The sequence below is a fragment of the Diceros bicornis genome, chromosome 23, assembly GCF_020826845.1.
Source record: "Diceros bicornis minor isolate mBicDic1 chromosome 23, mDicBic1.mat.cur, whole genome shotgun sequence".
NCBI lineage: Eukaryota > Metazoa > Chordata > Mammalia > Perissodactyla > Rhinocerotidae > Diceros > Diceros bicornis.
In genome coordinates this window covers 19159358-19303536 of record NC_080762.1, presented here as the reverse complement: position 1 = coordinate 19303536, position 144179 = coordinate 19159358, and the positions used below count along the sequence as shown (strand labels likewise).

Here is a 144179-nt window from a genome sequence, read left to right as displayed (position 1 = left end):
AAGGATTGCTTGTGTGCAAATGACATGATGGTCTATATAGAAAATTCCGAGGTATTAGCAAAAACCTGCTAGAACTAATAAGTGAGTTTGGCAAAGTTGGAAAATACAAGTTCTCTACACACAAAAATCAATCACATTTTTCTATGCTAGCAATGAACAACTGAAAAATTAAAAGCATAATACCATACACAATTGCTACAAAAAAGAGATATGGTTGGTGAAAATCTAAGAAAATATGTACAGGTTCTGTATGCTGATGAACAAAATATTGTAATAACAGAAATCAAGGAAAACTAAATTAAAATGGCACAATATACCATGCTCATTGATTGTAAGATTCATCAGAGTAAAGATGTCTGTTCTGGCCAAATTAATCTATAGGTTTAATGAAATTCCTACTGAAATTCAAATAAGATTCTTTGTAGCTATAGAAAAGCTAATTCTCAATTTTAAGACTTCCTGTACAGCAACAGTAATCAAGACAGCATCATTTTGGCAGAAGAATGATACATAGACCAATAGAACAGAACAGAGAAGATTCCATATATAGAACTACATAAGTACACCGTCCGAATTTTCACAAAGGTGCAAAGCAATTCCATGGAGAAAGATAGATTTTTTTCAACAAATGGTGTTGTAATAATTGGACATTCATAGACAAAACCAGTGACAGGACTTAAATCTCATACCTTATAAAAATTAACTCAAAATGCATGTGGATCTAAATATAAAACTTACGTCTATAATACTTTTAGAAGAAAATTGTTATGATCTAGGTGTAGGTAGAGTTCTTTGATATGACACCAAGACCGTGATCCATAAAAGAAAGATATGATACATTAAACTTGATCAAAGTAAAGAAAACTTTTGCATTGCAAAAGACCTTGTTAGGAGATGAAAAGGAAAGCGTAGATGGTGAGGAATATTTGCAAATCACATATCTGATAAAGGACTTATGTCCAGAGTATAAAAAATTCTCTAAACTCATCAGTAAAAAAACAAACAGTCCAATTACAAAATGGGCAAAAGACTTGAAAGATACTTTATCAAAGAGGATAAAGGAATGGCAAACAAGTACTTGAAAAGATGTGTACCACTATCAGCCATTAGAGAAATAGAAATTAAAGCTACTCTGAGATACCACTACACACTTATTAGGGTAGATTAAAAACTATTGACAATACTATGTGCTGGTAAAGATGTGGAGCAATTGATCTCTCCTACACTGTTGGTGAATATAAAAAATGGTACACCCACTTTGGAAGACAGTTTGGCAACTTCTTATAAAGTTAAACATGTACTTAACATACAACTCAGCAATCTCACTGTTGGATATTATCCTAGAGAATGAAAATTCATATTCACACACAAACTTGTATATAAATATTCATAGCATCTGTTTGTAATAATCCAAAACTGGATGTATCCCAAACATCTTTCAATAGGTGAATGGAGAAAAAAAAAAAAAAAAAAAAACTATAGTATGTCCATACAATGGAATTCCACTTAGCAATAAAAAGGCATGAACAGGGCCGGCCCGTGGCTTAGCAGTTAACTGCACGTGCTCCGCTGCTGGCGGCCTGGGTTCGGATCCCGGGTGCGCACCGACGCGCTGCTTCTCCGGCCATGCTGAGGCTGTGTCCCACATACAGCAACTAGAAAGGTGTGCAGCTATGACATACAACTATCTACTCGGGCTTTGGGGGGAAAAAAAAGGAGGAGGATTGGCAATAGATGTTAGCTCAGAGCCAGTCTTCCTCAGCAAAAAGAGGAGGATTAGCACGGATGTTAGCTCAGGGCTGATCTTCCTCACAAAAAAAAAAAAAAGAAAAGTAAAAAGGCATGAACAAAGCACAATAAGTTGAATCATTACAAGGGCATTTTACTAAGTGAAGAAAGACAAACTCAAAAGGTTACGTTCTTTATGATTCTATTTTTATGACTTTCTCAAAGTGCCAAAATTTTAGTGATGGAGAACAGATCAGTGATATCCAGGTGTTCCAGTTGGGAGGTCTCTGTGACTACTAAGGGGCAACAGAAAGAAGTTTCTTTGTGGTGATGGGACAGTTTTGTATCCTGATTGTGCTGACAGTTATATGAATCTACACCTGATAAAGTTTCACAGAACTCTAATCACCTCACACCCCCATAACAAGTGCATGTGAAAACTGGCAAAATCCAAATGTCTGTATTTGAGTTACTAGTATTGTACCAATGTTACCTTCCTGCTTTTGATAATGTACTGTGGTTATGGAAGGAATTATTATTGAGGAAGCTTGGCAAAGGGAATACCAGGATTCTTGGCAGTATTTTTGCATCTTCTTGTGAGTCAAACTATTTCCTAATAAAAATTATGAAATAGAATACCCAACATAATCTTGAAGAAGAACAAAGCTAGAGAATGTCAAGACTTTTTTAAAACTTTTTATTTATAAATAAGAGATTTATAGAAGATTTTAAAAGGTAGTACAAAGAGTTCATTCAATGTTCCTTCTTTCTCTCACAGAGAGAAACCTATACCTACAATATACTTGCTTATTTGTTCAACCCTAGTACACACATAAAGTAGTTTAAGAATTGTTAATTCATACTTCTATGAGAAAGAAATTTACCAACTGTAGTGTAGTATTGGTATTCAGTTCTTTTTGTCTTCAGTCCTACAGTATCTAGACCAAATATTAGTTTCTAAAGTTATTTATATCAGATTCTTTTTTCCCATCCCATTCAGTGAGGTTATGTCATATATCTGGAATACGGTTAGTCACAAGTTCAATCCATCCTGGGTTCCTCTAACATCATGGTAGCTTTTAAAATTTAAATACATTAAAAGCCACTCTTTATGGTGGAATACACATAGAGTCATGTATCCTCTGCCTTAGTACCTGTTAGGGCCTAAAGAGTCTCACGTCCCAGGTCTGGCTACAGTCCCATCCCACACTGCTGTCCTTTTCATTCTCTGTTCTACATCCACCTTGTCACTTGTCAATTCCTATAGTGCCATAATCCTTCTGACCAATAGGCCTTTCACCTGACTTACAGGTCTGTATTCTCTACAAGAAGCTTTCCCTGACTTCTTAGCCTGGGGTAGGTCACCCGGTTACAGTGTTATTGGTTCATTTACCTTTTTATATTACATTTATTATAGTCTATTGTTCTAAATTTATTTGTGTTTTTTGTTTAACATCTCTCCTCTCTCCACCCTCATGCTGAGACTAAATATTCTTGTGAGTAAAGGAACTTTGACTCTTTACTATTATACCACAGGGCCTGATACACAGTAGTCATGAAATAAATGTTTGTTCAACGAGTTAAGTCTTGAAGGAGAAATAAAGGTAACTAGGCAGACAAAGAAAATTATTCCTGGGAAAACAAGTAGGAGTGTGAAATCTTACAAGATGAGGAAGGAGAGCATGTTGCTTTTGTGAATCACCAAATAGTTCTCTGTGGCCAGAGGTCAGTGTGCACACAGTAAGAGACAGATATCAACAGAAAAGGTAGATTTGAGGACAGAATCCAGGAAAATCACCTAAGGACTCTAGGATGAAAGGAAAGTGGTTAGAGAAGTGAATAAACCCATAAGCCTGTCAGGTAATGCAACTAATTCTTTTAAAAAGAGGAAAATACTAATATTTCCATTATCATTTTAAAAATTATGAATCGATTTCCAAGTAAACAGCAGGTTATGAAGAGTGTATATACATATGAATGAAGATGTGTTAAAATTTTTTAAATTCGAGTTATTCCAGCAAAATTACTAATGTACAAAATCATTTATGGTCTTCATAGCAATTATTCCTAAATGGGGAGCATCTCACTAAACAGACAATTTCTGGAAAATCCTGGACAGTGGTAAATCTATTGTCTCTATTTGATCTTGTTCTCCACAGAACAATTTGTGTTCTAGCCTGTAGAAGTTCTAGCTTGAATTTCTCCTAGCCTGTAGTAGGTTCAGTAATGTGTGTGTGTGGTAGGGTAGGGGAAGATCTACTGTTGGAAACAACTTAATTCTGTTGATGCAAATATGTGGATGAATAACCAGACCAAGTCCAATTCAGACGATTCAGCAACACTGTCATTTAATTCAAGGAATAAATAACGCTTTAGTAAGATTTATAGAGCTTCTGTAATAAAAGAGAAGCAAAAAAAAAAAAATGCTAAAGACAACAAAGATAGACCCTGTTATTCAAGGCCTTTAGAATGATGGTACACATAAGTGGCTGATGGATCCTGGTGTTACTTTATTGGGACAACAATTCTTCCTTCCTCATCAAAGCAAAAAAAGAGAACCAGTGTAAAGCATTCTACCAGGGACAGACTGAGCTATAACCTGAGTGACTATATTCATTAAAGGGTGCTATGGAAACAATCTTTCCAGAGTCCCATATTTTTTTTTCTTTTTTGCTGAGGAAGATTCGCCCTGAGCTAACATCTGTGCCAATCTTCCTCTATTTTGTATGTGCGTTGCCGCCACAGCATGGCTGACAACGAGAGGTGTAGGTCCGCACCTGGGAACCAAACCTGGGCTGCCAAAGCTAAGTGCGCCATATTTAAGCACCAGGCCACAGGGCTGGCCCCGCTACCAGTCCCATATTTATATGGTTTTTCTCTCTTGGTAAATACAGGCATGGGAGTTAAAAAAATAGTGTGTAAGTTAAGAAGCATGAAATTTGTCTTCTCTAAATAGCCAAGCCCAAAATTTACATAAGTCAAGGAAAAAAATTGTGTCTAAGATTGAATTCAAAGTTTAAAAGAAGCAAATGTAGGGCAAAAAAAAAAAAAAATCAAAGAATCAAAAATGCGTCTGCATTGGTTTTACATATTTGTGTAATTCTAATGCACGAATGTTGTAGGTAATTTTCCTCTGCCTTGAATTTAAAGTTCTTCATTAATATTCCAGATAAATTTAATAGGAAGGTCTTTCATCTTTTCCTGAGAAATCTGTCAAATCTCTCATTCTGTGACATATTCGTATGATTTTTCCAGTCTCCAATTGTGCCTGGAAAGAGAACAGAACACGCATTTACCCATGTATTATCACGTGGAATAGAGTGAACACACACACACACGTTGTTGACAGCAGGATAGACACAGTTCTCTAAATATATTTTAGTTACTCATAATATATCTGCTATACATGCTAAACAGAGGGGGACACATAGTAAAACCTGATTTTGTTGCTTTCAGTTGCCAATAATTGTAAGTAAAAGTGATGAGTACAGATGAGGGAAAACAGAGAAAAGGTCAGCTGCAGGTGAATTTTGCTCAAATAAGGTATATTTTGTTGAGAGCCTTCAGGTCTCTGGATAATTTTACTGTATCTCTGCCACTTTGAATTTAGGGAAGTATGGGGCAGTTCCTTGGTCAGGTCTACAAAGCTCAACACTTCCCTTAATGATCCCAAGTAACAACTGGCCAAAAGGTCACATAACCTCAGTTTAAGCCTGGACCCTAAGCTATTTTATATGAGTACCGAGATCACTTCTATTTATATTTTTAAGCTTATAGATTGATTATTTACTTATATATAAATAAAATAAACTAACTGCATTATTTAAGCAAACAACAACATGATATGCACCAATCCAGTTGATGTAATTAATATAACAAAATAGAATATTAATGTTAAACTATTTGAAATACATTTCTGTAATGAATTATCAAACTCCTCTGCACTCTACCATGTCAGTATTGTTCTACAGTCTAGGCCTCTTCTTCATACCTTTTCCTCTTGTTTCCCAGCAGCTCAACTACAGCCTCAGGCACAGGTCTCCTTTGTGCCAGTAGGATCTCACTGAAAGTGGGTAGTATCTCTCAGATCAGCCCATTCGGAATAAGAAAGCACTCCCCCCACTTAGCTCGACTCTCTTTTCTCAAACAGATCTCTCCTGACAGCTCTTCTCTTTCATAATGCAAAGGTCTGGACTCAACAACCCAAAACTGACAGGTCTAATATACTATTTCTATCATCCAGTTCATACCAAATATGATTATATGCACATAATACAATAAGTTGGAATGAAATCAAAGTTCAGCTCTACAAATAACTTGCCTCTAGCTCTTAACAGTTGGGAGATCCTCTACATATAACTCATTCCTAGCTTCCATATTAACTAGCTGTTTGACCTTGGGGTCAAATATGCAAATCCAACTTCATATTTCAGAGATATGTTAGGGAGAAAAGGTGGTAGATTAAAAAATGCTATTTAAATAAAGTAAGGTCATAATTTCAATTTAAATAGTTATAGGGAGAATTATCTTAAGTATATATATGCATATTGCACAGAAGAGGGAGAAATCATACATTCAGTTGGTCAAGAACCTTGAAGCAAAAGCTGCAGCTCAGGTCTAAACTCTAGGAGTTGACAGAGAACTTAGAGGTCTCCAATATAACCTCTCATGTAGTGGGAACCCCCTCTGCAATAGCCTAACAGAAGACTACACTACTTCGATTAAACCCTAGCATTCCAAAGGGCACACCACTCCCACAAGGCAGCCAATTCAATGTTCAGGTGATACAATTTGCAGGAAAGCTGTTGCCTATAACATGAACCAAAATTTAGGAGTGAAATGCCTTCAAGTCTTTGGACATGCTTTGCCCTTGATCACGTCAGGATCAAAGCTCCATGGAGAGCACCTGCTATAAGCAATGCAGTTTGCATAATTCGTTCAGTAAGTCTTCACAATAATCTTATGCAGTGCATGTTACAGTGCCCATTTACAGAAGGAACTAGACTGCTGGATATGCACTATGACCAAGCTTACCCATCTAATAACAGGCAGAGCCAAGATTTCACCCAGGTTAGGTTTCAACACTCATGTCTCTCCTCTCCTCTTGATTGGCCATTTGAGGCTGATCAGATTAGCTATGTGTGCTGCATGATAGACCAAGGGAATAGAAGAGAGGCAAAAATGGGATGTAATTATGAAAATTGAGAAAAAATGGAAATTCAATGAAATTGACTGAATGAAATCTATTAAATATAATCTAATCTACTCAATCAAGATAGTTTCAGAGATAAAAGAATCTGGGAGTTTACTAGAATTGGCCTAGGAAAATAACAAACAGACCAATATACCATCAGGCTAAGTAATTGCAACTTTAAGTGATAAAAGAAGGATTCCACCAAAAAACGTGGCAGTCTCCCGGAAACAGTTAATTAGGGGGAATCTAAAAAGAATGAGAGATGCTGAGGCAACCCTCTGCGCAGATCAGGGCAGCCTTTGAGTGGGTGCACGGACCTTGCTAACCCCACCTACCATGCGGTGTTGGGTGGGCCCCCCACCCACTTTGCGGGTTATGGTGCTCACTCGCACCACCGTGGCTGCTGGGATCCCCAGTAGCAAAGTGAAATACTCAAAGCTCCCCAGCGCTGTTGGCAGAAACATTAACCTTCAGAATGGAACTTGACTAGGCTGAAGCTAGCTTTAAATCTAAATATGTCCAGGTGTCATGAGAGTTCCCTTGTTAAAGTTTAAGAAAAACTACTGCGATTCCTTATAAGGCCATTGCTGACGCCATTGTGCAGTTTTTGATTGGTGCCTGTCTCGTTTTCGCGGGCATCCTCCTGCTGGCGGGCTCCCTCAGCAAAGTGGGTGTTAACGGGGCTATTCCCTTTCTGATTGCAGGCATCCTGGGGTTCCTGCCTGGGTTTTAGCACCTGCTCATCACTCACAGAGCATACCCAGGCTGCCAGGGCTACTCCTACCATGACCTTCCGGACTGTGATGACTACTCCTCTGCAGCCAGGAGAAGAGTCACAGAGGGGGCTGAGCAGAGCTTTAAGGCATTTGGAAGAAGCTGTGGAAATCTATGCCTAAGGATTAAGGACTTCTGCAGCTTTGCAAATGCTTAGCAAAACGATGGTCAGCTTTTGTAAATCTATCTCCAAATGAGTTTACAATTAGTCAAATAGGAAGCCAGGACGTGCTCTATTTTTATTTTCCCAGTCTTGGAAAAAAAATCTCTGACAAATTATTCCACGTGGATATGTATAGTGGAAGAATAGCAATGTTAATTTAAGAGGAAGCAAAAAGTTACTTTGTAGAGCAATTGCTGCCACCACCCTATTTAGAGCTGAAAATTTCTTTTAAAAAAAATAGTCTTCATTGATAATTTTATCTTGTGGCAAATGGAAAAATGTATGTCTAATTTCATATTACTAAATAATTTATTTTGACAATTTGAGTATCTTATCTCCAACACTTATCTCTAATTTTGTATTCTACGGATGATCTTGGTAAAATCAAATATCAATTTAAGAAAAATAAAAAGACTACTAAATTGTGTTGTGTGGAGGCACCATGAGTTTTAGAGTCAGACACAAGTGGTTGTTAACCCAAGATGCAGACTGTCTAGCTGTATGAGCTTGGACAAATTGCCTTAGTACTCTGAGACAGAGTTTAGGAACATAACTCCTACTGTTTTGGGTTTCAGTAAGGGTCAAATAAAGTATTTTGTATCAACAACACCTGGAACATAGGTGTTCCCAAAAGCTTGAATTCCTCACTGTAAAATAGGGTTCCATGAAGATTGGGCATAAAATTAACTAAAGTGAAAAGTGAATTGCTTCCATTCACTTCAAGCTGACCTCGGAAAGTTGGCCACTGAAGAGATTTAGACTGCTAATCTGTAAAGTTATATTCTCAGTTTAAATCATGACACTGGGTGGTTTTTTATTTGTATGAGCCTTCTCCTCTTTAGTCCTATACAGGCAGACCTCAGAAATATTGCAGGTTCGCTTCCAGACCACAGTAATAAAGTGACTATCACGATAAAGCAAGTCACACAAATTTTTTGGTTTCCCAGTGCATATAAAAGTTATGTTTACACTATACTATAGCTTATTAAGTGTGCAATAGCATTATGTCTAAAAAACAATGTACATACATTAATTTAAAAATATTTTATTGCTAAAAACTGCTGACCATCAGTTGAGTCTTCAGCAAATCGTAATCTTTTTGCTGGGGAGGGTCTTGTAAAAAACACAGCATCTGCAAAGCACAATAAAGTGAAGTGCAATAAAATGAGGTATGCCTCTATAGGAATAGGACAGATCCAGGATTTGTGGGGCTGAAGCTTATACAATTTGGAGGGGTCTCTTAAGAAGAAGGATAGGGCCAGCCTCGTGGCTTAGCCGTTAAGTGCACGCGCTCTGCTACTGACAGCCCGGGTTCGGATCCCGGGTGCGCACCGACGCACCGCTTGTCCGTCCATGCTGAGGCAGCGTCCCACATACAGCAACTAGAAGGATGTGCAACTATGACATACAACTATCTACTGGGGCTGTAAGGAGAAAAAGGGTAAAAAAAAAAAGTAGAGGATTGGCAATAGATGTTAGCTCAGGGCTGGTCTTCCTCAGCAAAAAAAGGAGGATTGGCATGGATGTTAGCTCAGGGCTGATCTTCCTCACACACACAAAAAAAGAATCAATGATCTAGGGAAACAAAACTGGCTTGGGAGGAAGGGACTCTAGATTCTAGGCCTAAATATGCCACTAACTAGGCATAAAAATTTTTTTTAGAAAAAGAAGAAAGATAAAAAGTTATAAGTTCAAAATTAAATGCAGGGCATGGCAAGGGGCCTATGCAAGGGTGGGGCCCTGAAGCTTAAGCCTCGTTAGCTTCATAGTCAATGTGGCTCTGATGCAGAAGGTGAAGTGAGGATCTAGAGAAAAGGACTGAATGTGGGGGATATGTCTGCAGTTAAGGCTGTGGCTCTAGATTAAAGGTCACAATTGAGAAAGCAGTCATGGTTTCTCAAGCAGGGTAAAGGATATCATCCTATAAAAGGAAATACTTTCTGAAGTGCTATAGTTAAAGGATATGCACTTAGAGTTGTAAGAGATAAAGAATAGAGTGTATTTTCTGAACGAGAATATTGGCAATTGATAAAGGGGAAGAAAGATACTCTCAAGTGTGTTAACCTTAGGATAAACAAAACGTACCCAAGTTAAAAAAAGAGCTTAGTGATCTTCCATGGGTACTATATTATGTGCCCAGACACATAATGAATGGGGAAAAATGATAAATTTATAAATATTAGTTTACGATATATCAAATTTTGCTAAAAGAACAAAGATAATATGAGCTGTAAGTTGTTTGGGCTCTGATAGCATCATCATAATCCTCCCTCTTATTAGAAACCACAGAATATACCGAAAAGTCTATTGGAAAAGCAACCAGTAAAAAGTCCACCACAATTTCAACATGAATAACTAATATTATAAGGGACTCAGTGATATAAAGGAAGAGCTTTTTGAATATATACAATCTGTTATATATTGCACAGTTAATTGGTGCAATGTTAGTTAGAGAATGTCAATTTAGGAATCAAAGATCCAACTAAGGTCAATAGTGTAAACTTTATTCCAGAGGTGAACCTGATCACAGAGAAAAAAGGAAGGGAAGCTTCCTAACTCATTTTACGAAGCCAGAATCACCCTGATACCAAAACCAGACAAGAATAACACAAAAAAAAGAAAATTATAGGCCAATATCACTGATGAACATTGACGCAAAAATCCTCAAGAGAATACTAGGAAATCAAATACAATACATCAAAAAGATCATACACCATGACCAAGTGGGATTTATTCCAGGGATGCAGGGATGGTTCAACATCTGCAAATCAATCAATTTCATACACCACATTAACAAAATGAAGAATAAAAATCACATTATAATCTCAATTGATGCAGAGAAAGAATTTGACAAGATACAGCATCCATTTATTATAAAAACTCTGAATAAAATGGGTATAGAAAGAAAGTACCTCAACATAATAAAGGCCATATATGACAAACCCAGAGCTAATATCATTCTCAATGGTGAAAAACTGAAAACTATCCCTCTAAGAATAGGAACCAGAAAAGGATGCCCACTTCCACCACTCCTATTCAACATAGTATTGGAAGTCCTAGCCAGAGCAATCAGCTAAGAAAAATAAATAAAAGGGGTCCAAATTGGAAAGGAAGAAGTGAAACTGTCACTATTTGTAGATGACATGATTTCATATATAGAAAACCCTGAAGAATCCACCAAAAAACTTTTAGAAATAATAAATGAATACAGTCAAGTTGAAGGATACTAAATCAACATAAAAAATCAGTTGCACTTCTATACACTAACAATGAAGTAGCAGAAAGAGAAATTAAGAATACAATCCCATTTACAATTGCAACAGAAAGAATAAAATACCTAGGAATAAACTTAACCAAAGAGGTAAAAAAACTGTACAATGAAAAATATAAAACATTGTTGAAAGAAATTGAAGAAGACACAAAGAAATAGAAACATATTCCATGCTCTTGGATTAGAAGAATTAACATAGTTAAAATATCAATACTTCCTAAAGCAATCTACAGATTCAATGCAATCCCTATCAAAGTCCCAGCAACATTTTTCACAGAAATAGAGCAAAGAATCCTAAAATTTGTACGGAACAACAAAAGACCCCAAATAGCCAAAGGAATCCTGAGAAAAACGAACAAAGCTGGAGGTATCACACTCTCTGATTTCAAAATATACTACCAAGCTATAATAACCAAAACAGCATGGCACTGGCACTAAAACAGACACAGAGATCAATGGAACAGAATTGAGATCCCAGAAATAAGCCCACACATCTATGGAGAGCTAATTTTCGACAGAGGAGCCAAGAACATACAATGGAGAAAGGAATGTCTCTTCAATAACTGGTGTTGGGAAAACTGATCAGCCACATGAAAAACAAAGAAAGTAGACCATAATGTTACACCATACACAAAAATTAACTCAAAAAATGGATTAAAGACTTGAATGTAAGACCTGAAACCATGAAACTTCTAGAAGAAAACACAGGCAGTACGCTCTTAGACAGCAGTCTTGGCAACGTATTTTCAAGCATCGTGTCTGACCAGGCAAGGGAAACAATAAAAAAAATTAACAAATGGGACTACATCTAACTAAAAAGCTTCTGCATAGCAAAGGAAACCATCAACAAAACGAAAAGAAAACCTAACAATTGGGAGGAGATATTTGCAAACCATATATCTGATAAGGAGTTAATATCAAAAATATATAAAGAACTCATACATCTCAACAACAAAAAAACTAACCACCCAATTAAAAAATGGGCAAAAGACTTGAACAGACACTTCTCCAAAGAAGATATACAGATGACCAACAGGCACATGAAAAGATGTTCAACATCATTAACTATCAGGGAAATGCAAATCAAAACTACAATGAGTTATCACCTCACTCTGGTCAGAATGGCTATAAATAACAAGACAGGAATCAAGTGTTGGAGAGCATGTGGAGAGAAGGGAACTCTCATACACTGCTAGTGGGAATGCAAACTGGTGCAGCCACTATGGAAAACAGTATGAAGACTCCTCAAAAAATTAAGAATAGAGCTACCATATGAGCCAGCTATTCCACTGCTGAGTATTTATCCAAACAACATGAAAACATGAATGCATAGAACTACACGCACCCCTATGTTCATTGGAGCATTATTCACAATAGCCAAGATTTGGAAGCAACCTAAGTGTCCATCAAGGGACCAATGGATAAAGAAGATGTGGTATATACACACAATGGAATACTACTCAGCCATAAGAAACGATGAAATCCAGCCAATTGTGACAACATGGATGGACTTTGAGGGTATTATGCTAAGCGAAATAAGTCAGAGGGAGAAGGTCAAATATTGTATGATCTCACTCATAAGTAGAAGATAAAAACAAGAACAAACAATCACATAGAGACAGAGACTTGATTGGTGCTTACCAGAGGGGAGTGGGGGAGGGATGAAGGCAAAACGGTTGATTAGACACATACGTGTGGTGATGGATTGTAATTAGTCTTTGGGTGGTGAACATAATATAATCCATATAGAAATCAAAATATAATGATGTACACCTGATATTTATATAATGTTATAAACTAATGTTATGGCAATAAAAATAAATAAAATAAAAGGTAGAAATATCCAATACCTCTAAAGAAAAGCAGATTTTTTTGGTATACCTATCATCTGCAAAATGTCCTTAAATGAAGAACCTGTTTGACCTCCTTTTGTGATTTCTTTATTATAAACACACCCTTAAGAATGCTTTTCTTATGCATGGTACCTGGCTCATGAAATGCCCACATTAATTTGCTTAGTAAGTTTATTTTATTTTTTTTTTGCATAGAAAGTGCACAGAGGTTTATAAATTCAATCCACATCTAAGTATAATAAACTTTAAAGTAAATCTAAATTAATAAGGTGGTGCTTTGTTACAAGATTATCATCTAAATCAACATTAGCTTATATGACTAAAATTTTATAACAGATACATCTAGTTAAGGAAGATTTTTTTAAATAAACATAAGAAAAACAATTGGTAAATAGAAAAATTGTAAGTTTTTGTCTTCCCATTACCATGACATGTAAGAGAGAAGGAAATTGATGGATTATCTCAGAGGAAATTGATGGATTATCTCAGAAGACTCTCTCCACAACGACAAACATCCAGTAAGTCTTACATTATTAGATGGTGTTTCACTTTTCTTTCAGATGGTTGGTGGTGGATAGGCATTGGTTGGCACTGAACCGGTGAAGTGAATTGGAAAATGAAATTTTGTGCATAGGGCCAATAACCTTTTCAGGTAAAAGAATTGTTATATACCCAAACTCCCACAAAACAGCAAATTTCCATATAATTTTCTCATTTGATAATAGAATAAATGTCATAATTACATAATAACCTAAAGTTTTGACGTATTAGTTAAACTGAAAAAAAATATAACAAAATTGAATATACAAGCACTCAGTAATAAATATGCTCTGCATATACTTATCACTAAATCATGTAGTCATTGTCTTTAATGATTACTGTAAGTATAATTTAGCCTCTTCGTGGCATTATATTGGTTGTTTCTTTGCAAATACTTCCACTTACCTTATAATTAAGGTGACAGACACAGCCCAATAAACAGGAACTCATCTTAGGCTTCCAGGCAGTGGAATTTCTTGCCGCTTTTTTTGTTCACCATTCTTTTTATCACCTGAGCAGAGATCCCAAAGTTGAACAGTTATTTCCCAAACGAATATAGTACAAATATGAAATCAAACATGAGCTCTGTTATAGTGAATGCTAGTATCTAGATTAGTAATAATTGAACTTCAGTCTTTTCTATTTTTAAAAAAATCTCCCCTACAATTCTCATTTCTAATCCTTAATAATCAAGAGAAGTATTTTGAAGCAAGTGATTTTTAATTTAAATTAGTTAGACTGATGGCCAAGTTCTCACTAAAGTCGTGGTGTAAACCATCTCTGCCTTCTGTCCTCAGCAATCCCAAGAGAGCAAGGGAATTGCTGTGGTCCTCCATGTAAACCCTGGTTTCACAACACATGGTGTTTCTCATTGAAAGCTAGATATTTTTCTAGGTAAGGCCCTAAATTCATCTTAGCTGTCCTAAAAGTGAATAATAGTGTTTCAAAAAGATTCTATTCCTCAAAGAATTCCAACTGATAGAAGGTCCTGCATTTGTCATTCTTTGACCTTAGAAATTGACCTTAGAAATCTCTTCTGATTCACCTATAACTATATATTTTCTAAATGTTTATGGTTATTTGATGCAAAAAGTCATTCATTATATGATCTTCCCTACCTTATGAATTAATTAAAATATATTCAGGCTGTATTATAAACTGGCTACTTCTGAAATTTTATTATATTCTAGACACATTTGAAAATGTTATCTCATTTTAACTTTCTCATTTTGCAATCCTCATATCCACTACATCTGTCAGGTATTCCTCCAAAATTTATCCCAAATCTGTGCATGTATATTCCCCTTCCATTATGACCTTTGACCATACCTCTAACTGTGCTTACCTGGAATGTTGTGATAGCCTGCTAACTTATATGTCCTCTTCCATTCTCGCCCTCTATAGTGTATTCACAAGAAAACAGAATTATCTTTTAAAAATATAAACCAAACCACATCATTTCTTTACATAAAATCCTCTAATGACTTTTTATGGCATGCAGAATAAAACTCAAATTCCTATACAGAGCATTTATTTCTACTGTAAGCCATGGCACAAAAAGCTCTACCTAAGAGTTCCCTTTCTGCCTCCTTGACCTTATACTCCAGCTACTCTCCCTCTGACTCCCTGTAGTCCAGGTATACTAGTACTAGCTTCTCTTCAAATACTCTAAGTTATCTCTATATAACGCCTTCCCAGTAGCTATTCCGTCTGCTTGAATGGTGTTCTCCTAGATATTTTCATGGTTCTTTACCTCTAACATAATTCAGAACTCAATTCATACGTACTTCCCAGAAGTTACTTCCCTGAGAGCAGTATGCAAAATATAATCCTCAATTATTCTTTTGTGAGAAAGTTTTTAATAGTTAATTAATTTTCTCCTTATAGATATAAAACCATTTGGGTATTCTACTTTTTCTTGAATCAGTTTTGTAACTTACTTTTTCTAAAAATGTAATAATTTTACCTAAAACTTCATAATAATAAAAATAATAATAAATTATTAAATAATAATAAAATAAAAATTTATTAATGATAAGTTGCTAATAATATCTTTTATGGTCTTTTCTCCTATATTTATAGTTAGGTCTCCATTTTCCTTCTTAGTATTATTTGTTTGTGCCTTTTATTCTTTTTCTTGCTCAGTTTTGTCAGAGTGATTTTTATGAATTTCTTTAGATCTTTCAGAAAACAGACTTGATTTTTTTATCCCTTCTTTTGACTGTTTGCCACCTATGTTATTAATGACTGTTCTTTATTTGCTCATTTCTTCTAATTTCTCTGGGTTTATTATGTTGTTCTTTTAATTTTTAAAAGCTAAATGCTTAGATCATTTATTATAAGCCCTTTTTCCTTTTTTAAATTAACATTTTAAAGCTATAGATGGTCCTCTAAGTTCAGCATTAGCTGTATTCATAAGTTTGACATGTATTGTTTTGAAGCACATTTAGTACTCTATAATTCTTAACTTCTTTTATGACATTTTTATTGTGGTACCATTGGTTTATAGGAATATATATTTTTCAGGTGTACATCATTATACTTCTATTTCTGCATAGCTTACATCATATTCACCACCAAAAGACTAATTACAGTTCAGCCTTTATTATTTCTTCTTTAATCTACGGGTTATTTAAAACTTTTTATTTACCTAACAAACATATGTTTGAAAATAATATTTAACACTAGATTTCCAAGCAAATGCCAGAATATTATGCTATAAAATTCATATATAGTATGCTTTGCAACTTATTTGCCTATGGATAGTTGTTGTTGTCCACTTTGTTAAAACTTGCTTTGTTTCCTAGTATATGACTCGTTTTTGTAAATGTCCCATGTGTGCTTGAAAACAATGTGTATTCTCCTCCAATTGTTAAGTGAAATATTGCATATATGTCCATTAGCTTAAACCTGTTAGTTTTGTGATTCACATCTTCTAAATCTTAATGATTGTTTGGTCTTCTTGTTCTATTGATCACTAGGACAAGTGTGTTATCTCCCACCATGAGAACAGATTTATCTTGATATTCTGTCAATATTTGCTTTACATATTTTGAAGTCCTTTGGTGCCTGCAAGTTTACAGTTATGTCTTCCTAGTGAATTGAATCCTTTATTAGTAGGTAGTGATCCTTTTTATCTTTACTGACATATAGTGCCTTAAATTCTAGTTTATATCCAGAATATATAAAGAGGTTTAATACTCAATAATAAGATAAAAAACATAATTTAAAATATGGGCAAAAGATTTAAACAGACTTTTCACAAAAGAAGATATACAAAAGGCCAATGAGCATATGAAAAATGTTCAAACTTATTAGTTTTATATTACTCTAAAGAGATTCCTTGTGACCATTTGCTGCCACTCTCTTGTCCTACTCCTATTCCCAAGCTACCTCTAATATATCTTCTGTCTCTATAGGTTTGCCTTTACTGGACATTTCATATAAATGAGATCATATGATATGTGGTATTTTGCATCTGGCTTCTTTTACTTAAAATTTTTTTGAGATCCTTCTATGTTGTAGCATATATCAGTACTTCATTCTTTTTTACAATAAAGTTTATTTTATGGATATACCATATTTTGTTTATCCATTCACAGCTGATGGATGTATATTTTTTCCCACCTTTTTGCTATTATAAATTATGCTGCTATGAACATATATGTACAAATAGAGTAATTGCTGGATTGTATGGTAAATTTATGTTTAAGTTCTAAAGAAACTGTCAAACCTCTTCAAAGTGGTGTATCATTTTACATTCCCACCAGCAATGTATAAGGCATCTATTTCCTATGTATACTTATCAACAATAAAAGAGGACAATTACAACAAAACTCTTAGAAGAAAATTTAGGAGAAAATCTTCATGCCCTTGGGCCAGGCATAGATTTTTCAAATCCAACACCAAAAGCTCATTCAATAAAGAGAAAAATGATAAGTTGGACTTATACCAAAATTTAAGACTTTTGTTCATCAAAAGACATTAACAAAATGGAAAGACAAGCCACAAAATGGGAAAAGATATTTGCAAATCATAAATCTGATGAAGGACTTATATCCAGAATATATAAAACACACTTACAATTCAAAAATTAAACAAATGACCCAATTTAAAAGTGGACAAAATACTTGAATACACATATCAGAAAAGTATATGTATGAATGACTAGTAAGCACATGAAAAGATATTCAACATCATTAGTCACTAGGAAAATGCAAATTAGGACCACAAGATGTCACTTTACACCTACTAGAATGATTGTCCTCCTTTATTTTACCTCAATTTGGGGGGATGGGATTTTTTTCTTTACTCCAATAGTTCATATATTTCACAAATACCTGTTTTTTTTTTTTAATTTACTTTCGCATGAACTATAGGATCCTGTCAATTTTCCCATAGAGGTCTTTCTTCTATGTTGGCTATTGGTTTTCACTCATTTGGAGGTTCTCTATTTTTGTCTTTCATAGCTATGATTTTCTTACTCATTATTTGGATTTTTGTTCCTTTTCTATATATTCTTTCTAACTTTTCTGTCAATTTGCATAAATAATATATGGTCACTGTAGAGAGTTTAAATATTCAGATAAATAAAATAAAGTAAAATAAAATTTATATAATAACAGTGTAGTCCTTTCCTTAGATTTCATAGAAAAACTCTATCGTAAGAAGAGTTAAAAAGAAAACTGTTTTTAAGAAATTAATTCATTCCATTTTAATGTCACAGCAAAAGCAGTCAATAAAAACAATTCAACCAAAAAAAAAAATCCAACCAAAGAAGTTATCAACAGATTTCCCAAGGTATTTTCAAAGAAAACAGGAGATTACATGAATAAAATTATGTTATTTCCTCTACCATGATTCAATTGAAAACTAGCATACCTTTTGTTCAGGGAAAAAAGATTGAGGATTTTCTTGAGCATCTGACAAAATAAGGTATTTCTCTACCAGTCTATACACTCAGGGAACTACACCAATTGCTCTGTTGTTAAAAGCTCATGCAGAAATGTTGAAGACTAAAAACAATAGCAGTCAATCTTCTCCTTCCTGTTCCTTTACAAATGTTGAATTTTTCTAAGCTTAGCCACAATATTATTTGTGATATTGATATTGATATGTGATCATCATTCATTCAAGGACATATTAAACACCTTCATTCAGATTAAGAGACAGGGCCTGTGTCAGTCATTCTCAAAGTATGGTCTGGAGATGCCTAGTAGGTCCCCAAGAACTTTTCAGTGTCCCCTAAGTTCAAAACTATTTTTATAATAATACTAAGATACCATTTGCCTTTTTTACTCTTATTCTCTCACGAATGTACAGTGGAGTTTTTCAGAGACTACAGTTTGGATACAGAAGCAGATACGAAGATCCAGATAGGTTATACTAATCTAGACAATAAAGATATTTGCTAAAAATAAATAAATAAATAAATGTAATTCTTCTTTATAGTTTTGTTGTTTTGGAAAACATAACTATTTTTCATAAGAAATATTTTCTTTATGTTCACATAAAATGGGTTTCTTATTATTATTTTAAATTAATTTTCTCAGCTTTAATTTCATACATATTTCCCACATTAACAAAAGCTCTTTCAGATTCTTATTAATTTTAATAGTGTAAAGTGGCTATGAAACTAAAAAATTTAGAACCTGGGGCCCATGTTATATAAGGAACGCTCAACAAATAACTTGGTATTAAGTTGTATATTGATAGTCTGCAAAGGTGTTTTTTTGCAAGGTAACTTGATAACTAAAAAAGAATTAGAAGCCCCTCTTCAAGAGTTAAGAGTTATCTGGCACTAATTTGGGATGGGAGTTTGTAACTCATAAACTCTTCTTTAACCACGTGGTGAGACATACCACCACCAGAGAACAACTGGTTTGTTTCTAAAGTCCTAGATAATGTGTAGTCTGAGTTAGCTAGTAGGATAGGCTGTTATAATGTCAGAGGTCACTGAGATGCAATATTAGTCCTTTTTGTCTTTTTGTATTCCTCCAGTACTTTTATTCTGCAGTGAAACTGGTTGCATGACAGGTACTAGAAATAAGAAAGTGAGGGGATGCTGAGATTTGTTTTATACCAAGAATAGATCAATTGATTGAAAGCCTGGTTTTTTGTTTTGTTTTGTTTTGTTTTGTTTTTGACTACTTGATACTAATACTTGATAACATGGACAAAGAATGATGGTGTTGAACTAAAGCTCAAATAGTTAGAGGTGTTAGCCTCCTATATATGCCAATGTTTTTATTTATATATTGACCATATCAGTTACAATTATAAAAAGTAAACAAACTCAACTTTATGATATCTACAAGATATTCACTTTAAATATAAAGACAGATATGGATTAAAAGTAAATGAATGGACAAACATATACCACACTAACACTAATTAAAACAAAGTAGGAATAACTATATTAATTTCAGACAAAGCAGACTTCAGGGAAAGAAAACTTATCAGAGATAAAGAAATACATTACATAATGATAAGGGGTCAATTCTCCAAGAAGACATAACAATGCTTAATGAGTATGTGCCTAACAACAGAGTGTCCAAATACATGAGGTAAAAACTGTCAGAGCTGTAGGGATAAATAAATGAATCCACTATTATGGTTGGAGATTTCAACACTTCTCTATCACAATGGACAAATCCAGCAAGCAGAAAATCAATAAGTATATGGTTGAACTCAACAACACCATCAATCAACTGACTGTAATTGACATCTACAGACTACTTCATCCAACAATAGCAGAATACACATTCCGCTTAAGCTCAGAGAACATTCACGAAGATAGACTGCATTATGGGCCATAAAACACACTTTAACAAATTTAAAAGAATAGAAATCATACAACGTCTGCTTTCAGACTGATACCAGCTCAACACGAGGTTGACATGAGGGAAGCCATATTGTATAAAAGAAACCCTATTGTAACTTTGAATGACCTCTGACAAACTAACCCAGCTAGATATGCACCCTCTAGGATATCTAACTGCTCTGTAGATTTTATGACCCCTGCTTATGCATGTACCTCCCAGCAGTAATGAAATGATAACTTTGTCCTTTTGAGATCCTTAGGGATGTGTTGACCCCAGAACAGAGAGTCTATGCTGATAGCCATCATCAACGAAAACTGAAAGATCTGGTGTGCACTCCCAGTCTGTAACACCAGAAGGTCAATATTCCTAACCCCCCGCCTATAACCCAATGGCCTATGTAACTGCTGTAAGATTTTGTGCCCCCTTAAGATGGTTCTTTCAGAAATTAGTCAGCCATCTTCCCCCTTGCTAGCAAGCTGTAATAAATTGCCCTTTCTTTTCCACCATCTTGCCTCTTGATGATTGGCTTTTGTCTCACGGTGAGCAGATCATGCCTTTTGTGTGGTAACAAGACCACAAAGGAATTGAACTAGAAATTAATAACAGAAAGAGAGTTGGCAATTCTCAAAATATTTTGAAATAAATGAAAAAAAAAAACCACAGCTTATCAAAATTTGTGAGATGCAACAAAAGCAGTGTTTAGAGGGAAATTTGTAGCCTTGAATGCATATATCAGAAAAGAAGAAAGATCTAAAATTAATCATCTAACCTTCCTCCTTAGAAAACTAGAAAAATAAGAGCAAATTAAACCCAAAGTAAGCAAAAGAAAAGAAATAATAAAAATTAGAGCAGAAATCAATAAAATTGAAAACAGAAAAACAACAGAGAAAATCAACAAAACCAAAAGCTGGTCCTAGGAAAAGATTAATTAAATCAATAAGCCTCTAGCTAGGCTAAGAAAAAAAAATGACATACAGTTACTAAATCGGAAATGAAAGAGGTAACATCACTAGAGATCCCATAAGAATTAAAAGGGTAATAAAAGAATACTATGAACAACTCTATACCCCATATATTTGATAACCTAGATAAAATGGACCAATTCCTTGAAATTCACAATCTGCCAAAACTCACACAAGAATTAGACTATCTGAATAGGCCTATATATATATATGAAGAAATTGAATCAATAATTAACAATCTTCCAATAGAGAAAGTACCAGGCCAAGATGGGTTCACTGGTGAATTCTACCAAATATTAAAGGAAGAATTATACCAATTCTCTACAATCTCTTCTAGAAGACAAAAGCAGGGAGAATACTTCCTAACTCATTCTATGAAGCCAGAATTACTCTAATAACAAAGCCAAAGACTTTACAGGAAAAGAAAACTATAGACAAATATCTCTCATGAATATAGATGCAAAAATTCTCAACAAAATATTAGTAAATCAAATCCAACAATGTATAAAAAGAATTATACATTATGGCCAAGTGGGATTTACCCCTAGTATGCAAGGCTAATCTAACATTCAAAAATCAAATAATGTAATTCATCATATCAACAAGCTAAAGAAGAAACATCACAAGATTACATCAATAGATGTGGAAAAGCATTTGACTAAGTCCAACATTCATTAATAATAAAATCTCTCAGTAAACTAGGAATAGATGAGGACTTCCTCAACTTGATAAAGAATATCTACAAAAACCTAAAGCTAACATGATACTTAATGGTGAGAAACTCAAAGCTTTCCAGCTAAGATCAGGAACTAGGAAAGGATGTCCTTTCTAACCACTACTTTTCAACATTGTACTGGAAATTCTAGTTAATGCAGTAAGACAAGAAAAGAAAATAAGGGTATAGAGATTGGAAAGGAAGAAATAAAGTGGTCTTTGTTTGCAGATGACATGATTGTCCATGTAGAAAATCTTAAAGAATTGACAAAAAAAAAAAAAACCTCCTAGAACTAATAAGTGATTATAGCAAGGTTGCAAGATATTGGTTAATATACAAAAGTCAATCACTTTCCTATTACCAGCAATGAACAAGTGGAATTCAAGATTGAAAACACGTTACCATTCACTTTAATACCAGAAAAATAAAATACTTATGTAAATATCCAACAAAATATGTACACAATATATATGAGAAAAAATACAAGATTCTGATGAAAGAAATCAAGGAAGAGCTAAATAAATGAAGAGATATTTCTTGTTCACAATAAGAAGACTCAATATTGCCAAGATGTCAGTTCTTCCCAACCTGATCTTTAGATTCAATGCAATTTCAATCAAAATCCCAGAAAGTTATTTTGTAAATACTGAAAAAATGATTCTAAAGTTTATATGGAGAAGCAAAAGACCCAGAATAGCCAACACAATACTGGAGTAGAATAAAGTTGGAGGACTGACACTACTCAACTTCAAAGTTTACTATAAAGCTACAGTATCAAGATAGTGTGGTTTTGGTGAAAGAATAGAACAATTAACCAATAGAACAGAATAGAGAGAGCAGAAATAGACCCACATAAACATCGTGAATTGATATTTGACAAAGTAGCAAAGGCAATACAATGGAGCAAAGCCAACTCTTTCAACAAATGGTGCCAGAACAACTGGACATCCACACGCAAAAATATGAATCTAGACATACACCTTACACCCTTCACAAAAATCAACTCAAAAATGGATCATAGAAATAAATGTAAAACATAAAACAATAAAATTCCAAAAAGATAACATAGGAGAAAATCTAGGTAACCTTGGGTTTGTCCATGACTTTTAAGATACAACACCAGTCATAATCTATGAAAGAAATAACAGATAAGTCGGACTTCACTAAAATTAAAAATTTCTGACCTAACAGGGTCAAGAATCACTTATAATACTCTGGAAAGTTTAAATAGGAGAGATTATCCGACCTTCAAAAGTTTGAAAGACGCTCTAGATCCAGGGTATTTTGTGGCTAGTTCTTTGATGTACTGAGTGGAATTATATTCCCTGAAAGTTTATATCCTTCCTGGAACCTCAGAGCATGATCTTATTTGGAAACAGAGTTGTTGCAGATGTAATTAGTTAATATGAGTAGGGTGGGCCCTTAATCCAATAAGAAGTAGTGTCCTTATAAGAAGAAAAGAGACAAACCTAGACACATACACAGAGGAGAAGGGCTTGTGAAGACACAGACACACAGGGAGGATGCAGAGATTGGAGTGATGAGGCTGCAAGCCAAGGAATGCCTGGGGCTACCAGAAACTGGAGAGGCAAGGAATATTTTCCACTTTAGGTTTCAGAGAGAGTATGGCCCCTCCCTGCCAACACCTTGATTTCAGACTTCTAGACGCCAAAAAAGTAGAGAATAAGTTTCTGTTGTTGTAAGTTGTTTACCCATTTTGTGGTACTTTGCTATGGCAGCCCTAGGAAATGAATACACTTAATAACGTATTTTTAACATCCTCTACAGTTTTTTAATTACTTACTGATTCCATCTATCCTTAATTCAATTTTGGTCATTCATATTTTCTCAGAAATAGTGTTAATGCCACCAATATTTTACAGTTTATTAACCTGGAGTTGTAAAGAGTAGACATTTAATCAACTCTTCAACTGTGGTCATATAACTTACTCTTCCTTGTGTGTATTTTCCCTTTTAATTACTCTGCCAGGTTTTGCCAATAATCTCTGCAGGAAAACAGAAGGAAGATGAACATTTTTATTTATTTATCAATCCCACTGTTAGTCTATTTTCAAAAGATTAGTTTCAGTTTTTATCTTTGTTAATGCTTTACTTCTTTTCCATTTGTTAGCTTCTTGAGTAAAATGCTTAGTTTATTGCTTTCATTCCTAGGTGTTATAATAAAAGCACTTACGGTTATGAATTTTCATTGATAAAATTTTAATTTATGAAAATTTCATTTTCATCAGCAGGCCCCCTTCAAGTTAGGGCCAGCACAATCAGATAAAACCAATCTTCTGCCAGCTGAGTTCAAGAGGGCGTTTCTCCACACTCAGAATAACCAACTTCTTCAGGCAGACATGCACCCACCAAGCTCTGGACATTATTATTATTGTTGAGCACATACTCCACCCTTCCCCACATCATGAAACTCTATCTCTGTTCCCTTTGAAATTCATGGTCAATTATTAATCAAACCCTCTGAAATCTCACTCTCTTCTAGGAACCTGTCCTTCATCTTCCTGCTCTGAGTACATATTCTACACTTTCCCATCTCATGAAACACTATCTCTTGAGCCTTTGAAATTCGTGGTCAATTATCAACCAAATACTCTGTAATCTCAACTTCTTTGGGGAAACTGTCCTCCGGGGAAGATGGCCTTCACCTTTTTGCTGTAACTGAAACTTGTCTCTCCCCTGTGCAGATAATGCTTTCCCTGCAACTCTCTCAATAAGTGGCTGTTTTCTCTCCCATACGTGGGATTTCATCTTCCTTCCTTCTCATTGCTGCTTTCAGACTATTAGCACACCTTCTTCCATAAAAATATACAGCTTTGAGTTTCATGTCATCCACCCGTATCACCCATTATCCATCTTCAGTATAGTCAGCTTGAAACCAAGAACAAAGAAGTTAAAATCTTCCCTAGAGCAAAAACTTTGAGATAAGCTTTGTTAACTGCAGCTGAGCATACTCAGCATAATCAATTGCTCTTCAAAACTAACCAGGTCTTTCTGTCCCTCCTTAGTATATGAGTGAGCTGTCTTTCACAGGAACTCAAGGTCCAGATGTCACAAGACCAAATGCAGGCTAAAAATGAAAACTAACCAGAAAAGTCCAGACAGTCAAGGGAAAAGAAATTCAGCCTTCAAAGCCAAATGCCAGCTGACAGGAAAGTGCCAACCAGCAAGGCCACATGCTCCCCCTCCCCTACCGAAAACACCAGCTAAAAACCCCTACCTTTTTCCCATCAAGGAGGTGGATCTGAGTTTTAACTCCCATCTCCTCATTTGGCTGCCTTTCAATCATAAACCTCTTTCCTTGCCACAAGACCTGGCATTCCAGTTATTGGCTCTCCTGTGAGACATGCAAACAAACCTGTTTTTGTGTTCCATAACAAGCTGCCAACTCCTAGGTCAATCTTCTCATTCTTTTAAGATTTTAGCTCCTTGATCACTGAAAGATAGAGTAGGCACATTCCACCCTATTACTCCCACTAATTACAACTAGAAACCCTGAATAAAATATATAAAGCAACTATCAGGTGATTCTGAAAGGTGGAGAAAAGAAGGTAGACTGGCCAGAGATCACTGAACTCAAGGGATGACCCAGTGGTGAGTTCTTTGTTTTTTTTTCCCTCCTATATATACAAACCTGGGTGCTAGAGCAGTCCACATGCAGAAATTCCAATGGGCACAGACTTTTAAAAGCCTTAAGAAAGGTCTATTCTCCCTAGACAAAGTACTTAGAGTAGAGACACCATGGAGAACAGTCTTTTTGACTATACTCACTCTCCTCCAGGCAAACATCCAGGAATAAGCCCCACACTGCCTCCTCCACACTCGGTATTGCACAGTCAGTGGGTTGCAGCCTGTTGACCATTCCCTCCCTGCATGAACACAAGCAGAGGTGGCACCCCATTTTATTCCCTTCCCACGGGGTGTGGCATTTGCATCTCAGCAGACAAGAGATAGAAGAGAACTTCCTCAAACTTATAAAATGCATCTCTCATGCATTGTTGGTGGGAATGTAAAACGATACAGGTACTCTGAAAAATAATTTGGCAGTTTCTTATAAAGCTAATATACACTTACCATATGACCCAGGAATCCTACTCCTGGTGTTTACCCTAGAGAAAGAAAAACTGTCTTTCACGCAGAAGCTGTGCATGAATATTCATAGCAGATTTATTTGATATAGTTGGATTAATATCCACCATATTTGTAACTGTTTCTATTCATTGCCTTTGCTTTTTTTTCTTTCTTCCACCCTTTTTCTGCTTTCTCCTATTTTTAATTGAGCATTTTATATGATTCATTTTTATTTCCTCTCTTGATATATCAATAAAACTTAAAAAAAATTTTTTAGGAGTTGCCCTAGAGTCTGCAATAAACATTTACAACTAATCTAAGTCCACTTTCAAATAAGACTATAGCACTTCACAGTCAGTGCAAGTACCTTTAAAAGAGTATTTTCAATTCCTCTTTCTTGTTCCTTATTACATTACTGTCATACATCTCATTTATCCAAAAGCTATATTCATCCAATACATTATTGCTATTATTATTTTGAACAAACTGTTATCTGTTAGATCAATTAAAAGTACTAAAATTAAAAGTACTAAAATTGAAAGTAATAAAATATCTTCATGTATTCCATCTCTAATGCTTTTCCTTTCTTTGTGTAAATCTAACTTTCTGACCTATATCATTTTCCTCCTCTCTGAAGAACTTCTTTTAACATTTCTTGCAAGGTAGGTCAACTGGCAGCAAATCTTTGTCTGAGAGAGTCCTTATGTCTCCTTCACTTGTGAAGGATAATTTCATTGGATACTGAAGTCTAAGTTAGTTAGGTTTTTTTCTTTCAACACTTTAAATATTTCACTCCACTCTCTTCTTGCTTGTATGATTTCCAAAGAGAATTCTGATGTAATTCTTATCCTTGTTCCTATAGAAACATGTAAAGTGTTTCTTTTCCTCTGGCTTCTTTCAAGATAGTCTCTTTTTCTTGGTTTTGTGAAATTTAATATGCTATGCCTAGATAAAGATCTTTTGGTATTTATCCCGCATGTTCTCTTAGCTTCCTGGATCTGTGGTTTGGTGTTCACAATTAATTTTGGAAAATTCTCAGTGATTATTACTTAAAATATTTCTTCTGTTCCTTTCTCTGTTTCTTCTCTCTTTGGTATTTCCATTAAGTGTATTTTACACCTTTGGCTATTATCTCACAGGTTTTGCATATTCTGTTCCTTTTTTTCTTTTCACTCTTTTTTTTCTTTGCCTTTCAGTTTGATAAGTTTCTTCAAGCTCATTGATTCTTTCCTCAGCCATGTCCATTGTACTGATGTGCCCACCAAATACATTCTTCATTTCTTTTACCGTATTTTTGATTTCCAGCATTTTCTTTTGATTATTAGAGTTTCCACCTCTCTGCTTAGAGTATCCAACTGTTCTTCCATGTTGTCCACTTTTTCCATTACAGCCTTTAACTTATTAATTATAGTTATTTTAATTTCTGGGTCTGATAATTCCAAAATCTCTGCCATATATGAATCTGGTTCTGATGCTCATTTATCTCTTCAGACTGAGTTCATTGTCTTCTGGAATGCATTGTAATTTTTTGTTGAAAGCTGGAATGATGTATCAAGAAGAAGGAACTGAGGTAGATAGAGCTTTAGTGTGAGGTATTATATTTATCTTGCTAGGAGTTGGGCTGTGTTTACTGTTTGCTGCCGCTGTGGTTTTAAAGGCTAAAATTTCCTCTAGTGTACTTATTTTTGTGTCCTCTGCTGTCTTTGGGTTTCCCTAGAGACTCTTTATTAAATAGGGTCTCAGGTTTGCAGTTCTTCCAGCTCTAATCTCCTGTTATTATACAGGAGCCCTGTTGATGTTGTGGTAAGGTGTGGGAGGAGGGAGAGCATTTCATAATCCTGTGATTAGATCTCAGTCTTTTCTAAGTTTGTGTTCCTGGGGTGTAACCTTCACAAGTGCTTCTCAGCTTCCTTCCCCCTCTCCAACGTTAGGTGGTACAGGAAAGCTAAAGAGGACTAGATTTTGGTGTCTCCCTTCAGGTCAGTTAGGCTTTAGTAAAACCCTAAACCAACTCTAGAAAAAATTGATTATGCTCTGGTAAATTTCCCTTGAGGGCCGGATTTGTTAAGGAGAACAGAGAGCTCTGGGAGTTTTTTTTAATGGTTACTTTTCCTCCTCCCCTGCCAAAAGCAGGAAGGCCTTTTTCTCTGATCTTCACAGTGAGAGCCTAGTGGGGCTTCTGGAGGTAAAACTCACTTACAGTTCATTATAATGACAAATTGTGATCGATGCTAAGAATGAAAATACAGGGTATTATGACTGCACATAATAAGGGAAATTGCGATTGTCTGTGGGATCAGGGAAGGTTTTCCTAAGGAAAAGAACAAAGTGAAAGAACAGAGGAAAACATTTCAGGCAGAGGAAATGAGCAATTGCTCTAAGGTAGGAAGAAACATGGAACATTTGAGTAAATGAAAGAAAAATCAGGATGACTAGATTGCAGAAAGACAGGGGAGAATGGCTCAAGATGAAGATGGCAAAATAAGTAGGGTAAGAGCTCTGGCCATTATTCTAAAAACAATGAGAAGCAACATTAGGATTACTAGAGTCAAGTCTAGATAGAGCTTTGGGCTGAAAATGGAGCAGGAATAATAATAGATATTTTCTTAGGCTGTTGTTTTCAGCTGCTCTTCTCTTCTAAAGTGGAGAGAGAAGCAAGCACTAAGTCTGTTCATTCATCCTTCCTTTCTCCTGGCGCTACCACCCTACTCTGGTTTGTCTGTCCAAGAAAAAAGCCTCCATCTTATCATGCCAGCTGCAAGGGAGGAGAGAAAAGAACCATGAAGGGAAAAAATGCTAACCCCTTCAACCCTTGCACCAATTACAAAAAATCCCCAATTTATAATTCTAGTTTATCTTTCATCTCGTTTTTGGGTCTATTCCAAGTGTTCTAATCTGGGGAATCTGACTTCAAGGAGCCCTTGAACCAGCAGAAATTATATGAAACATTTTGTGTGCGCGCACACATGTGCATTTTGAGAAGAGTAAAGGTCCACAGCTTTTATCAAATTACTTAAGGGTTCTGTGATTCTCCTACCAAATTAGGGGTGAGGGGAGGTAAGTGTTGTGTTCTTCCATGAAGTTAGAATTTATAACCAACATCTTGCTAATTGGAAGTCGTATCAATGTAAAGTGCCAAATACCAAGTATTAGTTGGTTTATTTAAAAAAAGAAAGAGATACAGAACAAATTAACATTAAAGCCCTCAATTAATTTACAGTTTATAGTCAAGACCAGATATAGTCCCATCCTCTATACCTTCTTCATGGTGGAGACTGAATAATATGAATTAATAGTCATAGCCATGACCTTAAATATTGCAAAATTATGAATTCACATTTATATTATCAAATAAAGATTATATTATGCCAATGTAGTTTTAGAGTTAATTTGAATTTCAATTATTAGAAAACAGTTAACACATGAACTGTCTATATAGGGTAACCTTTTGCATTGCCTTCTCCTTGAAGGTACTATTCTGCTTACTTATCTGTTCTATATGAGGAGGAAAAGCAAAAATCAGGACTTCCTTATTTATTCTCCAAAAGTTTCCCGAGTTTGGTTGGCACAGATGAGACATCTTTGCCTCTAAGCGTGAATCTTGGACTTTTCTGGTCTGCACACTGGAGTCTCATTGTCATCTGCGTCTCAAGATTCCCAAGGTCTTTCCCTCTCTCCCTCCCTCCCTCTCCCTTTCCCCCTCCCTTTCACACGCGCGCACGCGCGCACACACACGCACACACACACACTCACACACACACGCTCTGTAAATGCATTATCTCTCCGCTAATGCACAACTCGCTCTTCACCGCAACCTGACTCAAACTATCAGCTCCTCCGGTGCAGGGTCACAGCTCCTGCTCCTTTGTGCTCGCGCACCGACCAGTTAGTTCTCAGGTTTCAACCAAGACTGGTCAACTGCAGGTCGGATTGGCTGAGCTAGGAAGAGGAGCAGAGGCTCCACCAAATCACAGATCCAGGATATTCATCTTTCTTGGTCTCCTCCCTAGAATCCTGGTAACCGTTGTGCCTAGTTTCTCTGAGAGGAAACTTGCCTGGGGTTGCTATGGAGAGAGGACGCTGCAACTTGCAGAGCAGCTAGGACACAAATCCCTTAGCAGATCTCAGCAAAGCGCCTGCCTTGTGTTGCCTCCTTCCATATCTGCACGCCTCCTTCATCCAGAACTTTGTTTCTTTTTTTGACTACTTCCATGGAAGACTTGACCTCCCTGAAGCAAGAAAAAGAAAATGAAGAACCTGAGGAAACAGGGCAGCCATGGCAGGAAATGGCAGCTTCTTCCCAAGATCCTGAGCCTGGGTTATCTGAGCCCCGGGAATCAGAGCAGAGGCCAGAAACTGGATCACAGCCCAGAAGCAGCCCTCCTCAAAGCCCCCACTCTAGAGCTAGCACAGCTCTGGGTGACCTCACAGGACCGGGTACACCATCCCCACCTTCCTTTCCTCAGGAATCCTTTTCCACTCCTTCTCTCCCGGCTCTGGCCAGACAGGACATTGGCTCACCATGGCAGTCAGACACGACCACTAATGTGATTCCTGAAGCTGGGACAGTTCACTCTGGCCATTTGGAACAATCATCTGATAAAGGAGAATTAACTCCTCATCAAACATGTCAATCAGAGGGAAACACCTTCCAACAGTCTCAGCAAACCAAACACCACGTGCATGGACCAAAGGATGTGAGCTATAACAACTCTAAACAAAAAGAGCTGAGATTTGACATTTTTCGGGAGGAAGACTCAAACAGCAACGCTGATCTGGATCAGCCTGAACCTGGGGCTTCTGAAGTGCCCCCCAGCATGCTTGAGATTGCCATTCAGAATGCTAAGGCTTACCTACTGAAGACCAGTAGCAAGTCGGGCTTAAATACGTAAGTCTTGGAGGAAAAGAAAAGAGAGAGAGAAAAAGTTTGGCAAAGAAAAGGGGGTGTGAGTATCTCTGTGTGAGACTGTGTTTCTGTGGGTGAATGGAAATATATTTGAAAAGTCTGTATTAGTAAGAAAGACTGACTTAATAACTCTTTGTATTGCAGGACTCAAAATAGGTGATTGGTGGGGATTCTAGCTTCTTTAAAAACCCTTAGCACATAGATATAAAACCTAGGAATTATGAAATCTTGGTTTTGAAAGAGACCTTAAAGATAGTGAAATCTAAGCATTTCTCTAAGATGTTCGTAAAAAGTAATTGTCTACCAGTGATAGGGAGCACGTGGCTCTCATCTAAGCATTCTAGACCTTGTATGGCTTGGTTTTGCGTTCCCACCCAGGCCAGTGCTGGGATGACAAACTATTACAGTTATTCCCCTGTCCTGATTTGAACACTGAAAGTTCTGCATCCTGAGAAACCCCTCAGTCCTGGACAAACCAGGAGAATTGGTCACTATAATTTTAAGATTTGAAAAATGAAAAAAACAATATTTAATGTGAGAAATATTGCACAAAACCTGAGATTGACAATTTAAAATATTACCTACAAATTATTGTTTTAAACTACAATTTACTTAAGCTTAAGGATGTGATCTGCTACTCAGTAGTGGATTCTACTTGAATTTCTGATATAAATTTCTTGTCATAATGCCCTGCATTAAATGACAAGCATAAATTTAACAAACTTTGTTAAAATTCCAAAAGAGCTCCTTATAAATGAGAGTTCATTAACAATTTAAAACTGAATACAAAAACATAAAAATGGGAAAATGTCCTTTATTGAATTATTTTATAACTGATATTAAATATCTAAATTTTATTTTTTTTCCAAATGCTAAGTCTCTGAGGTAATAAATGAATATCTACTATAATATTCACTATTATCGTCTAAGTACTTTAGAGCCTGCAGTTAAAAACTGCTTAGTAAAAGGGCCGGCCCGGTGGCATAGCGGTTAAGTGGGCGCACTCTGCTTTGGTGGCCCAGGGTTCGCAGGTTCGGATCCCGGGCGCACACAGACGCACCAATAGTCAAGCCATGCTGTGGCGGCGTCCTGTATAAAATAGAGGAAGATGGGCACCGATGTTAGCCCAGGGCCAATCTTCCTCAGCGAAAAAGAGGAGGATTGGCATCGGATGTTAGCTCAAGGCTAATCTCCCTCACAAAAAAAAAAAAAACTGCTTAGTAAAGAATGACTTTAACTCCATCTCTTATGTGCAGATCTTATTTGACAGACATGAAAGCTACTTTTTTTGTTGTTGCAATTAAAACAATCTTTGATTAAAATACAGGATCTGACATTGGTTTTTACGTTGTTGAATAAATAGCCTACAGGAAAGAAATGCTTCCTCCTTTTCTGTCATTCTATTAAAACAAATTATTAATACTCCAAATTGAAAAAGCTATAATTATGAATTAAAATCTAATGAACATATTTCATAATTGGACACAAAGGAATTTTCAGGTGTGGACATATTAAAAAACATTGATGCAATATCTTGCCTGAAGAAATATGAATAAAGCATATATAGACATTATAGTAAAACCTGAAAAATAAAATAAAAATTTGGACTTAGAGTTCTTGATTTGATGGCATACATGGCCCCTATTTGAGCAAATCAAAGACTCCAGTTACAACCCCAGCTAGTGCCTAGTAAGCTACAATATTTTTAGCCTGAAGGCTTCTCCTTGAGTTTCTACGCTGAACGGATATTAAGGAAGCTCGAAGAAGTTTTAAACAAACTGCTAGTCATAACATTTCTGCTCATTTACAAGAATAGCAATATTTTGGGAAAGAATGAAATATTTTCCATATATAATATTTTTAAACTGCCCTTCACATTAGTTGCCTATATAATCTAGATATTTTTCTTTGACATTCCTAAGATCCATTAGATAAATCCAGATATTAAAGAAAAAACAAAACATAATACCTGGGGTCAATTAACAGAAAGTAGGCAATTATTGAGCATCTATTTTGTTTCACTATGATAATGGGAAGAGAAAGATTAAAATAACAACAAACAAACAAACAAAAACAAAAACCTAATTTGGGCCATATGAGAACCTAATGCAGTTGCTGAATGGGAAATATATAATGTACACAATTACATGGCAACAAAGCATTGATCTCAAAAAGGCTTTCTCTAAACTGAGGAAGAATGGTTTTCAGGAATGACTTGAGTGGAAGGCTTTGAGGATGAAGTGCGTTTTAAATTATTTCTTGAGAGAAATGATGTATATGGGACACAGCAAGCAAAGGCTCTTGGGTAGGACTTAGCAACCGTATGAAAGTGATTTTTAGTAGATTCTAATTGAACTAATTATTAGAAATGAAATTGGAGAGATACAATGCTTATCCACTGGAGAGGAAATTGATCCAAGTCTCCATACCGGACAAAGGAGCTTCTATTTAACCTAACAGCACTTTGACAGACATTTTTGGCTCTTAAATAGTAAATTCATATTCTAAATCTGGTATTTGAAAAAGCAACCCTAGCAATTATGTATAAAATGTAATGAATTAACGAGAGGTTAGAGGCAGTTTCACTAATTCAGTTATGAAATAAAAAGCAAGGGGCAGTGTTTTTAATAGAATAGAACAAAAATATTAGAGTGTATCACAGTTTAATGAAAGTGGATAATATTTGATGACACTTTTCTTTCAGTTGTGTGTGGGTGTGGGTTGCAACATGAAATGTATTTCTTATAGGTCTAAAAACACTGAAGTACATAATTAGCCTAGGAAATGAAAAGGAAAAGAACGTATCTTAAAAGAGTCAACAGGATTTAGAAATAAAATTGGATTTGGTGAGGGTAGGGGAAGGGGGATGGAATAGAAGTTAAGGTCAAAGAATAAAAAGGTTAATCACTTTTAAATATCTAACCAAGAGAATTCAATCTCAAATAAAATGTGAAAATGTACCTGATGCAGAAGACTTATCTTGCTGTAATATGTTTTTCTTTAATAAGTTAAATATTCATATTGGAGGCATTTCCTAAAGAAAATTCTAGGATAGATTCTTTCTGGCAGTAGTGAAAGTTACTGTGTGTATCCAATTAAAATTTCTGAAGGCTTTGAGCTGTTAAAGTTTCCTAAAAGCCAACTAACTGAGTTTGCATGAAATGTTTTTTCAAATGCTTTTGACATGGATATTATCTGGAATTTTCTCTTTTCGGGTAGATATGATCATCTTTCTAATATGCTGAGCAAGATCTTAGATGAGCATCCTGAAAATGTTGTGGATATCATTGAAAATATTAGCCAAGATGTGAAGATGGCACATTTTAGCAAAAAATTAGATACACTCCAAGATGAATGTGAAATGCTTCCAATATATGAAATAGCAGAGAAGCAAAAGGCTCTTTTTCTCCAAGGAAATTTGGAAGGAGCTGACCAAGAACTAGAAGATGAAATAGTAAGTCACTGTTATAAATTTGAATAGTTCAATCTTAGAGTTTTATTTGAGGTGAGTGGGGTGTGGCTTTAAATTCATACCAATTGTCTTTTATAGCTTCCTAAACAGGATTTGTAACCTCATTTCACACCACTCATTTCCTTGTTTAGAGTTTCTTATTTTTTCACATTGTGCTTTAATATTTCACAGAATTAGCTGTTTGTTATATGTTTGTGAGGTTGAGCTCCTTGATATCAGAGAAAATGACTTCTCCATCTTTTATATTCTCCAAAGTGCCAGGTACAGATCTGGGCCTATAGCTGCTGCTTATTAAATATTTGTTGAATGAATGAGTTAATGTCAGATAATTAAAAATTAGGCTTTAAAACAAGTTGTATATTTTTTCCTTTAATTTACTAGAAAAATTAGAAGTACCTCTAATGTCATTTGCATTCTCTTCCAAGGCAACTTCCTCTATTATATATTATGCATATTATGTCAAAGGGACATAATATAAGAGGAGAGGGATAAAATATTTCTTTGAATCTCTATAGATAAATTGTTAAAAATATTTACAGAGAAAGTTGGTGACAGAGATCAGAAGATATCATTAGAATAATAAAATTAGTTGTATGACAGAAATTTTTAGCTCCAAATATTTCAAAAATAGTATCCAGTATTGTTTCCTAAATGCCTGTATGCTTGCAATTTATATACCACTGAGTAATTTATACTATACATCTGCTGAGCTGCCATGTTCTGTTAACACTAGACTATTTAAAATCTGTCTACATACTTGCAAATTTGATGTTTTGAATAAGATATTTTCAGAAAAGGGTGGAGAGTTCAGTCAGGGAAAAGATAGGAGGGGTAGGGATCTAGAAAGTCGGTCCTCTCTCTAGGGCTCAGCAAGCTTTGTGGGGAGATTCAGCCTGACACAGTGGGATCCAGGGTACTCAGAAGCAACAGGTGATAAGTGTCAAGGAGTTGACATCGACTGCCCTTTTCTGAAAATATCTTACTCCAAACATTTGGTTATATGGCCACATACAGTGATGACGAGTCAGGGGCAATTAGCATGTGGGGATCAAGCAGATAGGCAGACACTCTCATGGAGGAGTTTTCATAGAAAAGTCGAACTCCAGTATGAGAATGGGGCATTGGGCTCTCTATAGGTAGAGCGTTACAAGGCTGAGATCTGTGTGCTAAAACTAGGGTGTGGGGTGAGAACACAAATAAGGTGTTTTGATCCTGGAACCTGAGCCCCTTACCCAGATTCCATTAATTCTTTCTAACAAAGAATAGGAATGGTTTTAGAGCCAGGAAGGGTGGAGTTATCAGATGAAGATCAAAAGCTATACTTCAGAGAGTAGAAAGATGCAGGAAAAGGAAGACAGGCAGGTCTTGGAAGCATTGAAACATGACCTGTGTAACTGACTCTGTCCCAGACTCATATGTATAGAATGTTCAGGTTTCTATTCCTATCTTTGGCCACACCAGAATTCCTGTTCTTAGTCTTCAGCATTCATTTATTCACTCCCTCATTAATTCACAAATGTTGTGACTGCTTACTGCATACCAGGTACTGAGATATACAAATGAAAAAGACTTTTCTGACTTTAAGTCGCTCACAATCTAGTGAAAGAGGTAAAAGAGACTGTAAAGCTATTTGATTAGCACAATAACAGAGATAGCCTCCCTTGGTGAAAAAACAGAATCCTAGCTCAATCACTTACTCACTGTGTGACTTGAAGTGAGTAAACCTTTCCAAGCCTCAGGGATAATCACATGGCAACAACTTAAGGAGTAGAAGTACTATATATAAAGGGTCTGACACATACTAGGAACTTAATAAATAGTAGCAATTATTATTATATTGTTTTGACAACCTAGGAGACAGAATGGTGCAACTACCTCTGCTACTGGGAACTGGGCAAGGCTTTGTAGTGGACGTGCTATCTCTTTTGGGTCATGAAAAATACATAGAAGTTCACCAGGTAAAGACTATAAGGAATAAAAGTCTGGGCAAAAAGAACAATAAAAAGTCAGGAAACATTATTTAATATTTGGGAAAGTGAAGCATGAGTTTGAAGGAATGAGTAAAGGAAATGAAGCAAACAAGGTACCTAAGGCCAGATGCTCTTTGTGCATTGACAAAAAATTTCTTCCTTGTGTACAATGGAAAGTCAGCAGAAGCTTTTAATAGAGAATAGCATGGTCTGACTTTTGGTTTAGAAAGATAACTGATAGTGACGTGGAGGAGAATGAAAGAAGAAAGTTTAGAACAGAGGCAAAGAGGAGGGCATCAGAAGCCTCCTGTGACAGGACAAACTGGGGGAGAATAGTATGATAGAAATGAGTAAAGGAGAGAGGATAATGCCAATAGCTTTTTAGATGGTAGAATCAATACGACTCTAATTAAATATGAAAGTCAAGAGAGTCAGAGGAAGCAAGGATGACTAAATTTTCTAGTTTGAGAAACTGAGTGAATGGTAATGTCACTGACGATGACATGGTACGTAGAAAAAAAGGGAAGACTTGGAAAGAAATATGAATTCAATCTTAACTTGATGTATATGTAGACTTCAGATAGAAATTTCTCACAGATGGCTAGAAACATGGGTGCAGAACACAGGAGAAAATCAGAGTAAGAGGTGGATTTTAAACAACCACATATCACTTGAGGTGGTGCAGGAGAAATCTTCCAAACATAAAGTACTGAGTGATGAGATGATGAAAATTTTGAGGACACCAATATTTAGGGCTCAGTTAAGAAAAAGGAACTAATTAGACACTAAGAAGAAATTGTTACAGAGTAGGATCAAGAGTGGGTGGCACAATAGATGCCATGGAAAGAGTCTTACAATCCTACATCATAGAGATGAAGCTTGATAAAAGTCATTATCCTTATTTTAACACTAAAATTACAATACAAGCAAAAGCAGATTATTTGTAAGAATAGCTAAGTGCTCTCAATTTGTCCATCTTGAAGGTCTAAAATTTGTCTATAAGCTGCAAGTGATCCCTACCTCAGATAAGGTTATTTTCTACTTTCTTACAAATGTTTTTCTAGAGTCCACTTAAGACTCCACTTTTTCATTTTTCTGTATTTCTTTCATGGAATGATTTCTGATTTTCTTCCTTATTTTAAATCCAAAATTATTATAAATCAAGGCAAACATCTGACTAAATTATGTCTTCAAATGTAGACATGCCTGAGCAATTATTTTATTATACATTCCTTTTAGTTATCCTAGTATTACCCTATATATAGGGTACCATATTGATTTTTATTTACCCTATATACTACCATATGTATATAAAAATATTTATTATTTAGAAAAAATATAGTAATATATATAAACATACATAAACATATTTTTTCTAAATATATGTGTTAGTTATACTACATTTTATGATTTTAGGATAGTAAAGGGGCCATTTAAATATTTTGTATGAAAAGGGGATGTTGAATTTTTGTTATTCATAGTGGCTATTAAATTATTTCTGCCTAAGACACACACATACAACAAGATAACTATTATAATATATTGATGAGTATAAGTAAGACACAATAGTAGAAGCTACATTTGTAAGTAAGAAAGAAGAACTGAAATTCAGGAATTATCAGAGTTTGATCTAAATCTTGAAAGAAATGTCAAAGAAGTGGTGGAGAAAGTAGAGCTAATATGAAGATGTTTAAAAAGGAAAAGGGAAGTAAGCAGTTCTCTTACAGATAAAATGTTAACCACAGCATTTGTATTCCCAGGCAGAAACCTCTCTTCCAAATGTAATGGAGTCAGCTTTTTATTTTGAACAAGCTGGAGTTGGTTTGGGCACTGATGAGACTTATCGCATATTTCTTGCCCTCAAGCAGCTTACTGACACTCACCCAATCCAAAGATGCCGTTTCTGGGGCAAGATCTTAGGTCTGGAAATGAATTATATTGTAGCTGAAGTGGAATTTCGTGAGGGAGAAGATGAAGAGGAGCTAGAAGAGGAAGATGTAACTGAGGAGAGGGACAATGGGAATAGTGACGCTGATGAAGATGAATTACCAAAGTCCTTTTACAAGGCCCCACAGGCTATTCCAAAAGAAGAAAGTAGAACAGGTGCCAACAAATATGTCTATTTTGTTTGCAATGAACCAGGAAGGCCGTGGGTGAAGTTACCATCGGTTACGCCTGCACAAATTGTTATTGCAAGAAAAATCAAGAAATTTTTCACTGGGCGATTGGATACTCCCATTGTAAGCTACCCACCTTTCCCAGGAAATGAGAGCAATTACTTACGAGCACAAATAGCCAGAATTTCAGCAGGGACCCATGTCAGCCCTCTAGGATTCTATCAGTTTGGTGAAGAGGAGGGAGAGGAAGAGGAAGAGGTGGAAGGTGGGAGAGAGAGCTTTGAAGAAAACCCTGATTTTGAAGGCGTTCGAGTGATTGATCTAGTGGAATCCCTATCCAATTGGGTTCATCATGTGCAACATATTCTCCCTCAGGTAGGGGCTTTGCTGTTCTCAATCTATCAGTTAATCAGCAAATATTTCTTAAATTCTGTCTACAATGCACACATATATACAAAATGAAGGCCTTCAGACTCTAGACAAAGAGACCATTAAAAAATCAAGTAAAAACACAGAGTACTATATAATTGCAAGTAGTATAAACCTGAGATCTTCAAACAGATTTTTATTTCCAAATGGAAGTAAAATAAATATTTCTATGGAGTATTTAACAAGTTATGTAAGGATTTAGACTTATGTGCGTTGTGAAATTATTTTTTATATGTTGAATATAGATGGGTGCGTTAATTTTGGGAACGGTTCTTTTATTCTATTTAGAGTACATGGAGCTTTTATGCCAGGAACAATACAAAATTACAAGAAAAACAAGCAAATAGTGCTATATAGCAGTTATAAAGCACCTATTCTGCCAGGTTCTTTTTTTTTTTTTTTTTCCTGAGGAGATCAGCTCTGTGCTAACAACTGCCAATCCTTCTCTTTTATTTATTGATTTTTTTTGCTGAGGAAGACTGGCCCTGGGCTGACATCCATGCCCATCTTCCTCCACTTTATATGGGACGCCGCCACAGCATGGCTTGCCAAACAGTCCATTGGTGCCCGCCCGGGATCCGAACCGGCGAACCCTGGGCCCCCGCAGTGGAGCACACACTCTTAACCACTTGGGCCACTGGGCTGGCCCCTGCCAGTTTCTTAATAGCACTTTATATGTATTATCTCATTTAATCCTCACAACTGTATGAAAGACTAATATTATCCTTATTTTACAGATGAGGAAACTGAGGCAGAGAGTTTAGGAAATGTGGCAAAGGGAATATAGCTAATAAGCAACAGGGTCAGATGTCAATGGGCAGAATGGATGCAGAGTCCATCCTCTTAGTCATTCTGCTATACAGCTCATCTGCAGGTAGAAAATCTGCATTATACTTTGATCTACGTAAGAGATATTATTATATATCTCTAGATCAGAGTTAAATGAGAAGTTATGACCCCAAACTACATACCTAATCTTATCCCATTTTAACTTTTGTTAGTAATAATAGCACCTTACCTCTTTCATATAAGTTATTTATTACAAATTAGTAAAATGCATTATTACCTTTTTCACTAAGGTTCTGCTAATTTTAAAATATAAATGTTCTGTAACTTCAAGAAGTTGGCAAATTCTTGAAATAAATAGTACAATCTTTTGCTTGAAATAACCTAGATCAAAATAGCACTTGGCAAATGTATGTTGAATGAATGATTGAATTCCCACACAGTGGGACTTAGTGCAATTGCTTCAATCCAAATGAATATTCTGATATTTTAAGGTCCTCATTAAACTACTAAATCTTGCAATACTCACACCCAGGGTCGCTGTAATTGGTTCAACCCCATACAAAAAAGTGAAGAGGAAGAAGAAGAAGAAGATGAAGAAAAAGAAGAAGAAGAAAAAGGAGAAGAGCCTGACTACATAGAACAGGAAGTAGGGCCTCCTCTCTTGACACCAATCTCTGAAGATTTAGGTAATTTTATACAAACTATATAATATACTATACATATATATACATAGTATATATATAATGTACACTATATTGTATATAGTATATTATATACATATATATGTATGTATACTATGCATATATATATACACACACACAAATACACACACTGTAGTATATGGCGGAGAGTAAAGAATATAGCCGGCCACACCACCAACTTTCTCTGACAGGTTGAAGGAGTGTGATGCAGGGAGGAAACATAAGTTGGCTGTAGCTATTACCTGAAATGCTGACAGTTATCTTGTGTATCATTCTTGTCTTGTCATTCTTCAGACCATAAACACACAACATAGTTATAGTATATATATCAATATTCAAATTTCATTGTTCCACATGTTCATAAAATACCCTCCTGATTTTATGTTAAGCTGTTGTTGCTTTAACTTTTCTTTCTATGTCAAGCGTGTGTTTTAAGACATAAAAATAGCTTCCCGGTTACACAGTATATCCTTGTCTATTTAGGAGTTAAGTTTTTGAATTTCTGTTTGGTTGACAGAGATCCAGAATATACCACCTTGGACAACACGGCTGTCCTCACATCTCATTCCTCAATATGCTGTTGCTGTTCTTAGATCCAACCTTTGGCCTGGAGCATGTGCCTTTTCCAATGGCAAGTGAGTCTCTGACAACTTACAAAGCTATTATTGTAATTATTAAGTTCTGGGAATTTTAAGTTATCACTGGAATGTTACGTTACTATTGTTTTAACTCATCTGTGGCATGTCAAGTGTGTATGGCATAAGATTTATTCAAACAGCATCTGTATTACACAGTAAAGCATCACATTTAGAACATTAGAGTAGTTCAGACTTCTGCCTTTTCATTGGAATTATCCAATTACTGGAGCTAAAATATGGTTTTTCCTCTAAGATTACTTGAGTAATTGACTTATTCATTTAATGGAGGTAATTCTAAGCAGTGTTTAAATTAGCTTAAATCTTCTATCATTTTTGTTGGACATCTTGATAAAAGATAATTAAAAATATGTATTATTTAGGCTATAACTTTCAAGAGAATTAGGATGAAGAGGATACTAAATGTCCTTTTATCCCTCACCCAGAGCATACACTTCCATTTATCTTATGCTTCCATTCTTAGCTAATAGCCCAGTGTCAGAAGCTCAGCTGAGCTGAAGAGGAGCTGAGCTGCCAAATGTCAGAGTAGCCATTAAAGCAATAAGCCAAAAATGAAAGCATGAGGCTTTTAATCACTTACTTGATGGTATAAGCAGGAGACAGCACTGATTCCCACATTCCATTTTCCCCATGGTATGGCACACCAGTGGAAGGTCAGGTGGATTGGTGCAGATGTGGGGGTCATCTCTGACCAGGGAGTCCCAGACATAAGGCTCTTGTAGTTTTATGGACCTGGGGGTCAGGGGAAGTGGGGCAGGGCTAGGGAAAAGTACTGGGTACTGAGTCAGAGTGGGGAAAAGTATCTTTACGGTTTCCCCCTTCTGTTCCCCAACCCCCATAAGGAGGCCTTGGTAGACGCACCTGAAGACCCCTGCTGAAGGCCTCAGATAAGGAGATCTAGGAACGAAGGCACCAGGGTTAGGAAGGCAAATATGTGAAGAGCATGACAGGTCAAAGGGGCCAGAGTCCTTGACCGCAACTCCCCTTGGAAACTGCAGTGCATTGGCTGTGCACCAAGTCTGGTGTGGAGAGGGCAGTTTTCCCCTGTGAGGCCTGCCAGGCAAAGCCTTTGTAATGGGCCATGGTTGGACCTGAAAAATCACACATAGCTTTGTGTGTGTGTGTGTGCGTGTGTAAGATCAGCCTTGAGCTAACATCCGATGCCAATCCTCCTCTTTTTTTGCTAAGGAAGATTGGCCCTGGGCTAACATCTGTGCCCATCCTCCTCTACTTTATATGGGACGCCTGCCACAGCATGGCTTGACAAGTGGTGCGTAGGTCCATGCCTGGCATCTGAACCTGGGAACCCCAGGCTGCCCAAGTGGAGCGCGTGCACTTAACCACCGTGCCACCGGGCCGGCCCCAACACATAGCTTTTTAACCATAAGCCAGACTCCTCACCCGACCAAGCATTTGTTAGGCTGGCAACTTTTTAATTCTTTCTAAGGAAGGTAGTAACTTTTTAATTTAGTTGTTTTGTTTTGCTGAAAATAATTAAATGGATCAAAGACTGTGGTCTAGGCGTAGGGTACATTTTGTCAGGGTCTGGCTCCGTGGTTTTCTTCACCAGTTTAAGCAGTTGGGATCATAGTAAATCCCCGTGGTAGAAGAAACATTTAGGGATGTTTCATCTCTCAAGTATTTTAAACGTACTGTTTTAAAATTATGGGACTCTGATCCTCTTAAGTACTTTATCATTGCAGAATAGGAGGATCAACTTTTCTTACTGAAAAATTATATAATGATCATCTACATTTTTTTTTAACTTACAGAAAGTTTGAAAATTTCTACATAGGCTGGGGTCATAAATACAGTCCAGACAGCTATACACCTCCAGCTCCACCATCAATTTATCAAGAATATCCCAGCGGACCAGAAATTACAGAAATGGATGACCCTAGTGTGGAAGAGGAACAGGCTTTCAGGGCTGCCCAAGAAGCGGCTGTACTTCCAGCTGAGGAAAATGAAGAAACCGAGGAAGAGGAAGATGAGGAAGATGATTATGACTAATAAAAGTACAATCAGCCCAGTCTTATGTGAGACTGATATATACATACTCCTTCTGTGGGACTGATTTTATATACACACACACAAATTGGCAACTATTGATGTGCAAAATGTTACTCCTTGAAAATTTCAAATTTGGACTTTCATATGTGGAACTATTAATATGTACTTATAAAAAGATTCTCCACAGATTTTCCAGAGGCTAAATGACATTTTCTTACATCATTCTTCTCTTGACTACTGCTAATGGAATATGTGCTTCTGTATTTTTTAAGACTCAGGTCTAATTTCTAATGAAACAGAAATTTCCAAACATGGAAATATATAACCTACAAAAGCTTCTTTGGGACTTCAATATTTTTCAAGTGTCAAGGGGTACTGACACCAAAAAATATCGATAATCACTAAATTAGAGCATGGATTCTTAACCAGTCTGTGATACTGTATGCAAATATTGTGTATATATATATATTTTTTTTGCTAAGGAGGTTTATAATTCCATCGCCTGTTCAAAGACTGGGAACACTCAAATTTTTAACCCTCTTCTTGTTACTTCTTAAAGGACTTTCTCAATCTGATTCTTCTTTGATCCTATAAAAATGTTTTGATCTGACTGGGAAAAAATGATTTGCATAGAGATGGCTAGCTGGGATATCCAGAGACCTCAGACTTATATTTTCTACCACTGCTTCTCTAAAACTAGTTATTTTCATTCACTAAAAAAGTATTTTTAAGTCCTTTATGTGCCAGGCACCCTGAGGCTCCCATTAAAAACTAGACATAGCTCCTGAAATTTCAGAGCTTACAATCAAGGGGGAGAATATAAAAAGGTAAATAGAAAATTACAATAGATTGCAACTTAGCAAGTATTGTGATACAAATATTACAGGGTACCATAGAATAGTGTTTTTCAAACACTGTGGTGAAGGACCAATTAAAAAAAGATTTCTAATCCATTGCTATTATTTTTGTAAAATAAAATAAAAATGTCTCAGCAATTCTAAATTCTGTAATTGTCTTGTCACAAACTGGCAGTTTGCAGATCACCGATCTACACTTTGAGAAACATTGCTTGTCAAACACTTAGAAGGTGCGTTTAATCCAGAGTTGAGCAGTTCAGGAAGCACTTCTGCAAGGAAGCCCTTCTAAGTGGAGAACTAAGGGGAGGAGGGTCCTAGGCAACACCAGCTATATTTTGGCAAAGGACTTTAGGCTGAAAGGAGTGAAGCTTCGAGAGTGGTGAGAGATGAGCCTGGAGAGGTAAGCAGGGCCCAGATTCTGTAGGATGTCTGGATTTTATCCATGAGCAACAAGGAGGACTCAACTAGGAAGTCACAAAATCACATTTATATTGAATATCTTGGCTTCAGTGTAGAAAGTGGATGACAGAGAATCAACACACGGAGACAAGTTAGGAGGTTATCACATTATCCAGGTAAGAGAATGATGGCATGAAATAGGATAACTACATGGGGATATAAAGTAGAAACCTGATTACCAGTCTGAAGGACAGAATGTTAGAAATGATGGTTTCTAGAATTTTCCAGTTGGCAATATTATTCATTCTTGGAGTGCAACTGTCAATACTTGATGGAGTAGCTAATATTTATAAAACTTCACTCAAGTACATTCATGTTCATTTTTTCATGGTGCAGTAAACATTTGTGGCTTTTCTTTTTTGAGGTTTAATATACAGTTCCTCATCTACCCTGATTTTTTTTTGAGAAACTTCCTCTGTCCCATGGCATACAGTCTCATGCCAGTCCAATGTGCCTTCTCTGGAATCTGAATTTTGAGCAGAGACAATATACCTCGGCTCCTAACCTGATTGTTCCTGCTATAAATTAGACCATATTCTAGCCTCTAGAGCTGCCTTGGTTCTGGCACAGTTCCCTGTTACCTGTGTATACTGTGAGCTTCTGATAATCTTTCAATGAATTCCTTTCTGCTTAAATTGGCCAGAGTAGGATTCTTGTTTGCAACTTTACATGGCACAGCCAACATGAATCTGAAAGTTTCCTTCCTACAGGACACACTAAACACAAGATTCCAAATCACAGTTGCATAGGTAAGAGTGTAAATATTTAACAAAAGCAAATCCCTCTTTTTAGAGCTATGCCTGTTAAATATTATGGTTATTTCTAAGTGATGAAGAGGAAATATTATTGTATATGTTTTACAACAGAAGAAAGCAGAATACTATAACAGTAAGAGCTTGGAAGTGAGACAGCCTGGGTTCATATCCTGGCTATGATCATTTTCTTGGGCAAATTACTAATCTCACAGAGCTTCAACTTCCTCACAGGGCTAATTTAGTACTTATCTCACAGAACTATTTTGAAGATTAAACTAATATATGGAAAACAGTAAGACTATCTAACACAAGTAAGGACCCAATAAATATTACATATGACATATGACAATACAAAACCAGTTTCTGAAACATGGATAAGAAAAGAAATAGAAAACCCACAATGTAAAGAAAATATTTTATTGAAATTATTACTGAACAATGGAGTGCTAAAGGCATAATTTAGACATTTTAGAAATTCAATTACAAGAGTATTTAGAGAATTTTAGAGAATTTACAAGTTCATAATTGTATTAAGGAGTTTAACATCTGAATTTGAAATACAAAGTAAAATTCCACAATCACTGAAATGCTTAATTCTTCAAGGAATCTTCTCGGCTGTAAAGAGTTGAGAAGCTTGTCTCCTGGCCTTGAAAAGGAATTTAAAAAAACTGTTAATTGTAAGCAAGAAGTCAATTAATTAGAATAAGTATTAATTATCATTCTAATATTAAAAACTAAAATCTGGAAATTTTTTCAAGATAATGAAAATTCCTTAAGGAAAAGTACAACTTCTAATTTAGGAAATTAGGAATAAACACTTTTAAAGCCAAGTCATAAAAAAAATAGAGAAAATTCCAAATAAAGACAAAACACAAAGAAGTAAAAAGAAAATGTCACTTTTTTATGAAATAATGAGTCAAAAGTAAAAACGCTGGCTCAAAGTCAGAGACAGACACGTAAAAACAGAGGGAAGGAAAGACAGAGATAGGGCTATGAGCAGAGAACCTTTAGGAAAATTATCTCCTTCATTATGTCCTTAAAAATGTCACTTTAAAAAACTTTTAAATGTTTGTGCTATTTTCACAACTTGAGTTACAAATCAAGGCATATTATACCAAGCTCAGTTAAAACAGCGTTAAGAGTACAAGGATTACACAATGAAAAACAAAGAATGCAGTGATGTAATTTAACTACCACATACCAAATGTAAAAAGAATCGAGGAACAGGGCTATTTAACTGAATTTCATTAGGAGGTATTTTGTAAAATAAATCCTTTCACCTAAACAAGTGTTCCAGTATCTAGAACAGAGTTTGGAATTAGCAGATACTCAAAATATATTTATGGCAGAAATGTCTTACAGTGATGATAAGACAGTGCCAGGATAAAAAAATTTTTTTTGAAAACTGATTGTTCTCCTTGAGTAACAGCTGCATGATTATTAAAATAATTAAGTTCAAATATGAAGAACAAAGTGTAAAATGCAGTTATAAATATCTGTATTTCGGGATACTTTAAAATACCAAATGTGTTCTGAAGTTCCTACAATTAAAGCTGTAGTTATCACTTAGAAAGAAAAAGACATTTTAAGTATGAGCTATACAAATAAATACACATGAAATAAAAGTAGAAACATTATTTTGCCCTTGTTTAAAACTTCAGATTTCTATCTGATGATATGCAGGTCAATCAGCACAACAATATTTGCTGAATTCCTACAATGTATAAAGCACTATTAAAAAGGACAGAATAACTATAACACACAGACAGTAAAAAAGAAAAAGCAAAACAAAGGCTTTAAAGCAATATGCAAAAACAATGTTCTGTTGAATTGGTAAGATTAATTTTTTTTCATTTTTCAAAATATAATATCCTATATTTTCAACAATAGATGTGATATTGTTCACACAAAAGCTTAGCAAACATGAAACTATGAGACTTGGTATCCTCACAAAAGAAGCAATGCAGGGCAGGGCTCTGGAAGTAAATTGCCTGATTCAGAAACCTGACTCTGTTACTTAGTAGCTGTGTGACTTTAAGAATACAACTTCTCTGAGCCTAGGTATCCTCATCTGTAAAATGGGAATAACAGGGCCTACCTTACAGGGCAGTTGTGTAGATTAAATTAGTTAACATATGTAAAGTGCTTAGGATAGCACCTAGCATAAAGTAAGCATTATACAAGTGTTACTTTTATTAATATTACAATTATAATCATATTTATTATTATTATTCCTTCTTTATCCAATGTATTCAGTATTATACATTGTCAGCCAAGTTCTGATTCTTATGGTTAAAGACATAGCTACTCTCCATGACTCAAGAAAAAACAGAACAGTAGCAAATGCACATTTTTAGTATTCTAACACCACCAAGGTCTCAGTTTCCAAAACCAGAAAGAGCACAGCTAACTAAAATGTTCAGCTAGACTCCATGAAAATATTTAACCCCAATTGTGCTCTGAAAAGTTATCTGTATATTGGTAAACAAGCATCTTGGTATTTTATAATAATTAAAATTAACCTCTAACTTTAGCCAGTTAAATTAACGATAGGATGAAAAAATGAATCTAATTTTGGTATTTAAGTCATTGCAAAGAAACCTTTAAATATATCCTAATAAACTGAACAATCTTGTAAATAATCTTTGCCTTTATACCTCAAGTTGTGAGGCTGAAAAGATTACTCTAGCTCTACCTCTCATTTCAAACAATTTTAGTCCTTTCCCCCATGATCCTGTTATTCTTCACAAATGTTCCTCTCTAGTCTTCTGTCTCTTCTCTCTTTAGAGGGAAACAAATCAATGTGAAGTACTCTAATAGACACATTTTTTTTTTTCTTTAAGATTCTGGGAACTGTGTATTTTCTAGACTTGATATGCCACCACAAAGCTTCAGTTTATACCAAGTGGAGGGTTTTCAATTCCTAGAAACTTTTTTATAATGTACCACTCATCACTTAAGTGCAAGGGATAAAGAGGCAATTGTACTGAAGTTAAATTCTAGAACTGTATTTATCCAATAAGCCCAAGTACATTAACATAGAGCTTCAGGAATCACAAGAATTATATTTAGTAAACAATAATTACAAGACCAATATGAATTGGGTTTCCTTGGATTAAGTTAGATTTTCTTACCTTATATGTTGCCATTTTTCATCACTCACCTGACATTAAAAATTAAATTATATTATAAAATTAAATATTTTTATGAAGGTCTGAATAAAGTACTTGCAAGTCATTAGGTACCATTTGAAATTGAAAGATGTCCATTTCAGAAATTAAATGACATTAAAAACAAAGTATCTTTGCCTACTTAGTGATAAAGAATGAGGTGTTAGGAGATACAAAGCGACAACCTTAATATTAACTAAAAATTTTAAACTCTGAGGTTCAATCTGTTCAAGCTTCACAGGATAAATATTTAGAAACTTACAACTTTCTCCTCTGAAGAAAGAACACCCTCTACTGCCACTATCTGGTATTGCTTATGTTTTAAATTTCCCACAAATTTCCGAAGTTGCTTGAGACTGCTAGCCTCCATGTCTTGCTTTAATAGTTTCTGCATTTCTCGAGAAGGACATCCAGGATCAAATATTAGTAAACATAATGTTCGGTTTTTTTTCTCTTCAATTCCAACAACTGTTCGACTATGACCTATCAAAAAAATAAAATAACAGCTATATATATGTGTGTGTCATATATATCTACCTATAGATATATACACAGATGTAAGTTAATATATATATATACACACATATACACAATATATTCTCTCTCTCTGTATATAGTATATGCGCACGTGTGTTTAGAATACTAATAGAGTCAGTCCCTCTGATATGTAGGTGTCTGAGCTCTCTCACTCCTAAGACACAAGAGTTTAGTTCTACTTCCTAATCTTCAGTTTTATTTTATTCAATTTTAGTTTTCTAAAGTCTTCATTACAAAAAATCTTACTTCTACTGTGCCATATATTTTAGTTTTTCTTTCCTAATCCCTTGATCCTTCTTATACAAATTATCTGAAATGACAGGATTTGAAATTTACCTACTATAGAACAAAAACTCTTATGGTCTCAAAAGGTAAACAAAATTAAATTTATATATACTAGAATTTCGAAGAAGAGGGCTTAACCTTTACAGCTTACATTCCTAAGCAATGAAATTCCTAACATTTACTTGCTCTGATTCCTGTCAATCCAAATCAGCCATTCAACAAAATTTATCACACATCCACATGCCCAGGCACTATTATAGGTAGTTAGTGATACAGAAGCAAAAGAAACAAACATTCCTGCCTTCATGGAGCTTGTATTCTAATCTGAAGAAATACTCTATAACCAAGGTAAGTAAGTGAAGTATACATTATGTTAGATATGGAAAAATCAAGCAGGGAAGAGGAACAGAAAATGCCAGTTGTGGAGGTGTGGGATAATGAGATGAAACTTTAAATAAAGTGGTCAGGGAAGGCCGCATTGAAGTGATATATGGGTAAAGACCTGAAAATAGTAAGGGATGAACAATAAAGGAAGAGTGAACCAGGTGGCCCTGAAGATGCCAGGGATATCATCCTTCATGACCCAAGAATGTACTAGAATGACAACATAGCTCTGGAAATCGGAGAGACTAATGTCACAATACTCCCCTCCTCCTCATTATCAGAATCTTAACCTGTCCTACAGCTAAAGCCAATTAGCTGTCTCATAAGTTACACTTATTATCTATCAGTTATACTAACCTTGATGCTGAAGATAGATAGGAGGCTTAGATGTACACACTACTTTTGGACTCCCTTCCCTCTCTGAAGAATAATAGTTCAATATCCATTCAAATAAGCGAGGGTGTGTACCCAAAGGACCAGTTGCCTTGTGAAAATCAACAATATGGCACCTATAAAAAATTGACAAAATGGATTATTTAGAGAATATTTTTAAAAATAGTGTCATCAATCAAGTTATCAAACAAAAAATTCTAAGTTTAGAAGTAATTTTACCTCATCATTATTTTCCTAAGAAAAAAGAAAACAAAAATTTTACTATTTATATGGAAAACTATTAAATAACTTCATAATATGGTTGATGACTGATCTAAAAGTTACATTTTCTGATATACAAAATCTCCATGAACAGTAAATGAGGACCATACTTGATTTTTAAGTCATCTACATATAAACTGAGTCACAGCTTTTATTCTAAGGTTTATTCTAAACTTGATGACCAATTAGAAGCCAACTTCTAATTTTAATTCCTCAATAGCCATTCCAGTCTATCAAAAATATCCTGCATGTTTTTCCTGTCAGCTCTCTCAAATTCCAATAATAGACAAGTAAAGAATACCTGTAAAGATCATAGAAAAACTTGTATGTACCTCTATCTATACATATATCTATCTCCTATTTGGCACCAGACCACGGTGGTATTCTTTCCTTAAGAGGAAGTCAACCTTGAACAAACAAAATTCTTCTAACCAGAAGCACTCTCTACACTTCTCAACAACTATTTTTAAAAAGTCAGGCATAAGCAAAAGCAATTAAAAGCTTTATTTTCACTTTAAAACATAGCACAGATATCCTGTCCTTGTCTCTCTTGGCAATAAAATCTCCAAATACACCCAAATTGTAAAGGTTGCTATCTTTAGCCTCAGCAAGTTTAATGTTGATAAGTTTCAACTGATTATTAATGAGTTTTAAGTGTTGAAATGAACTTCTGGATAAACTGTTAAAAAGCAGGAACAGTGCTTTTGGGTTAGCAGTTGACAGCATGTTTAGATTTAGAATCTGAATAGTACCCTACAGAGCATAATTCATAGAGAACAAAAGGAAGACATTTAAATAACTAGTACACAAATTCAGGGTACAGTAATAAAGGGGCTTTATAAAAGACTAAATTTCAGCTACCAAGAAAAAAGCTGGATATATCAGGTATTTTAGATGAAAATTTTCCTTAATTAAAAATTATTTAGGGGCCGGCCTGGTGGCGCAAGCGGTTAAGTGTGCACGCTCCACTGTGGCGACCCGGGGTTTGCCAGTTAGGATCCCGGGCGTGCTCCGACACACAGCTTGTTAAGCCGTGCTATGGCGGCGTCCCATATAAAGCAGAGGAAGATGGGCACAGATGTTAGCCCAGGGCCAGTCTTCCTGAGCAAAAAAGAGGAGGATTGGCTCAGCGCTGGTCCTCCTCACAAAAAAAAAAAAAAAAATTATTTAAAAGCTCAGAACATGCAATAGTATACATAATCTGAAGGTGTGAACAGATGGAAAAAATAAAAAGAGAAAAAATAAATTTAGGGGGTATTAAAATAGTCCTTTCAATTTAAATAATCAAGAAATTTATTATATACACCTCAGTTTTTCGATTTAAAATTTAAGAAATATTTTTACCTCTGAATCTAATCAGTTAACATGGTAGAAAGATGTAAAATACTGAAGGAGAAAAGGATTTAAATACCCAAGGACAAGGGAATGAGGACAGGCAAGAAACTGCCACATATTTTTGAAAAATGGAAAGTAAGAGAGGAAACGTAAAAGTGAATGCAAAGAAATAGAAACAATTGTCTTGCAACCCCAGAGAGGTTGAAATCTTAGAAGCACCATGTATTGAGAGGAGGAGTAGTGGAGCTAAAAATATGAGATTAATTGAAAGTTTGCATAAAAGAAGGCAAATCACTCCTCAATGCCCCCTCCACTAATGCAGGAGCTGTAGGCAGGAGTGGAGAACTCCTTTGAATAGCCTCTGAGAAAAGATGTCTCTATAATGATATCTGAGAGTTCTCCAGCCAAACAGCAAGCTTCCACCTAAGCCTCTTAAATGAAGTCTGCTAATCTGCAAGCTCTATACAATCCTACAGCACCGCCAATCAGCTTTTTGGCAGCTCATTCCTCACTTTACGAATAGACAACTAAAGATTTAAAGAATTTAGAAGAAAGCATTCAAAATGGAAAAGACTAAAATAAATAGACATGAAAACAAATTAACATAGAGGAAACAGAAAAATGCAAGGAATAGAAAGAAACAAAATGGTGGAAAAAAATTTTGCAACCATGAAAGACTACAATGCTATGAAATTACCCCTTAAAATTAAAAACATTATTGCTAAAATAAAAATGTCGATTGAATAGCTGGGAGATAAAGTTGAGTAAATCTAGATAGTCAAACAAAAAGCAAACATAAAAAATGAGACAGGACCAATAAACTTATAAAGTCAAAGAAGTTCAATGGCCAACTAATAGGAGTTCCAGAAAGAAAAAAATGAAAATGGGAGGGGTCATATTTATCAAACAACAACAGTTTACCTCTGGGCTCTTATTACATGCCAGTCACAGTTCTAAGCACTTTATTATCTCCTTTAATTATCACTACAACTCTATGAAGCAGTTACTATCTACATGTTCTTTCATCAATGGTGGAACTATAGTACAGACAAGTTAAGTTATAGAGCTGGTACAAAAGCTAGAATCAATTGCAGGTAATCTGACTCCAAAGTCCAAGCTCTTAACTAATATACTGAGATCTGACAACTCACAACTTCATATTCAAAAGGAAAAACAAATGTCAAACGCAGTGAATCAAAGCCCAACATCCCATGGTGAAATCTCATAATATCAGGGCTAAGAAAAGGTACAGAAAACTTCCAGAGAAAATAAACAAGTTATATGCAAAGGAATGAAAATCAGATGGCATCTTACCTTCTCAATAGTAATACTAACTGCTACAAGTCAACAGAGTAAAAACTTAATTTGATCTGAAACAATTTGAATTTAGAATAATATAGCCACCCAAACTATCATTTAAGTAATAAGGACTAGGCACTCTTTCTTAGGAAGCTAATGAAAGAAGTTTTCAAGCAAAATAGAGTAATCTAAAAAAGAGAAAAACATGGAATCCAGGAAAAATCCAGGCTCCAATTCAAGAAAGCAGTGAAGAAACGCTACATGATTATAGCTGTGGAGAAGATCTACAAGGCAAATAATCCAGACTGGAGCAAAAAGGGCAGATGGCTTCAAGAAGGAGGTGTTTAGGAATAAGGAGTACCTCAGATACGTGACAAAAGCGGAGTGTCTGAAAAAAATGTGAGACCACGAAGCAGTCAAATAGTAAAAGGGAAACGGAAAGGTAATTCTTAACTCGAGGAAAATTTTAAAAAGCTTTTCAGGAGAGGAAATAAAATCAGCAATGAATAATACTTACGCAGTCATGATGTAAACTCTGACTTTAACTTAATAAAAACTGAGATTTAACCCTATTAGAAGGATTGAGGGTAAACAGGTGGGAGATACAAGGGGAATGCAATAGACAATGTCTAAAACTGATAAACCAAGAAGAAAAAGCCATGAAAGCATATTATTTAAAAGCAACAGAAGTATCAGCTGCCTCCGAGAAACAAGACTTGAAAACAGAGAGGGGCATAAGATAGGGAATGAATTGCTGGTTTTCATTATAATCCTCTCAGTGCTACTTAAATTTTACTTTTTAACTGTCTCTTTGACAAAAACAAAAACAAAACCAACAACAACAAAAAAATCTCCCAGATCTGACAATAACATGAACTTGGGTTTTTAGGTACATACTTTACCCTTAGGGAGGTCAGAAGTGTATACACTTCACATGCTCCAATCCAGGCCTTTGTTCCCTGTAACCTGTTATTAAGTTGAGAGGCACCCTGAGGATCAAAACCTTCCTTCCATGCATCTTCAATCATAGACTGAATTTTTGGAATGCAAGGAACTGACATACCTAAAATTATACAGCAAATATATTACATGACAGTTACTAAAATACTAAATAACATCATTTAGCAGTACACCATATACTCTAGAGGAACCTACAACACAGTTTTTAAGACAGTTATTCCTCACATCTTCTATTGTATCCTTTTCTCTTCCTCCAACCGGAATTCAGGTTTTTAATGTAAATATCCCCTAAACTACTTCTTCATTAAAGCTATTAATTGTGCCTACCATATATTAATGCATTCCATATCATATGCACTTTATCAGATGATAAGTTCAGAGTATTATATTTCTGAATACATACCTTTCAAGCAATCATCATAAGCATCATTTTGTAATAATGATGAAAGTAGCATTTGGAAATTTCTGTAACCACAACCCCAACCTTTGTCACCAAAAGATGAATGAAAGTGATCCACCACTGCAGAAAGCCACACACGCCTCACATCTGTGGCAGCATTCTGATAATACCTACAAAGTGCTTCAATAATTCCTAAAGCAGAAAAGAGATTTAGAAGATTTAGGATTAGTTATCATCTTTCTATGGCTATTTCATGTATTTCTTTCTTTTTTTTTTTTTTGTGAGGAAGATCAGCCCTGAGCTAACATCCATGCTAATTCTCCTTGTTTGTGCTGAGGAAGACCAGCTCTGAACTAACATATATTGCCAATCCTCCTCATTTTTTTTTCCCCAAAGCCCCAGTAGATAGTTGTATGTCATAGCTGCACATCCTTCTACTTGCTGCATGTGGGATGCAGCCTCAGCATGGCCGGAGAAGCGGTGCGTCGGTGCGCGCCCGGGATCTGAACCCGGGCCGCGAGCAGCAGAGCGCGCGCACTTAACCGCTAAGCCACGGGGCCGGCCCTCATCTTCATCTTTTTACTGATATAACCTTAGTTCACGGCCTCTTGTTACTATTATGCAGGTTTCCTAACACTAGCATATTACTTATTACACTGAATGGAAATTGTTTGCATCTTTCATCTCTGCATCTGCAGGGCCCAGCACATAAAAGTACACTGTTGAATGAAAGCTCCTCTTGTCTCTACATTTTATTATACATACTGCCGGACATCACTGTCTCTGAAGCTCAGTCCTAATCCGCTCCCAATTAAAAAACCTCAATAGCTTCCTATTACCTATGGAATAGGTTTAATCCAGGGTATATGTAGCCCACAGCAAGCACTTTTTTAATATGCCTAGCACTATGCTAACACTAAGGATACAAAAGATGAATATGACAATACTCCTTGAAATCTCAGGGACCTAGACTATAATAAGTGCCATAAAATGGATAAACAAGGTGTTAGGACAGGGTACATCTGACTCTGTCCCTTTCCTCCTTCTAGTATACTCTCCTTATGTTTCAACATCCTACAGATACTCCAAGGATCAAAAGCTACTGTCTTCATAGACCTTTCTCTTGATTCCAAAACCCCAAAAAAAAAGGTCCTCTTTCTCTGAACACTCACTATATTTACGTGTTGTGCCCCCTAGGTACTAGCCATATTCTCTCACGGTGGAATAATACAGTTATTTGTGTATACTTTATTTACTCTACGGACTCTGTGAAAGCTTATTGGCAGGGATGTCTTATTTGGATAGCCCATACTTTCTCATACAGCATGTGGCACCAAAAAGACAATCACTAAATGCTTCTCCCTTGAATGAAGGGTATACTATAGGAAAATGGGTTTTTGTCTTTAAGAAGATAGAGTCAATAAACCAAAATAATTAAATGAACCAAGAGTTGTAGCTGTGCCTATCACCATGAAAGAAAGAAATATAGATCTTTATAACCATTTCCAAGGAACTTAGAAAGATAAGACTCACTATCAAAAAAAAGGACAATTAAAACACCATACAATTGAGTACTAAATGTGGTAGCACGGAATGGGTACTACAGGAATTCAGAGAAGATATCACAGACTTCAATGAAGAAATTGAGATTTGAGAGAGACCTTTAAGAATGAGGGGGGAAACCTCCAAGAAAAAAGAAAAGAAAGTATTGTATACTCTAGTATACTTCGGCATACTTACTACTAACATGAGGGTGCGGCACTGTCTAGGTAATGTTGTCCTAACAACCACATCATATAACTGCTTTAAGGAAAAATTTCCTCATAATAAAGTTTATGGTTTTTTTCTTAATTGAGGTATAATTGGTATACAATATCTTATTGATAACAAAGCTTTTTATTCCTTAGATCTAAATCTCTTTAGATATTTTACAAGATAAATCTATCTTTTGTTAAATTATATTTCATTGTTAAAATTATAACAAGAGGGGCTGGCCCTGTGGTGTAGTGGTTAAGTGAGAGCGCTCCACTGCTGGCAGCCTGGGTTCGGATCCCAGGTGTGCACCGATGCACTGCTTGTCAGGCCATGCTGTGGCAGCATCCCATATAAAGTGGAGGAAGATGGGCACAGATGTTAGTCCAGGGCCAGTCTTTCTCAGCAAAAAAAGAGGAGGATTGGCATGGATCTTAGCTCAGTGCTGATCTTCTTCACACACACACACACAAAAATTATAACAAGAGACCGCTGCTTTGATTAACAGTTGCATAATTAACAAAAAATAAAAATCTGTGCCACTAAATCAATCACTTCTAAATTTCAAGGTAGCTTATAAAAAAGACATAGTATACTATAGGGTAGTGTCCTTTAATCTTTTGCAGATATATTTATTTTAAATTCTATATACACTACTGTATTCTATAGTAACTCTAAAATATACGCACGAATAGAAATTACAGGATGACATAAATTAAAAATTCTATTTCTAGTATTTTCTTCCTGTATACCTTAATGAATTAATATTACACATCTTCTGGGATATCCTACCCCACACAGAAAACTTTTTTTTTTTTTTTTTTGGTGAGGAAGATTGGCCCTGAGCTAACATCTGTGCCAATCCTCCTCTATTTTGCATGCAGGATGCCTCCACGGCATGGCTTAACGAGCACTGTATAGGTCTGCGTCTAGGATCCAAAGCCCGTGACCCCTGGGCCACCAAAGCGGAGCACATGAATTTAACCACTACACCACTGGGCTGGCCCCCACACAGAAACCTTTTTACGTGGAGACCACTGAAGAATTATAAAGCAGCCTTCAGAAACAGACTCATGGATATATAAAAATATATAACATACACTATAAGTGAGAAAAGCACAAATGGTACTGAGATAAATAAGCAATAAAAGCTTAACAAGAAGTATGGTTATAAATAAGGGGAAAAAATTAGATCCATACCTTCTTTCTCTTTCTCTCCCTCCCTGTCTCACACACACATGTGCACAAATATATTCCAAGTGGATTAAAAGTCAAAATATGAAAAGCAAAGTACAAATATTTAAAGAAAATATAAAGGAATATGTTTACTATCTCAAAGATGGGGGAGTTTCTTAAACAAGATAGGGTACAAATAAAGGGAAAGATTGAGAAATGTGATTATATTCCAATTTAAAACTCTAATTAACGACACCATATACAAAATTTAAAGGCAAATCATAGACTTGAAGAAGAAATTTGCATCTCAAATAATCAACAAAGAATTAGTTTCCTGAATACTTAATGGACTCCCACAAATCAATAAGAAAAAGACAAACCACCCAATAGAGAATGAAGAAAGGGAATAGGTTCCAAGAAACTAACTCAGGAGTAGTCAGGGAAATGTACACTAAGATATATATCATCTCATGCCGTATTAAATTGCAAAAATTAAAGTGTCACCAAAGTGTTAGTGAGAATATAGTGATACAAATGTACATTATGACCATTTTGGAAAACAATTCCACAATACCCTTAACAAAGTGAAAGAGGCACGTGCCGTTTAACCTAGTATTTCCAGTTCTGGATGCTAGAGAAACTCTTGAAGGAGACCTGTTCATAAGTTGTGAGAGTAAAAAACTGGAAACAACTTAAATGTCTGTAAACATGAAAACAGATAAATAAGTTGTGCATAATTCATACAAGGAAATACTATACAGCAATCAACATGAATGAACTACAGCTGTAAGAATCAACATATGTGAGCAAATCAAATTAGAGCACAGACATTGTATACCAATTTATATGTAGTTTAAACACATAGAATATTATATATTATTTATGGCAAAAGTTAAAACATATACAAGACCGATAAATACCAAATTCAGGATAATGGTTCCCTTTGTGGAGGGAAAGAAATAGAATCAAAGAGGAGTATACAAGTGGTTTACAATACGTATGAAAGGTTTTACAGCTTTAAAACATTAAGATTCAAAAAAGCTGGGTGGTGGGAACAAAGCTGTTCCCATATAATGTTTTTTTTACTACACTAAGAGATATATTTAAAAAAAGAAATTAAAAACATCAGGAAAAAAGGCATTCTTTGGAGCAAGGCAGATCTGACTGTGAGTACTAGCTGGGCCAATAACTAGGTATGTAACCTTACTTTGGGAAAGTAATTTAATCTCTCTATGTCACAATTACCTTATTCAGAAAAATGTAACAGTACACAACAGAATGTTTGTTTTGAGAATTAAATAATATAATATATATAAAGGTCTTAGTGTCTAAAACTGTACTGAACAATATGGTAGCCACTATCTACAAGTGGCTATTAAGCACTTGAAATGTGGGTTGTCCAACTGAGATGTTCTGTAAAGTATAAAATACACATTGGATTTTGAACAATGTACAAAGACTGCAAAATATCTCATTAATAGTTTTACTATTGATTATATGTTGAAATAGTAATATTATGGACACACTGGGTTTAAAATATTAAAAGTAATTTCACCTGGTCCCTTTTATTTTTCCTAATGTAACTATTGGAAATTTAAAACTATATATGTGGCTCACTTATATTTCTATTTTACAGCATTGGTTTAGGACACAGTAAGCCCTCAACAAAAAGTTTTCTGAAAGGTTCGTTTTCAAATGTCAAGTAAATTAACACAATATAAAAGTGAATTATTTTTAAGTGAATTATTTACTGTAAAAATAGAGATGTAGAACTTTCAAAACAACACATTTTTAAAAATTATTTGAACACACAGCCTCACCTAAAACTATATAAACTGTGGATTATGAAAATTAAGCAAAATTCAAATAATTCTGATTATGACTTCAGTGACATATGGAACATTAAAACCGTGATTTTGACGTACTCACCAGAAGTTTTTGTTTTTCCATCATCAATACCAATAGCTAGTGATTCCATCATATCAGCTTTCCTTCTATGAAATTCAGATGGATGCATTCTTCCCCTATTTACTTCTATCTCCATATTTCGTAGTTGCTGTTGTTTGTATCCTCCAGAATTATCTAAACCATATTGTCTCTATTGAACATAAAAACAAATGACTTAGTTTTCATGTCCCTTTACCTCAATGATGGAAACTTACCACAATTTTATTTATTTGGAAATGTATTTTGAAACATTCCGATTTATAGACTTTTATACAAGTCAACTTAAAGATTTTTAAGAAAAATAAATCACACGCAAAAAAAATCTCTGAGTTATTAACAGTCTTTCTCTATAAACCACCACTGTGGCAAGAGACTTGCTTCCTCGTCCTAGGGAAAGCGATTTTTTCCAGAAAACTTGTCAGTAGCCTATAAAGGCCTACTTAACCTGTAATTCATTCAGGCAATCATTCTACATAGCAAATGAACTATGTTTTTGCACACTGGACACAGAATCTCAAAAAATATGTATAAAACAGCCTCTATGGAAAAAGTTTCTGAGATCTAAACAACTAACTTCCAAAGTTACAGAACAAACTGCCCTTAAATACTGAGAACTTTTTGTACTAATAATGTTCAAAATTACATAAGGCAAAAAAGATTTAAGAAAAGCCAACTTTCTTTTCTCCTCTGAATCCTGGTGGGAAAATATTTTGCAAAAATAGCCAAAATTAGATATTCCAATGTGAGAATTAGATATTCTCACACACAGCCACATGTGAGCGGTCTGAGAAAAGAAAATCAGAGGTCAAATAAGTCTCGGAAAATTATGACATGTACAATACACATTAGTATATTAAAGGCTTGAGAAGTCCTAAAGTATACAAACCTGTTTAACTGAACACTTTCAATCCTATTCAATTATAAGCCTTTTTTTTTTTTTGTGAGGAAGATCAGCCCCGAGCTAACATCCGTGCTAATCCTCCTCTTTTTGCTGAGGAAGACTGGCTCTGAGCTAACATCTATTGCCAAGCCTCCCCTCCTTTTTTTCTTTCCCCCCAAAGTTCCAGTAGATAGTTGTATGTCATAGTTGCACATCCTTCTAGTTGCTGTATGTGGGACGCGGCCTCAGCATGGCCGGAGAAGCGGTGCGTTGTTGCGCGCCCAGGATCCGAACCCGGGCCGCCAGTAGTGGAGCGTGCACACTTAACCGCTAAGCCATATAAACCCTTTTTATTCACACATTATCCCATTAATACATGGAAAAAGAACATTTAAATACTCTATGAGCATTACTTGCACAGATGACATCATAGTCCACAGCAAATTAGGACTGAAAAATGTAGAAAAATCTATTAAAAATATAAATGCATTAAAAATATAATAGATACCGCCAATTTAGTTCAACAGATACCACCACTCACCTAACATAAATGACATCTCAAATATCATCAAAAAGCATTTTTCATTAAAAATGGTTCTTTCTAAATGCCTGAATTGCAATCATTAAAAGAATTTAAGACTCAGACAGGAGACATTAATTCTGTTTCTCTTTTCAGTATCTATATACTTAAATTCTGAGTCTTGGTTTCCTAATTTGCCCCATCAACTTAACAGAGGTTTGAATCCAGGCTTTACCATATAAAACTGCCTGATCTTGAGCCAGTTAAGTTACTTAAGCACTCTTTGTCTCTGTTTCTTACCTTTAAAAAAATAAAAGTCTAAAATAACTTTTTCATGGAGTTGTGAATATTTTGAGATACTATATATGAAGTGCTTACCCCAGTACATTACCAGAATGAGTACTTATAAATGGTGGCTGTTATGACCTATAAAATATATATGTTAAAAAATATTTTGTATAATAACAAGGATAAAAATAATAGGCTGAAGTCTTGACAACATGAATGAAAAATAAGAACTCTACTAAACCAAAATATTATAATTGTTATTAATCTTTGTACCTGCAGCTTCTGAAATTCTTCCATTTCTTGTCTTGATTCTGCAGATCTCCTCTTTCTGTCTTCTTCCTGTTGAAGCTGGTGAGCCAATTCTAGATCTCTAGAACACTGGATTCTATCCATGCCTATTAGATAGTTTTAATCTTTAGAATAAAATAACTACTAAAATCAAAGCTTACTTATTACATGTTAACATATATTTTCTAAATGGAGTAAATGCTATTATTTTGTCATTTATTCATGACTATGATGTCATGGAAACACTGAGTACAAATCTAGCAGAACTTGAACTGTTTCTGGAAGGGTATAACCTACATCTAAATCACTAATATTCACTGAGAGTTTAGGCTGTGACAAGCACTTTTCATTAATTATCTTATTTGATCCTCATAACAACCTTAGGAAGTTAGGTATTATGATCTACTGAGGAAACCAGAACTTAGAGAAATTAACATCCTTCACTGGTGTTCCTTATTAACACAAATAAGGCAGATTGGTTTTTAAAAGAAATACTAAGGAGGAAAAAGGAAATAATAAAGAGCATAAAATTATATGTTTGCAAAGTACAGGTATTAGATAACTTAATTAAAGTCTGGCCCCAAACAAATACTACAACTTTGCAACATCTTGGTCTTTTTCCTCTCTACCCAGTGTCCCACTGATCCATTAGTCAGTGGCTTCTGGCCAGTATCTTGTCTCCTTGATCTCCCAATTTGATAGTTTAATTATGCATTTGAATATTCTTTCTTTCCTTTCAAATCTCTCAGCCTCTGTTACATTTTCCCATTTAGTCCCTACTTCCATTGTTGGAGATATGCAATTCACAACTGACTTTTTACATACTTCTGAGGCTATCTACAGTGATTTACTCAGACCATATCTTTCTCTCATTACCTACTATAGGCTTACAGAATAATTTATGTACCCACACAAAGCTTATCAAAAACAAAGTAAGAATTATCAGACATTCAGCTTCAGAGGGTTATTCTTCCACAGTAGTTAGTAGAGAGCCACCAGAGTAGAGGACTGTTCCATCTTTGCTCCAGGAATTCTCATCTTGGGACTAGGCTGAGTGATCGAGTAATGCAGTCCAGAGATCATTGACTGGAACTAAGATACTAATACTGGACACTAAAGACCCTTGCATTAACAGGAAAGATCTATGTACCACTCTAAGAAACTGAAATCCAGTAGAACACAACTGGTTTCTCTTAGGGTCTACTTTATATTTTGTTTCAGTCGGATTGTGAAACTCATATAGGATCTTCCCACTTCTAAGGCACCACAATGATTACTTAACCAATGCCACTATTAAAAAAGATAGGGGACAGAGGAAAACTCTTATATAGTCACTTACAAAACTAGTAAGTGGTAATGAAAGAAGCTGGGCAAGCAGCTGGAAACGCGCTTGAAAAACTTTTAAGTCACATAGCTCACATTCTTTTTAAAAATTATATGTGCCATATGGCAGCTTCCTAGTTCATCAATAATTTTTGCTGGCCAGATGCTAACTTCAGTTACTTCTAGCTGCTGAAAGAGGGGCCTCAACTTATAAATAAACCAGATTTTTAAAATTGCACAGCATTTCACTATCTTCTAAATAATGATGCTCTGGGGCAAAGCCCTGGATGCACACCCCTAGTTCAGCTGTAAGTCACAATAGTTCATCCCTTACAACTTTTCTGTGAAACAACTTTTAAAAAACAAGTTGAAGCTAAATTAAAATTCTTTACAGGGACATATTTACTTTTAACCAATATGCTTTGTCTTTTCTATACCACTGATCTAAAAATTAGACATGTGTCCCAGTAAGTGGAAATTAAATCATAAAATTCTTATTTTTAAACATGTAAACATACCTTGCCCAAAGTTACTTTCTTCCAAATGCAAGTTGACATGTTCCTGGAGAATATGGTAATGTGTACAGACGAGCCCACACATAGGGCAGTCATACAGTGGTTGATCACAGTCTGTATTATAGAGATATAATTCAATTGATTTTATTTTTAAAACTGTTAGATTTTTCACACCAAGTCAAAGACGGCCTACTACCCACCAACCTTATTAAATAAATAAAAGCTCTTTGTAGTTGGATTTAAATCTATTTTTCTACTTCAGGGTCAAGATGGAAGACTGAACATAAACACAAACCTCTCTTACCACTACAGTGAAAGAAAGTCTTGACAACATTAAAGTCTTGACAACACTAATAATAAACATTCAGATCTGTAGTCAAAACAAGAAAAGTAGGAAGGAAAATCAAACTGGTAAGTAGAGGCCAGTCTAGATATGGACTTTAGGGGCTAAATCCTCAGCATCCTCCAAACTAAATACAGAATTCAAGCCTCTAGCATAAAGCTGGGAACTGGGATCATACTGTGTAGCTGGGAGCAGGAGATCAAAGAGCTGCATGCATCAACCGGCACTGCAGGCAGATAGGTGCAGCTTGCTCAGGACAGAAACAGCAGCACCTCTGCAAGCCCAAGACCTGGGTGATACTGGGCACAGAAGAGGAAGCCGGTGTGCGGAGTGAAAGCACTGAGCAATTCATACATGTAAGGCCTGGTTTGGAAGTGAAATAACTCTGTTTGGAAAGTAGCTGAGACTGCTGTGCAGCTGTTTATTTCTGCAGACAAAGTGAATATAACTGGTTTCATTTTAGCTGGATCAGCTGACTTCAAAACTGAACTAAGTCAATCTGATACCTTTGACTGGAGGTTTTAATAAAAAGTTCTGAAATTAGTTGATATATTCTATGGTGGTGAAAATGGAAACGAAGCTATTGAGTTACCTACTGATGTCCTCTCCAAGATGAAATTCATTCAAAAGAAGAAATTAATTCAATGACACTTTGATAAAATCAGCCAGGACACAGACAAGCACTGTTTTGGAGCTGAAGATACACTAAAGGCTTTGGAAATGGGAGCTATAGAGATCCCAATAGTTTATGAAAATCTGAATATAATGAGATATGTTCTTCATTGCCAAGGCACAGAAGAGGAGAAAATTCTCTACCTAACTGCAGAAAAAGAGAAGGATAAATCTCATTTCACAGACAGGACAGGAACCTGAGCTGATTAAAAACACACTCCTGCTGAAATGGTTTGCTAACAATTATAAAAAATTTGGAACTACACTGGAAACTGTCACAGATAAGTCACAAGGATCCCAGTCTGAGAAAGGATTTGGTGGAGTTGGAGGTATCGTGCAGTACCAAGTAGACTTCCAGGGAACGGAATACCAAGGAGGACATGATAAATTTTTTGACCTTGATGACTACTAGGTAGATGACATGGGTCCCTCAAAATGTGCATTACCCTGCAGCATTCAACCCAAGGAGCATACTTGTGGTGGAATCCAAACAGATCCCTGCCTTAAAACTGTACTATTTCCAGAATTTAATCCATGAGCATCAGATATTGAAAAGAAAACCAGGGCCGGCCCCATGGCTCAGCGGTTAAGTACGCGTGCTCCGCTGCTGGTGGCCCGGGTTCGGATCCCGGGCGCGCACCGACGCACCGCTTGTCCGGCCACGCTGAGGCCGCGTCCCACATACAGCAACTAGAAGGATGTGCAGCTATGACATACAACTATCTTCTGGGGCTTTGGGGGGACAAAAAGAAAAAAGAAAACCAAAACAAAACCAGACCCAACTCTACACTTTGGTTTGTCATGGCGTCAGCACATTAGCCTACAAAGTTCCTAAATGCCACTTTGGACTAATTTTAAAAAGAAACCCAGTTTTTACTTTTACTTGACGGTGAAATTGGTTGCTCTTGTATTTTACGAAAAAAATGATTCTTTTAACTTTCACACATACGAGGAAAAACACTTTCAGGGCTATAAACCTTCAAGAATTAATAGAGGGCCGGCCCCATGGCTTAGCGGTTAAGTGTGCATGTTCTGCTACTGGCGGCCGGGGTTTGCATCCCGGGCACACGCTGACGCCCCACTTCTCCGGCCATGCTGAGGCCGCGTCCCACATAACAGCAACTAGAAGGACGTGCAACTATGACGTACAACTATCTACTGGGACTTTGGGGGGTAAAAGAAAAGGAGGAGGATTGGCAATAGATGTTAGCTCAGAGCCGGTTTTCCTCAGCAAAAAGAGGAGGATTAGCATGGATGTTAGCTCAGGGCTGATCTTCCTCACAAAAAAAAGAGTTAATAGAAGCGACATTATAAAAAAAATAGTAACACTAGAGATAAAAAACACAGAAGTTAGTGCTCATTAGCAGGTTAGACATGGCTGAGGAAAAGAATCTCTGAGCTTGAGGATATGACAAGAGATACTTCCCAAACTAAAGTGTAAAAAGAAAAAAGACGAAAAAAAAAACCCAGAACAAAATATCCAAAAACTGTGGGAGAACTACAAAAGGTGTCATATACATATAATGTGAATACCAGGAGAAGAAAGAAAGGAACAGAAGTAATATCTGAAGCAATAATGACTGAGAATTTCCTCAAATTAACGTCAGACACCAAATCACAGCTCTAGGAAGCTCAGAAAACACCCAAGCAGGATAAATGTCAAAAAAACTATACCTAGGAATAGCATATTCAAACTTAAAAAAATCAAAGACAAAAAATATCTTGAGGGGCTGGCCCGGTGGCGTAGTGGCTGGGTTTGCGTGCTCTGCTTTGGCGGCCCGGGGTTTGCAGGTTTGGATCCCAGGCACAGACGGACACACCGCTCATCAAGCCATGCTGTGGCAGCATCCCATATGCAAAATGGAGGAAGATGGGCACAGGGTTAATCTTCCTCAGCAAAAAGAGGAGGATTGGCAATGGATGTTAGCTCAGAGCCAGTCTTCCTCAAAAAAAAAAATCTTGAAAGAAGCCAAAGGAAAAAAACCACTTTACCTATAGAAGAGCAAAGAATTACATCTGACTTCTTCTCAGAAACCAGGTAAGCAATGAGAAAGGGGAGTGAAATATTTAAAGCGTCCAGAGGAAAAATACCCCACCAAACCTAGAATTCTGTAACCTTCAAAATTATCCTTCAAATATAAAGGAGAAATAAAGAATTTCTCAAATGAAAATTGAGGGAATTTGTTGCCAGTAGACCTGCCTTGCAAGAAATATTAAAAGAAGTTCTTTAGAGAGAAGGAAAATGATACAAGTCAGAAACATGTATAAACATAAAAGAAGAGCATCAGAGAAGAAATAAGTGAAGGTAAAATAAAAACTTTTATTTATTCTTAATTGACATAATAGATAAGTTTATTCAAAACAAAAATAGCACAATGTATTCAATAATGTATGCATATATATATGTTTATGTTTATGTGAAATGAATGACAGCAGTGATACAAGGAGCAGGGGGAGGAATGAGGAATATTTTGTTATAATAAAGTATTTGCAGAACCCATGCAGCAGTATAGTGTTATTCCAAAGGAGACTTGAATTAGTTCTTAACGTATACTGCAAACTCTAGGCCAACCACTAACAAAAGTAAACACAGAAATATAATTGATACGCTAAGAAAGGAGAGTGTTGAGCAAGTGGCACCTGTTACCTTTCCTTGAAAGACACAATGAGGCAAAACTCACACAAGAAGAAAACAGACAATCTGAATAAGCCTATACATTAAAGAAATTGGATGAATAACATTCGTGGGCACCTGGCCCAGATGGGTTAACTGATGAATTCTACCAAAGACTTAAGGAGGAAGTTATACCAATTCCTACAACCTCTTCCAGAAAACAGAAGCAACGAGATTTCCTAACTCACGAAATGAGGCCAGCATTACCTTATTACCAAAACCAGACAATGACAATCAAGAAAAAAAAACTACAGACCAATCTCTCTCATTAACAGAGATGCAAAATTCCCAATTACACCAGCAAATTGAATCCAATAATGTATAAAAAGAATTACACACTGTGATCAAGTGGGATTTATCCCAAGTATGCAAGGCTAATCCAACATTTGAAAATCAAATAATGTAATTCATCACATCAACAGGCTAAAAAAGAAAAATCACATGATCACATCAATGGATGCAGAAAAAACATCTGACAAAACGCAACACCTATTCATGATAGAAACTCTCAGCAAACTAGAAGTGGGGGGCACTTCCTTAACTTGATAAAGAATATCTGCAAAACCTACAGCTAACATCATACTTAATGATGAGAAAAAAATACAAAATTCTGATGAAGGAAATCAAAGAACAACTAAATAAATGGAGAGATATTTCTTGTTCATGATAGGAAGATTCAATATTGTCAAGATGTTAGTTCTTCCCAACTTGATCTGTAGATTCAATGCCATCCCAATCAAAATCCCAGCAAGCTATTTTGTGGATATCGACAAACTGATTCTAAAGTTCATATGGAGAAACAAAAGATCCAGAACAGCCAACACAATATTAAAGAACAAAGTTGGAGGACTGGCACTATCTGACTTCAAAACTTACTATAAACCTACAGCATCAAGACACTGTAGTACTGGAAAAAGAACAGACAAATAGATCAGTGGAACAGAATAGAGAGCCCAGAAACAAACTAACATAAATATAGTGAACTGATCTTTGACAAAGAAGCAAAGGCAGTAAAATAGAGCAAAGACAGTCTTTTCAACAAATGGTGCTGGAACATCTGGATATCAACATGAAAAGAAAATGAATCTAGAAATAGACCTCACATCCTTCACAAAAAGTAACTTGAAAATAGATCATAGATCTAGATGATAATTGCAAATCTATAAAATTCCTAGAAGATAACATAGGAGAAAATTTAAATGACCTTGGGTATGGTGATGACTTTTAAGATACAACACCAAAGGCATGATCAATGTATGAAATAATTGATAAAGTGAATTTCATTAAAGTAAAAAACCTCTGCCCTGCAAAAGACAATGTCAAGAGAATGAGAAGACAAGCCACAGGAACGGAGAGAATATTTGCAAAAGACACGTGATAAAGATCTGTTATCCAAAATATAAAACAACTCTTAAAAATCAACAATAGGAAACCAAAAACCAGATTAAAAAATGGGCCAAAGACCTTCACAGACACTTCACCAAAGAAGATATACAGATTGTAAGTAAGCATATTAAAAGATGTTCATCATATGTTACTAGAGAATTGCAAATTAAAATGAGATACCACTATACCCACATTAAAATGGTCAAATCTGGACTGGAACACTCACACCACCAAATGCTGGGGAGGATGTGGAGCAACAGGCACTTTCATTCATTGCTGGTGTTAATGCAAAATGGGATAGCTAATTTGGAAGAGTTTGGCAGTTTATTATAAAACTATACACACTGATACCATATGATCTAGTAATGATACAGAATTTGGTATTTACTCAAATGAATTGAAAACTTCTGTCCACACAAAAACCTGCAAACAGATGTTTATAGCAGTTTTACTGATAACTGCCAAAACTTGGAAGCAACCAAGTAGGTGAATGGACAAACCGTGGTACACCTAGACAATGGAATATTATTCAGTACTAAAAAGAAATGAACTAGAAAGCTATGAAAAGACATGGAGGAAACTTAAATGCATATTACTACATGAAAGAAATCAATCTGAGAAAGCAATATACTGTATGATTCCAGTTATATGACATTCTGGAAAAGGCAAACTATGGAGACAGTGAAAAGATCAGTGGTTGCCAGGGGTTGGGGGGAGGACGGGATGAACAGCTGGAGCACAAAGGATTTTTAGGGCAGTGAAACTATTCTGAATGATACTACCACGGTGGGTATATGTCATCACACATTTGACAAAACCTGTAGAATATACAACACCAAGAGTGAACCCTAATGTAAACTATGGACTTTAGGTGATAATGATGTGTCAATGTAGGTTCATTGATTGTAACAAACGCATCACTTGGTACAAATGATGTCAATAGTGGAGGAGGCTGTGAGTATATAGGGACGGGGGGTACACAAGTACTCTCTGTACTTTCTGCTCAATTTTGCTGTGAACCTGAAACTGCTCTAAAAAATAATATTTATTAATTTAAAAAAATGAATCTAGACACTCTCCTTACATCTTTTATAAAATTAACTCAAATGAATCATAGACTTAAATTTAAAATTCAAAACTACAAAACTTCTAGAAGATAACATAGGAAAGGTGACCTTGGATTTGGCAATGAGTTTTTAGATAAAACACCAAAAGCACAATCCATGGAAGAAGAAATCAAACAACTTGCAGTTCATTAAAGTAAAAACTTCTGTTCTGCAAAAGACACTGTTAAGAGAAGGAAAAGACAAGCCCCAGACTGGAAGAAAATATTTGCAAAACACATATCTGATAAAGGACTTGTATCCAAAATATACAAATTACTCTTAAAACTCAACAGTAAGAGAAAGACATATGATTCTAAATGTGTGTGCACCAACAACAGAGATTCAAAATACATGAAACAGGGGCCGGCCCGGTGGCGCAAGCGGTTAGGTGCGCGCGCTCCGCTGCGGCGGCCCGGGGTTCGCTGGTTCGGATCCCGGGCGCGCACCGACGCACTGCTTGGTGGGCCATGCTGTGGAGGCGTCCCATATAAAGTGGAGGAAGATGGGCACGGATGTTAGCCCAGGGCCGTCTTCCTCAGGAAAAAGGAGGAGGATTGGCGGATGTTAGCTCAGGGCTGATCTCCTCACAAAAAAAAAAAAAAAAAAAAAAAAAAAAAAAAAATACATGAAACAAAACTTGATAGAGCTGAAAGGAAAAATAGACAAATATACAACTATAATTGGGGACTTCAAAAATCTCCTTTCAAAAACTGGTAGAACTTCTAGACAGGAAGTCAGCAAGGATATAGAAGATCTGAACACACTCAACACGATCTAACTGAGAAATATAGAACACTCCACCTAAGAACAGCAGAATACACTTTTTTCCCCAAGTGTCCATGAACATATACCAAGATAGACCGTATACCGTATCTTAAGCCATAAAACAAATTTCAACAAACTTAAAACAACAGAAATCACAGAGTGTGAACTCAGTTACAGAAAATCAAAATCCAAAACAATCCAGATGCCATTGGGCTGGTGGTAAATAAAACAACGCCCTCTGGAAACTGGACTCTGAGTCTATTTCTCCTCAGAAAGGTTCTACAACTACTCTCAATGTAGCTGAAACATTTATTATCTGCATCAAAATTCTTTTCCATTATTGTATTTTTATATTACAATAATGGCAAATGAACAAAATTATAGATATAAAGTGAATTTAAAAACACATTTGTAGTAACCTGATTTACAAACTAACTTTCAGGACTCCACATATTAAACTGAGACTACTGTTACTTAGTATAGAAAATGAACACTTTACCTTCTAATGGAGTGTCTAAAAGATTGGCATGCTTTGTTTTCACATGAGTTTCCATATCTTGACTACAATCTTCTATTTTTCCACAGAATGGACATTCGGGAGGACTATACATTGTTTCATAAATTGATCCTTTTATTTTGGATAGGTCACACTCTTTTTCTTTACTTTTTAGGAATTTTCTAGATCCAGTTAAGTCTTCTGAATAAAAAGCGCTATGTTTTAAAGTACCATCTTTAGGCAAGCTTTGAGTTGAAATTTTCGGATGATTAGATGCACAAGCTGAATGAATACTTGAATTAACTTCCGATCTACACTGTAGGGTGTTGTCCTCCCTATTATCTGAAGTTCCGTACTGCACTGTATTGATCCTCTCAAAGTTTCTTTCTAGTTCATTTTCTTCAAAATGAGCAGTTTCAATATGAAAACACATTTCATCATAATTCACACCCGACAACTTGCAAAATGGACATACAACTTCGTTTTCCATGTGAACAACCAGGAGGTGAGCCTTCATGTCTGGTTCTGAGGTTACTGTTTCACCACAGATATCACAAGAAAGCATGGTACATCAGGTAGCTAGAAAAAAACAATATTATTTTAAGTTTGAAAGTAAGAGTTGAAGAAAAAGAAAATGCATTTTGTAGAATGATTTAGAAGAATGATGCTTGTTATTTAAAACTGGATTATTTAGATAAAGAAATTTTCAATGTACTTTTTGTTCCTCAAATTTACAAACTTATTTATAAATCTCAACTACTCACTATTGTATTTCAAGTTTACGGTTTCAACAAAACAAATGCAGTAATACTGCAAAATAAATAATTTTTAAAATATTTCAAAAAGTGTGTCTGGTTTAAGGTAGAGATAAAATAACGTTTATAAAATTGCCCAGGTATGATGAGTCAGGTAAGAGAAAATAAAGAGAAGAAATCTTATCAACTGATGTATCTAAGTACAAAACCTTAAAGTTGTTAACAATGCGGAGGCTAAATAAAAACATCATAATTAATAGTAGTTACCAGTTAAAGAGCTTTACAGATATCAAACTCATTTAAGTACCATTACAATTAATCTGTATGGCGAAAGCCCTAGTTGAGATATGTCACCACAGCCAGAAAACGGTTAGCCAAACTGCTAATCTATTCCGGTTCCAGAGGCTGTACTCTCAACTGAAAGAATAAAAGCAGAGTGCGCATAGTTGAAAAGAGCACTGATTCCAGAGACAAGAGAATTGGGTTATAATCTCAGGTTTTAGAATTTTGGATAAGACACCTCACCTCCCTGAGGTTCGGTCTATAAAATGAGTGGCACTAAATCAGCAGTCACTTTGGGTTTTATGGACTAATAAAGTACTGGCTACCGACAAAAAGGTGATTTTGCTAAGAAATCATCTTTAAAAAGCAAACCTCGCCACAATCTTCGTACTTCCTACTACAGACCATCGTTTGGCTAAGGACTAGTTAAAAACAAACAGGAAAAGAAAAATAAGAGAACTATTTAAATAAATTTAGCTTTACAAGAGCTCCCTACATTGCCCTTATTTTCTCATTTTTCTTCAGACAAGTGAAAATAGTCTCTGAGTTTAAAAGGAAATTCTCTCAAACCCCCAGAGGAAAGAACGTCACACCCAGAGAGCTTGCTCTTTTCCCGCGGCTAAAACAAAGCTGGACACAGAAGGATACACTTGACCTCCCAAACACCTTGATCAGAAAAAGTGCGTGAGAGACATAAGGAGGCCGGTGACAGGGCCGGAATGCCCCAAGGCCGAGTCTGCCCGAAGTTCCGCGCCAACGTCCCGAGCCAGGGCATGAAACCAGGACGGACACTAACTGGGGGAAAGCCGTGGGCCTGAGGAATGAGGGCTGGGACTGTCCGTTCCTACCGGCCCGGAGATACGGCGGCGGCCACACTGCTCTACGCTGGGCTTCCTCTCTGGGTCCCGCCGCTGCCGCCGTCTGGCTCGCCGGCAGAGGAGTGCGTGCGCGGCGTCGATTACCTTTCCCGGCCTGAAACACTGAGGCAGGCCCTCCCTACACCCAGAGATACACAGTTAACCAGGAAAAGACCCAGCGACTAAAAAACAAAAACTCCGACCTCCACTTTCACATTTAAAAATGTTCTTCCTCTTCCCCAGAAGGGAAGGACTCCCGGCATGCACCCTCCTTGCCGGTCTGGGTTGTAGTGCATTCTGGGAGTCGTAGTCATTTTTGCATCCTCCCATCAGGGTTCCGACGCCAGATTTACCAGGAGACACACTAGGCTCTGAGGTCTTTCTGAATGAATTCCCAGGGCTGGTCCTAGGGCATTATTCGAGTCCACGATATCCGTTGTCTAGGGCCTGATTAAGTAGCACTCCATTCTATTATCACTAAAGGGCTTATAATGCTACTAGGTGTCAAACTCCAAACTATGCTCTGCAGATGGGGGATGACTAAGCCAGGTTCTTGCCTCAGAATCACAAGATCACACGTACCTTATATTTACTGTTCAGTCCTTATTTCATTCAACAAATATTTAATGAGTGTCTGTTAGAAAGGCATTCTGCTTGGAAATGGGGCTGCAGCACTAATCAAAATACATAGGCCATTTGAAACACATTCTAGTGAGGCAGAGAAAAAATAAACAAGTAAATAAACTGATCATGATAAGTGCTATGAAGGAAATAAAGCTTGGTTATTTATAGAAAGGACTAATGTAGTTAGAAAAAGTCTCTCTGAGGAGGTGAGTGTGCTAATGAACAAACCTTTCACCAACAGGAGGAAGAGTGTTCCAGGCAGAGAATATAATAAGAACAAAGTCTCTAAGGCTGGAAGAAAAAGAACATTTTGTGACCTGAGTATAATGTTCTAGAAGGAAGAGTGGCTACAATATGCGGTCAGAGTTGTAGACAGGGGCCAAATCATGTAGGGCTTTGTAGAAAGCTATTGGAGTATTTAAATAGGAGAGTGGCATGATCTGATGATATACAGTATATTTTTAAAAATCATTCTGTGGGTTGAGTGCTTAAACATGGCAGATTGAACATGTACGTTTATATTCCCTGCCTTTCAAAATCTACTATAATGACAAAGCAATAATAATAATAAAAATAAACTAATGATATTTTAACATTTTTTTTTTTTGTGAGGAAGATCAGCCCTGAGCTAACATCCATGCTAATCCTCCTCTTTTTGCTGAGGAAGACCAGCTCTTCAGCTAACATCTATTGCCAATCCTTCTCCTTTTTTTTTTCCCCCAAAGCCCCAGTAGATAGTTGTATGTCATAGTTGCACATCCTTCTAGTTGCTGCATGTGGGATGCGGCCTCAGCATGGCTGGAGAAGCGGTGCGTCAGTGTGCACCCTGGATGCGAACCCCGGCCGCCAGTAGCGGAGCAAGCGCACTTAAGCGCTAAGCCACGGGCCAGCCCAATTTTAACAAATTTTGAAAGCTAGAGAAAGGATGGATGAGTAGTAACTAACTTAGCTAACAACAGAAGTCAACAAAAAACAGGTTAATTCATACACCAAAATGCTGGAAATGTTCAGAAATTAAAGACTAGATACTTCTGAAAAATATATTAAATTTGGGCCTGAAATTAGGGACATTTTGCTGAAAAGTCTGAATAAGGAGCAGTTTGAACCCTACCTCCAGATTTCCTCTATTACCTGGTTGCCAAGTGACTCATTTTTCCCTCCCAGACAGAAGGATACAGCTTTAGTTCATAAAGAAAATGAACTGGAAAGGCTACGAAGTCCAAAGTGCACAGCTAAGGGTGGGAGTCAAGGTGTTGGACTGAAAATGGAGAATAGTGAAAACTAAATTCTGAATTATGAGGCCCCTACCCATTTTCCCCCATCACATTCTGATGTCTGATTTGTGCCTCCAAGTCAGGAGATTGGAAAATTCTTCTCCAGCGAAAACCATTCGTCCAAGAGAAAAGACCTACAGATCATGACTTTTAGAAAGTCCTCCAATGAAAGCACCCGGTCCCATTTTATCACTCTGTAGGGAGGTCAACAACTGGTGAGTAAACAAGCCCCACTGATATGTAGACTTACAATAGGTTTCTTTAGTGTCTCACTTAAATATGAATGAATACTCAACAATCACCAGGAAAGATGAAAACCAAAGGGATCAAAAAGAAAAAAAAAAAAATGAACTCTGAAGAAACGGAGAAAATGAATGAAGGAGAAAAAAAAAACTCCAAGGAAACGACAATTAACGTCTTCAGCGAGACAAGAGAAGATATTTAATCCCTGAATCAAAAATAGGAAATAGCTCTTGGGATTAAAAAATACAACAGCAGGATTACTTAGATATATATATCAATAAAGAGCTCAAAGAACCCACGAAATTTCTCAGAAAAGAGAACAAAAAGAACAAGAGATGGAAAATAGGAGCTTCTTCAGGACAGGAATTATATGTTAACTTTGTATTCTGTGCCTAGCATTGCACCTGGAAAACAATGTTATTAATACTGTTTGTTGAACTCCAGGGTGAGTTACAAGGCTATACGTGTGTTATAATAATTTAGAGTACTTTATCTGGAGTTATTCATTCCATATATCAGTGACTACTTTGTTGTCAAAAATCCAGATGTTACACAGAATCCAATACTATAATTGAATGGCAAATTGAAAAGCTTGAAACAAACGAGAAGAGCATATACGAAAAAGTTAATGAAGCTGAAGAAAGAAAGAGTCTCTGTAAAATTCGATGATGTTGGGATTTTTATCCGTTGTGTACAATGTTGTAGCTCCAGTACCTAAAGCAGTGCCGGGCACAGATTAGGCCTTCAATCAATACTAGGTTGTAGAATGAAGGAATGAATGAACCAATGAATGAATGAACGAACTAACGAACAGTGAGTGATGAACGAAGACAGCTCCATGGAGGACTGGGAAGGTAGGACACACTCCTGCCGCAGTCGGGTTAAAATACCGGAGTCGGCGCAGGCGCCGGCTCCGCCTTCGGTGGGTGGGGCTGGGGCGCGCGCTTCTCTCCGCCCCTCCGCCGGTCCTTGCAGCCGCCGCCGCCGCCACCGCTGCCGCGTGCAAGGGCTTCTGGGAGCCGAGCCTCGGGGTCTCGGGGAAGGGGCGCAGATGGCCGCCATCTTGAATTGCGAACCTGGTCGTTGGGCTGCACGCTAGGGGCGGAGTGGCGACTCTACTGTTATCTGCAGCAGACCCCGCAGCCGGGGACTGGAAAGTGGGGGCACGGGTTAGTGCCACATTAATGGGTAAGTGGGAGTGACACAGGTCAGGTTGGGTGAGCCTCGGGTTTGGTCCTTGTGGGAGCTACTAGTTCCTGGGGCCACTGTCTATTCACCCCTTTCCTTGCGGAGGGTTGAGGACCATGCCGTACCGGGGCTTTTCTCGGGTTCCCCTGCGGGAGACAGCGGTGACGGGGGCGTGGCAGCCGGACCTTTCCCGTGCGGACGCGAAGGCGCGGGGAGTCCAGATCCTCTGACAGCCGGGCTGCTCCTCGGAAGGAGTTTCGGGCAGCCGCTCTCATCCTCTCGCCGCCCTGCTTCCCCGTTCTCGGTCGTTCCTCTTCTCGGTGCACGGTCTTGCCAAACGTGGCCGCTCACTCCCGGGACTCAGCGTCTGTGTGCGTCCGGCGGCTTATTAGAAGTTCCACGGCGTCCAGAATAGGGCAGGTCCGGCCCCGGGGGCCTACATGCCGCACCCTCTTCTCCGCCAGCTGCCCTCCTCCACCGGGAGGCAGGTGCTCGAAGAGCTCGGTCCCGACGTCCCCACGCCGGGGTTAGACGGTTATCCTGTCAGGTCCCTTCCAAGGTGAAGAGTTAATAGTGTTTCCTCGATAATGCATAAGACATGAAAAGAATTTGAAAGCTGGGAAACGGGATCGTGATACTTAAAAGAATATGATATTGGCGTTTACTCGTGGCTTTTTGAACACATTCAAAAAGACTTCTGACTTGATGTCTCTTAATTACAACACTCAGTGATTCATAGTTTGTAGGAAAGGGACTTTCTTTCCTGGTAAACAAGAAAAAGCTCTGTCCTTTAGATCTTTAAGTCCCCTGCTAGTTTGGTTGCAGGGGCTCAAGTCAGCACACTTCCCCTCTTTGTGTGGTCTTGTAATTTTGCTAATAGGCACCCAAACCCTAGAAATGGAGGCTTGACGGACACAAGAAATTCCGTTAATAGATATTAGAATCCAGTTCAGATTCCAGTTATGTGCCTAACGTCAATACAGCTTTTCAAAGAGCTGGGTAAAAAACAAGCTTATGACTGAAAAAAAATTTCTCTGCTCTGCAACTTTGAAGTGTCTGAATAGCATTTCTTATATTTAAAATAACTTGTATGAGACAGCAGCCTTTGAATACAGTCTTGAACGTTATTTTCCAGACAACGAAACAATCTCATTGGGTGAGGTATCTTGAGAGATCATTTTCCTTGGACTTAACGTCCCCTTGAAAGCAGCTGCAGTGAGAATGGATGCAAGTTAAATAACAGGCAGGAAGTTAGTCCATAGAAGAAAAAGGAACAAATAATATGAGTTGTTGGGGCTAGATTTTATTTGGTTAACATTTATATTGAAAGATTTTAGTGTAGTCGCCTAGATTAATGGTCTTAGAAGTAGTGTCTAGTGTGTATGTTGGGGGGGGCACAGGTGGAATTTGCAAAGCAGTTTGGCAGTTTCTTATAGTGTGAAGCATGTACTTGCCATATTACCCATCAGTTCTACTCCTAAATATTTACCCGAGAGAAATGAAAACTTACATTTACCCAAAAACCTGTACATGAATGTTTATAGCAGATTTATTCATAACTGTCCAAAACGAGAAACAACCTAAATGTCCTTCAACTAATGAATGGATAAACTGTGGTATATCCATACAATAGAATACTACTCAACATTAAGAAGGAATGAACTGTTGATAAATAGCAACAACATGGATGACTCACAGATACACTATATTAAATGAAAGAAGCCAACTCAAGACTACATACTGTATTATTCCATTTATGTGAAGTTCAGGAAAAGGCAGAATTATGGAGATGGAGAACAAATCAGTGGTTGCCAGGTATTAAGGGTAGGAGGAGGGCTAATGGGAGCAGCATGAGGAAGTCTTTTGGGGATAATGGTTATATGCCTTTGCATTTGTCAAATACATAGAACTGCATACCAAAAGAGTGATTTTTACTGTATGTAAATTAAAAAATAAAACGATTGAATTCATTATTCTCGTCTCAAAAACAAGCAGGTAAGCAAACAAAGCCACCACTCTGATCCTCCATTTGTATTCATTGTCTTGGGTTATTTGGCATCATACTGAAATAGCTCAAGCTAAAAACCATGGAGTCATCCTTGACTCCCTTTTCTTCTTACCACATATGCCTTATATTCATTTGGCCTAAAATTCTTATTGAATTAAGTTCAGAAATGTTTTTGGAATCCAGTCTGTCTTCTGTATCTCCAATGCAACTATTAATTTAGTTTAGGGCTTCATCAACAACCATCTCTTTAATTTCTTTAATTCTGTTCCTTAGCCTCAAGTCCAAATTTCTCAACCAGATTACAGGAACCATATGTGATCTTACCTACCTTTCTAGCTTTATCTTCTGTCCGTTCCGCCGTGCATCCTCTTGTTCAGGCACACTCAATTACTTACTGTTGTGTAGTTCTACTAGGCTTTTTCAAGAACTCTGCCTTTGCATATATTCTCTCTGCTTGAAATGCTTGTTCCTTCCCTCTTCCCTTTGTATGCTTTTCCCTGGCAAATTCTTGCTTGTCTTTTAAGATGGGATAACTATGAAGCCTTTCAGAGCTCCCTAAGGCACAGTTACTTGCTATGTCTTCTGTGCTCTCACAGGATTTAATGCATATGTTTTAGTGTACCTTACTACTAACAATATAATTTGCCAGTTCATTAGTCTATCTCTTCTACGTCAGAGATGGCAGATAAATGCCAGCCTCTCCTTCTCCTGTGTTTACTTCATAAGTGCTAATTGATCACAGCATTCTCTCTAGACGGACGTGGGTATGTCCTCAGAATTTATCAGAGTAACATTCTAGGTAGCCACTAATTATCTCTCATATTAAAGTCAAGTTGAAACCCTGCTTTAGATTGATTTTTTTATGTGTAAATCTAGAATAGGTTATAATATCAGTAATTTAGTATTCATTTCAGATAATAGCAAAATATCAGTATAATACTATTATTAAAAAGTGTTTATAATTCGTTTTCTAAAAGTAAAAATTACATATATTTCAAATATAAAATTTCATATTTATATAAAATAAATATTTTAAATATACTAACAATATAATGTTTATGTGAATGTTAATGTTTTTAAATACATCTGTAATAAAACTGTTTAACAATAAAGTATAGAAATATTTCAGTATTTAAAAAGAAGTAATTATACTAAAGTTCTCAAAACTGGTATCAAAGTCATGACTCACATCATGACCCGCGTGGCCTTATTTACTTAGGGCCTTAAGTAAATGAAAGAAGCCAGACTCCAGTAAATCTTTGAGGTGTGCTTATTGAAGCCTAATACCATATTTCACTGAATTTAAGACACTTCAATTCTGGCTGTTTCCTCATCTTGCCTGAAGCTGTAATTTAGAAGTTTTTTACCCAACTGTGTCATGATTATTTCCTGGCTGACAGTGATTTTAAGATGGATTCCACTTCAGAAAGTTTAAAATACCAGGGATGGGGGAGTGCATCTTAGAATCAGTGAAATTAAGATAATGACTTTGTGTTTAGAAAATCTATTATTTGTTTGATAGTTTATTCCTAAAATATTTTGCCATTTTGTTCCAATTTTGATATGGGAGTGAGAGGATATTCTTTGTGCCTCATTTTCAGAGTGGGTTTTGCCGATCTCTTTAATCCATGAGCCTGAATTTAGCAGCCCTACAGTAAATATTCCGTGTTGCTTTCAGAGTTATCAGTATCTGTTTTCTTCTCTCCTAACCTTAAGATGCCATGGCTAGTCCAGGGAAAGATAACTACAGAATGAAAAGTTATAAGAATAAAGCCCTAAATCCTCAAGAAATGCGTAGACGAAGAGAAGAAGAAGGAATACAGCTTCGAAAACAAAAGAGAGAAGAACAGGTAGGTGTTTTAAAATATTTAATTCTGTTTAATACAAAACATTATTATGTACAGATTTTAAAAGTTTTATTGTTGTTAATTTTTGGATAATTTTAAATGAAAAAGTATTTTAGGACATTGAATATACGTAAATCTATTCTTTAATTTATTAGTCTCCAGGGTTAACATTAGCAAATTCATGAATCAGAATCCTTTGCTATTTTAATCACTGACAGGAATGGCTTTTCTGTTGCATTGATAAACCGTTTATGTTAATCATATTTCTACCCCACTGCTAAGAAATTTTTACTCTTGAGCCTATTTAGGTCACTTCCATTTGTCATTGTAAAATTTGCCCCCTAAAAAACATTACTTATATTCATTTGTTGCTTTGCAGTTTTCATAGCTCTTGCCCCTAAGTTAATTATAAGCATCTTCCTATGCTATTCATATTGTTCCTCCTATAGTCTCATCATCTAGATCTCAGCCTGCTCTGTTTGAACTTTGTATCTATAATATATGGAATAGAAAAGTCATTTAAAAGATTGCATCTCAACATTTTTCATTCCAGGATATACTTAAATTTAGAAGTATTCATAAATATTTAGGAGGGTGTTGTCCTCACACAAATTAAATCTAGTATATGAAAAGGACTAGCAATTAAGAAAGTGGAGGAAGGCCTGTTTTAGAAACATGATTATAATTTGTCATCTCTCTATCTGTAGTATCTAGCACAGTCCTTACTATATTATAGTAGGTACTCAAAAAAAAAATCTGTTGAATGAATGATTAGAAAGAGAACTGTGTACAGATTGAAGAGCAGTTATTTTTGTATCTCTCAAAAAGAATATGATGCCAGATTTTTTTTCCTTAATTGATTTAGAAGATGTACCTATAAATCTCTCTCAGTTACCTTACCATGTCTCTTTTCTCCTCTTTTTTTTTTTGAAAAACAGAACAGTTATTTGTTCGTGGACTTAACTTCTAGTTCTTAAGCATCCATGAGGTGCTCGGAACTGTACTAGGTACTAAAATTATGGCAAAAACAATAAAAATTATCAATGGATATTTCTGAACTACTTAAAAAATAACCATTTGGAAACAAGATAACTATAACCATTTCCTCCAGACTTTTCAATGAAAAGTAACTTTGTAATTCATAATTACCTATTTATATTATTTGTTCAGCTTTATATTTTTTAATAAAAAGTACTAAATAAAACTTGATGTTTAAACTGTATTTTTTTATTGCTGTAAAAGTGACATTACATTAGTTTCAGGTGTACAACATAATAATTGAATATTTGTATATGTTGTAAAATGATTGTCATAGTAAATCTAGTTATCATCTATCATCACACATAGTTACAAATTTTTTTTCTTGTGGTCTCTTTTTTCCTTTGTGTTTATCCACTACTGAATTAATAAGCATAGGGCCATCTTTCCCTGCAAGTTATTCTCTATTCCTTGTTAATCTGATATACTAAGTTTGTTAAGATACCATATGTTATCTCTCTCATGGAACAGATTTGCTTTTTAATTAAGATTTTCTTGGAAAAATTCTTAGACATTTCATAATCCATTGTGAGCATATGTGCTTTTTCAAATGCTGTAAAATGTAATTGTGTACTCTACTTATGGGCCGGGCAGTTGGTAAAAGATTGGAGATTAAGAATGGCCCAAAGCAGTCTGCAGGGCAGGAGCTAACCTAGCCCGGAAAGTTTAACTTCTCATAGATAATTTGGGTCTTCCTGGTATGATTGGAAAATACTGAAATATTCAGAATTTTAAATGATAAAATTATTAGTTTGTTTTGTTCACTTAAATGAAAAATGTAATTTTATGGGAATTCAGTGTTTTATGGAAAGCTCAATGTATAAAGTGATTTCTCTTTATTACAGTTGTTCAAACGCAGAAATGTCTCTTTGCCCAGAAATGATGAATCTATGCTAGAAAGTCCTATCCAGGATCCGGATATCAGTTCCACTGTACCTGTTCCAGAGGTAGATATTACAAAAATGTATTTCAGATTATACTTCAATAATATTTCAGAGACAGTGGATACAGCAAATATTATTCATGCAAAATATTTAAATGATAAATTGCATTTTCTTTTGTGTGTTTTAGGAAGAAGTTATCACCACAGATATGGTTCAGATGATTTTTTCTAATAATGCTGAACAACAACTAACAGCAACACAGAAATTTAGAAAGCTCCTTTCTAAAGGCAAGAATTATTTTCAATATGCTTATTGGATATTACAGGATTCTGTAGTAGAGTTTTATTAGATATTTTAATACTTAGTATTATTAGATATGTTTTATTTTAAGACACTTTTCTTTGCCGGTAGGTCTTAATTTTTCTTTAAAATATATTTTTAAATAACCTCTATTTTTTAAACATCATATTATCAGAGTAACATGTTGATTGTATAATATTTGCAAAGATAAAAGAATTTTATTTATTTAATTTTTTTTGTGAGGAAGATGGACCCTGAGCTAACATCTGCCAGTCCTCCTCTTTTTGCTGAGGAAGACTGGCCCTGGGCTAACATCCATGCCCATCTTCCTCCACTTTATATGGGACGCTGCCACAGTGTGTCTTGCCAAGTGGTGCATCGGTGTGCGCCCGGGATCCGAACCCACGAACCCTGAGCCGCCGCAGTGGTGCATGCACACTTAATTGCTTGCACCACCGGGCTGGCCCCAACAAAGATAAAAGAATTTTAAAAAGCCAATATAAAAATCTAATATTAGTCCTGCTACCAAGAAACCAAGTTAGGGGTACATATTTTTAAATTCTTGTAGAAATATTTTTCAGACGTCATTTTTTTAAATGACAGCATAACATTAAAGTATGAATGTAAAATAATTTAATCAATCATTTAGTTTTTTCCCAATTTTTGATTTTCATAAACAATGCTACATAAATCCTTGTACAACCTAAAATTTCCTTAGTATAAATTCATAAAAGTGAAATTATGTATCAAAGGGAATAAACAATGTATTAATTTATACTCTCATCTTCAGTTTGACAGGTATTCATTTCACTATATTCTTACCAACACAATTATCTTTAAAAAAGAAAAAAATGCTTATGTAATGGTAGCTCATTGTGTCACACTTTTTGGGTACTCAGGTTGAACATTTTTCTTTAATTATTGACTTGTAATTCATAATTGCCTATTTATGTTATTTGTTCAATTTTATATTGAGTTTATAAAAATTTCTTATCTTACGTTTCATATGTGGAATTTATAGAGTTAGTAATTCTAGTTATGTTGAGTTGTATACATGAACCAATAAGATTTTGAAAATGCCTTGGCGCAGCTGCCTTCTCTTCCTAAGAGAGACAGAATTTAGTAACACATGAGAAATGAAAGAAATCTTGTGTTCAGGTCAGCACAGGTTACAAGGCTTTTGCTTTTGCTTTCTCATTGTAGTTCTTGTTCATAAATACTTTTAAGTTTTGTTTCCTTGTTTTCCAAGCTAAAGTAGCTTAGCAGTGTTAGGAAATCCTTATACACTCAAGAATAGCTTCCTCTTCCTCACCATACTCCACAGTTTTTTTTGTAATTGGGATTATTTTTGAGTCAGATTAATGTTGTAAAATTCTTTTTTACATAATCATATTCTCTTTCAAGATTTCTTTTTGACATATGCATTATATTATAACCTATTAACAGAATTTATTTAGATTTAATTCTGTTTAAGGATGTTACAATTTGCCACTGGTGTTTTCATACCACAGCTTCCCTATTACTGAATTCTTTGGTCATAAGATTTTATCCTTATTTGCCCTAATTCCTCAGGATATTCTGTTTCTTTTAAACTGTATTGTCTTTTCATAAGTCAATGACTTTTGTCTGTTTCTTCATAGTGGGATTATGCTTGCCCAGGTCGGGCATACAACAGGAGTTATAGATGTTTTCTTTTACTGATTGATGTGCGTTCCTGTCAAATTCATCAGGCCTAGAAAAATATTAGATTTACTGTCATTTTACTTGATCCATCTCTGTAGAAAACATGGGAAAGGAGCCAGAATTAGAACTGGAGCTAAAATGTAACTCCTCTGATTTAAGTCATGATAGTGACATTTTACTAGAATCTCTTATTTACTTTCCTGTCATGGCCTCTCTTGTGGATGTAAATCACAAGTTGTCCTTTTCTTCAATCCTAGTTTTATAGAAATTTCTCCAAGTCTTTTTTCTTGTAGATGACTCTTCCTTAGTTTTCAGTGCTGAAGCAGGTATTCCTCTATATTACTTATGTTTACATTGCCATGTTGACTAAAACTCTTCTCTGTAATAGTTTATCACCTTTATACGATTATATAGGCTATTATTCTGTCAGTATAATGCCAATGTGAAAGTTAATAGTTCATGATACCTGTTAGTTTAGCTGATGTTCCAAGTGCACTTATAATTGTTTACTTTTAGATGAAAGTAACCATAAATGTGTTGCTTTCAATTCTCCAGGAAGATACTATATTTGAGTTCTTTCATCTATGTATGTATCATATCTCTGTATATCTATCTATATTATAGATATAGCTAACAGTCTCAATACCCAGTTCTCACCCTCTAACCAGGAAATCCTACATTTACTTCCTTCTCTCAACCTCCCCTCCCTCTCCCCTCCAATAAAAAGAGCAAGACAAAATTTTTGTCCCTTAAAAAAAAAAAGAGGATAGTAGATTTAGAATTTTCCTTTGGAAAAAGAAAAAACTAGAAGGTGAAGATGGTAACTACAACCTTATAATTTTGTTTTGATATTTTTAAAGGTGGGGAGTAAAAGCATTAATAATATATATTGTTTTATCCTGTTGCTATTTTATAACCATAACAACAGTTTAAGCTAGGGTCTGGAATTTGCGTTTTGAAGAATCCAGATATTTCATTTAGAACACCCAAATAAAGCTTTATGGGTATAGCTTTACTAACTTTGCGGAAATCTCTAATTTTTGATCAAGTTAGAAGGATAGCAAATTTGTAGAAAAAAGAAGAAAAGGAAGAAATAAGTCCATTCCTAAGAAAACCTTTCTTAACAATCGAGAACATGATTTCTAAGATTTAAGCCTGTTTAAAACTTAATAATAAAGTTTTTCTATATCAAACAAGCAAGATTTTTGCAGAGGTTTATGGTTACCATTTTATTTATTCATTCTGCTGAATAAATACAATATGTTAATGTTTATATGTGAGTTATTTACGTTCAGTAACATAGTCAAACAGAGGAATGAAGAAAAGAAAGAGTCAAAGTGGAAATGAGATTTCTCTTGTGTGACTAGGTAGGTGGACACATACCTCAGTAATAGACAGCTTTGGGTGGTGGGCATAGGACAAGGGGAAGGAATAAGCATAGTGATATTATGAGTTTCGTTTTGGTTATACTACATTTTAAAGAAGGTGTGAAAAAAAAACATGGCCAATAGGCAGTTAAAAATATGGTCTAGAATCGAGGAGAGAAGAAGTCAGTTATGAAAGTTAAATTTGTGAATTGTCACAAATGATAATCATAAGTAATAATTGAATTAGCAAAATAGGTAAATATTCTAGGAAGAGACTAAATGATGGAAAGAAAACTAACCCAAAGGAACACAAGAGAGAAGTTATTGGAGACCCACAAGAGGATACTTTGTGCTGAAACCAAGGGAGAAGAAAGAGTTCTTGGTCCTTAGATTACCAGTAGCTGAAATATCTTTGTTTTAATTTTACATATCTTTGTTTTAAAATTTCTTAGAGATTTTTTGATTTTCAAAAGCCCTCTGCATTTCATGAAGACATATCAAGAGTTCTAGATAGTCCAGTAGCATTCTGTAAATAAATACTCTGGCAGAATAAAACCTCATTTGGCTGAGACAAGCAATTCATGGTTGATAGTGAAGGAGACATCCTTGGAAACTGAGGTTTGTGTTATAAAGAATTAGTGGGAACTTTATCCCTCAGTTGGCGTTTTGAGTATTGGACTGAAATACTCTCATGTTGTGAAGGTGACCTCCTAAATAGCCTTCAACTTATAAAATTTAAATATTTGTGTAGGAAATATTTTAGAATTTTCTTGTCATTATGGTTAATGAGAAATAATTTACTTTGCGGTAAGCATTACAATTATGAGAACATTTGTCTTCTTCAGTTACATCCAGCTAAGGGTTTAAACTTGGTCAGTGAAACCTAGGAAAGAGTTATTTTCTGTGTCCTGTTAATTGATACAGAGACCTGATAGTTGTCTTTTTGTGTCTTTATAATAACTTCATTCTTTTTGAATTTTTAGAACCTAATCCACCAATAGATCAAGTTATACAGAAACCAGGAGTTGTACAGAGATTTGTGAAATTTCTTGAAAGAAATGAAAATTGTACTTTACAAGTGAGTTTTATAGTTTTCTTTCTTAATCTCTTTCTAGAAATGACATATGATTAAGTTTCTAGTGAAAGTGATACTTCTACAATACTGAATATATTGTAAGCATTGAATAAATACTTGGCAACTAAGGAAAAGGTACTGTCACCTGTCTTTCCTTGATCCTGGTTGCACTGCTAGTGTCTTCTAGGAACTATTATTTTATTAAACAATTTTTGGAAAAGTGTATAAAATCACTCCTAATTTTAATGAAAATTTTGTAGTTGTCAACCTTTAATAACTGTTTTAGAAAATCTCAAACTAAAATGTTAATTTAATGGCTAAATTTATTTTGGCTTGTAGTTAACTAGTCGTAACTTTTTAGTATAAACTCTTTTACCTCTTAAAACATTTTTATCTGATTGATTAGTTCTTTTTTTGAAAAAAAGAACAAGTTTGTATAATTTGCTAAAAATGTTACCAAAGTTAGGTTTGTCCGAAAGAGCGTTGCTTCTCAATTATACTATAGTGACAGTTTTAAGATGTCTTCCAAATAATTGGCTACTAATAGTAAATTACTGAAGTTTATAATTACTTTACTGTTAAAAAAAAGATTTTTCTTCCTGACTTTCATTGCTATATATATTTTTAAATAAGAGTATGGAGTGGAATTGTATCTGTTTATCAGGAATTGCCCAAGACCTACACTTCACTTATCAGTGATGGTGTCAGAATGAACAGGTGTTAACTGGTATTCCAGTAATAGTTGTTGAAATTACAACTTAGAATCGTGTTCCACTCATCTGAATAATTTGGGAAAGGTCCTCACATTTTCGATATAAGCAAAGGAATCTCTTGTACACATGAATGTCACCCATCATGAGTTTTATGCTGAAAAATTGTTGAGAATATTTACAATAAGGGTCTCTGAGGGAAAGCCCACTTTATTAGTGTTTTAGTCTTACTGTCAATTAGTTTTCAAAGTCTTTAGGTGTTAGTGCTGTAAGGACTGGAGATCAGGACGTCTAGTCCCTTTTCTTTATATATGAGCTCTGAGTCCAGACTAAAATTGAAGCCTCCTGATATCTAGTTTATTATTTGGCTCTGTAATTCTAAATGAATGAAAGAGGAAATGAGTGAATATGAATAAATAAAATTGAATACTAGTTTGAGCCATACGCTGTGTAAGGAATTGAAGTTACGATATTGAGTAAGAGATTGTCACTCTGCAAAAGTTCTTCACTGTTTGTTGAGGAAGACAAACACATAAACAGATCTGCAATAACATAGTATGCTTAGTGCTATAACAGAACTATAAATAAAGTGTTTTGGGAGGCCGAGCCCGTGGCATAGAGGTTAAGTGCCTGTGCTCCGCTTTGGGGGTCCAGGGTTCGCAGGTTCAATTCCCGGGTGTGCACCGACACACCGCTTGTCAAGCCATGCTGTGGCAGCGTCCCATATAAATGAGGGGAAGATGGGCACAGATGTTAGTCCAGGGTCAGTCTCCTCAGCAAAAAAGAGGAGGATTGGCAACAGGTGTTAGCTCAGGGCTGATCTTCCTCACAAAAAAATAAATAAATAAAGTGCTTTGGGAGCACAGAGACTGTGGCAACTTATCTGTTTAGGAGAAGTCTAGGAAGACTACACAAAGGTAGTGTTGCTTGGCTAGTCTCGAGAATGAATGAGAGTTTGGCAGGCTGAAAAGAGGAAAATTAATTTCAGGTTGTGAGAATAGCATGTGTAGAGAGTATAGTATATTCAAGAACATTGAGAACTGGAGCATTTATTAATCACTATAATTAAAACCTAATGAAATTCATCAATATCGTCTTAGAGCAGCAATATGCTGTGCCATATTACCCAAGTTCATATGAAATATGCTAGTTCAAAACGTTGGTTTAACTAATAGGCGGCCACCTGGGGGCCTAAGGCCAGATTAGGCCACAAACAAGTTTTGTTTGGCCTGCACATATTTTAAAACATAAATTAGATATAGGCCTTTAAAAAATTGGGGAATTTCAAATGAAAATCTAGGCTTTTGGCAAATCAGAAAAGTTAATGTTGTTGCTACATTGTAGAGATCGAGTGGCACTGAATGGGAGCTCTGCCTGTTTATTTTTAATTAGAAAGTTCTTTATCCCCCCCCCTTTTTTTTTTTTGGTGAGGAAGATTGGCCCTGAGCTAACATCTATGCCCATCTTCCTCTGTTTTGTATATGGAAGGCTGCCACAGCATGGCTTGATAAGCGGTGTGTAGGTCTACGTGCGGGATCCGAACCTGCGAACCCTGCCACCTATGCGGAGCACGTGAACTTAACTAGTACGCCACCAGCCGGCCCCTCCTTCCTTTTTTTTTCCTTTTTAATCATAGACGTGCTCTTCTAGTTTGCCACAGTTCCCCGCTTACTGATATCACTCTTTTTATGTTAATTGTCTGTTCTCTAGGCTTGTGAATTCACCACTCTTCACTAATGCTTTCTCCTGGGGATACCAAGAATAATTTTATGGAGTAACATTTTATTTGTCCTTTAGTTTATTTCATTATCTACAATTGGTTAGGACTATGATCTCCTTTTTTTTTTTTTTTTAATATAAATCCCTCCCTTAAATATTTTTCTCAGTCTCATACATAATAGTAACTGTAGTTTTCATGCCTTTCAGTAATGCTTTTGGGTGCATTTTAATTTTATGAATCATAATGATATCTACCTTCATGTGAAAAGTTGGCTATGTATGTCAAATATTTTTAAAACTATAAGAACTCCTTAGTTTGCCTGTGGATTTGTTGGTAATTTTCAATAATTTGCTGATTTATTGTTTGGGAGCCATGGGTTGAATTTTTTCAGTTGCTTCTGTTATAAATTCATCATGTATGAGTATATTCAAACTCTAATTGAATTGATATGAATAACTTTCCAGAGGCTCTGCTGCTTAAAAGAATACCACAAGTTCTAGTCCTGGCTCTGCTAATAATTAACTCTTTGACCTTGAATAAATCATCTAAATCTCTGGACTTCTAATTTTCTTGTTTCTTAAATGGGGAGGTTGGGAGTAGATGATCCCTAGGGAAATAGAAGTACCTTTTATGATTCTGAGTTCCATAAATTTACTATTGCTCTATTAAGTAGTGTCTCATTTATTTTTAAACTGCTTGTTTTAGAACACCTGGCTCTCTAATAGTAAACATTAGGAGTTTTGTGAATTATAAGTTCAAATGTGTTCATTTATTGTTAATGATTTTGTAAATTTTCATTATGTTCTTTCTCAGTTCTTGTTTTACCAGATTGAGCAATCATTTTTTTTAAAGATTTGCATCTATGAAATCTGATTTCACATTGAATCTTACTAATCATAAGTCAGTCTTTCTCAGAGTTGTCCACTGCAGTCTTTACTCCCTCTCTTCTTCCCCTTTCTGATGTTTCTTTGGTGCTTTCATTTATTCTACTTTTATTTTTCCTTAGTTTGAAGCTGCGTGGGCATTAACTAATATAGCATCTGGAACTTTTCTGCATACCAAGGTAGTGATTGAAACAGGGGCTGTTCCAATTTTCATCAAACTTCTTAATTCAGAGCATGAAGATGTTCAGGAACAGGTAAGTTTCTAATTTGAACTGTTATATTTACTAGATTTTAATTTTTTCCTGAAAGTACCATTTGTGATTATGATTTGAAATTCATTTTGTGCCAAATTGCCTAATCATTGCATTTGTTAAAATGCAGTCATTTCTATTCAGCGTCAAATTAGAGGGAGGAAAAATGAACTGTCTCCAGAATAATCCTGTGTTCTCTATAAGTGTGATGTCAGCTATCATAGGAATTACTATTCCCATTTATAAAAGAGCATACTGAGACCCGGAAAAGTTAGTAGCTTGCTCAAAGTCACAGTGAATGGCTGAACCAGGTTTTAAACTTGGGCCCATCTGACTCCTTATTTTTTGTATGTGCATAGATTATTTTGTTGTTTCTTTTAAAAATATCACATTATTTTAAATAGAACCATTTTTAAATAAACTTAGTGAATAAATTCTCATAATTGTTGTAAGAAGGAAGATTTAATTACATATAATTTGTACCATTTAAAGAAAATTCAGTGTTTTGGTATTTTTGTTTTGAATTATTTTTATGCAAATTGATCTGTTGATCTTTCTACTGTTCCATTCATCCATTCAGTTTTATGTAATTTTTTTCCCACTTAACACTAACATTAGGAGCCTTGTTTTGTAGCATTAATTATTCTTCCAAGAAAATTTTACTGATTACTCAATATCCATTCAAGTATGTACCATAATTTATCTATTCCTCAATTTATGTTTGAGTTATTTTTAGCTTATTAGTATTATTAATAATATTGTGATGAACATCATTATATATTAGTCTTTATGTGCCTCTTGATTATTTCATTAGGGAAAAATGACTTTACCTGGTCAAAAGATAAATTTTTTTAAAGTTCATATTACATATTTCAAAGTTGACCTCCAAAAAAGTTGTACCAGTTGATATCCCCACCAACAGAATATTAGACTTCACAGGGGGGAAAATGTCATTACTTTCACAATTTTTCATAAAAAAATAGAAAATGAACTTAGGTCTAGGGTAGATGTTAAAAATATTAACTCATATTTTAAATGTTAAAACAGAATTTTCCCAATTGAAAAAGTAACTTGTGTTAATTTTGTACTTACCTGAAAAATTTGAAATGAGAATATAATAAAATGATAATTTGCATTTGCATAATTTCTCATCTAATTGAAATTTATAAGTGAATCATCTTTAATGCCATTTATTTTAAAAATTATAATGAACCTGGACTAATTCTAAACTTATATTCAAGGATCAATCCAAACTAATTCTCAAGTTAGCTTTACCTCACTTTTCTACATTTTGTTTCTCCTTCCCTTCTTCTTTTACAAATCATCCCTTCCCAGTGAGTGGATTTCTTGGCATAGGTGCAAACCTCTAGTATAGGTAACTGGAAAGTTCACTAAATAGATATATTGTGCCTCTCCATGTAGATTCGGAGTCGACAAACTATGCTCTTTGTTGAGCAGAATAAACATTTCACTAGTATGTAAGGAAAATTTTTAAAATGCTTTCTTTCAATTTGATTAAAAATATTATTAAATGGCATTTTTAAAGTTTTCCTTTCTTACCGCCCTACTAGCATTTTTTTCCACATCTTGAAAACTATCACTTTGTTCATTTTGTACCAAAATCTCATTCTTAACATAGAGCATCTTATTTAGGATATTGTCCTAAGAGAATATCTTTTTCTTATTTTTCTAAGGCTGTTTGGGCACTTGGTAATATTGCTGGTGACAATGCAGAGTGCAGAGATTTTGTTTTGAATTGTGACATACTTCCACCTCTTTTAGAGTAAGTACTCTAAATTTATCATAATTAAATTACTACTACTTTTGGAAAAGAAAACTATAGTCTCCACTATATTTTTACATAGACAATTAAGTTCTTCAGTGATGCTTTTAAATTTGGCTTATGTTCAACCATGCCTGCAATAGCTTGAAAGTAGGTACAACAAAAAAAACTTTTCAAATTGTATCATGTCTGTGTCTTTTATGTCCTCTTAAGCTATACTCATAGTGGTCATTGCTTACTTGATGCTTACTGTGCTAACATAATTATTCTACAAAACAAGGATATGTAGTAGTTTTTAATACAATAAAAATTTAAATATTGCTAAAATGGAGACTCTAATACATGAACAGATGGTATATTTAGAATGTCAGTAGGTTTTTATATTTGATTTTGAAATGTTGAGAATAAAGATCATAAGAGATTTTTCTTTTCAAAATTAGAATTTTACTTAAAATGACTTATCTGGTGGTTTTTTTCAACTACTTTGCATTTTTTTTAAAGAAATTACTCTACAATATAAAGTCCTTTACAGAAATGACATAAAATTATTTGAAAGATAGGTTTCTTTATACACCTTGGTTATCATTCACTAAGAGGATCTTTATTTAGGCTAAATGCCAATGGCAAGTAGTAGGAAAAAAGAAATAATTGGGGAGATGTTTGAAAGAAAAATTTTACTCTTATTATTTCTGTGCCATTCTCCAGCCTCTCCAAGCTGAGGAATTGAGTAGAAAGAGTAATTTGTAGATACTAGTTTGCAAGAGAGATTTTATTCTTATAGAGAGAGTAGCTTTCTGTGAACAGAAGTGATTTCTCAGCATGATTTCATTCAACTAACATTGAATATCTGCATTGTGCAGGCCACTGAACCACTCACTATAATTTCATTTATTTTGGGCTTATCCAAAGTTAATATTCCATAGTATTTGAGAATTTAACTGAAATATATAAATACTGATTTACAGTTTAATATCAGAGTCATTTTGAAGTTTGTATTATTAAAGACATCTTTTAAATTTTCAATTTGAGATTTTTCTGGCCTGATTATGTCGTTTGTAGATTGACTGAGCTCTTTGTTTGTCTTTTCATTTCTGCTTCTCTGTCTCTAGTTCATTTTATTATTTGTTAATGTCTCAAGTTGGTAATGGTTTATGAAATAGTAAGTAAGCATTTCTTACGTCTAATTCTTTTAAATGTTCTAAGGAGCTTTTAATCATGACCAAAGAAACCAAACTAAAAAATAAAACTCTAATGGAGAACAAACAGTACCCAGCTGTGTAGTGCTTGTTATGAATATATCATATCAGGAAAGAGTGGGCTTACAAAGTTGGAAAGTTTCAAAGTTTCATTTAAAAAATTGAGAAAGATAATAAAGTTATGTCAAGTTAGCTCCCAGATACTCTCACTTTAGTTGGACAAAAGGAGAAAAGTTTGTTATTAGCTTTTAAAGATTACAGATTATCTGTTGTTCACATTGAAATTCACATTCATCTAATGCTTAAGTAAATATAAAACTTCTATTAATGTATGATTTTATCAATTCTGTTTGAGTTTTAATTTGTTTTATTGTAAATCATTTGATTCTTGGTAAATGTAAACCTTTTTACTACTGTAGATTTTATATACTGACACAACTTTGTTTTTTTAATTTAATTCAAATTTAATTTATAATATAGCAAATCTATAAGTTTTAGTATGTTGTGTTTTCTTTTTCATTTATTTCAAAGTATTTTCTAGTTTTCCTGAGAGTTTTTTTGACCCATGGGTTATTTAAGAGTATGTTTACTTAATTTCCACGTATTTGTGAATTTTCCGTTTTTTCTTCTATTAGTGATTTATAGTTTCATTCCATTGTGGTCAGAGAAGATACTTTGTATGATTTCAGTCTTTTTAAATATATTAGACTTGCTTTGTGATCCACTTATCCAATTTGTGATACCAATATAGTTTCAATAATATACAGAAGTTCTATTCCTATACACCTCTGTCCCACCCCCTTTAGTTGTTATTGTCACAAATTACGTCATTATACATTATGTGCTCGTTAACATAGATTTATAATTCATAATGCATTTGTCTTTTAAATCATATAGAAAAAAAGAAACATTACAAACCAAAGTATAGTGATACTGCTTTTTATATTTACCTATGTAGTTATCTTTAGCAGTGTTCTTTATTTCTTTGTCTAGTTTTGAGTTATTATTTATTATCCTTTTATTTCAGCCTAAAGGACTCCTTTTAGTTACCCTTACAAAGCAGATTTACTAGTGATGAATTTCCTCAGCTTTTGTTATTCTGGGGATCTTTTACTTTCTCCTTCATTTTTGAAGGATAGTTTTGCTGGGTATAAAATTCTTGGTTGACAGTTTTTTTTCTTTTGGCACTTCAAATATGTAATCTCATTGCCTTCTGTCCTCCATGGTTTTTGATGAGAAATCAGCTCCTGATCTTAATGAGGAATCCTTGTACATGATGGGTCACTTCTCTCACTGCTTTCAGATTCTCTCTTTGTCTTTGGCTTTTGATAGTTTGATTATTGTGTCTTGGTGTGGATTTCTTTGAGAGTGTCTTACTTGCATTTCATTTAGCTTCTTAAGTTTGTAGATTCATATCTTTTATCAAATTTGATGTTTCAGTCATTATTTCTTCACATATTCTTTCTACTCTTTTTTCTCCTCTCCTTTTCAAACTCCTATTATGTGTATTTGGTATGTTTGATGGTGTCCCACAAATCTCTTAGACTGTGTTCATTTTTAATCATTCTTTTTCCTTCCCCTCCTCAGACACAATAATTTCAATTTACCTATTTTCAAATTTGCTAATTATTTCTTCCGTCTGCTCAAATCTACTATTGAACCCCTCTAGTAAATTTTTTATTTCAATTATTGTACTTTTAAGCTCTATAATTTAGTTCCTTTTCATTTTGATTTCTTTATTGATAATTCTTCAGTTGCTGAGACATCATTCTTCTAATTTCCTTTCATTCTTTGTCAATGAGTTCTTTAGCTCTTTTGAGCATATTTAAGACAGTGGATTTAGTCTTTGTGTAGTAAATCCAATGTCTGTGGTTCCTCAAGGACAGTTTCTTTTCATTTATATTTTCTACTGTTAATAGGCCATACTTTCTTATTTCTTTTCATGCCTTATAATTTCTCATTGAAAACTGGACATTTTGATTATTATAATGTGGCAACTTTGGAAATCAGATTCTCCCCTCTCCCCAGGGTTTATTGTTGCTGCTTGTTGTAGTTGTTTGTTTGTTTAGGAACTTTTTTGAATGAATTTTCTAAAGCCTGTATTCTTTGTCATCTGCAGTCTCTGAAGTCTCTGGTCCTTTAACTTAGTGGTTAGCTAATGGTTTGACAGCAGAGATTGCCTTAAATGTCTGGAAACAAAAGAAAAAAGAGAGAGAGAAAGAGAAAAAACTCTCCAGGTGTTTACAGGTTGGCTTTGGGTTGGGCCATTCTTCCAATGCTTAACAAGACCAGCAACTATGACTTACCCTTCGCTTACTGCTTGCATTGAGCCTAAAGGTCAGCTAGAGTGAAAGCTTACAGTCTTATCAAGTTTTTTCTGAGTATGCACTTTTCCCTGGGCATCTGTGTGGCCTTCTAGAGTGTCTGGTATATGTGAGAACTTTTCAAATCCTTTATTCCCCAAAGTATTTCATTCCCCAGCTTTTCCACCTGGGCTTTGAGCGTGTCTATTGTTTGCCTCAACTATATCCTTTGCTCTAGGTTTCAGTACCTTGTTCATTTGCCTTTCAATATTTTTGAGGAACATTCTTTATGTAGCTACTTCTCCACCCTGAGAGAGTTCCCAGTTAAGCAAAACAAAGGCAAGCCCCTTGCATCAGTCCTTCAGGGAGCCCCCAGGCAGGTCAAAACAAACACACACAATTCCTTAGAAACAGAAACTCTTTTGCTTCCTTTGGAACCAAAAACTCACAGTGGGAACTCAGGCTCTTGTCTTCTTGTCTGCTGCTAGACTGGGGAGGGGGCTGGGCAAGGGTAAGTTAAAATGCCTAAAGCTCTCCTACCGTGTTTCAGACTTTTCCTGGTTAAAAGTTTTCTTGGTTACTGTAAACTTTTGACTATCTTTGAGAGTTCCAATCAAGTTGATTCTGACAGGGTTTGCATGTTTTTTTTTGATATTTCTGGGGAAGGATAGACCCAGAGTTCCCTTCTTTACCGTTTTTGCTGATAGCACTCCAGAACCGAGATTTTTTTTTTTAAACCTAAGTTCTCTATACTTCTAGCAGGTTGCAGGTCAGACATACTAAGACAAGCAATCTGTCCAAAAGAAAACCATTTCCCTTCTCAACAACTTATTTTCATTCAATTTGACCGATTCCTTTCTTCCTGAATTTGTATAATGTATTCTTTTTGTGGTCAAAGCAAAAGTAATCTAATACTCTTTTTAAAGTACATAGAAATAAGTAAGTCAATTTCCCATGACACCCTTTATTTTGAACATGTTTTTATGTCTTTTAAGAATTCATCCTTATCATAGAATCAAAATTTTAAAAATAGAGCTGTGGTATGTTTATTTTTGTTTCTGGAAATATAATGAATTTTAAAAACTTTTTTTTCCTGTATTGCCAGATCAGTTTGACTGCCTTATAAAATATATTGAGAATTTTTATATTATGGTAGAAAATAGCTAAAGAGGAAAAATGAATGTAAAGTGACAATTCCTTTTTTTTTTTCTTGGCAGGTTATTAACAAATTCAAACAGACTTACAACAACCAGAAATGCTGTATGGGCCCTCTCAAATTTATGTAGAGGCAAAAACCCTCCTCCAAACTTCAGTAAGGTATGAGTAAAATAAACAAATTAAGGAATCTGTCTACATAAACTTTTAAGTCTCCTTATAATAGATTTTTAGAGATTGAAGGGACTTTATTCTTTTTTTTGTAATTATTTTCTTTATTGACTAGATAAATAAGTATTTGCACATATATAAAATCAAAGGATATACAGTGAAAAGAAAGTTTGTCTTCTCCTCTTATCCCCAGTCCCCATGAATTCCTGTCCTCAGAGGCAACCACTGTCACTAGATGTTTATGTATCTTAGAGTTGACTTTAACAATCTTCTGGTCTAGTTCTTTTCATTTATAGGAAATTGAAGCCCCCCAGAAGATTAAGGTAATTCATCTTGGTCCATTGTTAGTTATAAAATTGGAATAGTAACTAGTCCAGAGTGGCTTGTGCCTTCTCACTGTACTTTTTATCTATTAGAATATCTTTTTCCTCATCTACTAATACTCTGCTGCTAGAAGAATAGGTTATTAATAAATTCCCAATCTAGTTCTATCGTCTTACCAATAAGGTGTTGTTAGGATTTGAGTAAATATTTACATTTTGAGATCTTTTTGTTTTAATTATATTACATGGTTTTTACGAGTTCTTTACCCATAAGCAGGCAGTGAAAAATTTTGTAATAACAAGCACTTTCTATAAATAATTCATTTTTTAAAAGTTTTTCTCATATTGATGATAATACCTTTGCTATTTATCTAGTATGTTTTCCTGGAGAATTTGATTATTTGAAAGATACTGAAATTTATAAATTTATAAATTATATACTTATGTGATAGTCTAAACCACATTTTTCTAGGCTTTCGTTTTAAAGTGATTAACTTTATGAAACATCTCATGGAACACTAAGGACTTAGAGAAGTTACACAGATTTTGAGAAGTCGTGTTGTAATCTGGATTTCAGGCGAATTCATATTTATAATAGTGGTTAATAGACATTATTTAATAGCTGGCAAAAAAAGGAATATCGATTGGGAGACTGTTTCTTATTTTCTCTTCTGTCCTCTTACCTCTTATGACCTTGCTTCCTACTTCACTGAGAAAATTGAAGCACTCAAAAGTGAACTTGTGTAGGTAACTGTCACCACATTTACCATCCTGTCATCATGTGTACCTATTTATTATACTTTTTGTCATTGTTGGTTATTTTTCCCATGCTGCTCTATAAACTTAATTCATCTGCTTCTATGCTGAATAATTTTCTGTCTTCTCTGTTCAGAGTCATCACTCCAGCAATTTCCTTTTCTCTCTCCAACATTAACAATTATTTTCCTCTCTCCTACATCATTCTCATTCCTATAAAAATATGCCATTATTTCTCCCTCGTTAAATCTTTTCTTAATGCCTGGGGGCTCCTATCAGTTTCTTTGTTAACCACCACCCCATTTCTTTGCTCCATTTTACAGCAAGACTACTTATTTATCTCTGTTTGCATTGTCTACTTTTTCTCTCCTTGCATTGTTTCTTGAATCCACTCCAATCAGGATTTTCCCTCAGTCACTGCACTGAAACTGCCTCCACATTGTGGAGGACAAATGGAGACAAATGTCTCCACATTGTGAAGTTCAGGGGTCAATGGTTAGACCTCATCTTACTTGACTTGCTAAAGTACAGTGGTCATTTCTCAGTTTTCATGTTACCTGGTCTGTTGCCTGCAAGTGACACAACTGATTACTCTTTCCACCAATACAACCTTTTTTCACTTGGATTTCAGGCCACTGTACTCTCTTGGTTTCCTTCTACCTCAGTGACTGCTCCTTTTCAATTTCATTTGTTAGTTCTGCCTCTTCTCTTTTACCTCCTAAAGTTGAGAGTACAAAGTGTATGGTTCAGCTTTTTCTTGTCTTTATTTACGCTTACTTTCTTGTTCATTTCATCCATTCTGTGACTTTAAATATCATCCACATGCCAGCAACTTTCAAATTTCAATGTTTGGCTCAGATCTTCTGAGCTCCAAACTCAGCATCTTTATTTGGATATCTAATAGGCATCTTATACTCAGCATATCTAAAACATAACTCCTGCTCTTTTCCCCCCAAATTCTGCTCTGCCAGCAGTCTTTCCTATGTCAGTTAGTGGAACTTCTATCTTCCATTACTCAGATGAAAAACTTTTATAATTTTTCGCCTTCTTTTATCTCACAGTCTTCATCCACTCCATCAGAAAATTCTTTTGTCTCTACTTCTGAAATATATTCAAGTAGGGATCCCTCTAGCCAAATTTGGTACTATTTGAGGATCAAAATGAATATTTTGAAAAGAAAGGAAATATTTTTAACAGATTGGGCAAAAAATAATACACAGGTCTTTCCTATTACTAAAATTAAAATGGAAAAAGGGAAGCTCTTTTTTACAGAAAAATACCAACTTATACATGTAGAAGGACTATTAGAAAAGACAACCACCACAGTAATTGATTTAGGCAAAAATCATCAATGAGTTCTAAAACCTTCAGGTGAAAGATTATTAGGGAACTGGATATTCACATAATCTAAAAACATCACCCTACAGAGTATCTATTAATTACACAGGAGTTAGGAGGGAATTATATTTGCTGTTGAGAATTCCAGCAGACACCAACCACCTTAACCTTAAGTGATTAAACTTGACATCACTAATAAAGGGAAAACTGACATGTGCCTTCAAATGTGATGTGACTAAAAGGAACACATCATTACCTATGTAAGACAGCTGCCAGAAATGTTTAACCTGAACTTAGTAATGAGGAAACAACAAGACAAATCAAGATTGAGGGATATTCTACAAAATAAATGTCCTGGTCTCTTTAAAAATATCAGTGTATGAAAGACCACAGATAGGCTGGGAACTATTCAAGATTAAAAAGCAGTAAAGATACTTACACACCTATTAGAATGGTTAGAATCTGAAAAACTGACAATACCAAGTGCTGACAAGATGCAGAGCAACTGAAACTCTTATATATTCTAATCGGAATGTAAAATGGTATAGACACTTTTAACAGGCAGTTTCTTGCTATAATTTCTGGCAATACGGCACTTACCCAAGAAATATGAAATAGTATGTCTACAAAAAGACCTATATGTAAATGTTTATGGCAGCTTTATTCATAATCACTAAAAATTGGAAACAGCCCAAATGTACATCTATTGGTGTATGGATAAACAGATTATGGTTCATTCATATGATGGAATACAACTCAACAATAAAAGGAACAAACTACTGATACGGGCAACAACATGAATGAATCTCACAAACATTAAGCTAAATGAAAGAAGCCACATGCAAATGCTGCACCTTGTATGATTCCATTTTTTGGAAAAGACATTGATTCCAATATTTTGGAAAAGACAAAACTTGAGAAACAAAAAACCAGATTGGTGATTGCCTGAGGGGAAGGAATTGATTATAAAGGGGCAGAAGAGAACTTTTCAGGGTGATAGAAATAGTCTGTATCTTGATTGAGTTGTAGCCTTACAACTGTATACATTTGTCAATACTCTCGTTAAAACTTGTACACCTGATGGGCTGGCCCCGTGGCGTAGCGGTTAAGTGAGCATGCTCAGCTGCTGGCGGCCCAGGTTTGGATCCCAGGCGCACACCAACGCCCCGCTTGTCAGGCCATGCTGTGGCAGCGTCCCACATAAAGTGGAGGAGGATTGGCATGGATGTTAGCTCAGGGCTGATCTTCCTGACAGGACAAAAACACAAAACTGTACACCTGAAAAGAGTTAATTTTACTGTATGTAATTTATACCTCAATAAACCTGATTTTTTAAAAAGACACTGAGACATAACAAATAAATGCAATGTTTAATTATTGATTAGATCATGAATCAAAATTAAGTTTTAGCTTAAAAAATTTGAATTTGCTTTATACCTTAGATAATAGTATTGCATCAGTGTAAAATTCCCTGGTTGTGATAATTATATTGTGATAAAAGAATGTAGAAGAATGCCGTTTTTCTTAGGAGATATATGCTGAAGTATTTAGGAGTGAAGTATCATAATGATGTCTGTAGTTGGTTCTCAAATAGGTCAGTAGAAATTTGTTTTTAAATATATATATATATATACATATGTATATATATATGAATGTGGAGAGACAGCGCAAATGTAACAAAATGTTAACTGGTGAATCTAGGTGAGTAGCATTTGGGTGTTCTTTGTACTTTTTGTTTTTTTGCAAATTTTCTATGAGTTTTGAATTTTTCAAAATAGCATACTAAGGAAGGAAATAAATCACCTCCCTTGATACCACTTGGACCATGCTACCATCTCTCTGTCACCTGGGTTATTTTTCAGGAGGCTAACAAATCTTGCCTCTCTCTCTGCCCACTCATCATTTTCTATTCCCAAGGTAGCAGCCAGGATGATCCTGCTAAAATGTTGGTTCATACCACATCTCTGTTCAGAACCCTGCAATGGCTACCTATATTTTATTCAGAGTAAAAGATAAAATTGTTAAATATCCTACAAGAATTTTCATCATTTGGCCCTTTTGTTATCTCTTATTCATCTCCTACTTTTTTCCATCTCATTTCACTCCAGCCACACTGGCCTCTGCTGTTCTTCAAATTCACAAAGCACGCTCTTGCCTTTGCTCTAGTTGTTCCTTCTGCCTAGAGCAGTGGTTCTCAAAATTTTTGGTCTCAGGACCTCTTTCCACACTTAAAAATTATGAGGACCCAAAGTTTTTGTTTATGTGGTTTATATCTAGTGATATTTACTATATTAGAAATTAAAGCTGAGAAAAATTTTAAATATTTATTCATTTAAAAATAACAATAGAGCCAGCCCTGATGGCCTAGTGGGTTCAAGTTCAGCACACTCCGCTTTGGTGGCTTGGGTTTACTTCCTGGGCATGGAATCACACCACGTATCTGTCAGTAGCCACACTGTGGTGGCGGCTCACACAGAAGAACTAGAAGGACTTACGACTAGAATATACAACTATGTACAGGGGCTTTGGGGAGATAATTAAAAAAAAAAGAGAGGAAGATTGGCAACAGATGTTAGCTCAGAGCGAATCTTTGGAAAAAAATAAAAATAACAATAACAAACCTGTTACATGTTAAGTAACATTTTTATGAGAAATGTTTTTCAAAACAAGAAAATTTTTGTGAGAAGAATAGTATTGATTTACATTTTTGCAGATCTCTTTAATATCTGGAGACAGCTGGATTCTGATTTCTGATTCTGCATTCAATCTGTTGTGATATGTTGTTTTAGTTGAAGTAGATGAAGTCTTTTCAGATAATCATATATATTCTTTGATACTACTCCAAAATTTAGGTGGTAGTTTTTTAAAGGTTGGTTGCATTAAGGAATCTGAAAACATATCATTGAACCTTTTGTATGCTCTTACATTAAAATCCATTGGTCTTTCTTGCACTTTGAATGCATCTTTTTCTCATGCATGATTTTTGTAGCATCATACATTTGGAAAACATTCCATACGTTTGGAAAATATCCTCACTGAATTATGCAGCTGTCCCAAAAGTTGACACATTTCATTATACAATATTTTTGAAAAATCACAATATCACCACCAGTATCAGGAAGCTGTCAGACTTAACAATGGTGGATACAGATTTTCTAAAATTCTTATTTTTGTTTGGAATCTCAAAATTTATCATTGGCAACAAGTATTTCAACTATTTTCCTTGATGTGATAGGCTCATTTTGTTTATTTTCTAAAAAAATAAAATGTCTGCCAAATATCTAAGACTGAATAAAGATTAAAAGTCAAACTTTCAAGGGGCCGACCCAGTGGCGCACTCAGTTAAGTACACGTCCTCTGCTGCGGTGGCCCGGGGTTTGCTGGTTTGGATCCTGGGCGCGCACCGACGCACCGCTTGTTAAGCCATGCTGTGGCGGTGTCCCGTATAAAGTAGAGGAAGATAGGCACAGATATTAGCCCAGGGCCAGTCTTCCTCAGCAAAAAACAGGAGGATTGGTATCGGACGTTAGCTCAGGGCTGGTCTTCCTCACCAAAAAAAAAAAAAAAAAAAAAGTCACTCTTTCAAGTAAAACTAGTGTTCCATGGGGAAAAAATGGCTAATTCAGCTTGCAACTCAAACAAATGCTTTTCTTGGAGTCCACCATCATACTTTGGTATGCAGAAGAGCTTTGTGCATATCTCACATTTCATCTCGCAATATATTCAAAAGACATATATTTAAGAGTTGAGATTTAATAAAATTGGTAATTTTTACTGCTTCCTCAAGGAAATTCTTAAATGAAACTGGCTTCCTTCCTCCCTTTTAACTGTAGATGTGTGGAGGTAAAGAATACAAAGATCTATAGCACGTTTTGGTACTACTGCCTTGATTTGTGCTAAGTTGCTAATAGTTTTACCTGCTGTGCTTTTTTACCTTCATTGCAAATGTCAACAAAATGAAAAAGACCAATTATGTGTTAGTATAATTATGAAAATAGTTTTGGCATCAGAGACCACCTAAAGGTTTCAGCAATCCCCCAGGGGTCCACAGACCATACTTTGAGAACCATTGCCCTATAACGCTACTTAATATCTACCTGATTCCTTCATCTCTTTAAGTGCTTGCTTAGAAGTCAGCTTTTCTGTGACCTCTATTCTGACTGCTATATTTAATAATATAATCTGTCACTACGCCCAGCCACTGAGCCCCACACTTTACTCTAATTTTCCTCATCACCTTTTAACATAGTATGTTTTTCTATTTATTACTATTTTTAAAATATCTTTCTTCCACTAAAATATAAACTCCTTAGAGTTAGGATCCTTGTCTCGTTTACTTATGTATTCCAAACTTACAGTGTAATGTCACATTAACAGGGCTTAAGACTTTTGTTAGGTAAATTTTCTTTTTTTTATTTATTTATTTTTTTGAGGAAGATAGGCCCTGAGCTAACATCTGTTGCCAATCTTCCTCCTTTTTTCTCCCCAAAGCCCCAGTAGATAGTTGTATGTCATAGTTGTACATCCTTCTGGTGGTTCCATGTGGGATGCGGCCTCAACACGGCCGGAGAAGCGGTACGTCAGTGCGCACCTGGGATCCGAACCCTGGCCGCCAGTAGCTGAGTGCGCACACTTAATCGCTAAGCCACGGGGCCGGCCCTCATTCAATTATTTTTGAAATTTTCATTTCCACAATCATATTTTATATTTTCGAGAATCATTTTTCTTGTTCTCTGATTGCTCACCTTTATATAGAATTCTGTTGTTTTATAGACTCAGCAAATTGTCTTCTCTCTCTGAGGATTGATAATTTTTTTGAAGTTTTCTTTTTTCTGGTGTCTTTATTTCTTTGTACGTTTTTGTTTTGTTTATGGTTTGTTTGTCTTAGTCTTTTTCCTGCTGGAGGTTCTCATACATCTGGCATTCTGGACATACTTAGGAGGCAGGCTGAAAAACTGATAGGAAGATGTGTGTAGGTGGGTGTATATGCTCATCATCTCCTGGGCTTTGTTGTAGAGTAATTGGGCAGCAAAACCATATTTTGTTTGAGGAACTCCAAATTTCATTATGTTTTCTGAGACTGTTCTGTTTCTCCAGAGACAGATTTTCCAGTTTCCTGCTGGAAGGCGGGTAGATTGGGGTGAGGTATGGAGTAGGTAATACTCCTGGAGCTCTGGGAGCTGGGCATTGGAAGAGGGCTAGAGGTTTTCATCAATCAGGATGTAAACTTTTACTTAATCTCTCTAGTTTCGACTCCGGTGCTTCATTTCAGCTTTTCCTATGCCTGATACCTGAAAGTTCAGTTTCTGTAGTTCACTTTTTGTTGTTCAGTTTCTCCTTAAAATAAACCTCTAGTCTTTGGTAGCATTGAGAATGTTAGACACCTACCTGTGTGGTAGGGACCCAGAGTCTAACCTGCTTCTCATTTAGATTTTTAGTCTTTCCTTCTATTTTAGCACCACGCCTCTTCCCTGCCTTCTGTAATACCTGGTACCTCGGATTCCTAAGGCGCTTTAGGGTGATGGTTGGAGGATAAATTTCCTAAGTCAGATTATCTCCCTTTATTCGCCTTCATCTTCATATATTGTGTGCAGGATTATAAATGTCTACTGGTCTCCTCAAATACAAATAGAGATTTGTATTTCTATTTCTTCTTTTCCTTGTTTTCAGAAGACAGTGGGGGCAGAAGTATTTTTATTTTGCTCTCTTAAAACTAGAAATCTGTAGTACATTATTTTTTTAAATCAGTAAGAAGATATGTATCAACTACACTGATTTTTTTTTTTTTTTTTTGCTCAAAACTTTATATTTGCTTTAGAAAACTGATTTTCACATTTCTGTGTTCAAGGAGGAGGAGATAGTTGGCGAGGGTGGAGGCATGATTTTTAGGGAAGGTTCCAGTTGTGCAGATTCTATTTACTAACTTATGGATGAACACATCTACTTTGTGAGACAACTGATTTCTATTCCTGGGCCCTAGAGTCATCCTTACAGGAAGGGCCCAGGAGAGAAGATAAGTATTTTCAGAAGATTATAGTTTATATACTGGCAATCTTTAAAATAGAGGTAAAGAGAAAATTTATCTAGAATATTAGACATAAGACATCACTTTTTATTTGTAGCATATCTAACATTTAACATAGAGCTCTTATCTGAGGAGAGAGACTAAGGGATATGTTTGGTTGCTGATTTAAAAAAAAACTAAGGAATGTAGAATCAATACTGATCATGGCAATAAAAAGAGCCAACATCTGAGTGCTTACTATATGCCAGGCACCGTTCTAAGATGCCATGTGCGTGCTTACTGATTTAACAGTACCATGTTATCCCTGTTTTATTAAATGAAGAAATTGGGATTTAGAGATGTTAGGTAATTTGCCCAAGGTCTCACAACTAGTGAGTAGTGATTGAACCTAGGTCTGTCTGATTTGAGACAGGGAGGATCATAGACTTTATCTAATTCAGCCCTCTTTGTTTCACAGATTTAGAAACTGAGTCTCAGAGAGGTGAAGTGACTTACCCCCCTCACAACTAATTAATTATAGTGTTAATGCCAGAGGGATTAAAAATCTTTATTGTCATATGTATATTTTTTTAATTGAAGATTTAGGGTTTCAATACATTAAGAGGAAGTACAGTTTATTAGTGACTTCCATTTAAAAACCCTTCAGATTTCTTTTTATATTTTCTATACCTTCAGTCATCAAATGATTATTAGATTTATTTCCAGTAAGGTACATATAATAAGTAAAGTGAGGTTCTTTTAAGTTAGATCATATTCCATGATCATTATATTAAACATTTAACTGAAATATTTTGGCTTCTCTCAGTTTTGCTATGCCTTTTTTGGAGATGTGTGTATATGGTTTAGAAATAGACAGAGGATCCTAAATACATATTTCGTTATTTTTAAAAAACTTTAAATTATTACATACTTTATTCAGTATAAGATAATAGGAATCAATTCATGTTCATATATCTGATCATAATATTAAAATAGACTGTTTTAATTTCTTTGGTATTTTTGTAGCATTAAATTTTTGTTTTGAAATGAATTCCATATTTTCCTAAAGAAACTTGGTTTTAGATAGAAGAAAATTTTAAATATTGGCTCTTTCTTCCCTTCCAGGTTTCACCTTGCTTAAGTGTCCTGTCACGATTGTTGTTTAGCAGTGACCCAGATGTATTAGCAGATGTGTGTTGGGCCCTTTCTTATCTCTCTGATGGACCCAATGATAAAATTCAAGCAGTCATTGATTCTGGAGTCTGTCGAAGATTGGTGGAACTTTTGATGTAAGTATAATTTATGATTAATAATTGTATGATTATGTATTAAGTTTAGCAATTAGGGTAATGGCCTCATAAACATCTCAAGAATCACTGTCTTCAGGAAGGATTGAAAAGCTACCAACCCAACTTTGCAGAATAGCTGTAATACTGAAAAATTGACCCTTAAATGTGTATCTTATATCCTATAGTTAGGACTAATTATTTTGTTAATGAATTTCCTTAATTTTATATGATTTCTTTATGAACGAGAGGGACTTAATTCAAGAAGTATTTATGGAATGCCTGTGACCTGCTAGAGTGTTGTATAAGACATTTTTAATGAAGTATAGAACATAGTTCCTGCTCTCACAGAACCAATAATCTAGTTAATTGTTCATTACCATAATTAATTTGTGTGCAAGTCCATGTAGTGAAAATCATTTCATGTGTATTAAGGAGAATATATTTCTCTTTGCTGGGCTATTATTGCTACCGTCTTTAAAAAGAACAGATTTCCTATACCAAGAAGTTAAAAAGTTGTAAGAAAACTTGTTTTAAAAAGACTTTATAGTTTCTTCATCCTCTTATTTAAAAAAATTTATTATCTTCCTTCCTTTCTTCTTTCATCAGAAAGCTATTAGGTAGGCCCAAACAAGATGGATTGCACAAAGAAGAGAGGTCTAATAAGGAGTTGTGGCCCCAGTGTGAGGACAGCATCAGAGGAGGGTGGGCAGGCAGGTCCAATGCGGCGATCAGGGCCCAAGCCTGAGGATGGCACCCACTAGAGCGGAGCAGACAAGCCGGCTACAGCAAAGAGTTGGAGCCAACACACTACAGGACAGCAGCATAGCTGGATCAGAAGATTGGCCATTTATATGGCCATGATGATAATAGAAACCAGTTTCTTATTCTCAGAGAATGGAGATATAAATATGGAAGAGAGGAAAGCCAGAACAATCTTGTAGTATTAGATTAGAATTAAAGGTATCAATGTGAACTCATGGCTTTCAACGTAAAGAAATAGATAGACTTAGAAATAAATATGTATGTGAATGTGTGTGTGTATGTGTGTGTGTCTGTCTTAAAGGGCCTGGGAGCAGAGACACATCTATACTAATAAGCTGAACACACTGAGTGCCCAAATCTTGTTTTTTAAATACCACTCTCCATTAAAAGGAAACCAGGCTTCTTAGAGAAATGGCTGATTCCAGGACTGGGACTGAGAAAAAATAAGATGAACCCAAAAATTAATAAGTCCTCAACAAATGGAGAAATGTCAAAAGGACACAGAAGCCTACTTGAAGGGGGCTGCTTACTGTTCAAACCTAGGATGATTTGAGCATTGAAATAAATTACAGTAATATTTTACAACTTATTGAATAAAATAGCGATCCATGAGTCCACACTAAAATAAGCAGATCGATCAAGCGGTAGATAAGGCACACAGTTGGAATTGATAGTATTAGAAAATCATCATTGGCAACAATACTAATATTAGTAATTCAGACAATAATCATCAAAAGATGCTAAAACTAGTAGTGAAAGTGGGTTAAGGAATGGGATTTTACATAGTTTAAAAGTATTTCCTCAAAAAATATTAATTATAAAGGGAAAAACAGTAATGCTCAAGTGGAGAATTCTGGCAGACACCATCTTAATTAAGTGACCAGAGTTCAGCATCACTGATATGGACAAAACAGGTACCATATGCTAGCCAATACTATGTGATGAAAAGACTATATAGCATTTGTGATATCAGCTAAAAGTATATAATTTGTGTCTTAATCATGAGGAAACATTGGACAAAACCAAATAACTGACTTGTGATTGTCAAAAATGTCAAGATCATGAAAATTAAGAAAGACTATACTACGATAATTAGTGAAACTTGAGTGGGATCTCTGGTTAAAGAATATATGGGAATTTTTTGTACTATTTTTGAAAATTTTCTACAAATTTAAAATTCTTATATAGTATGTAAGCTCATGTTTTTATTATTTTTAGGCACAATGATTATAAAGTTGTATCACCTGCATTAAGAGCAGTTGGTAATATTGTGACTGGTGATGATATTCAAACACAGGTGAGTTCAGACTTTAATATGATAAATTATTTAACGTAATGGACTTTAAGAAGTTTATCATGTTTCATACCCTTGATTACATATTAATTAAGACTTTAGCATTACCATAATTATACAAGCATCTATAATGTGACAGTAAGCATATTCTTGATAATAAGTGATTAACCTCAGATACATTCATGTGAAAACACTATCCTAGACCTATATCAGTCTAAAGAAGTACAAGATAGGAGTTCAGTTTTTGAGGGATTTATAGTTCAATTGGGGAGAAAATATACATTAAAACAAAGCAAATTTTACCCAAGATAGTATATGTTTGCTGTGAGCAGATTGGTCAGTAAATGCTATAAAATTTTTAAAAAGAATTCATTGTGCTGAGAAATCTTTGTAGATTTCATAAACAAGTTAGAACTAAAGCTAGATCTTAAAAGTAAAGAAGAATTTAAATAGACTGGAAGAGATTTATGTGACCATAGGTACAGAGGCAGATATGTGTTTTAGAGACATTAGACTTGACTGGAAAAGAAACTGTTAGTGAGAAGGTGATTGATTATAAATAGGTTAGAAGTGGGGGTGAAAATGGGAGGGCTTTTTATAGTAGATTGAAGAGTGAGATTATGGGAATAGAAGGAAGGATAGCAAGGAAACATTTCCCAGATTGGTAATTAACTGTGTGTTTGTGTGTGTCTTTCTCTGTTTGTCTTTTGGAGGATGGTGAGATATCAAAAAAAGGTATAATGTCAAGACTGACTTCAGATCTGGGGTACAGTCTTTCTTGAAGATAGAAACTTAAACTCTGTAACACATTATCCTTTGCCGCCATAAAGTAAACATTTTATTCTTTCAGTTTTAATCTTTTAAAGTCCTATTTAGTTATTAAAGTTAATTCATAGTAATTGATAGTTATTAATTTAAAATAGCTCTTTAAATGAAAATGCCCTTCTAAGCACACTGTTTTCAGCAGAATTTCGGTGCACTGCTTCATACGTTCTTCACCAAGTAAATTTAATGTGAATCATTGTGGCTATTTTGCAAATAGGAACATAATTAATCTTGCCATGAAATCAAGAATGTAAAGGGACAAAGCAGAATATACTTTTTACAAAAGAAAAGTGAATCAGTAAAAAAATTTGATGAAACAAATAGACTTATTCTACACGTTAACGTTTCTTAACAGTTATGGAATTAGGTACTTTAAACTATTTGTTATGTTTTTTTTTTATCAATTCATTTGGAAAAACTAGGTTAGATCGTGACCAGTCACTAAATCTCTCTTCAAATAGTTATATCAGGTGAACTCTGAGTGCATTTGTAAACTTGAGGGACACACCTCTGAGTGTCCTGCTTATTCGTGTTTTGGTGGATTGAGAACAGGGCACTTCATTACACCAACGTTAGACAAGTTTTGGCAAAGTGGGAGATTAGAAGACGTTAAGTGCCCAAGTTTTACTTTGAGAGGAATTACTTTTTTCTTAATTTAGTCTTTCAGAATGGTTTTTGGATTTCTAAATAATTCGTTAGTATATTTTTGTATAGTTTATTTGCTATAAAACTTTCTGTTCCCATTTCTAACTTTTGTTTTAGGTAATTTTGAATTGCTCTGCATTGCCCTGTCTCTTACACTTATTGAGTAGCCAAAAGGAGTCAATTAGAAAAGAATCCTGCTGGACTGTTTCTAACATCACTGCTGGAAATAGAGCTCAGATTCAGGTAAATACCTTTCAGATCTGAGAATAGAACTGGAAGATCTCAGAATTCAGTTTGGACAAAAATCAGCATTTTATCAGTGATGTTTTTTAGTGAGTTACTGAAAAAGATTTAAAAAAAAGATTCTTGCCAAATATTTTAAAGAACATGGCCTTTTCTCCTCTAAAATAATAACATTTACTTGTAGTATTCTAGTGAGGAATAGCAATTACATGTATATAATTGCCCAGAATAGTGCCTGACACATAATGGTTAGTCTCTAAAAGGGGATTGATTTTCATTAGTTTTAAATAAGTTAGGCAATGATCTTCCTCTCACAGATTTTAAATAATGATTTATTAGGGTCCTGTCAAGCTCCTTGAGCTGGTAATTACCTAACCATTTTGATCTGTCATCTGCCTTGTGCTTTATCAGCTTTAAAATGTATGTTCTGGGTGCCGGCCCCGTGGCTTAGTGGTTAAGTGTGCGCGCTCCGCTACTGGCGGCCCGGGTTCGGATCCCAGGTGCTCACCGACGCACTGCTTGTCCGGCCATGCTGAGGCCGCGTCCCACATACAGCAACTAGAAGGATGTGCAACTATGACATACAACTATCTGCTGGGGCTTTGGGGAGAAAAAGGAAAAAAAAAAGGAGGAGGATTGGCAATAGATGTTAGCTCAGGGCCGGTCTTCCTCAGCAAAAAGGCGAGGATTAGCATGGATGTTAGCTCAGGGCTGATCTTCCTGGGGGGGAGAAATAAATTTATATTCTGCTAATATATTCTCTAGTCTTAAAAGGAAAGTATATGAAAGTTTGTTGATAGATTAGAAATAAAATATTTCCAAAGGTATTTCCAAAAAGCCTGATATTTTAAAGCCATTGAGTTTCAAGATTCCTCTACTTACTGATATTTTTAAAATAATATTTGCATTGCTTATTCTATATCATTTTTCCTCCTCAGGCTGTTATAGATGCAAATATTTTTCCTGTTTTGATTGAGGTTCTTCAGAAAGCGGAGTTTCGCACCAGAAAAGAAGCAGCTTGGGCTATAACTAATGCAACATCAGGAGGCACTCCAGAACAAATAAGGTGTGATAACAGATTTTTTTAAATTGTTTTTTAAATGTAAATGGGAGAAAATTTGAAATAATACTTATTTTTTTTGTTGATGAAACTAAAATATTGTTTCTAAGTCAGCTTAAGAAGTATTTCTAATGTGAAATGATGGTGTTTGTTATATCAGTTATATCATTCATTCACAGTGGTTTATTTTTTTCATTTAACGTATAATTAACATCATTCTCCTGGGCAGACTATTAATAAAAAATCAGAGATTAAAAATCTGAAAAAGGAACAATTTATGTTAATTTGAAAAATGTACGATCAAGGACATTATTTTTTAGACCATTAAAATCACATAAATGTCACTTTATTATATGGAAGTAACTAATAAATTTGAGTATCCACTTATCTAAAATAAAATTAAAATAGACATTTGTTTATATAGTGATGTTCTCCTATTTGGTTGTTAGCCTTGGCTGTGGATAGTATCTTACTTTTATTTTTCTATACTAGTATTTTTTTTTCTTTTTTATGATAGCTTTTTGAATCTAGGCCTTTTGTTGTTTATTTACTTGTTCTTTTACTAACAACCTAAATAGTAGGTACATAGGCTCTGAAGTCAGCCTGCTTTCAAATCCTACTCCTTTGGTAAAAGTTGTGTGACCTTGACAAAGTCATTTAACCTTTCTCATCCACGGTTTCTTCATTTTTTAAATGGATTCAATAATGGATAGTATCTTATGGTAGTATCTTGACACTTAAATGCAGTTTATACATGTAAAGTGCTTAGTATGGTGCCTAAACATTAAGTTCTCAACTAAGATTAGCTGCTATTATTATTTGTAATCATCATAATTTTTATTATCAGTATTGCTTCCTAAGTCTATCTTGTGCTTTATTCTTTTTTCCCCTATAGCAGAGTTCCACTTTGCACTTCTATAAAAGCCTGACTTCCACCAGAATCTTCTTGGTCAGAGGATCCCTCCATGAAACTCAGGATTTTTTAGGTTTATTGAAGTGACTATTTAGGAAGTATTTTGCAATGAATATTTGATTTATTTCTTAATTTATGAATCAAGAGGTCAGGCTACTATGCTATTTTACAAATCACTTAGAAGATTTTGAAATCTACCTATTGTGAGATCATTGTCTATTATTGCCTTCATTTGTACTGTTATCTTGCTCTCTCAGATTCATATAGCTCTATGTTGATAACACCTGTCTCCGCTTTTTACTTTCCATTCCACATCTCTGCTTTCAACAATATTTCCATTTCATTTGTTTCGTGAATACAAGCAGTAACAAAACAAGATCTTTTCTTTGTTCTGGCTTGTTTTTTTTTTAATACTCATGTTACTTTTATCTGCTTTGGGGCCCAAAGTTTCTTCACCTAAAAACAGTTGTACTTTTTAAATTTATTTTCATCATGTTTATTGCGTGTATTATTCCTTAAATTTATTAGTATGAATCAAGTGTCCAAACTAGGATCATTATTTTTCTAACCATTTTCACCATTGCATTAACTCCACATATATGGGAAGAGGTCTTCTTGATCTCAGGTTAGGTTCAGCGTGGATACCACTAATATTTATTGACTATCTAATATTGCCAGTTGTTGTGCTAAGTCATTGCAGTTATTGAGTGCCAATAGTGTATTAGGTACTTTCGTGTATTTCATCTCCTTTAACCTCATAACTCTATAAGATAGTTATTCATTCAACAAATATATTTGATCAATTACAGTGAAGTATATATGGGAAGTGAGTGTTGCAGTGAAGGCATGTACATTTTTTTAAAAAAAGGGATGGAAACTAACTTTTATTGAATGCCTACTGTATTCTCACAGCAACCTTCTGAGGTTGGTACTATTATTATCCCCATTTTAAGGTGGGGAAACTGAGGCACAAAGCAGTTACTCAAGGTCACACAACTAATAAGGAGTGGACTTGGGACTTGGAACCATGCAGTCTGGCTTCAGAGCATGTTTTTTTAATACTTAATATGGAGTTTTTGCTAAGTGAACAAATCAGTTACTTTATTTACATTATAGAGAATGGAAAAAGAGCTAATGGAAAAGGACAAAGCATTAAGAAATGAGTGGAGTAATTTTTGTGAACATTATTTATTAAAATTATTTGTAACATGGCCTATTTGTAACAGCAGATGTTTCTGAACATTAGCTCTGATTATTTTTGTGGGAAATTTCCTAAAGTTTGATTTAGATCTCCCTTCTCCCTCTTTATTTCTGCCTACTCCCAGGTGACCCCTATGTGTATACATAGGCTCATCTTTAAAAAAGAAAAAGCAAAACACCTTGACCCCACTATTCTTAGTGCTCATATGCCATGCAAAAACAGGCCCAAGTACCAATTTGCTTGTGTATGTATTTTTGTAATAAATGCAATACCACTTATTAGTAATTATGTTAAATTATGAGAACAAGAGAGTAAAAAAATTTTCAGGTTCCTGTGCAAATTTAAATGTTTTTAATGTTTGAGTTTGTATAAGAATACTTTTCTTGTTTATATAACATTTCACTATGAAGAATATTTTCATGTCATTGCTATAAATAATATTTATTTAAGTCATTTTAAATGTTTTTTTCCCCTCACTTTCCTTTTTCAAATTACTCTGAAGGTATTTGGTAGCCTTAGGCTGCATTAAACCACTTTGTGACCTTTTGACTGTTATGGACTCTAAAATAGTCCAAGTGGCTTTAAATGGACTTGAAAATATTTTACGTCTTGGAGAACAAGAATCTAAGCAGAATGGAATAGGCATTAATCCATACTGCGCTCTCATTGAAGAAGCATATGGTAAGCAGTCAGTTAAAAATTTATAATTACAGTCAATTCTTTTTTTAATTGAGATATAATTGACATATGGCATTATATTGGTCACAGGTGTACAACATAATGATTCAATGTTTGTATATACTGTGAAATGATCACCCCAATAACAAGTTAACGACCATCAACCTTACATAGTTATAAAACTTTTTTTTTCTTGTGATAACTTTTAAGATTTACTCTCTTAGCAATGCTCAAATATATAGTACAGTATTATTAACCATAGTCACCTTGCTCTACATTACATCACCATGACTTATTTAGTTTATAAATAAAATAAATTTGTTTGTACAAATTGTAAGTTTGTACCTTTAGACCCCCTTCACCCATTTCACTCACGCCCACTCTGCCTCTGGCAACCACCAATCTGTTCTCTTGGTTTTGTTTTTGTTTTTTAGATTTGACACATAAGTGAGATCATAGGGTATTTGTCTTTCTCTGTCTCACTTATTTCATTTAGCATAATGCCCTCAAGGTCCATCTGTGTCACAAATGGCAGGATTTCCTTCTTTTTTATGGCCAAATAATATTTCATGGTATAATATACATACACCATATATTCTTTATCCATTCATCCCTCAGTGGACCCTTAGGTTGTTTCCATGCCTTAGCTATTGTAAATAATCCTGCAGTGAACATGGTGGTACATATATCTTTTGAAGTTAGTGACTTTGTTTCCTTCCGATATATACGCAAAAGTGGAATTGCTGGATCATATGGTAGTTCTGTTTTTAATTTTGGGGGGAGCCTCTATACTGTTTTCCATAGTGGCTGCATCAATGTACATTTCCACAAATAGTGTGCAAGGGTTCTCTCTTCCCCACATCCTCGCCAACACTTACTATCTTTCATCTTTTTGATGACAGTCATTCTAACAGGTGTCAGGTGATATCTTATTGTGCTTTTGATTTGCATTTCCCTGATGAATAGTGATGCTAAACACCTTTCCCTATAACTCTTGGCCATTTGTATGTCTTCTTTGGAAAAATGTGTATTCAGATCCTCTGCCCATTTTTTAATTGGATTGTTTATTTTTGCTATTGAGTTGTATGAGTTCTTTATATATTTTGGATATTAATTCCTTATCAGGTATGTGATTTGCAAATATTTTCTCCCATTCTGTAGGTTGCCTTTTCATTTTTTGATGGTTTCCTTTACTGTAAAGAAACTTTTTAGTTTGATGTAGTCCCATTTGTTTATTTATTTTTGCTTTTGTTTCATTTGCTTTTTGGGTCATATCCAAAAAAATTATTGCAAAAACCAATATCAGGGAGCTTAATGCCTATGTTTTCTTTAGGAGTTTTATGGTTTCAGGTCTTACATTCAAATCTTTTTAATCCATTTTGAGTTGATTTTTGTGTATAGTGTAAGATAGTGGTCCAGTTTCATTCTTTTTATTTGCTGAGGAAGATTCTCCCTGAGCTGACATCTGTTGCCAATCTTCCTCTTTTTTTGCTTAAGGACTATTAGCCCTGAGCTAACATACGTGGCAGTCTTCCTCTATTTTTTGTATGTGGGTCGCGGTCACAGCATGGCTGTCAAGTGGTGTAGGTCCATGCCCAGATCTGAACGCATGAACCCAGGCCACGGAAGTGGAGCGCACCAAACTTAACCGCTATGCCATGGGGCCAACCCCAGTTTCATTTTTTGCATATGGCTGTCTAGTTTTCCCAACACCATTTATTGACAAGACTATCCTTTCTCCTTTGTATATTCTTTGATCATTTGTCATAAATTAATTGGCCATATATGCGTGGGTTTATTTCTGGACACTTAATTCTGTTCCATTGATCTATGTGTCTCTTCGTATGCCAATACCATGTGGTTTTGTACTTAACTTTGTAATATAATTTGAAATCAGGGAGCATGATGCCTCCAGCTTTGGTCTTTTTTCTCAAGATAGCTTTGACTATTTAGGGTCTTTTGTGGTTCCATACAAATTTTGGGATTGTTTGTTCTATTTCTGTGAAAGATGCCATTGGAATTTTAATAGAGATTGCATTGAATCTGTAGATTGCTGTGGGTAGTTTGGATATTTTAACAATATTAACTCTTCCAATCCATGAGCACAGAATATCTTTCGATTTTATTTATGTCTTCTTCAGTTTCTTGCATCATAGTTTTCAGTGTACAGGTCTTTCACTTCCTTGGTTAAATTTATTCCTAGGTATTTTATTCTTTTTGATACAATTGTAAATGGGATTGTCTTCTTAATTTCTCTTTCTGATAGTTCATTATTAGTGTATAGAAATGCAACTGATTTTTGTATGTTGGTTTTGTATCCTGCAACTTCACTGAATTTGTTTATTAGTTCTAACAGTTTTTTGGTGGAGTCTTTAGAGTTTTCTATATATGATATCATGCAGTCTGCAAGTAGTGACAGTTTTACTTCTTCCTTTCTTAATTGAATGTCTTTTCTTTCTTTTTCTTGCCTAATTGCTCTGGCTAGGACTTCTATGTTGAATAAAAGTGGTAAGAGTGAGCATTGTTGTCTTGTTTCTAATCTTAAATGAAAAGCTTTCAGCTTTCCAGGTTGAGTATGATGTTAGCTGTGGGCTTGTCATTATGACCTTCATTATGTTGAGGGATATTCCCTCTATACTCACTTTGTTGAGAGTTAGTCCATTCTTAATTATCTGCCAAAGGCATTTTTCCCCTCTAATTCCATAAAAATGTTTTGTTGTAAAAGCAGTATAATAGTTAAAAAATGTTTGTTAAAAGTTACCCTTGATTCTATTACCTTAACAATTTATTTTCATTATTTGCCTTTCTTTACATTATCCTTATGCACAAATACTTTACATCGATATAATTGCAGTGCATGTGTAGTTTTATGTTCTACCTTCTAACATTTTGGAGAAATTATACATTTCTACATAATTTTTATGATTTGTAGTAAAATCATAATGTTATATTGAGCGAATATTGCATGCCATTCTAGCCATATTGAGTAGTTTTATCCATACTCTTGTAGTTGACCATTAGTTTGTTTCCAATTTGTTTACCACTTAACATATGCCAAAATAAGTATCTTTCTGAATATAAATTTTTAGGAATGCTACTGCTGAGGCTTGGGCACAAACTTCTTTTTAAACTTTTGATATGTTTTATCATTTTGTTTTCCAACGAATGGCATATTACTTGACAGTGTCACTAGCATTGTATGAATCTACTCCACAGTCTCTTACTTGTTTTGTTTATTTAGCACATGTAAAATGGTATCACCAAATTGCTTTTATGTGTTTTTGACTTATTTCTTGTAGAAGGTTGTGTTTTCCATGTGTTAATGTATTTCTTCATCTGAATTGAATATTTATTGTACTTTGTCCAGTTACCTATTTGACTCTTAAAAATTTGAATTAATTTTATTTTATAGTTGTTTATTTTAGTTTGGCTTTTCTCCCATTCCTTTTTACCTTTTTATTTTAATAAGACAAACTGTGTTCATTTATATGTAATAAATGACTCAATCTAACCTTCTGTTCCTTCAAAGTTTACAGTTATTGCCCCCACAGAGATTTGATGAAAATTAATGTTTTTTATTGGCTAGATTTTTCTGATTGGTTTCTTAAAACATTTAACTTAACTCACATCAGTTTATTTTAGGATAAGGCATGAATCTAAGTTGATTTTTTTTCCTTTTAATATATTTCCATTAAATATTCACTTTTCTGTCTTTATTAAGTCCTATTATGTTATATGGTTGATTCAAGTTTTTATTTATTATTTTTAAACCAAGCCTGGGATATCACTTTGCCTTGCCTTTATTTCAAATTATATAATGTCACTGGTTAAGATGTTATATAAATACAAGATATTAATCACTGATTTAAGAATATTTCCTTACTACTGTCGTTGTTTTGAGCCCATACTAGAGTTTGGGCTATTCTGCTATTGTACATAGATATGACCACTTTGCTTATTCTTCCTATCCTATAGTAATATAATTGAAGACGTTTATCTGTAATTAAATGAAAAATACTTTCAGCATCAGTCAGACTTGTGTAGATTATTTTCTTGTAAGCAGTAAAATAGAGTGCTATAGATTATCTCCTTATACTTTCAAAATGAGCTTTTTCTGTTTCACTTATAGATTGTACTTTTTGTAAATTATAGAGTAGCTATATTGGATTTGCAAATATACTCATTTATTCCATATTGATACCCTCTGGCTCATTCTATGAGAGAATGTGTGTGTATTAGTTTGCTTGCGTTTTAGTTTGTTCATTAGTTTTTTTTTGTTTCTTTCCCTTGTTGTGATTATTAGTTAGCATATTTACTCTGGAAAGTACTTGTGGAGTTACATAATCTAAAACTGTCATTTTAAAATTGAGAAACTAAAGTACAGAAGAACCAAACTTATTTGGGCAAAATCACACATCTAGCAGGATTGAGTCTATGATCTTCTTACTCCCAGGCGTGTGCTACTTCCTCGTACCACACTGCCCCTACTCTCATTCTTGCAGTATAAGGTATAAGTGTTGGCTATCAGTGTGTGCAAAAATTAGATAAAAATAACAATCCCATTGCTGATAGACTGGTGGATGCTGTTGATTATTTTGATTTAAATATATGTTGAAACTTGAGTAAGAATTTTGTTTATATGTCTATGCTTTGTATAATAGGTCTGGATAAAATTGAATTTCTACAAAGTCATGAAAATCAGGAAATATACCAAAAGGCTTTTGATCTGATTGAACATTACTTTGGTGTAGAAGAAGACGACCCCAGCATTGCACCTCAGGTGGATGAAAACCAACAACAGTTTGTATTTCAGCAGCAGGAAGCACCAATGGAAGGGTTTCAACTTTAACTTGGTAGGAGAAATATTAATAGCTAAAAAGGGTCGCTTCAGATATCTTCTCTGTTGCAGTGTCAGTAGGAATGTTTGATGTGTTTTTATGTAGAACAGAAAAGAAAGAAGTTGATGCACTTTTAAAAAGCAAAACAAAAGTTTCCATTCAGATGCAACCTTTCGTTATAGTTTTGTTTTTATTTTGGTGTGCCTGTATTTATGTCTTTTACTGTTTTATCTATTTTTTTGTATCTATTTGTGAGCAATTAAATAGATTATGTGAAATTATTTAATATTTTAAGCTTGAAAAGGAGAACTTTGGTAAAGTATTAGATAACGGTTCTGAATTTTTTCTAGCACTCTTGGAAACTGCACATTAGCAGTACAGCTATTGATAATTGCATTTTGGCAGTAAGTCTGACATGCCCAATCTCTACTAAATCTACCTCTATCTTGAAGCAAAAACAAAACAAAAAAGCTTCAGAAGCATGAAATAGTGTAAAAGCTAAATTAGAAGGTGAAAATATTTATTACCTTAAATTATAAATCACTGTGCTGTAGGTTATACTTTGCAAAAAAAAAAAAATGACAACAGAAAACCTGTAAAATTTATTTATAAAACATAGAAGAAATACTGTACTGATAATCAATTAAAATGTGGCAATTGTGAAGAGAGAAGCTGTTCTTCATGTTGAACACATTAAAATGATTACACAACGTTTAAATATTTGTGTTTTTAACTTATAAATGCTATTATATTAGTATATTTTGTATTTCAACCAAATATGCTACCATTTTTGAAATAGTTTTATTATTTTTTCACTCTTCATTTTAAAAAGCATCATGATAGAGATGCCATTATGAATCTAAAGTAGTGCTGTATAGCAAAAAATACTGTAATTCTGTCTCTGATTTTTTCAGAGCAGTAATTGAAAAGTTTCACTTTCTTCTTATAATGAACTTAGGTACTTGAATGGCAAAATTATCCTGAAGAAATCACCATGTTATATGTTAAATTTTATTAAATGTACTTAAACAATGTTTGGACCCTAAAGGATGATATTAATGAAAATTGTTAAGGATTCTTTAATATGATTGAAATCTATACAGTCATGCTCCGCATAACAACGTTTTGGTCAATGATGGACTGCATATACGACAGTGGTTCCATAAGTACCATACAGCCTAGGTGTGTAGTAGGCTATACCATATAGATTTGTGTAAATACACCCTACAATGTTCGCACAACTACAAAATCGCCAAACAACACGGTTCTCAGAACATATCCCTGTCGTTCAGCAACGCATGACTGTATTAGGAATTTTTGGTTTTGTTAATACTCAGAGGATCATACTGCTGCTTGTTACCATTGTATTAAATTACATTTGTATCAGATTGGTCAATATAATGTGTGTATTTTATGTATTAACAGCAAAAACCTCTTCAAACTGTGAAACTTTAAAAAAAAGTTTCAATAGAAAAATTATGTATATATTTATTTACAGATACATGTATATTCATGTGTCTATGTGTTATTTTCACAGTACTATACTTGGTAGAGTTTTCTAAGCAGATATGGTACTGTTGAACTCAGTCTTTTCATTTATACTTATATGCAGGCTATTTACATTTCCAGTTATATACCTAAAATACTTATTTAAAGTTAGTTTACAACTGTTTTAAGATGGGAACTAAAGCATTTTTGATATGATTCATAGTCTATTCTGTAAAGAAAGATTTCATTTATGATAGCATAATGTTTCTGCTGGAAATCAGAGGCATGTTACAAGAAGAAAATGTATATAGGAGTACTTTTAAATAATATGACACTTTGTCAATTATATATCATGAAACGAAGCTTTTGGCAAGACACTTAAAGCCTACAGCGATAAAATACAGGTTTAAATGGTGTCCATAATGCTGACTGCATATGCCAAACCTCTTTTATATTGTTAAGTAGAGGATTGTGTCTGTGCCCTTTTTATTGTAGTGGAAGTTATGAAGGTTAGTATACAGTTTTTCTTTTGCATTATGTATATTCAAAAGAACAGGGTAGTTATATTAAAGATTACCAAATTGATGGTGAATTTATCAGATAAATGCTTTTTTGTGGTGCAGATGGTTCTGAGTATCAGGTGACAGGGTATTCCACTCTTTGTAATCAATTGAACTTGATAATGCAGCATAATTCATAAACTAACCAGCTGTGCCTGCTTTTATTTTGAGGACCCTGTAGTCACATTAATGAATCTCTAAGCCAAGTCTTTCAAACAAAATAGTTCTTATAGAAGGAAAAATAATATGTGTGTGTGTGTACCCATACACACATAAAGAATGACCTTTGAGGGGAGAATTTTTAAATTTTTGCCAGTAAAACAGACATTATATCTCTAAGTACAGAATATGACCATATTTTAAGCATTTAAATATAAAATTATATTTAATTTCTTGGATCTGTTAGTTGGGTAATTAATTTGATTAGATTTAAATGCAAGGAGTATATTTATTAGTTGGGGCTAGCTGTTGGTGTGGTGATGACTTTATTGAACCAAGACTAGCAAATATTTTCTTCTTAAAAACGTTTTTTTAAATATGACCACTCTTTTCAAATGTGCTATTTAAAATGCTCCAAAATGTATTTTCGTTAATCTTCACTGACCCTTGTGAAAAAATTTTTTTTAACTTGCTTTCCTAAGATTTATTACATTTAAATCCAAGAGAAACTGCCAAAAAAAAAAAAATTAAAACACATTGTAAAGAGGAATGCAGGCAACATTAATGCAAAAATCGAGAAAATACTTGAAAGAGTTCTTTTCATTTATTTAATTAAATTCGGTGTTTTGTCTGAATTTGAATTTTTACTAGTTAATCTATGCAATTATGCTTACTTATTTTATATTTGTAAGTACTTGACTCTCTGGCCTGGTTTTTTTACTATAAGGTTTATTTTGAAAGATTTTTCTGGAACTTAACTTTTAGTGTCATTTTGTTCACTTACTGGTAGCACCAGAACAAGAAAGCAAAAAAAAAAAAAAAGGTAATGAAATCTGCTGGCACGGAAATAACATATCAGTTGGTAACTGTAAAACCTGTTTGCAGTTAAAGGTTGACTTGTTGGATAAATGACTAAAAAAAGCATTACCTTTGCCTTCCTATTTTTTCTTCTCTTAAAAGGAGCATTATGGAAAAAGTAACTATAAAACCAAGTCTTAGTGGAGTTTTCTTGCTGTTATAAATTCAGCAATCTACTGGCTGCTTTGTGAAACTGTGAAATCAAAGTAATTGTTGTTAACCTTTACTCAGTTCATAATATTACTGTTTTCTGAAATGTGACATATTAGGAGGCAATATGATAGGGCTCTAAAAGGATAATGCATCTTTAAATTCTGATTGGGGAGTGGGGCGAGGGAAGGATATTCTACCTAATTAAATTAACCAACATTTGAGCAGTATGCAATATTATGAAATGTTACAGCACTATATTAAAAATAATAAAATACTATTTTACAATTGGATTTATATAAATGTGTCTATTTCATTTGTGATTGTATATTTCTAACGGAGCAAAAACAGATGCCCTCATCAATTAAAATTCCACCCACTTTCTAAAATCAGTAAGATTTTTGTTTGTAGTGTATCAGATAAAGCAGTATGTTGCTTTTACTTTAGAACTTATATATTCTGCTATAATGGGAAACATGTCTAATTTATCTTCATATCTCAAGCCTTGGCAATTAGTGGATAGTCACGTTTTAAATTGAGATTATTTTTTTCTTTTTGGTTATTTTAATGCAATATAATGCACTTATTTAAGGAGTGAAGTTTTAAGCCTAATAGAAATTGGAGGGAATGTCTGATTTAACTTTCTTAATGTACTCTGGAACCCAAGTAACCAAGCCTAGGCCCCCCCAGCCTAGTGTTTTTGTTTTTGTTTTTTCTTGTTTAGCTACCATGTTTTCTGCTTTGGCTGGCTTCATTTCCTTCAGTATTTGAAACTATGTTAGTCACAGAGTAGTGAAAGTAATTGGATCAGTTATCTTTAGAGTACCTTGCTCTGAGTCTAGGCAGTCTGCAACTGTAGTGGCAAATGAATTCTTGAAAATACAATGTACAGGTCAGACAATAAGACTTAAATATGCAGTGGAGTTCCCTTCCCAGAAGTCCCTAATTACACCTTTTAATGATGTGTTTGCTCAATTTTCTATATGTTCTTTAATGTTCTTTCCTTTCATATTTGAACTGTTGACTAGTTAAGTTCAGTGAGCACGTGAGTCCCCACTTTTAATCCATCTAATGATTTTTTGTTTGTTTCAATAGTTTAAGTTTTAGGAGATATATACATTGCATCATTATTAATAGCACTTTAACATTTCAATTTTCCACTCTGTTATGAAATAAAAATTTCAAATAATTGCACTGACAAGCGCTGCTGTACAGCACCACCAGAACTGCAATTTTGGTTAGGGACAACCCTACCAAGTAAAGAACTTGAAATCCTCAGTAGCTAATGCACCAACATTTAAATTTGGAAACAGCGGGCAATTTAGGGAATTTATTGTGTAATGTCCAAAAGTGCCTGTTATTTAAAAATTGAATGTTTTAAACTTTTGGACAATTTCAGGTTTGAGGGATCCTTCCTGTTCCCTTTCAGTTACATTAACCTGTTTTTAGAACTATTATCTAAAACAGCATGGCAAAATTTAATATACTCTTTATTTAGGCTTTCAACATGACTCACTATTTTCTAAGCATTCAATCTTTTAAATTATTATAAAGTATACACAAAGAGAATAATGTATAAGACGACAATTTGAATAATAAAATGAACACTTATGTATTCACCACCCAGCTTAATAAATTATTATCAGTCAGTCCCTTGTAACCATTACTCTGGATTTTATTAATAATTCCTGTGCTTTTCCTCATTATTTTATCTCACGTGTATGTATGCCTAAAATATATAGCTTCACTTGTCTGTTTTTGAAATGTATAAAATGTAATATTTAATATGTTCTGTGATTTTTTTTAGCTCAATGTTAACATTTTTTGAGATTCATTCATATTGATGCATATATCTGTGGGTCATTTTCTTAGCTGTATACTATTCCATTTTGTGACTACATCATGATATCTGGCAAGGTGAGTCTTCTATCTTATTCTTCAAGACTGTCTTGACTCTTTGCATTTCCACATAAATGTAGAAGCCACTTGTCAAATTCCATGAAAAGCCTCAGAGATTTTGGATGAAATTATATTTAATCTGTAGGACAATTTTGGAGGAATTAACATCTTAATGATACTCTTTCCATAAACAAGTTATAGCTCACCATTTATTTAGATCTTCCTTACTGTATTTCAACAAAATTTTACAATTTTCTTCATAAAGATTATTCACATCTTTTACATTTACTCCAAGGTAGGATGCTTATGTTTTTCATTATTGTAAACAATATATTTTATTACCTAAAATTTTCCAAATTGTTGCTGGGGTATAGAAATGTAATTGATTTTTGTATATTATTCATATCTAACAGCCTTGCTAAATTAATTTCAACTTGTAGATGATTTGGGTTTTCTTTGTAGATAATAATATTAACTGAATAGTGGCATTTATTTCAAATCCTTATTTCTTTTTCTTTATTGCTTAGGTAGGATCTCCAGTACAATATTGATTAGAAGTGATAATGGCAGGCATTTTAAATTTCTTCCTGATTTAAAAAGAAATGCTTTTAATGTTTCACCATTGAATATAATATAGTAGGTACAGTTGATCTTGATTATTTGCAGATTCTGTATTATCAAATTTGCCTACTTCCCAAAATCATTACTCAGGGCATTGTCATGGTTATTTGTGGACATTGTGCAGAGTGGTGAAAAATTGCAGTCACCCAGGGCACGTGTTCCCAGCTGAGGTTGAACAGGCAATGCTCTTCCTTTCTTGTTTTAACTCTCATACTGATAACTATCTTTTGTGATCTGTTTAGGGCTACAATTTTTTTTTTCCTTTTCGTTGGTGATTTTGCTGTTTAAAGTGGCCCCCACGTGTAGTGCTGAAGTGCTGTCTAGTGCTCCAAAATGCAAGAAGGCTGTGATGTTTCTTAACAGAAAATACATATGTTAGCTAGGCTTCATTTAGGCATGAGTTATAGTTCTGTAGGCTGTGAGTTCAACATTAATGAATCAAAAATATATATAAGGTGTCTTCAAACAGAAACATGTAAAATAAGTTATATATTGATTGGTTGACAAAAATGTGACCAGAGGTTCACAGGAACCTAACCCTTCATTTCCCCTAGGAGCAATAATAGTTCAGTATTTGCTAGTTCAGCATTTGCAGCAACTTTATAGAACATAACTACCCTGAATAATAAAAATCAACTGTATTTTTGTAGGTAACTTTTATCAGATTAAAAAAGTACTCTTTTATTCCAGTTTACTATAACATTTTTATTTTGTTTTGTTTTTAACCTGAATGGAGTTGAAATTCATCCATTGTTTTTTCTGCATCATGAATAAGCATATAGTTTTCCACCTTTAAAGTGTTGAAAAATAGGCTTTTCAGCATTGAACCCATTTTAAGATATACCCAATGTGCCACTTATCATTTTATTGCTTTAAGCTCCAAATGCACTCTTCATCAACCTACTTTGTCATATTGGCACTGGACCCTGTAAACAGTTCTCCTTTGCCAGGTGGCATGATATGAAGCTTTGTCAGTAGAAGGCATTGGAGGGACTTTGAAGGAGGAAGAGTTTTCTCGACCTATTCCTAGTGTGCTTTTCTCTCTTTTTGCTCCTGTGATGCTCAGTCATTATGCAGAAGACTCAGTGGGGCTCACCCCAGTGTAGTTTCAGTGGCATCTCTGCAAGCAGCTTCATGGTAAGGTTTCATTGGCACCTCCAATCAGCTTCCCAGCAAGTTCAATGACATTTCCATGGGCAGCTCACTGGCGAGTTACCCCAGTGACCCATCTGGTTTTCTAACGTTGTATAGGCACCCATTTGGTGGCTTCTCAGCAAGTCTCACTGCCTTCCAGAGAGCCTCACAGGCACCCCAGTAGGCAACTTCTCAGTGAAGTTAAGCAGCACCTTGCAGGTAACTTTCAGGGAGTCCTCCCAGCACCCCTGAGAGCAGCTTCCTGGTGAGTATTGTTGGCACCCCGGGGGACAGTTTTCTGCTTGCCAGCCTCAGCCTGGGACACACCAAAGAACTTTTCTGTCATCCAGTCAATGCTACACACCAACAGGGTCTGAATCTCAGCCTTGGAGGAGGGGACTGTCTTCTAAATTTGTTCCTTCCTTGGATGCTCATTTTGTCTCAGAGGCAGCGGCTATTCCCTACATTTGCTATTCCTGTTATTTATCAGACTTCTTTTTATCTCTTAGTAAATCCCTTATTACTAATCTTTTCACATTAAACTTTCCCTGTTCAAATAACTGTCATTTTTGTCTTCTGACTGGATCCTGACTGATATACCAACATAGTCGTGATGTATATACTTTTTGTATGTTGCTGTCTTTGGTTTGCTAATGTAATATTTTTCTTGTAGGATTCTTGGTGCATATTATTTATAATAAATGAGCTTAGCATATAATTTTCCATTTTTATACTGACCTTTCAGATATGAGAGACATGCTTTCTTTTTAAAAAAAATTTTACTGAGATATAATTCACATGCATACCACACAATTCACTCAAAAGTGTACAATTCAGTGGTTTCAGTGGTTTCTATAGTCACAGAAATCAAACTGTCACCACAGTCAATTATAGAACATTTTTATTTTGTGACTGGCTTCGTTCATTAGTATAATGTTTTCAGTGTTCATCCATGTTGTAGCATATATCAGTATTTCATTTTTATTATGAATATTTCATTGTAGATATGACACATTTTATTCATTCATCAGTTCATTCATTCATTGATGGGCATTCAGGTTGTTTCCACATTTTGAGGAAATGAATGAATTGACCTCTTTTTCAAATGACTTTCTTTGGTAATATTCTTTGCTCTGGAATCTACCTTGTCTGATATTCATATAGCCACCGCTACTTATTTTGACATGTGTTAGCACGGTATGTCTTTTCCATCCTTTTACTTTTAATCAGTTTGCTTCTTTATAAAGTGGATTTTTTGTAGGCAACAAATGGGTCTTGCTTTTATATTCTGACAATCTCTATTTTAATTGAAGTGTTTAAATCATTAACAATTACTGTGATTATTGATTTAATTTAGATCTGCCATTTTGCTTTTTGTCTCATTTTTTTGTCTTCTTTTTCATCATTTTCTGCCTAGTTTTAGATTAACTAAGTATTTTTTATGACTCCATTTTATCTACTTTGTTCACTTATTAGCTATAACTCTGTTTTTTATTGGTTGTTTTGGGCTTAAAACAGGCATTTTTAACTTAGTCTACTCTCAGGTAATATAAAAGCATATTACATATAACACTGCACTTTCCTTCTGAGCACTTGAAACGTGGCTAATGCCACTGAAAAACTGAAGTTTTAGTATTTCATTTCAATTAATTTAAATTAAAATTAAAAACTGATAACTTTACTCAGTTATTAGAAAACCTAAATATATTTGGAACAAGTATGGGAATCTTTTTTTTATTATAAATTTTATGAAATCTAAAGATAGACCAAGTATTTTCAATCAAGATTTAGCCTTTGAGTTGAGATGTAAACTGTACATTGGGTTTCAAAGATGTATAGAGGAAAATAATGTAAAATATCTTATTAATAATTTTTATATTATGATTACTTGCTGAAATAATATTTTGGACATATTGGATTAATAAAATGTTCTATTAAATTTAATTTCACTGATTATTTTTAATTTTTAACATGACTATTAGAAAATTGTAAATTATATATGTGGCATGATTTTTCTATTCAACACTGGTATAAGAAGCTTAATACTTCCATTTTCTCCCTCTCTGCCTTTAAGCTATTGTTGTCCTACATTTTACTTCTACATATGTTATAAACTCCAAAATACATTTTAAAATTTTTCTCTTTAAATAGTCAATTATTTTTAAAAGAGGTTTAAAAAAATTATAAAGTTTTTTATATTTGCCTACATAGTAATCATCTCTAGTGCTCTTCAATTCTCTGTATATCTAGATTTCTATCTGGTATCATTTTCCTTCTGCAAGAAGGACTTTAATATTTTTGTATTGTAAGTTTGCTAGTGATGAATTTTGCCAGCTTTTGAATGCCTGAATAAGTCTTTATTTCACCTTCATTTCTGAAATATATTTTTACTGGGTATAGAATTCTACATACATTTTGTTCTTTCAAGATGTTGCTCCACTGTCTTCTGACTTGCCTTCTTTCTGACAGGAGTTTTGCTGTCATTCTTATCTTCGTTCCTTTGTATGTGATGTTAATTTTTTCTCTGGCTGCCTTTATATTTTTTTCTTGATCACTGATTTTAAGCAATTTGATTATGATATGCATTGGTGTGCCTTTTCTCATGTTTCTTGTTCTTGCAGTTAACTGAGCTTCTTGGGTCTGTGAGTTTATAGTTTTCATCAAATTTGGAAACATTTCAACCATTATTTCTTCAAATATTTTTTCAATTTCACTTCCACTTATATTAGGCTGCTCAAAATAGCCATACAGCTTAGTGATGTTTTGTTTGTTTCTCTTTCACTTGTTTTTCTCTGTGTTTCATTTTGGATAGTTTTCATTGCTTTGTCTTCAAGTTCACTAATCTTGTCTTCTGTTGTATCTAATCTTCTCTTAATTCCATTAGTGTATTTTTCATATCAGACTTTGTGTATTTTATCTCTGGAAGTTCTGTTTGGGTCTGTTTTATATCTTTCATGTTTCTTCTTATCATGCTCAAACTTTCCTCTACTGTGTTGAACACATCAATATAATTATAGCTGTTATATTGTCCTTGTCTGCTAATTCTATCATGTGTGTCATTCTTGGTCTATTTCTTTTTGACTTTTCTCCTCATAATAGATTGTATTTTCCATTTGCATTCATTCTTTGAATGTTTGGTAATTTTTTATTGGATACCAGGCATTATGAATTTTACTTTGTTGGCTCTTAGATATTGGATTTCCTATATATGTATTCTTGAGCTTTGTTATGGGACACAATTAAGTTACTTGGAGACAATTGATCTTTTACAGCCTTGCTTTTAAACTTTTTAAGGCAGGCACGGAGCAGTCTTTATTTTACTACTGAGGCAATAGCCTTCTGAGTGCTCTGCTACTCTGTCAAATACAAGGGTTTCCACTTTGGCTAGTGGAAGTCAAACTATTCTTGGTGTTGTGTGAGCTCCACAAATTGTTTCTCCTTGTTGTTTCAGGTGGTTCTTTTCATGGCCTTCGGTAGTGATCACATGTCATCATCAATACTCAGCTGCAGATCTCTGGAGCTCTCTGTGCAGCTCTGTCACCTTGGTAATCTGCCTAGTGAAATCTGATTGTCTTATCTTCTCTGCCCAACTCTTTCTCCTCAACCCAGAGAGACTTCTAGGCTTCACCTGGGTCTCCCCTCTATGCCCTGCAATCTTAAAACTCTCTAGGCAGTAAAGTAGAAGAATCAAAGGGTCCAGCTAATTTATTTCCTGTATTTCATGGATCATTGTCCTTCATTGCCTGATGTCCAGTGTCCGGAAACTGTCGTTTCATACTTTTGTCTGATTTTTTAGTTATTTCAGGCAGGAAAGTAAATCTTGTCCCTATTCTTCCATTTTGGCCAGAGTGGAAGATGAGCATACCAATTCATAATGTTCTTTCTAAAATCTCTGTTGTACATTGGCTTTCATACCTTTTATCATTTCTAATATTGTTTTCTTGTATCTTACTTTTATCTCAATAAGTCTTGCCGTATTCAGTTATATTGATCTTCTATATTCTATGTTTGTATTTACTTCATTAGTTTCTGCTCTTAATTTTATAATTTCCAATCTTTTATTCTCTTGTATTTATTCCTTTTTCTTTTTCTGATTTCTTAGAGATGTTTAACACATTTGTTATAAACCTTTCTTTTCTAAGAAAAGCATTTTTTGAGGCTAACAATTTACTTTGAAGTATCACTTCAGCTGCATTCCACAAGTTTTGATATATAGCTTTTTCTTATTCAGCTCTAAGCATTTTAAAACTTCTATTATGATTTACTCTTTGACCTATGAGTCATTTAGAAATGTGTTTTTAAATCTTCAAACTTTAAAAACATTATACCAATCATTTCTGAGTTGTGGTATAACAATATGTAGTTTGAAAGTTGATGAAATGTGCTTTATGGCCTAGTATGTGCTCAGTTGTAGTGAAATGTTCCATGCATGCTAGAAAAGAATGTGTATTATGAATTGAATCATCTTTTATATCTTTACTAATCAACTTAATTTGTCAATTTCTAAGATAAGTGTGTTAAAATTTCCAAGATGATGGTGGGTTTGTCCATTTCTTGTAGTTTTGGCAATTTTTGTGTATTTAGATGCGACATTATTTTGTACATACAAATTTAGAATTATATCATTTTTCAGATTCCAATGAGAATTCTTACATTTATGTGTTAAAAGAACAGAATGATAGTTATTACAAATTTGGCATTTTCAGATTATGTGATAGGTGAATTTAAATAAAACAAACTAGTTGCAACTTAACTGAAAATGTTTTCCCTTTCAGTCTTTGTGATGGGAACAATGGACTTTTCTGCTGAAGGTTGAAGACACTGCAGCCTTATTACGGCAAGATGAAAAGTATGTTCAGATTGAAAAGTCACGCTTTCCATGGTGAAATCTTCTGTAGCAGTGCACCAGAGAATAGCCACCATCCAAAAAAGCCATTAGTAGATGGAATGGAGGTGTTTAAAACCTTTGGTCTAGGATTTACTAGTGTTTAAAAAAAAATAGATAACAGGGAACAGGTTGGTTAATAAAATGATGTAACTTAAGGGAAAACAGGATTAACAACCAAAAAGCTCTGTTCTCAATCCCCCACTCCCCCTACTCACACAATTCCAGAATAAGAACACGTACTTCATGTATTAATCCTTTAGGCTGTCTATGGAAAAGGCAAGGTAAATCTTTTGGAAGATTGGCTCTGAGCTAACATCTGTGCCCATCTTCCTCTATTTTTATGTGAGACACATTCACAGCATGGCTTGATGAGTGGTGCATCGGTCTGCGCCCAGGATTTGAACCTGCAAACCCTGGGCTGCCAAAGCGGAGAGCGTGAACATAATCACTACGTCACTGGGTTGGTCCCCATAAATCTTTTTTTTTTTTCCTTCTTGAACCACGGGAGTAACTAGCTTTTCACCCACAGACAAGTGCTAGTCATTTGTGTTAATCATGCAAATCACTAGCACCAAGAAATTAACTGCAGCAATTTGATGTCAGACCACATTACTGGGTAAATAACTTTTAAGAGGTTATACAAACACACATACACACACCTGTAGGTCAAATGACAGTTATTATTTTTTCTATACATATGATAATTCATTAAAATTGCCTCAGAAATATATTAAAATACACATGTGTATATTGAATATGCCTGCATACATGCATACATAAACACATTTATATATGTAGTTTTAAAAAAAATACTGGCAATGACTCACTCTGAAAATGCATGTATGAATTACCCATAAAATGTAAGCTGCAATATAAAGAACCACAGGTTTCCACTGATAACAGACACCTAAAAGTCTTGACTATGGAGAGGGAGGAGTTTTTTTTTCTTTTAAACGTGTTTAACCAAATCATTAATGGAAGTCATTTATGGAAATTCCTATACGGGATAGCAATACTCCTTTGTTTGAAATCACTGATTTCTGTTGGACTAACCACAGGCTATTTTCTGTTTACTCCTAACAGAAGACAAGAAGAGTGCAGACAAATGCTGATGTGTTTTAAAACTACCACATCTTTGAAAACTCAACTTCGATTTTATCTGCTTTCTATCAGCTCTCACTGTGTCCTAAGAATTTTGATATATCTCATAAAGAGAAAATACCAATTTAAAATGAGCAACAAACAGAAAAATATCATTAGTGTAAAGTACAAAACAGTTTTATTTCTAGCTAATTAATTTGGTCGTCCTCGCCATAGCTTACTGTATTTTAAAAAAACCTCTATCCCTACTTGCATCCTGGAGTTAAAATTTCTCACAGAATAATGCTTCAGTGTTGGATACTGAAGAGTATACATTGAGGAAAATTTCTTTTGAGCCTATTACAACACTTTTTCTACGTGACAGTTGAGGACAATTTGTATGAACTACGTTTTTCTCACGTAAAAAAGGATATTCAAGTTGTACCATGTAACTGACAATCCTGGCTGGCTGGCCTAGTCTGTGAGGTTTTTGTTAGGGATTGGAAATTATACTGTCCCTTTTTTTGTTTTTTCCAGTCTTTTCTACAACTTCCTGGAATTTTTCCCTATGACATGATTTCTTTTTTTTTTTCAATTTTCAATACTTTTTCAGTTTTATTGAGATATAATTGACATACAGCACTGTTTAAGGTGTACAGCATAATGACTGGACTTACATATATTGTGAAATGATTGCCACAAGTTTAACTAACATTCATCATCTCAAAGAGATGCAAAAAAAGAAAAAAATGTTTTTTTCCTTGTGACAAAAAAATACAGAACATTTCACGAATTTGCAAGTCATCCTTGTGCAAAGAGCATGCTAATCTTCTCTGTATCATTCCAATTTTAGTATACATGCTGCCAAACGAGCATTCTTATATTTTCACTGTACATTTATTTTTAAAGAAAAAGAAAACAAAAGCTGGACAAAGCCCAAGTTGTCCAGGCAATAAACTCAAATCTTTCTACCATGTCTGATATTATAATTTTCTGTGTAAATTTTTAAGTTAAGATGTTTCTATATGCCTATATTGTCTGATTTGGGTAAAATGCCACTTATTCATGATACAACCCTGTCCTAGACCTAAATAAAAACATATTAAGAAACAAAATTTTACCTTATAATGTTAAAGGAAAAAAAAGCAAGCTCTATTATATGCTTAAGTATCAGCATTTTTATTTTTCAAATCTTATTTCTCAAAAGTCATAGTAATCTTGAGAAGTTTAAGGACACCGGCCCTGTTATTTCTTGCCATATTTATTACAAATGAAAAGAGTCAATACATATTTGTTGTCTAAGTATATTTTAGAACACACAAAACTTTTAGTTTATAGATTAACTCTGTCATCTACTAGCTTACCTGGTCTTTCTTGGAATAATAAAATACATATCCTTGGGGCCAAGATCTATAGTTCCAGAATATTCTCAGCTATCTGCTTCTGCTATAGAATAAAGTTAGTTTGGAAATAAGACAATGTTAAGTAAAAGCAGCTTGCTTTGCCTAACCCACCTCCCAAGGCTCCATTTGTAAAAAGAGTACAAACCAAAAATCCTATGTCCACTATATCCTTTCCAGGGTATCAGCCTGTTGCTGACTTTTATTTTCTTCATTTTTTGAATAGGGACAAAAATACCTGTTCCAACACTCATAAGAGTGACTTATAGATTTAATGAAATTATATCAAAGTACTCTGTAACCTACCAAACTTAAATTTATATAACAATAACTACTTTGTATTGAACATCATCTAAGTTCTAGGAATAGTAGTGGACGGTTTACATGTATAATGTTACCTCTTTTAATCCTCCACACAACCCTGTGAGGTTGTTATAATTACATTCTGCTTATAAATAAATTAATAGAAGCTCAGAGTGATTTGAGTGATTTGCTAAGGTAAAATAGCTGGAAAGGGCAGAGTCAGGATTCAACTAGATATTACTTCCAAATAGAGACTTTACTTTTCCTTTCTACTCAGAACTAAGGCAACAGCATTATTTAATGTCCTTAAGAATGGTAATTGGGTTAAATAAAAGGGAAAAAAAATCACTGAATACCCTGCCCCTCCAATAAAGCTGTCAGATAAAACCTATACTTACATTTTAGAGTAGACCACACACTACCTGAAAACCCCTGTACTTCATATATTTTTTAATAGTTTTGATGCATCAAGTGTAAGATGCGTCAAAAATAGATGTTTTAGACACAATAAAAATATGGTATCCCATCCAGCCAGGTCCAAGCTTAACTTTTCATGTTTCATTCTAACCACTATCAAGCATGTAGACAAATCACAAATGACACAAAACAGAAAAAACATAAGGACTTCCTTTGCTTTTGGAAAACATCTCAAAAACAACAAAATTCTTTTGAGGAAAGAAGGAAAAATAATTTTCTAATAGTAACTAATATGCCTTCCTTAGTCATTACGACATAATGTTTGTAACCTTAATAATAAAGCAATATATTTACTCTTTATAAAAATCAAGTCACCAAGTAAAAGCAGAACATCCACCACACTAAAAATGTAGTTATAACATATACACCAATTTCCAACCTCTCAGAACATCCTGTAAAATAGATTTTAGTCACTGGAATGAATAATTGTTCAGAAAAGCAACATTGCCTCGATTGCAATATGATTTGGTAGTTAACATTCTTGCTTTCCAGTTAAAAGCAGAAGCATGAGCAAAAACATTGGGCTCTTTGATGTTTCATTGACCAAGAGAATGTTTCTGGGCAGCCCCTGAGAAAACATTTGTTAACACATTGGTCACAGATATATCTTCACTCTTCAAAATGACACTACCAGACACAATCATGTTACCTCATGACTGAACATTTATGGACTGTGTCAGGACCCACTTCACAATCAACCTCTAAGTCCAAAGATGGGAACTGGATCCTCAACCAGTGAACCTGTGGCATCATATCTTCCATGAATTTTTGCCTTCCAAACCCAGGTTCCACTGCATAGCCAAGGCTATCTCTATCTGATTAGCCCAGGTGCCAAATGCTCACCTGTAGTTCCTGGTTTGATGGCAAGTTCAACTTAATCTCGTTCTCACAAACGTCTTTAGCCAAAGCCCCTGGTTTCTCAGTAACTTTGAGATTAAAGGTATATTGATTGGTTCCTGCTATAGCCATTGGCTTTACCCACTGTTCCAAGCTGGACACTATCATGTGCATGTCAAAGCCTAGCTGGAGGCTTCCTACCACAGGGTGACCAAAGGTGACATTGGAGACAAAATGCATCCAAGTGCAGAAAATCGGCCCCCTGAGTCCGGCATCCAGGGGCTGTCAGCCTCTAAATTTGCCCGGTTGCTGTTGAGGCTGGACAGGCCAATCTTGCAGCTGGATACCATGGTACTTGTTACCAACAGAAGGGTATCTTTTGATGAACTGAACCTTTTACCAATATGTTGTGACCTTCTTTATCTCCAGCAATCCATTCTCTTAAAGTTTATTTCATTTGATGTTATATAGCTGTTGTAGCAATATTTGGGTTAAGAATTGTCTGCTATATATTTTCTCCATCATTTTCCTTCAACTCTATATTCTATTGTTTTAGTTGTATCCTTTGTATGCAGCATATTATTGTTTTAATACATTCTGAGTGTCTTTGTCTTTACTCACCATAGCTGAGTTCACTTATTCTGAGTACTGATATATCTGGATTCATTTTGTCATATTTCTCTTGTTTTTTCTATTCTCTCCTTCTCTCTCTCGTCCTTCTTATCTTTTGACTAATTTCATTCACCTTTCTATTTTTAAAATCTCTTTACTTTGTTGAAAGTTTTTATTTTTATGTTACCCTATGAATTTTAACATATATATTTAACTTAACAAAATCTAAAGTTAATTGATATCTTTACCTTCCTCTCAATCAATGCAAGATCCTTACTCCTCTACAACTTACATGCTAGATTTTTTTTCTGACCCGGAAGTTAGATACTTTTAGACTATACAGCCAATGTTTATTTTGATTTAACCATTTTTACTTTTTTTTTCTTTCTCACTCATTCCTTTTTAAACCTTAGATCTTCCATTATAGATTGCTTGTCTTATTCTTATCCTTGGTCATAGCCTCATAGCTTTACTAGCTCCTTTATTTTCTGATATGGCCAGATGTTCCAAGGAGGGGACTTCTTTTTAAAGGTTAAGTATATTCCACTAGAAATATTTTAAAATCACTTGAAATATTTACTCTCCATGTGCGCACTTGATACACAAGTTTATTTGTTTGATTTTGCTTTTTAAAAGTTGATTGCCTTTTGTATAACTGAATGTGTTATAATTATATAAAACATTTATATTGGGGCCGGCCCAGTGGCGTAGCGGTTAAGTGTGTGTGCTCTGCTTCGGCAGCTTGAGGGTTCACAGGTTCGGATCCCAGGGGTGCACCGACACACCGCTTATCAAGCCATGCTGTGGCCACGTCCCATATAAAGTGGAGGAAGATGGGCATGGATGTTAGCCCAGGGCCAATCTTCCTTGGCAAAAACAGGAGGATTGGCATTGGATGTTAGCTCAGGGCTGATCTTCCTCGCCAAAAGAAAAACCAAAAAACATTTATACTGTTCTAAAGTCAAATATATAAAACAAGATATATTCAGAAAAGTTTAGCTTCTATCACTGACCCCTCCAACATACTTCCTCCCTTCTCCTATAAATAACATTAAAAAATTTGTTTTGGTTTATTCTTCCATTATGTTTTAATGTAGAAATACATTTACATATCTCCTCCCTTACTGGATAAACAATAGCATACTACATATGCTTTCTCCAATGTGCTTTTTTCACTCAACTATGTTCTGTAGCTCATTCCCTGGCAAAATATAGAGCTCTTTATTCCTTACTGTACCTGCATAGTCCTCCATTTTGTGGACACACCATTCAGTTAATCCCTTATTGATGGACATTTAAATTGTCCTCAGTCTTTACCATTGTAAATAGTGTGGCAATGAATATCGCTGTAAATTTCTGGCTCAATAAATACATATGCAATTTTGCTAGATATTGTCAAATTTCCCTCTGTAGGGACCATATTATCTTTCATTTTGAACAGCAACATATGAGAATACCTCCCTTCTCACAACCTTGGAAACACAGTGTGTTGTTCAGGTCACCTTTTTTTTTTAGCAGCTTTACTGTGGTGTAATTTACATACCATGAAATTCACCCATTTTAAGTGTACAGTTTGAGTTTTCATAAATTTACAAAGTTGCGCATTACTACAATCCAGTTTTAGAACACTTTCATCACCTCAATACATTCTGTTGTGAGCACTTTTAACCAAATATTTGGTGTAGATTTATTGAGGGGTGGAGATAACACAGATGCATAAATTCTAGCTCCAAATCCATGTGATAAACTTGTGGTTAGCTAATTCTCACGGATTTTTTCCAAAATCAAAGTAAGACTTTTTCTAACAGAAAGTATGTGTAAGTTTTATTTGGCTCATTAGTTTGACAATGAGGACTGGCTTTGTCCTTAAAATTACAAAGCAAATACCCTCCATAAACCAAATGCACTAACTATGCAACTTCAAGGTTATGATGGAAAATATATTTAAAGAACATTTAATATACAATAAACTGGAAATTGTATCTTTTCCACTACTTATGTTTATGATTTTAAAAAATATAGATGCCAAATTAAAAATGTGTGAGAAGATATATAATTTTAAAGTTGCTTTGGGCCCTACTCAAGTTTGAAGACTGTTGATACACAAAATTTTTCTTTCTCTAATGTTTTTGGCTTTTTTAAATTGCTTTTGCAATCACTGTTTCAGAACTTTTATCATTTTAGAATAGCTTTTGAAATTAATAGTTCTTGATTTGTAAGACTTTTCAAATCTATTTCACCTAGTTGCAAACTATGAAAAGAATAACCAGAGAGACTGACCAATTACCAAATACAGTACTACTTTGGCTGAAAATTAGTTTAGATTTTAAAGAGCCATTGGTGATTTAGTTCAACCTTATTTTAATGACAAGCACAGAGTGCTCATTTTAGCATTATCTGTAATGGCCAAAAACTGGACCAAATATCCAGATAAATTGTGGCATAGTCGTACAATGGAATACTCTATCAAAATAAAAATGAATGAACTCATGCTACACATAATTTGTGGATGAACCTCACAACATAACGTTGAGTGTAAGAATCCACACTCACAACCGCATACTGTGTAATTCCATTTATATAAAGTTCAAAAACAGGCAAAACTAAGCTATGGTGATAAAACTCAGAACAACGGTTACCTTTGAAGGGTAATGACTGACAGAGGGCAGAAAGGAGGCTTCTGAGGTGCTGTTGATGGTCTACATCTTGACCTGGGCAGTGGTTACGCAGGTGTGTTCACTATGTACAAATTTATCAAGCTGTATACACTTTTGTGCACTTTTCTAAATGTGTGCACTCTATCAATAAAAGTTTACTAAAAAGCAAAAATATAAAAGACTCTGTACTTCTTGTCACCAAAATAAAACCATGGCAAATATTTTGTTAGATATTCTATTTTACCTATCTTTTATTGTTGCTGATAATAGTGATGATATTCCAATGAACACTTCAGAATATCATTTAGCCTTAGCCTGTGCAGCCAACGCAGCCTCTTCACGCCACTTAGCCTTCTTTGCCAGGTTCCAACTTGTTAAGGATTCATGTCGTTCCACAGCCTGCAAAAAAAAACAAAGCAAAGCATTGTGACTCTCTGGAAAGAATGTGTGTTTTAGGTAGCCATTCATCGGGCAGACTCTGTGAAAAGGAAAGGATAAAAGTAACTTAAAACATCTGTCTCAGATAGTATCCAAGAAAAATGGTCTTTAGGTATAGAACAAAAATGACTTAAGCTGCTAGACTTCCAGCCAACAGAACAGCTGGGCCCACCCTCTCTTGGCATACATAGACATATTTGTTAGATAAAAAGTAACAAAAATGTTTTCAAATAATTAAGCTCAAAATTGAGAAAGGGAAATCCTCAGGTAACAGAAATGGAAAGAGCTCAAAAGGTGTGAATTGATGTGGAATGAGAAGGACTGAAGTCGGGATGGAAGGAAATGGTTCAGTCAAGGGAATTAGGGAAAAACATTGGCTTTAACAGCCGTAGGCTGGGAGTTTAATCTCTTCACCAACAGGGGAGTCCAGTTTGGATCTTGGGCATGGAGCGGAACTACCAACAGAAAGTTGGAGGCATCAGGGAAAGGTACTCTTATGAAATGACTAAAACTCCTCTCAGCAGCCCAAGGAACTGGCAAAGAAACTAGGCATTTATCTGGGGGAAAGAGCACCTGTGCAAAGAAAAGATAATCAGCATCATAATGAGGAGGCAAGACCTCTAGCTCGAAAATAGATCTGAAGAAATAATCTAAATGCAGCACAGAGATAAAGATACAAAAAATAGAAAAGGGAAGTTAAGAGTCATGGAGGATAGAATTAGAAGTTCCAACGTATATTCATAATTGGTGGAGAGAATAGATAGAATGGGAGAAGGGGCCACATCTGAAATTATGACAATTTAGACTTTTTCAGAAGAGAGCAAAGCCAGTCCTCAGACTGAAGAGCATACAAAGTCCTTAGAAGAATAAATAAAAATTTAATAGACATTGACGGATTTCTAATATGCACCTCACACTTAATATAACCAAAAAGGAGGACTCCATATATTTTACCTTTCATGCCTACCAGTTCTTTCCTCAGCCTTACATATCTCAACAAATGGCACCATCGTCTGTCTAGTTACTCAAGTCAAAAACCCAGGCTTTTTGGTTTCTTTCTTCCATTTTCTCTCCTCCTCTGACACTGAATTTACCACCAAGTTCTATCCTTTCTACCTCCCCAAATATATCTCGAATTGCTAACCTTTTCTCCATCTCCATCTGCCACAATCTTAGTTAAGATACATGCATTCTGGGGCCGGCCCCGTGGCTTAGCGGTTAAGGGCGAGCGCTCCACTGCTGGCGGCCCGGGTTTGGATCCTGGGCGCGCACCGCTTCGCCGGCCATGCTGAGGCTGTGTCCCACATGCAGCAACTAGAAGGATGTGCTGCTATGACATACAACTATCTACTGGGGCTTTGGGGAAAATAAATTAAATAAATAAATAAATAAATTAATTAAATTTAAGATACATGCATTCATTATCCAAAATGAAAGGTGAATTAGAGAGAGGCAAGAGGGACAGCAGTGAGACCATTTAGAAGATACTGCAAATAAACTAGGCAACAGACGTTGGTTATCTTACACGAGGGTGATATCAGGAGGGACGGTGATGAGTGAGTGGTCCAATTGTGGATATATTTTAAAGTGGAGCCAACAGGATTGCTGATGTATGATGACTTACTCAGGAGCAGCTTGAAAATTGATAAAATACTGAGTACCTGGGCAAGGCCATTTTAGAAGAGGTGGTCAGGGAAGCTCTTTCTGAGGAGAAGAATAAGCCAGCTACGGCAAGACCAGTGGAAGGAAGGAAAGCCTAGAGAGGAGAAAGGGCTTGGTGTATTAAAAAATAGAAAAGAACTAGTGTGGATGAAGCATACAACGTACACAAAGAAGATGGTATGAGACAGGGAGGGTCCAGACAGTGTCAGGCTCCAATCTGTCATTTAGGAGCTAGAGAATCATCAACTTGGTGGGCAGTCATTTTATCAAGGGTAGGTTAAAACCAAGAGATGATCAAATTTCTTTATATCTATGTTTAAGTGTTCAGCCCAGCAAATATTTAAGAAACTTCCCATTTGATGAGAACAATTTCAAAACATAAGTTTTTGGCCAAGCTAACAGAAATGAATGGACATGTACATAACATTAGTGAGCTCAGAGGCTCTAGTTCCTATGTAAATTACTGGGCTCAAATACTCTTGAAAACATGAGAAGCAAAGAAGGAATCATAGGACAAGGCAGAATGGTAATTGGCTAAACACGCCTAGAGAGTGAAGATGTATGGATCCAAACAAACTGTTCTGCATGATGTGGCTGCCAAAATCTAGTTTCAACTGTGGCTGCACTACTAAAATGCAATGTTCATAAATAAGGAAGTTATAACCACACCCTAATGGGTTCAGCTGCAGGGGCCACAATGAGGAGGAACACTGACAAACTGGAGTGTATCTAGAGGAGAGCTCAAAAAGTTGTTAGGGATGGAGAAATTAAGAGTGGAGAAGAGAAGACTCCTAGGGAGGTGTTAGATATCTCCCCAATATTTGTGGGGCTGCTCTTTGTGGTAAAAAGTGATCAGCAGATGGAAGGATTTGGGGAAGCAGAAACCAAAATTAGAGAGTAATCAGCTCTTAATTTCTCTCTAGAGGTATTAATCAGAAACCATACATTGGAGATGGCAAAGAAAGGGCTCATCTACAGGATATAGACAAACTAGTTGACTTTGGTGATCCATTCCAGCTTTTGCATATTTCTTGATTCTATGCAATGGCTAGTTGAGCTCGTGATTTAGGGAATGATCTAGTCTGGATAACTTTCACACAACAAAGTTCTCCTTCTTGTGCAGATTTTAACCAGGTTGTAAACTGTCCTGTTTTTGTTTATCTTATAAGTGGAAACAAGCTTTTGTCCCTCCTGGCCATATAGTTAATTTGTTGACTCAAGTTTTCACGGGCAAATTTGTTTTCAATATGATAGCTATGCATGGGTGGCTCTAGGTGTCTAAGACGAAACTGTTCTTACATCATAAGAATGGCAATAATCCCTGAACAGAGAACAAAGCCCATAATATTTCTTAAAATTCACAAGTCTCTATTTTAAAGAGGTACTCACCCTTTTGGCTGACGCGATCACCGCAAAGCAGGCGATAATTGTGAATCCGATCATTATGTAACATGCTTTCACCCGAGCTCTGTTTCTTGCAGCGTCTATCATTTCTGGCCTAAACCAAGATGTGTATTTTATTAATTATATTAAAGTAATATGATTTTCTCACTGGGATAATACACAATGATTTGTTATGTAAATATTCCAAAAATTTCCCTGAATGCAAACTGCTGATGTGAAAGAATTTCAAACGCTAGCCCATTATCTTACCAATTCCAAATTAACAGATATTTATTCAGGTCTTAACTAATGCTAGCCACTATGAAGCCACAGTGTAGTATATTTACCTTCTAATTGCTCAAACTATAACTACTAGAGATTATGGCCTGACTCTCCATTGTTTTTTTTTTCACTGATTGGGGTAAAGGTTAAGAATTAAAGCATATGCATGTCTATGACTTGTGTCCATTTGGCCCTGTGTTATTAACTAGGCTTTGTTTTCAGTTTTGAACAAGTTAATTTTTTTAAAATTCATTTTAATCATTTTGTTTTTTGACTGGCCTTTCAATCTCTTCTTGCCCCCTCCCATCCCACCCTGATTAAAGTCCTATCCCGATTAAAGAGACTATTATACATTTTGTGAGGATATCTGTTATTATACTCTTATTATACGTTACACATTTTGTGAGAATGACGGTTAGAGAAAGGGTGTTTCTTTCATGGCTTTTGCATAGGTTTTCAAAAGGAGTGATCAAAATCACGGTAATTTGTCATCTTCGTTTTCTTGTTATTAGTATTCTGAAATATTATATGCTTATTCGAATACTGGGTAGTCTTATTTACTAATAAAGTTATATGCAAGTCGTCCATGATTTTAGCAATACTACTTACAAAGTAGTGTTATAAAGGTAATCACGCCTGTGAGCCTTTTACATTGAAATAAACTTTAACAATTTGCAATAATATGAAGTGGCAGTTTATAAATACACATAGTTAAAGCACGTGACTCTTGAGAATGTATGCAGCAGCAATCTTTCTTATCTAATGTCAAGTTTAAATAGAATGTAGTTACATAAAAAAAATTCCAGGAAGACAAGTTGCAATTTCTCTTAAAAATGAAAAACTTTTTCTTTAACTTTTCCACTAGTTGAAAAAGCACAGAAAACCAAATATTTTGCGTGTTTTCCTTAGATTTTAGGCAGATTAACCCAACTTTTAAGATGTTAGCTGCAAACATGAATATGAAGACATTATTAGATTATATTTGTTGTTGACTTTTGTTCCAGATGGAACTCAAAAGATCTGATCTTTTTTATCCATCCATCTGGCTTTGATCTGCTATATCAAATTAGTTTAGCAATGAAAAAAACAAGAAAAAGTACCGTTATTATTAAATATCATTAGTGTATGGTACAAAAATTATAGGTCACTTGTTAATTACATGTCCATTAAGAGCATGAAAAGTGAAAGCTGTTCACATTGTAAGTCTAATACTTAGCTTAGAAGGCATCTCTCTCCTAAACAGTAATGCTTTAACAAATTATAGAAAATAATAAGATGATAAATATTCAAACACATTCATGTTTCTAACCCCGAACTACAATACTTTTCATAGGCATCTTGTTCATAGTTATATTTTCCTGTTTATAATACTTCTGTTTTGTTTTTATAATTTTATTTATTTATTTTTTCCCCCAAAGCCCCAGTAGATAGTTGTATGTCATAGCTGCACATCCTTCTAGTTGCTGCATGTGGGACGCCACCTCAGCATGGCCGGAGAAGCGGTGCGTCGGTGCGGGCCCCTGATCGGAACCCAGGCCGCCAGCAGCGGAGCGCGCGCACTTAACCGCTAAGCCATGGGGCCCGCCCTTTTAATACTTCTTTTGACTGTGATCCTGTGGAAATTAAACCATTTCTCTAAAATGGGTCTCTTCACACATACAGCTATGTTAATGCAGTACTGGACATAGTAGTGTCTCTGCACAAGCATTAATGTATCATAATGCTGGTTTTTTACATTCTTGATTACTCTGCTACAGCACTAGAACTCAAAATTCCCCCAAATTGAGGGTGGTGTTTTACTTTTCATTTTGTTTATGTTCTCTTTCCTTCTTCATTTTGCATTTAAAGTATAAAATCCTCACGCATCAATTAAACTTATCAATGAAAATTTGACAACCAGAGCTTGTGATGATAAAGGCTTTTCTGAGGCTTATTTCTGCTTTGGGCTGTCTGTAGCTTGGAGACTACAGATCTCAAGGAAAACAAAATTTGTTTTATAATACTCAAAAATGTCTCTGTGGTTGATTAATATTGAAAACAGATTTCAAATTCCATGTTATTTCAAATTCCATGTCCATTCCTCATTAAATAATTTGATCTATGAATGGAATAAAAATGTTTGAGAAGTCATTGAGTGAACATTTCCCACCACCTGCCTTTTTCCATTTATATGAGATGCTTTTGGTACCTGGTAAACTAGTAAGTCATAAAAGTGCTGGCACTAAGTGCAAAACAAGATGGCCCAGTTTCCATTTTCCGTTCTAACAGGCATTGATTACATTGTATAAATATAATATACAGAATATTTGCAATCGTTATTTGATATTATAGTTCTAATATCCCTTCTTTTAAAGATCAGTTTAAAAAGTAGATTGATTTTATTGTTAGTTTTCTTCCTTTCCTTTTTACCACCCCTCTGTAAAAGTGCTGGGAAAGTTTTGGGGCTTGGCAGAAACGGAAACCGTAGAAAGATGGGTTTTTTTACAGGTTGCATTTACTTTTTTTTTTTTTTTTTTACAGGTTACTTTTACCCTGGAGATGAAGTTGGTAGCTTTGGTTTTATCACTTAGCGACCCTCTATCTTGGATTCAGAACAGATAGGAGGTCTGTGACTCCGCCGCCCCCGAGGGTCCTAGCCCAAGTAAACCTGGCGCTCAGAGGCTGCCGAACCGCGTCCGCCAGGCGTCTCCCGCCCCAGAAGAGGAGGCCGCGTGGATGCAGCTTCTTCCCAGAGATCCTCCAGGCGCCCCACGAGCCATGATTGAGGGACTCCTTCCTTGGGTGAAGAGGGAGCCGCCACCCTCCCGGCCAGAGCCCCTCTCCCTCTTTGGCGCCCCCGCGAGGACCGTGCCTTCTGTTTCAGCTCAGTGCTCCACTGCCTTGCGCCTTGGAGCTCCCCGGGGACTGGTATCTGGGCGCTGGTGGAAGTGCCCGCTGAACTGGGTTTTCACCCAACTTCAACAATCTCCCTGTAGCTTAGCTGCCCACTGTCCGGTCAAAGAACTTGACATTCACCCACACTAGGCGGGCTCAGGTCAAGTCCCTAAGGTGGGAGGTGTTACTGGGAAGAACTGTGCGGCACTGCGCCGCCTTCGCTCCACGGTGCGCCGGCGTCAGGAGGTGGATGGACTCGGC

General features: G+C 35.1%; 4 protein-coding genes, 1 non-coding gene and 3 pseudogenes across 7 annotated transcripts in view; 4 read left to right on the top strand and 4 right to left on the bottom strand.

The window, feature by feature from the left end:
- Window positions 1-7297: 7297 nt before the first annotated feature.
- Window positions 7298-7853, top strand: LOC131420325 (transmembrane protein 230-like; annotated as a pseudogene).
- A 22331-nt stretch (window positions 7854-30184) lies between these two features.
- On the top strand, window positions 30185-43500 carry RSPH4A (radial spoke head component 4A). 2 transcript variants are annotated; one of them, XM_058566399.1, is made up of 6 exons: window positions 30185-31001; window positions 34239-34473; window positions 38222-38953; window positions 40329-40482; window positions 41015-41132; window positions 42926-43500. In XM_058566399.1, exons 1-6 carry the CDS (start codon window positions 30325-30327, stop codon window positions 43161-43163), a joined length of 2154 nt encoding a protein of 717 aa, XP_058422382.1. In that variant the 5' UTR covers window positions 30185-30324; the 3' UTR covers window positions 43164-43500. The 2 variants fall into 2 exon arrangements, with proteins under 2 accessions (XP_058422382.1, XP_058422383.1); XM_058566400.1 differs by lacking the exon at window positions 40329-40482 and having other exon boundaries at window positions 42926-42948.
- Window positions 43501-45635: 2135 nt separating this feature from the next.
- On the bottom strand, window positions 45636-72510 carry ZUP1 (zinc finger containing ubiquitin peptidase 1). Of its 2 annotated transcripts, none has more exons than XM_058566401.1 (10): window positions 72275-72510; window positions 70393-70968; window positions 62951-63061; window positions 61095-61216; window positions 59116-59284; window positions 54262-54450; window positions 53796-53961; window positions 49968-50119; window positions 48667-48887; window positions 45636-45880 (listed from the first exon to the last, which is right to left on the bottom strand). In XM_058566401.1, the coding sequence occupies exons 2-10, from the start codon at window positions 70952-70954 to the stop codon at window positions 45833-45835; spliced, it is 1740 nt and encodes a 579-aa protein (XP_058422384.1). In that variant the 5' UTR covers window positions 70955-70968; window positions 72275-72510; the 3' UTR covers window positions 45636-45832. The 2 variants fall into 2 exon arrangements, with proteins under 2 accessions (XP_058422384.1, XP_058422385.1); XM_058566402.1 differs by having other exon boundaries at window positions 72223-72286.
- On the top strand, window positions 63675-64404 carry LOC131420428 (eukaryotic peptide chain release factor subunit 1-like; annotated as a pseudogene).
- A 2963-nt stretch (window positions 72511-75473) lies between the features above and the next one.
- On the top strand, window positions 75474-121994 carry KPNA5 (karyopherin subunit alpha 5). Its single transcript, XM_058566398.1, has 14 exons — window positions 75474-75612; window positions 79337-79470; window positions 81351-81452; window positions 81577-81676; window positions 85723-85817; window positions 89251-89382; window positions 91074-91162; window positions 95879-95978; window positions 105534-105697; window positions 107678-107756; window positions 109341-109466; window positions 110405-110532; window positions 113143-113321; window positions 117980-121994. Exons 1-14 carry the CDS (start codon window positions 75609-75611, stop codon window positions 118165-118167), a joined length of 1620 nt encoding a protein of 539 aa, XP_058422381.1. The 5' UTR covers window positions 75474-75608; the 3' UTR covers window positions 118168-121994.
- A 9769-nt stretch (window positions 121995-131763) lies between these two features.
- On the bottom strand, window positions 131764-131869 carry LOC131420711 (U6 spliceosomal RNA). The gene has a single exon (XR_009223630.1). It is a non-coding gene; the product is annotated as a U6 spliceosomal RNA (small nuclear RNA).
- A 1903-nt stretch (window positions 131870-133772) lies between these two features.
- LOC131420424 (ribulose-phosphate 3-epimerase-like) lies at window positions 133773-135150 on the bottom strand (annotated as a pseudogene).
- Window positions 135151-136615: 1465 nt separating this feature from the next.
- The window catches only part of FAM162B (family with sequence similarity 162 member B), an 8079-nt gene continuing 515 nt past the window's right edge, over window positions 136616-144179 (bottom strand). The window contains exons 3-4 of the mRNA XM_058566397.1: window positions 140769-140877; window positions 136616-137678 (exon numbers count right to left, since the gene is read on the bottom strand). Of these exons, the coding sequence (XP_058422380.1) occupies window positions 137580-137678; window positions 140769-140877 (208 nt within the window). The 3' untranslated portion in view covers window positions 136616-137579. The remainder of the gene's footprint in view (window positions 137679-140768; window positions 140878-144179) is intronic.

Excerpts from the sequence above, each read along its gene's own strand:
- RSPH4A (XM_058566399.1), top strand. The coding sequence starts at position 30,325 with ATGGAAGACTTGACCTCCCTGAAGCAAGAAAAAGAAAATGAAGAACCT. Across the intron at positions 31,002-34,238 it reads AGCAAGTCGGGCTTAAATAC|ATATGATCATCTTTCTAATA; the intron begins GTAAGTCTTGGA and ends CTTTTCGGGTAG. Across the intron at positions 40,483-41,014 it reads ACCAATCTCTGAAGATTTAG|AGATCCAGAATATACCACCT; the intron begins GTAATTTTATAC and ends TTTGGTTGACAG.
- ZUP1 (XM_058566401.1), bottom strand. The coding sequence starts at position 70,954 with ATGCTTTCTTGTGATATCTGTGGTGAAACAGTAACCTCAGAACCAGAC. Across the intron at positions 61,217-62,950 it reads AGAAAGTAACTTTGGGCAAG|GCATGGATAGAATCCAGTGT; the intron begins GTATGTTTACAT and ends ACTATCTAATAG. Across the intron at positions 45,881-48,666 it reads TTTCTTCAGAGGAGAAAGTT|GCCAGGAGACAAGCTTCTCA; the intron begins GTAAGTTTCTAA and ends TTCCTTTTCAAG.
- KPNA5 (XM_058566398.1), top strand. Across the intron at positions 81,453-81,576 it reads CCACTGTACCTGTTCCAGAG|GAAGAAGTTATCACCACAGA; the intron begins GTAGATATTACA and ends TGTGTGTTTTAG. Across the intron at positions 107,757-109,340 it reads GTGATGATATTCAAACACAG|GTAATTTTGAATTGCTCTGC; the intron begins GTGAGTTCAGAC and ends CTTTTGTTTTAG.